Source organism: Cryptomeria japonica, chromosome 10 (assembly GCF_030272615.1).
Source record: "Cryptomeria japonica chromosome 10, Sugi_1.0, whole genome shotgun sequence".
In the NCBI taxonomy this organism is placed as follows: Eukaryota; Viridiplantae; Streptophyta; class Pinopsida; order Cupressales; family Cupressaceae; genus Cryptomeria; species Cryptomeria japonica.
The window spans coordinates 569,111,323-569,255,501 of record NC_081414.1 but is presented as its reverse complement, the minus strand read 5'-3'; the positions used below and the strand labels follow the sequence as shown (position 1 = coordinate 569,255,501).

The following is a 144,179-nucleotide window of genomic DNA, read 5'->3' as shown; positions in this document are numbered from 1 at the left end:
ATTTACCCTAATTTAAACATTTTTACAATTCAACTTAAAAGAGGACCACCTCCCAAAGTGAATCTAATAAGAATTCCCAACCCCATCCTTGTTGATTTGTGGCTAGATCTATTAGGTTCACACATATTTTAATGTAATGGTCCCTAAGTCTGAATATTAGCAGTTTTCATACATCTAATGGTGGAAACCCTAATATTTTCACCATTATAGGATCTCTCATAAAATGGACAAGAACTTGGCAGATTTGGAGCTCTAATACCATGTTGGAGTTATTTCTTCAACCACACAAGCCCATGAATCACCTACATGCAAAACACCTATCACATTAGAAGAGAAGGAGCCATGATTAATGCTATGAAACCTTGAGAGAGATTGATCCAGGAAGGAATTTAATATTTAGATTAACCTATAATAAAATTGGATACTTTTACAATGAATGCTTATAAAAGCATAATGATAAAACCCTTTATGAAAACCCTAAAGATGGATTAAATTAGCTAGTGCCAAATGTTACAATCATAATAAATGAGACAACTTAAGTTATTATTAGCCTAACCTAATAAAAGGAAAAGTTACCTAAGTTTAGCTAAGCGAATAAAGTAATTAAAGGACTTTTTAATTAAATTATTAACTAATGTCCTAATTACTCCAACAATTTGAACAATGTATGCTTCATTGTTACCATCTCTACCAATGATACCATAATGACCACCTTTTGTAAGATCATCTTTTCTCTATTTCTATCTTTATGACTTGGACAAAACCTTTCTCATAACTAAAATTTGTTTATTAGTCTTTATCCACTATGATTACCATCTCTAGATCATTAGATTTACAACCTTAAAGGGTGATGAGCAAGAATAAGACCTCTATTTGTCTTTATTTGATAAAAGGGCTATTAGTATTGAATGTTCATTATGTCTTATACAATTATCATTGTCTCTTTGCCCTTTCTTGAGTGTTCTTCATAGGGACCTATCTTTGGGCTATGGTTTGCTTTTAGCCCTTTGTCTGTCATTTTTACACTTTTTGTCCACTGTGAAATTGACTACCATACATTAAGATTGTCCTCTCTTTGTGATTTTAGGAATTTTTCATGACGATATCCTTTCTCCATGACTATATTTTGCCCTTAGATATGCCCTTCAGGCTGAGAAATGTCTTTGAAATAGGCCTACCCTCATTATCACTTGCCAAAATAATCACAACCCATTGCTCCTCTATACCTATCTTGGAAATTACCTTCTCCTATGGACACCTCACTATTATCATGCCACTTGACAATCATATTTGAAGATTATCATGATAATGTAATATATCATTCCACTATATGACTATATCACGTGCCTTCAATGTATGGTAATTGTCCTTATAGTTTGTCTTGTTCTATTTTCATGGTCTTTGATATTTGAAAGACTAATTTTAGACATCCTTGATGATTTTATCATTTTATTAATGTATGTGACCTGGAACATACCCATTGCATTTGTTTGAAATCCTTATAAAAAAAATTGTGTCATCAAACTTGGCCTCTTATCAAACAACCTTTCAACTTTCAATAATATCTGAAAGGCAAGCAACCCTTATTAATTTTTATGATCAACCCATTATCATGAGATTCATGAGGGTTGATTGTAGCATGCATCACTAATAGTGTTTTGTCTTAAGACAAATTTGTCATCTTATCATTGTCATAGCATTTGCCCCCTTGCTCACTATTAGTATAACAAGTTTGTGTTATGATTTGTATTCCATGTGTTAACTACCAATCAAGTATAGTTTGATTAGAAATATGACCTTCCTTGGTTATTTGTAGGTTTCTCTTGGTAATATTTTCTATTAACTACATATATTATTTATGCATAATGATAAAGAATTATCTCTTTTAGGATCCTAAATGTACACCTCACTATCATTATTAATTTTCCTTTTTGGTGACAATATCTTTTTTTTGTGGAACATTTAATTATCTTATGCAACCAAAGATATACATTAATGTCACCCACATGTTATACCTTTTTTCATGTTCACTGTCTTCTTGCTTGGACTATCTACTGTGTCTTGGCTTGTCTACTACTTACCTCTTCCAAGTTGTTGTCATTTCATTCTTCAGCATGCCAAATAACATTCCTTATTAAAGGTTCGCAATCCTAAAAGCCCTAAATAAACAAGAATACCCTATGATATATTAGGTACAAGATTTGCATGTTGTTTGTGTAATTAAGTATCGTGCCTAGTCTTGTATTCATCTAGGTCCAAATTACACATATCACTTAAGTTTACTTAATGGCCACTTTAGGTGCTATTATCACGTTATCACTTTTATAGCTTAAGTGGAACTTCCACCTTTCATGGACTTGTCACACTATCACTTATCCACCTTATGTGGGTGATAGTTTATTATTTGGATAGGATTAAGACACTTGTCAGCATCTTATCTAATCCTCCTTTTACCTTGCCTTTATATGCAAGGGTCATCATGTACATTTTAATTCCCATTAGCAATATTCATCAATCTTGCATTGTGAAGCAATCCTTCTTGTCATTCTCTTTTGTGAAAGTTATTTTTGTCTTTAGAGATATTAAGGGTGTTGAGAGTCACCAAATACTCTAACATGATATCAAAGCACGTGGATATGAAGACTCCTTCTCTTGAAAGACATATTTTGGTTTAAAGTTGTTGTTGGGTGTTGCTTGAGGTTAAGTGGGCATCACAGTTGCATCCTAGAGGTCATTCCAACAAATTTTGATTACAAATACACCTATGTCCAAGTAAAGTTGTTTCTAAAGCAAAAAAAAATTAGTCAAAGAGGTTGTTTGGCCCCTCTCAAGTATAGCACAATCTTTAATTTTGACATATCATAAAAATTTATTTGTGTATGTACTAGGCAAAATTTAAAGTTCTACGTGAAATATTTTGTTAGGAGGAGACTTCTATTTTCCAAATTTGTACCAAGGACAATTTTTTATGTGTCAAATCTATGTTAGGGGCATTTTTTTCTATTTTAGATCTCATCTAGTTTATTAAGGAAGAATTCATTATATTTCCTAAATTCAGTGAATTATTTTTCTTTGGTCGAAGCCTTACTTTGTCTACATGTGTTTCATTAGTTGGCTAGCCCGATTTCATTTACCTAGTCAAACTATAACATTGTACATGCAGAACATTTTTGTTCTTTGCATTGGCATGATCTGGGCATATATTATTATTTGGTTGTTGTGTATCCATTGGTAGGTGATTTAAAATTGCAAGGCTATATTGTCTTAGTCAAAAATTATTTGGTGTTGGTGGGTTTATTTGTGCAAAGCACATTTACATTACATTGCAAGTGTAACTAGACACTGCTCCAATTTCCTGATTGGCATCAAGATCTTTGCTCGACACTTTTCATATTTATTTGTCGGTGCAGTTTTTTTGTTTGGACAACATTTAAATGTGTGGTTGGCCTCTTAATTGATGCGACTAGATATGGAATACTTTGGATAGGCTTCTTCGTGTATTTTTTACAATGTACGACATTTTGTTTGGCTAGAGTTTCCTTCACTTTGGCGACAACTTTTTGGGTTTTGTTTGTGAGTCATCTTTGTTATCTCCCGTTCTCACTTTTGTAGGAAGTAGTTTACTATTTCTTTGGACGAGTTGATTCTCGAGCTAGCATTGTGATCCATCACTTACATATTTTGATTGGCTCGTATTTGTACACCACTACGGAGAAGTGCATTTGATTGCCTGCTTATATACGACCAATGGCTTTGTCATGCCCACATTCAGTACATTGATCCTTGATTGACATTATTGGCTCTCTTGGCGAGTTTTATCGTTGTTGATTGTCAGTTTTTTAGAGACGCCATTTTGACTAGTTGGGTTTCTTATTATGGATCGAGTTTTGATTAACCCAAGCTATATTCTTATTGGCAGCGACATCCATTGTGAGGCAAATTTTACTTGTCCATTGCTCATGATTTATTCTTGCTCTATGGTTCGTATTTTACATTGTCTTAGCTGGCTTGTGCAAGCTTTAGTAGCACATTATCTCTATAGTTTTGCATCGATTGTTGAAAGATCTTTGCAAGCCATGATTTGTGAGATTTATTTGCTTGAATGAGTTATTCACTTGCCACAATTAGTGTGATCCTTTGTTTAGAGGCCCAAGTTTTTCAATCAAGAACGTCTCATCTATTATCAGTGCAACCCTATTTTTTCACGATCGATGTTCATATGAGCGTGAAATTGTGAGTAAACTAAGATGATTAAAAAATAAGTATCAATCTAAACTACACAATTAATCAAGCCTATACTCATGATTAGGATGATGAAAAGGAAACTTAGATAAACAAAGTAACAAGCGATAAGAAGTAAACTCAAGTCTCCTTTGGTTGGATGGTCCTTTGATTTGAATGTGTGCTCGATATTATGCTTCCACAGGTGCTCAAAATTGCTCCATGATGGTTGATGCAAGATGCAAGCTAAGCTAAATGATGGATGTAAGATGAACATGGGAGTAATCAAATTGGCATTATGACTTTAAAATGCAAATGAATGTGGTTAATTGTGAAGGAAAAATAAGGGATTAAATAGACATGAATAAGGAGAGAGGTTGCTTGGAAATGTGCCACTTGTCCCACTTGATTACAAGTGGAAATGCAAGAGATGACACATGTCCTCTTCAAGACCAAGTGTCATTGCACATGATGTCAAGTGGAATAAGAGCCACATGTCCATTTGGGAGAGAAACACCAAAAAAAAAAAATTATCTGTAATAGCGATATATTTTATTAATAATATAGGAAAAAAGATTACAAAATTAGACCAGCCAAAATTGGGTCGATGATAAACAAAAACCCTACCCATGCCCTGCACCACCATCTGCATGCTGCCCAAAAAAGCTACCCATCCAGTCAACACCAAAATAGAGAGTCGAAGCTCCACATGACAAACCATCTATACATCAAAATACAACCCTCCTCCAAAATTCAAACATTAAAAATACCCAAATATTTTATTCTTTTCCAAATATATAGAAAATAATGAATGTGCATACATGGGATAAGGTTGGTTAGAAGGATAGGGTTGGTTAGAAACCAAGGTTAGTTAGTGGGTTAGGATTAGGAGATGGGTTAGAAGGGAGTTTTAGGAGCCATGTGCTCCAAATGAAAATATTTGAATTATTTAATTCAAATAAAAAGGCTTGGAAGAAAGGGTGATATGAAATAAACAAAATAAGTGTGTATTTATTTTATTTAATAAAAGAAGGAAATAGAACAAATTAATCAAATGTCTTATAAGACAAATTCATTAATTAATTGGACGTGACTCAATTAACTAAATTTATTTAGCCGAAGGAAGGGGATAAACTAATTAATTAAATTAATTAAATTATTTAATCAATAAGTGCGATCAAAGGGATTAAATTCGATTAAGTTAATTAATCAAATTTAAGTGTCTACACTTTGCCTCTCTTTGTAGTGGCTCTAGAATAGCATCAATGCAAAGAAAAACAAGACACAAATGACTTGAAGAAAGTAGACGCAGACAGCTAAGCGAAGCGATGGGATGGAGGAAGAGTTAGTGATGCCCCCTTGAGAGGACAAGCGGGAACAAAGGGATCGGGTGGCATCTTAAAAGAGACATTGCCCCAACGAAGAAGGTGAAAGACGATGCAAAATGAAGCCTACCATTGACAATTTTATGTGATGCGGGATGAGATATGGATGCGCATGTGGTGGAATGCATATGCACGGATATGATGATGTATGGATGTATGGATTATGTACTAACTCATTCATGGTGCAGGACGAGATGCAGGTAACGCATTGTGGATGAAGATGCAACAAATGATGCATGACTGCCATGAAGGATGAATGCAAAATGCTCCAGGCATCACTTGACGAAGACACCACAGAGGATGAAAGACACAGAGGCATGTGCAAATTCCCAATCATGATCGATAATGGAAAAGAATTTGACGAATGCAATGCAATAGAAGATGCAGATGAAATGATCATGGAGCATGAGCACCCTTTAAAATGGGTTTCCATGTAGTGAGCACTAATTTTGATTTATCATTGTAGACACATAAATTTGTCCACTTAATTAAATGAATATTTAGTATTTATTTGATTATTTAACCATCAATCAATAATTAATTAAATTAATATTTAATTAATTCATCTTAACCCTCTTCTCCTATTAATTAAATAAATTATTCAATTTATTTGATTTAATACACTTAACCAAATTTAGACCATTAATTAAATAAATAAATCATATTTGTTTAATTAAATCTTCTCTCACATTTAAATAAATTAATATTTATTTAAATCCCCCAAAATCCCATCTCTTACATTTAAATAAATTAACATTTATTTAAATCACCTTTATCCTCCACCCACTTCCATTTTCCTACAAATGCAAGTTGCACAACTATTTTAAATAAATAAATTATTTATTTAAAATCTTATTTATCCTCACCCACTTGAAACCTTTAATGGTTTCCCTTAAAGTCTTCAAACTTAATGGCTTCTTTCTAGAGTCTTCTCAAGCCTTTAATGGTTTCCCTTAAAGTCTTCAAACTCAATGGCTTCCTTCTAGAGTCTTCTCAAGCCTTTAATGGTTTCCCTTAAAGTCTTCAAACTCAATGGCTTCCTTCTAGAGTCTTCTCAAGCCTTTAATGGTTTCCCTTAAAGTATTCAAACTTAATGGCTTCTTTCTAGAGTCTTCTTAAGCCTTTAATGGTTTCCCTCAAAGTCTTCAAGCATTTAATGCTTTATCTTCCTTTTTCTCATGTAAATAAATTAAGATTTATTTAAATAAAATCTAAAATTCACATTCACATTTAAATAAATTAATATTTATTTAAATATCTATCCAAATGCAAGTTACACCATTTTATTGAAATATATGATTTTATTTCAATTGAAAATCCCAAAATCCCTCCCACTTGCATTCTCCTACAAAATCCACTTGCATGCCTAAATCTCTTCTATATTCTTCTAACTTCTTCTAATTAGCCTAATCATATCCTAATCATTGTCACATTCCTAAATAAAAGGAAGTCACTTCTCAAAAACCTCCAAAGTCTTCAATAACCATTAAAGGCTTTATGTCTTCAAATGGTTAACCTCTAAAGTCTTCCAAACCAATAAAGGCTCTTACATAACCATTTATGGTTAACTCACCTTTTACCTTTGGTTAGAGACTTTCCTCTAACTTAACCATCTTTTTGACTCATGGGTCTCTTCAAAGCATTTATTTCTTTGACTAAGGTAACCATTTAGCCCTTGCACATTCATTTATCCCTTGGATAAAAGGAATATCCATTAACCTAACCCTAACCCAACCCCCTAGAGTAACCATCATGTCCCCTCAAACATTTAATGCTCCTTATCTCTCCTCTCAAGCCTCCTCGTGGTGATACTTGTCAACATGGGATTGGGTTGAAAGTCTCACGTGGATTGAATATCTTTCAATCCTAACCCTTGTTAAGATTGTTCAAACTTAACCCTTCATTTCCCCATTTCTTCTATAAATAGAACCCTTATCCTCAAGCAAAGAAAGGAAGCATTAGAGTATTGTTGTTATACTGGTATTACCATAGAGATTTTTCATAGCATCACTACCTACACTTGCATAGCATTTGTTTATCACATCCAACCATCTTTAATCTCCATAGGGCATCCATGGCTAGTGCTAAAAGCTGAGAGCTACACTCATTTGGGACTTGGAGAGGGGAGAAACAAGGGAGAAGCATCAAAAGGCATCATGGAAGCATCTTAGGGAGGCTCTTCTCCTTTCTTTTGTTTTGTTAAACTTCTTTCATGCTTTTTGAAATCTCTTTTGATATGTTTGGAATGGTTTTTAGTTCTTTGTTTTGGTCTTATGGTTGAAACTAACTTATTAACATTGAACTTTTTTGTTTCCTTGTCCCCATTTCCATGACATCAATCATTATATATGATGTACCAAGGTATGAGGAACCAAGGTCATTTCAAAACCAATGCATGGATTGACACAACAAACAAACAAACACACACACAAAAGGTGAGTCTAGCATCACATAGGGTCACAAAGGACTCTGAGGGGAACAATACTAGAACAACCACAAACAGAAGACATGCCCCATTGTAACATGACATAGCTGTGCTTTCTTGATAAGAGAAATTTTAAAAAAATGGGTGCGGAGCGGCAAGGAGAGCGGCGAGCAAGAATCCCAAATTTCAAATCTGGGAATGGCGGATTCCCTGGGGAAGGCAATCTTTCTGGGGGTGGAACTAGCAATCAGGCAGACTTACAAGCGTCCCAAGGTACAAAAGAGGACAAGGAGACAGTCAAATTGGTAGAAGACAAAGATTCCAAAACTGGGGACCCACACGATAGAGGTAAGGAAAAAAATGGTCTTTGCTTTTTGGAGTGAAGCTGCTGGTAAAAATAGGGCTACTGGAAGTTAAAAATATTTCTGATCCAGTTACAGGGGTGGTTGCTATTTTTGTTCCGGATAAGTTGGTAGATCTTACTGTCTCTAGTTTAGCTATGACATTAGTCGGACGATTCGCTGGTTTTAGGCCTAATATTGATGTTGTTAGGAATTTTATAAGGAGGAAATGGGTTCTAAAGGGTCAAGTGGATGTGGCGGCGTTGCCTAGGGTTTTTTTTTCCTTTGCTTTTAACTCTGAAGAAGATATGAATAAGGCTCTATGTGAAGGTCCATGGATGTTCGACAAGTCAACTTTGGCTCTACAGAAATGGGCTCCAAACCTTTCTCTCAACGAGTCATTTTTTGTGTCAGCGCCTGTGTGGACGCACCTCCCAGGCCTTACGCTGAAATTCTGGAATGAGGAAGTCTTTAAGGGGATATCGAGTTCTTTTGGAGAACTTCTCTCGATCGACCCAATGACTGTAGCTAAATCAAGGTTAGTTTTTGCTCGCATCTGTGTAAATGTTAATCAAATGACGAACATGCCCCAATCTATTGAGATTATATCTAAATTAGGGAAATGGACCCAAGTGATTGAATATGAATCGCTCCCATTTGCTTTCTTTCATTGCAAAAAATCGGGCCATTGGGCAAAATCTTGTCCGCTTAAGAAGGGTAAGAACAACAAGAATGATAGTAGTGTGAAGCAAAAATGACAAACGAAAGAGAAAAAAAGAGACCCATCAGTAGAGTGTGATCTAGATAAGGAAGTGATTAAGCTAGAAAAGGAGGTGAAGAAGGATGTGAATAGTAATAATGAAAACCCTGATTGTGTCTGTTCTAATAATCAAATAGAAAGTACCAAAGAAGATGAGAAAAGAATAGAGGTAAATAATAAAAATGATCTAGAGGACCAGGAGGTAGGGCCAGTCAATCGGGAGAAAGTAGAGGAAAGTCCCAATGACGATGTGTCTGCATCATCTCATACAAAAGCAATTGAGGAAGACTTTAATGAAGCGCAGGATTTTAACCTTTCTGATCTTGAGCCTCTATTGCTATTAACCAATGGAAGCCCAAATTCGTTTCAATGCAAAACCCCATCACATAGTGCGGAAATGGAAGTCCTGGAAGGAAATCTTAGGATTCTTGGTACAAAAGAGGGAAAATCAAATAAGGAGGCACCCAATGGAGGTATCGCAACTAGAAGCAAGAATAAGAAAAAGGCACATGTTGGAAGCCAAAACAAAAAGTAGGGGAGACCTTCTCTAAAACATCAGAGGGAACAGGAAAGTTGGAAGAATCGTGCTGATGGAACACAGAGTTCCATCGAGTCAGCCCTATCCCCAATTAAAGTATGAAGATAATTTCCTGGAATATAAGAGGGTTGAATGCCCCTCACAAGCAGGATGTGTTACGTAATATTATAAGAGATCATAAACCGGATGTGGTCCTTGTTCAGGAAACTAAGACATGTAAGGATAAAGTGGAAAGGATTAGAATATTTAAAAATAATAGAGTTATAGGATCTAGTTCGGAGGGAGCCTCTGGAGGAACAACGATTTTTTGGAACCAAAAAACTATTAAAGGTAAGGAAATTATTTCTGAATTTAATAGGAACTCTGTGCAACTTGAGCATATCAAGGATAACTTTGTCTGGGTTTTAACCAATGTCTATGCACCTAATACCAAAACTGGGAGAGCTAAATATTGGAGAAGCCTTGCTGAAGATAGACTTAATTTTGTTGATAAAAGCTGGATAATACTGGGAGATTTCAATACTTCGCTAAAAGAGGAAGAGAAGATGGGAGGCCTTCCCTTGTAGCTTGATGGTAAATAAGATCTTATGGATTTCATCAATGATCAAGCTCTTATGGATGTGGATCTCCAAGGGATTAACTATACTTGGACTAATAAAAGAACTAGAGTTGATCGCATTCAAGTTAAGTTAGACAGAACCTTAATTTCTCCTGAGTGGTTATCGTTCTTTAGCATTTGTTATCAAGATTGGTTTTGACCATTACCCTATTTCTTTCACTGCCAATTCTTTTTCTGCTAAGAGAAATTTCCCTTTTAGATTTGAAAAAGTGTGGTTATCCCATCCTTCTCTGGAAGCTTGTGTTGCAGATTGGTGGAGTTCTGAGGTTGAGGGAACGACTCTATTTAGAATAGCTAAAAAGCTCGATATTATAAAGGCTAAAATCAAAATTTGGAACAAAGAGATTTTTGGGATATCTTCAAGAGTAAAATTCAAATTAAAACTAAATAAAAGAAGTTCAAGATAAAATCCAAGAGGATGGGCTTTCTGAAGAGCTGAGGTCTGTGGAAAATGGTTTGTTGTCTAAATACCACACCATTATTTCTAATGAAGAGACTTTCTGGAGACAAAGATCAAGAGTCTTGTACTTGAAGGAAGGTGATAAAAATACCCGGTTTTTTCACTTAACTGCTCTTGAGCATAGGGCAGTTAACATGTTATCTAGGTTATCCTGTAATAGAGGGATTTTAACGGAGGATAATGATATAAGAAAGGAAGATCTGGACTATTTTAGCACCCTTCTGGGAGAAGTGGATAACCTAGACATGAGTAACCAAAACCTCTTGTTGCAAGCTATTCCTTCTACCTTGACTGAGGAAGACAATAAACATTTGTCCCGAATTCCTTCTAGTCAGGAAATCAAAAGGCGGTGTTCTCTTTTCAGGGAGATAAGTCTCCTGGACCGAATGGTTTTCCTATGTTCTTTTTCCAATCTTTTTGGCATATTATGGAGACTGATATTTGTAAAGGAGTTAAAGAATTATTTGGTTCTAGAAGGCTTCTAAAAGAACTGAATGTGACCTTCATTGTCCTAATTCCGAAGATCTTTGGAAATGATTCTCTTAAAAAGTTTAGACCTATTGGTCTCTACAACTCTGTTTACAAGATTTGTCTAAGGTTCTTACCTCTAGACTGCTGGATATTCTTCCCAGAATTATCTCTGCCCAGCAGAATGGTTTTGTCCCTAGTAGATAGATTTTGGATTCCATTATTTTATTTCATGAAAATATTTATTCTCACGGTGGCTAATAATTAGGGTTTTTTTCTTAAGTTAGATATGGCAAAAGCTTATGATAGAGTGAATTGGCAGTTTCTCTTAAGGATTATGAAAGCCTTTGGATTTAGAGAAAAAGTTATTCAGCTTTGCTCTCAATTGATGGAAACTTCCTCTTCTGTTGTTATTTTCAATGGATCCCCATCAAGTTTCTTCAAAAGCACTGGAGGTCTTAGACAGGGGGATCCCATTTCCCCAATCTTGTTTACTATTTTAGCTGAAAGTTTGGGTAGATTTATTTTTAAAAATGTGGAAGAAGGCAATCTCAAAGGACTGAAACCTTCTTCCTCCAATTTTACTTGTACACGTGAACAGTTTGTTGATGACTCAATCACTATGGGGGAAGCTACCATTAGGGAAGCTAAAAATATGAAGAATGTTATGAATATTTATGAATCTGCTTCTTGTTAAAAAATTAATTGGGATAAGAGCTCTTCGTTCTTCATCAATACCTCTGTTCAAAGACAATTAAGGATTGAAAGAATTCTTGGTTGTAAAATAGTTGAGCTTCCCTCTACTTATTTGGGGTTTTCCCTTTGTATTAAGTCTGCGGATAATTTTTGGATTAAGTTGGTTGACAGATTCAACTCCAAATTGGCAGGTTGGAAAGGGGCGGTCCTTAGTCAAGCGAGCAAGGTTACACTACTCAAAGCCACTCTCCAAAACTTGCCTGTATATGCCCTCAGTTTGTTTAAACCCCTAGAAAGTTTGCGAAAGCAATTGAAAGAATCCAAAAAAAGTTTCTTTGGTCAGGAGTGGAAGTCAACAATAGAATTCCCCTTATTGCCTGGAATAAAATCTGCTCTCCTAAGGCCTCTAGGGGGCTGGGTTTAAGGAATATAAGCTCTATGAATAATGCCTTATTAGCTAAACAAATTTGGAGAATGAAAGGGGAGGAAAGAGAGTGGAATTTAATCTGGATAAATAAATATCTTCACATGCAACCTTCTGAGGAAATTTTTTTCGATAAATCTTTTATTGTTGAAGGCTCTGCAATATGGAATGCAGTTCAATCGGCTAAAAGTTGGGCTGCAACTGGAAGAATGTGGAATATGGGGAATGGTAGAAGTATAAGATTTTGGGAAGACAGATGGATTATGGATAAACCTCTGGAGGAAATTCCAATCCTTTATGATTGGAAAGATTGGTTCAAAAGCAGGTATGGGGGTTTGGTCAGAGATTACTGGAGAAATGGGAAATGGATTGATTTTAGCCAGCAGCGTCTGAGGTTAAAGTTTCTTGAGATTGTGTTTTCTTCTAAAATTCTGAGAGACAACAAAGAGGATAGTTTGATATGGAGGGAAACCCCAGATGGGAAGTATTTTGTGTCCTCGACTGTGGCTATCCAAAATAAAGTTGTGGAAGAAATTCCTATTTGGGCTAAAGTTAGGAATAAGAAGTTAGTTCCTAAAGTTAATATCTTTTTTGGATCTTTATCCAAAACAAGGTATTAACTTTGGACAACCTTCAAAAGAGAGGATTTGTTTTTCCTAATAGGTGATCTCTTTGTTGCAGGGAAGAAGAGTCTGCTTGCCATATTCTCCATCAGTGTACTTTCAGCCAGGAAATTTGGAAAATTATTTTAAGTAGGTGGAAGATGAGTTGGGTTTTTTCGAACTCTCTAGGGGAATCTTGGCAGCAATGGCACTGCCCTAATTCCAACCTAAAGATTCTAGAGCTTTGGAAACTTACCTTCCCTAATGTTATCTGAAATATCTAGAAAGAGCGCAACAACAAGATTTTTAGGGATAAAAGTGCCAACCCTGAAGTGGTGGTGGATAAAATTTACAGGAGTATCTTTGAATGCATCAATGGTATTGATGATGGACTAGTTGCTAAAGAAGACTTCAATGATAGGTGGAACCTTTCCACTACCAAATCTAGTAAGGAGAAGAGCAGAGAAGGTCTTGCGTGGTGTTTTCCACCTCAAGGATGGATAAAGGCCAACTTTGATGGGGCTTCTAAGGGGAATTCGGGTAAAGCTGATTATGGGGCATTGTCCGGAATTTTGCTAGAAGTTGCCTAGTGGCGGTTGTTGGTCCTTTGGGGAGTCAAACCAGTCATTTTGTTGAAGCCTCAGCTGCGCTGAACACTCTAATTATTTCTAAGAACCTAAATCATGATAAATTATGGCTTGAAGGAGAGTCACTTAATATTATTAAGTGTTTAAAGGGGGAAACTGAGCCATTGTGGTCCATTGAAAACATTATTTTGAAAGCTAGGGAAATTATTGGTAGTTTTAAAGTAATAATAATAGAACATGCCTTTAGAGAGAAAAATATGGTGGCAGAATGTCGAGCGAACCTAGGTGTTAACTCCGAATCTCAAACAATTTGGCATGGGGAAGACATTAATATGAGTATTAAAGAGCTCCTCAGAAAGGATAGATTTACAGGGAAAGAAGGACCGCATAATCATGATAGTTTATATGAGTAATTTATGCATTGATAGAAAGGTAACGATTACTTGGAAAAGTGGCAGAATCCCAATCAAATATAATATCACTTCGCACACTTTGTGGGTCATATTTTTCAAAATTTTGAGAGACAACAGGAAGAAAGTTTTGAGTTCACAGAAGAACAGAGGTGAACGTCTGAAATTGAATATGGGAGGTGATTTAAGGAGGGAGGAACCAGAAAACACATCTAGATGGAAGGATATGTCAAAATTTTGGGCGAAGATGGAAAAAGGTTCCCTAACGAGTTTCATGGAGAAGCTGGTTGATTACGACAAAGGTAGGGTTAATCTCGCAGTCTCCAAAATTTCTGAAAATTGGAGTAATGGGTCCTTTAAAATCTATGGTGTGAGGTTCAAATTGGATGCGGACCTCATCGCGACTTGATAGGTATGCCCCACTCAGGGCTCAATTTTTTTAGAGATCTTAAAGTTTCCAATAATGCGGTAAATCTTTTCCTGCGTAAGGAAAAGGAGAGAGCTAAAATTGGAAAAGCCACAGGGGGTTATTGTGAAGCCTCAAATATCAAGAAAATCTGGGGCTGGGTTTTGAATGCCATAATGGAATACATAATTGTTGAGGGCCACTTTTTCAGGGCCCACACTTATCACTTTGTGTTATTAAACCACTTCGGGCATGAGAAAAGGGTCTCTCTGCCCTACTATCTCTTCAGGTCCCTTTCTAGGTCTCTCAATAAACACAGCAAGAATCCCTCGAATCCGGTGCTCCATTGTGGGCTCCTATTGCTCATTTATGAGCATTGTAAAACCCTTGCCATGCAGGAAAATAACAAGTTATCCGCTTCTCCAGGGAAAGGCAAGAGAAAGCTGGAGGAAGGGGAACCCAGCAAGGAGGAGGCTACTTCTAGAAAAAAAAGCAAGAGTGCCACTGGGATGAAAGACCATGATGAAAACAATGACATAGAGGAAATTGGAAAAGAGGGTAGTGAAATGGAAATAGATGAGTCAGAGAGTGAGGACAGTTGGAAAGATGAGGATGTGGGTGTAGAGGATGAAGAAGGTGAGAACGAGTCCGACAATGATAGCCCAATTCATAGTGCTAGCTTAGGCAACGACAACAGCCAACCTATGGTGGATTTGGATGATAAGGATAATGAGGAAAAAGATTTGAATTCTTAGAGGGAGAAGAAAAAGGAACCCGAGAAGGATATAGCTAAGGATAGTTTGAGTGAGGATAAGGAAAGCGCTGGAAAATGGTTATTCCTGGATAACCTTAAAAAACTCACTTAGGCTAGATTGGGTTATGACAGATGGACATATGAACTATTGAAGAACCTGGAAAAAATGGGAAATAGATGGATGAGAAAAGGAAGGAAGATGATAGGGATTAGAAGCAATGGAAGTAGGATATGGAGGAAAAAGTTAAAAAAAATGGCAACGCAGATTTACTATCTGGAAGAAGGGAAAGTGGCAATGAAAAACCTGTTGGGTATTATCCCAAATATCTTGTCTGATGTTACAAAGAACCTAGAGGATATTTTGAAGATCTTAGATAACTCCATCTCTCCCAAACTAGTGGTGGACCTCGACATGGATGAAGATGCAATCGAGATTGGAAGTGGGGAAGCTACACTTGGTGGAGCAGCAAAGAGAACTAGAGCGAGTGTTAAGAAAGTTGTTGTTGCTTCTGCTAAGGATATCCCTAATCTTAGGGATAATATCAAAGACCTGTATGGGATTAGCAGTAACTTGGCTAATGCCCTGAAAAATATAAATTAGTTCCTTTTGTCGGGTCTGGCTGGTTTTTTGGGGTTTTTAGCTGGTTTTTTCTAGTTATTTTGCTGGTTTTCCTAATGTTTGTTTCTCCTGGTTTTTTAATGATTTTATCTTGTAAGGTCCTTTTGTAAAGGGTTTCGGGCCCCTTCAAAACCTGCTTTTACTTTAATCAAAAACATGACATAGCCGAGACCTCACAGGGGAACAACAAGGGACACGTAAAAAAAACACACACACACAGACAAGAAAATAAGACCATGCCCCTAGTTCCAACACTCATAACACACTGTGATATAAAATAACCATGGCGACCACGGTGAAAACAAAGGAGCCCATATAGATAATAAAAAAATATCAAAAAGCATCAACAACAACATTAGTGCCTAAAACATCTTTTTCCAAAAGAATAACTGACAAACCAGAGAATGATGCCTGAATTGAGGAAGGATACATCCTACACAGGTCGATGATTGTATAAAAAGTGGACAAGATAGGATTACAAAAGACCTAGGATGATCAAGATGACAAAGATTCTCTAGGATAATTGTTTAAGAACCAACTGATGAGATATGATCTTGATGACACAATTGATTGATGCGAAAGAATGAGGCTCATTGACACGTATGGATAGATGACACAAATGTATAAGGAACATGACAACCACTAGCCACACCAAGGATGCCTAAGACTATACTGACATATATACAAAGGACTGACACCCAGACAAACTCTATACAGGTGAAAACCACACAGATACCTATTGTCACGAAGATAATTAATTAAATACGTAGTTATTTAATTAATCCCCCTTTCCAATTTATTGAATTCACAAGAAACTGATTAATTTCCTTGTTCATCTACTAGTAAATAAGTCTAAGAGATTTATTTATATAGTTCTTTCAATAATCCCCCTTTGATTAATTAATTCCAAATTAATTAATCCTCCCCTCATTTTAATCAATTCTTCTAATTCCTAATTAAGATTAAAAAATTCTTAATTTGTTGAGATTAATTATCTTTTTTCTAATATTTGAATTTCTAAATTCAAATATGAGCACATGGATCCTAACTTCTAACCACCTAACCTAACCACCACCTAACCTAACCCATTCTATCTAATCTTGGGTTTAACTAACCCTATCCTATCTTGCACATCCTAACCTCTTTTATTCTAACCTCTTGTGGGTTGGATATCTCCTCCTTGAAACACATGACACTTTTGCCACATGTCTTCTCCCTTGGACACTTGCCCTCTCATGAGCAAGGTTCTTGGACACTCGTCACCTCAAAGATGACATGTGTCCCTTCCTCCAGCCTCTTCTCCAACGTCCTCAATCTTAGCCCTTGATATCTTCGTATCAAATCCAGACTATCGATTCCTACCACCTCAACTTCGGCCTTGGAATTCCTATAAATACCCCTCATTTTGGAGCAATAAATATCCCTTGCATTCATAGTTATTGCATTGTTATTATAGGAATTTTACATCGTATCATCTAACATAATTAGCATTTTAGATCAAATACTAGCATGTTTAGAATAGGTTTTATCATGTTAACCTAGTTTCGATTATCAAATCATGTAGCTTAAATCCTCATTTTAGCTAATCAATAATCCTAGTTATAATCATGCATCAAATCATCCTAACCTCGTGCATTTGCATTATCATGATCAAATAGCTACTCAACTTTTGAGTTGCCACTTTGGAGGTCATTGATTGCTGAGAGCCAACAATCCAACACCTTCAAGGTCCTCAAAAATAGAGGAAAATGGGACATCTCAAGGAAGGCTCATGGTTTGATTTCATTATGTAGTTTTCAATTTGCTTTCCATTTATGTTTTGTTGTCTCATTATATGTGAATGTTGAATACATAACTAACCATAATTTTAATAGCACATTAATTGGCTCCCACTCTCCCATCATCTCCACCCCCACCTCCTCTCACCCCACCATCCCTTGGTTGTCTAGAAGCTCTACGTCATGGCCTCTCATCATCCTCATCTAAAGTTGTCTTTGGCTCATCAGGACACATCAATCTAGGAACCTGTGTGCAGTAAAATATGCAGTATACTCGCTAGTCATCCCGCTATCTATGGTACCTAGTAAATAGTCCCAATCTAGCGACCCCATTGATAGGTACTTTGCACATGCCTGCTCATACGAAATAGTGGGCCCCCAAGCAACCACATCAAGTCTCTTGCGCGCATAGTGGGTTGTACCTAGTGGAATCCCCTGTATCATGTCATATTGTCTCAGCACCCTCATGCAAAGGAATTTCTTGATAACATAGGGTGTAGATCCAATCAGGTACTAAGTCAAGAATACATAAGGCATCTCCACTGCATCCTCTAGCCAGATCTTGCAATCTCTATAGGGTCTCCATATCACTGTATCCAGGTCATCCAGTGCTCATCACCAATAGTCCAATTTTCCCAACTTTCATTGGACAATAGTACTTGGATATCCATAAGCATAAGGCCTACCTATAGGTCTCTCTCTATCTGCCAGTAGTCATGTGATGGGAAGATGCTCCCAGGCTCATATCTAGAGAACTATAACCCCTGCTGATAATCCAGTTGATCCCTGATACACTACTCGGTGCAAGTCATAATATAGGTTGGCCAACATGCAAGAACCCCACGTAAATTGGGTCCCCTGTGTCACTAACTTCTTAAGGAGACAATCCATCCAATGGATAATCCCTTTGACTTGTGATCAAGACAAAGGAAACCCCCAATGAATCTGACAAGCACAATAGGTAGTGTGGCATAACCTAGATCTAACATCTCCTGCCATGCAATGTCGTATCCACCAATCTCATCATCATTAAAAACTTTACGAAGTGCATTTGTCCCACCCTTCTCACTGAGATCATAATATACCAACTTGCCCATCACTGGGATGCACAGTATCCGATACACGTCCTTAGGTGTCATAGTCATCTCATCGGTTGCTAAGTGGAAGGTATTGTGCTCACTATGTCAACGCTCAACCAATGTTGTCAATAATCCTCAGTTAATCAAAGGTCGGGGCAAATTTAAGGAGGGAATATAAACCACACCTATTGATGTGGTCCCGCTCTGCCTGGCTAAAGTGGGGTATCAACATCCACGTCTTTGAGAAGCGCTCCTGAGACTAAAGAACACTAAAGTGCTCCTATAATCAAATCATATCATCATATCAATATCTCAAATTATCTATCTATAAAAAAACTATCTATCAGTACATCTTTCTCACTGGAGATTTCTATCAAATCTCATTGTTCCCCTATCAATGGCTCTCATCTATCATGAGGTCGTTATCAATCATATCTTATATGGCATGCAAATCGAGATAATCAAAATTGATCATCATTTTTCATCAATCAGGAGTATCTAATTTTATCAATTTGATACCTAATTGAATCTATCTTACCCTATCAAAATCAAGACAATCAAAATCAAAAAAATCAACCAAAGAAATCAACTTGGACGAATTTCATCGCCTTCATAGAAAATCGCAATGTTTGAGGGTAGAGGCGTAATATTTTTTTTATCTCATTTTAAGCGCTATTGATTTTATCATTAATCTATCTCATCCTATCGAAATCATTATGACTCCAATCGAAATCGAAGATCAATCATCAGAAAAATTAAATCATCAAAGATCAATCATCGGAAAATCAAATCATAAAAGATCAATCATCAAAAAATCAAATTAAAAAAAAAACATGATTCGAGGTGAGCGGCTGCGATGCGCAGCGCGATGCCCACAGTAGCGTCGTCAGTGCCTGTGGGACGGACCGCATCGTCGGTGCCCACAAGCCCGTGGCGCCGCCGACCATTTTGAAAAGCAAAAAAAAATAAAAATTTAAATGCAAAAATTTAAAATTCTCAAAAACGGTAAAAACCCATTTTGGTACGTAAAAAACCCAGTATAAAAACAGAAAAATAAAATAAAATTTAAACCCACATCACGAAATGCTAAAAAAATGATCTTTTACTAAAATGGGCTAAATTTTTTAAAAATCAAATTGAAATTTAACGAAGCTGGGTTTTCTCGAGGTACGTACTGGTGGACCGTAGGCCGGTGGACACTCGTGACGCCGAACTTGCTTGAACCTATGCTAGTGGTATGGGATGGCCATTTCCTTATCCAGAGCAAGTTTTCAACAATTCAAACTGCACAAATGAGGAGTGGTAAAAGTGATTTTCACTTTTTAAACTCAAAGTGAGGCATTTAAGTGGGATTTTTATTCCACTTATTTTTCATCAACTAATTAGCCTGACAGGGTAGCGTTTTCAAATTTCTTATCAAGAAATGAATCGGATCAACTCTAAAAAAAATTAAAATCGTAAAATCATTAAAGATCTAAAAATTGTGAAAATTTAAAAAAAATCAAAACAATAAAAAATTTGCGAAAAATTATCCGATTCATCTCCCGAGGGGGCATCCTCGCATTGTAATCTATCTAGGGCATCATATCAAGATTTATCATCTCAAATCGAATCTGCATCATATCGAATCAAATCCGCATTGAAATCAAGATCGAATCTGCGTCCTATCATATCGTATGAGCAACATCATCAAACCGAATTTTCTTTGAATCAATGCATCGTCACACATCACTTCAAAGAGGGGCAGAATGTATACACCTAAAAATGTTCTGAAGATAATTAATTAATTATGCAGTTATTTAATTAATCTCCCTTCCCAATTATTTGAATTCATAAACAATTTGATTAATTTTCCTATTCATCTACTAGTAAATAAGTCTAAGAGATTTATTTATATAGTTCTTTCAATAATCCCCCTTTGATTAATTAATTCCAAATTAATTAATCCTCCCCTCCATTTAATCAATTCTTCTAATTCCTAATTAAGATTAGCAAATTCTTAATTTGTTGAGATTAATTATCTTTTCCTAATATTTGATTTTCTAAATTCAAATATGAGCATATGGCTCCTAACTTATAACCACCTAACCTAACCACCTCCTAACCTAACCCATTTTATCTAATCCTGGGTTTAACTAACCCTACCCTATCTTGCACATCCTAACCTCTTTTATTTAACCTCCCGTGGGTTGGATATCTTCTCCTTGAGACACATGACACTTTTGCCACATGTCTTCTCCCTTGGACACTTGCCCTCTCATGAGCAAGGTTCTTGGACACTTGTCACCATAGAGATGACATGTGTCCCTTCCTCCAACCTCTTCTCCAACTTCCTCAATCTTAGTCCTTGATATCTTCAAATCGAATCCAGATCGTCGATTCATGCCACCTCAGCTTTAGCCTTGGAATTCTTATAAATACCCCTCATTTTATAGCAATAAAGATCCCTTGCATTCATAGTTTTTGCATTGTTATTATAGGCATTTTACATCATATCATCTAGCATAATTTGCATTTTAGATCAAATACTAGCATGTTTAGAATAGGTTTTATCATGCTAACCTAGTTTCAATTATCAAATCATGTAGCTTAAATCCTCATTTTAGATAATCAATCATCCTAGTTATAATCATGCATCAAATCATCCCAGCCTCATGCATTTGCATTATCATGACCATATAGCTACTCAACTTTTGAGTTGCCACTTTAGAGGTCATTGCTTGTTGAGAGCCAACAATCCAACACCTTCAAGGTCCTCAAAAATAGAGGAAAATGGGACATCTCAAGGAAGGCTCATGATTTGATTTCATTATGTAGTTTTCAATTTGCTTTCCATTTATGTTTTGTTGTCTCATTATATGTGCATGTTGAATACATAATTAACCATAATTTTAGCAGCACTCATGTAATACATCAATATTTCATGAGAAAGGAGCTAATTTCAGAGTTTGCTTGAAGGAAAACAAATTATTCTCACAACTTCAAACTACCAAGATTAACTTAACACAATCTATGACCTGTATTAACTATGCATCTTCTTGCATCAATATTGCTTGAAAGAGACAAAATTAGAGGATTCTAAGTATGAATCACTAAAACATCATTCACTCATTACAACACATGAAGTATTAAGAAGGAAAATTGTTGTTCTTTTATTAAAATTGGAAGGAATTGTTGATACAAAATTGAAAAATACTTCTAAAATCTGAGTTATAATGTTGTTCTTCAACCTGAAAGAGCTCAGAAAAGCTACATTACTAGCTAAGAGAGAAAAGAACTAGATGAGAAAAGGAGAAGATAGAAGTCTAAATATAAAGAGGCTCCTTTCCTCACTGAAAGAAGGAACTGGACTTGAACTCTTGGAACTCAACTTGAATTGTTGCTACTCTTTCTTGTTTCTATCTTTATCTTGCATGATTGATTCTTCTTGGGTTGAAATTGATGAAAGACATGCTAAAAAGGTGTCCAAAACTGCTCATAATTGAGGGCTAACTGCCTAATAAGGTGAATCAACTAATATCCAACCCATGAGGGGCTTCTAATTGCAAGCTCCCTTTAACTCCCTTTTTTTAAGCCTTGAATTGATCCTTTCTTTTTGGAACCCCACATCTTCTTTATCAACTTTATGAACTACTTTTAGGGTGTACTTAACTAATTTGTGTTGCTTTAAATGATTTCCAAGAGGACATTGTTGGATAGAAATGATTTCATGCAATTAGGACCAATGAAAAACTTAAAAATTAAGATATAATGGCTCAAAACTACTATTTGAACTTTATCCATTCCATAAGGTATACTAAAGTCAAGTTAAAAAGTCACTTTAGGACTTAAAACTTCCTCTTTGCTGCATAATCTTTCTTGGATAGTGATATACACTAAAGGGACTTGATGATCAGTGTCTCTGTTATGAATATGGATTGCTCTTTAAGGGAAAGATCTCTCTTCTCATTCCTTTTGTCACGATCATTCTCATTACTATTATTGTAGATCTTTTAGGCATTTGGACTGCATTTCCCTTTGCATCTTTAATGTTTTATTTGGTAAAGTATCTCTTGGTGCTCCTTAATCTTATTGTGACAATGTCTATCATGATTCTAGGCCATAATATTCTTACTGCCTTCTTTTCTTACAATAACTGTCTCAGACCTTGAGGATTGCACTTTCTATCACAATCTTCATCTTCTTGTCTTTCTAGCTTCTTGAAGTTATATCCTTTCCACTTTCATCTTTGAATGATATCCTTTGGTCTAAAGACTACTCGTGATAATGGTTTGTTCTTTATTTACTTGCAGTTGTAAATGCATCTTTTTTATGAACTCTGAGTCATCATTGCTCTCCATGTACTATTTTATTGTGGCTGCTATAGACTGTCTTGTGACTCTTTTTTATAGCTGCAAATCTATCTCTTCTATACTATGCACTAAACACTGCTGCTATTTCTTTGTTCTCATGTATTGGACATGATCTTAAATCTTCTTCTCTGTATTTTGAGACTATGACTGTTACAAATCACACTGTTATGACCCTGCTTTATATAATGTTTTGGATTGCTCATTCATCTTTCTCGGTAATGGGTATCTCTGTCATAATTCCTCTCAACTTATGGGTTGATCTATAGGATGTCCTTCTTGCATTTGCCCTTTGTTTTCATCTATTTCAACATGAATGCTTCTCATTTATCCTTAATAGATTGGTGAAGATTTCTCAAAAAATATGAATTGGGTTTGCACAAAATTTCTTGGGTTTTTTCATTTTATTTTTCCTAATTTTTTTTCAAAAAATCATGAAAACCCAGTTCGTACTTTTCTAGATATGGCTTAAACATGATTGTTCCCTTAAATGCTTTCCATATTTGAATGTGTTTTGAATGCTATGAGGATTTATTCATGAACTCCAATACTAACTGTGTCTTAACCTTTGACTTCATTTTGAGAGTGAGATGTGCACCTCGCTATCATAGATATCCCTTTCAATTACAAAGTTTTGCTTACATTGTCTTCTCATGGTTGTGCTCTAACTTTGGTAATGTTGAAATCTTTTGATTCGATTATGCACTGACATCACTATTGGCATTATGTAGTAATTGATTATGTGTTGTCATTGATGTCAACATTGTCCTAGTTGGTTGTTGACCTGTTCCGGTTGGACATGGTTTTGGCTGAGTTTATCAGAGATTCTGATTCGATATGATCATATTGTTGGATTTAATTTTGGATGGTTATTCAAGATGATTATATGCTTGTCATATTCAGTTGGTTCATGATTTGGTGCTCCAGAAGCTATCCTTTATGTTCTGGTTTGCCAGTTGATATTCTTGGTTCCGGTTGACTATACCGGTCGGTGATATTTGATGAAATGGTTAAGTGGTTTTGATCTAGCTTCTAGAAATGGTTCCTAACATGCTAAAGGTGTTCTTGATTGTGTTCTAATTGTTTGGTGGTTTTGCATTGGCTGGCATGATCATTTGGTGATCCTATTTAGATTTGGTTGGTTATTATGTCTTATTGACACTGAGGGTTTCTACCGGTTGATGAAACGTGTTGCATTTGGTCTTGGCAGAATTTCTCGTGGTTATAATTATTTGGGAATTTGAATTAGGTCCATGCTATGTAATGTAAATCATAATATTGGTCCAGTGGTCGATCTTTGTATTGGGTGATGCAATTTTTGTAATTATGGGTTATGGGTTTAAGGTTTAGCCGACCTTGTTTATCAAGGTTGATGATCTGTATATATAGGTGATATATTCATGTAATTTGATTGGTATGGTTATGTCTACATCATCAAAGAGTGGTTTATGTGCGAACAAGGTTATATCATTCAGCAAAGGTTTGAGGAGAGTTTTCTATTGCAGGGTAGACATTTGTGCTTAACCAAAACTGTATCAAGAATTAGGAGATGCTATTTCCACAGTTCATTTCCTCTAAATTGCAATCTGATGTTTATGTAAGTCAGTGAGACTTCCCTTTTGTGTTGAGCGGTGCGCTCTAGGCAGTTGGCCTGATTGCAAGTGCAATCCCCATTGTAAATATTTCGCATACTATTGTAGAAGTATTATTTGACTGTGGGTAGGGTTTCCCACCGTGGTTTTTCCCTTAACCGGGTTTTCCACATCAAAAATATTAGTGTTGTGTGTTCTTTACTTCATGCTTTATCTTTTACTGTGTTGTTTTCATTGTGCTCTGGTAGAAGGCTTATAATTTGCAATAATTATTGAACTTGTGGAAAACTGATTCACCCCCCCCCCCCCTCTCAATTTTCCTCTAGTTCATTCTAACAATTGGAATCTGAACTTGTTAACAATTGGTATCAGAGTGAGGTCCCCTCTACATAAGCTTAACCGCTTGAGGAGATCCGATGACATCAAGTTCTACATTTAATCCCTACTAGAAGGAAAGTCCTAGATTTGATGGTACAAATTACAAATTATGGAAGAAGCGAATGAAGATTCATCTGAGATGTCTTGGATCTGAAGTTTGGGAGATAACAAAAAAAGGTTATACACCTCATGATCCTAATTCTGGAACTTCGACACCTCTTGATGAACAAAAGAATGTTGATGGTGATGTTAGAGCAAAAGAAGCATTATTAAGTGCCCTATCTGATGAGAAATTGTTGAGTGTCATAGAGTTGGAAAATGCTAAGCAGATCTGGTTGAAGCTTGAAACTTTGTATGAAGGCGACCAAGCAGTTAAGATTGCAAAACTTGAAGGTTTCCAAGTGAGATATAAATATTTGAAGATGGAAGAAGATGAGAAGATAAGTTCTTTTATGGATAGAGTAAATGAGATTATCATGGGAATCAAATGTTACAGTGGAACAGTTAATGAGGATGAGATTATTTCAAAAATTCTGAGAGTTCTACCTCCGGCTTACAAGATGAAGGCTACTGCAATAAATTAACTCTAGACAATGTCAAATACCCCTATTACCATAGATACATTACTTGGGAAATTGACTGCTTTTGAACTTGAGGAGCTTGGAGAATAGAATGCTACTAAAACAGAGACTGCATTTAAAGCATCTGCCTTCGGTAAGCAAAAGATAGATTGGAAAGAATTATACGCTAAGGATTTGGAAGACATTGAAAGAGAAGACAAAGAACTTGAAGATTTGGAAGCCCTAATTGCCAGAAGAATCCCTAAAGGACCGGTTGGAAGTAAGTATGAAGGAAAAGTTCCCCTTAAATGTTTTTCATGCAATAAGATTGGTCATTTTACTTCTAGATGTCCTGAAAGAGCTGCTAGGAATCATGAAAGGTTTATGAGGAATTATAAACCTAATTCAGAATATCAAATCAAACCTAGATATAGAAGGAATAAGGACAAATCATGTTATTATGTTGGTGATGATGATTTTGGTATTACTAATGATTCTGATGATGATGAACCTATGAGTGGATCCGGTAATGGAAGCTCTAGTAATGATTGGGTCTTTATTGCTACCAAGGATGAATCTCTAGAACCTATCAATGATACAACTCATACTAAGGAGAAAGCTCTAGCTGCTAAAATTGAAGAGAAAGATGAATGGGTTATAGGCAGTGGTTGCTCTCATCATACGACCGGTGATAAGAGGAAATTCCTAACTCTGCAAGAATTTGATGGTGGACTAGTCAGATTTGGAGACAACAAGGCATGCGAGATCAAAGGAAAAGGAACAATATCCTTGGATGGTAAAAACAATACTGATAATATTTACTATGTTGAAGGTTTGAAGCATAATCTATTGAGTGTAGGACATATTGTGGATAGAGGATTTCATTTGCAATTCAAGGATGGAAAATGCAGGATTATCAATAGATCTGGAATGGAAATTGCCTCTGGAACTCAGACCAAAGGAAATATCTTTCATTTGAACTCCAGTGAGAAGACTTGCTTGATTGCTTAGATTGATGAAAGTTGGTTATGGCATAAAATATGTCACGTGAATTTTGATTGCATAGTAAAGATCAGTTCAACCCAGGCTGTCAAATATTTTCCCAAGATCATCAAGCCTCATAATCCAGTATGTAGAGAATGTCAAATGGGTAAGAAAATCATAACTTCTTTCAAAACCATACATGATAGATCTAATGAAATTCTTGATCTTATTCATACTGATTTGTGTGGTCTGGTAAGGACTAAAAGTTTTCAAGGTGATAGATACTTTATGTTGCTTATTGATGATTACTCTATAATGATGTGGGTTGCATTTTTAAAAGAAAAATCTGAAGCCCTTGAGAAATTAAAAAAACTCAAAGCTATGATGGAGACAAAAACATTACTGAAGATAAAATGCTTAAGATTAGATCAAGGTGGTGAATTTACATCCGCTGAGTTCAGCAATTTTTGTGAGAAGTCTGGAATCTGAAGGCAATTGTCTGCTCCTATAACTCCACAGCAAAATGGAATAGTGGAAAGGAAGAACAAAACTATCTTAGATGTTGCAAGGACAATGATGATGGAAGCCAAATGGCCTGATATTTATTGGAGAGAAGTTTTCAATACTACGGTATACACTTGCAAAAGAGTACACATCAAAGGTGATACTAGTAAGACTCCTTATGAATTACGATTTGGTCATACTCCTACTATTAGGTATTTTGAAATTTTTGGAAGTAAATGCTATATCAGAATAGATGATGCATTAGGGAAATTTGATCCTAGAAGTGATGAAGGAATATTCTTAGGTTATTCTACTAAGAGAAAAGCATATAGATGTTATAACAAAAGATTGCAGAGGATAATGGAAAGCATAAATATCAAAGTGGATGAGCAAAGCAATAGTTGGATCAGATCACATGACTATGGACCGGAAGATGAAATTGTCAGATCAAAACTAGTTATGCAAGAATTAGATCAGAGCATTGATCCAGTTGCTCCAGTAACATTAGAAAATTCCACAGTAACTGTTGAAGAGCATAAAGGGTCAAAAAGTCAAGATAATCCAAAGACTCCCAGGTATGTTAAGTTGAATCATTCTGAAGATCAAATCATTGGAGATAAGAGGAAAGGTGTGATGACAAGAAGAAGGTTAGTTACTGAAGAGGTTTGTTTAATTTCTCAAATTCAATCAGAATCATTTATTGAAGCATGTAAAGATGAGAATTGGATGAAAGAAATGGAAGAGGAATTAAATTAGATAGAAAAGAATAACACATGGGAATTGGTTCCTAGGCCTAAAGATAAAAAAATGTTATAGGAACTAAATGGATTTTCAAGAACAAACTAAATGAGGAAGGACAGGTTGTAAGAAAAAAATCTAGATTGGTTTGTAAAGGTTCTCACAACAAGAAGGAATTGATTATGATGAAACATATGCTCCAGTTGCAAGAATTGAAGCAATAAGACTATTTATTGCTTATGTTGCACACAAGAAATACAAGGTATATCAAATGGATGTCAAATGTGCATTTTTAAATGGAGATGTTGAAGAAGTTTACATTGAGCAACCTAATGGATTTTCTTTATCAGAGGACAAGGACATGGTTTGCAGATTGAAGAAAGCTTTATATGGATTGAAACAAGCCCCTAGAGTCTGGTATCCTAGATTGGATAAATATTTTTCAAAGCTCAGATTTAGCAAAGGTAATGCTGATAGTAACTTATATTATAAGATTGAGCATGATGATATACTGATTATTGAGGTCTTTGTTGATGATATCATTTTTTGAGGAGAAGAAAGTCTATGCGTGAAATTTGTTGATGACATGAAGAATGAATTTGAAATGTCTATGATTGGTGAGATGGAATTTTTCTTAGGTTTGCAGATTACTCGGACTAATAAAGATATTTTCATTTGTCAAACTAAATATGTGAAGTAAATTTAGACTTGAAAACTCAAAACCTGTTGGAACCCCTATGATAACCGGTTGCAAACTGTCAAAAGAAGATGAATCTCCTAGAGTGAACCCAAGTATATACAAATCAATGATTGGTGGATTAATGTACTTAACTCAGATCAGACTAGATATAATGAATGTTGTCTGCATTGCTTCTAGATTTCAGTCTGATCCAAGAGAAAGCCATGATATTGTTGTTAAAAGGATATTCAGGTATTTGGCAGGAACAATAGATTATGGGTTATGGTATCCAAAGGATGTTGATTTCAAATTATGTGCTTATACAGGCTCAAATTGGGTAGGAGATGTTGATGACCGAAAGAGAACTACAAGTGGTGCATTCTTCCTTGGGAATAAATTAGTCTCATGGCTTAGCAAAAAACAATCATGCACTTCATTATCTACTGTTGAAGCTGAATATGTAGCTGCTGCAACTAACTGCACCCAGATCTTTTGGATGAAGAAAATGTTGAAGGATATAAGGGTAAGTTATGATGATCCTATTGTTATTCATTATGATAATACATCTGCTATTGATATGTCAAAGAATCTGGTATTTCATTCCAAATCAAAACACAAATTTATAAGGTATAATTTCTTGAAGGAAAAGGTTGAAGCAAAGGAAGTCAGATTGGTTTATGTACCCACTAAGGAACAAATTGCAGATATTCTAACAAAATCATTACCTAAAGATACTTTTGGATATCTCAGAGATCAATTGGGGGTTGCCACCCCTCCAGAAAAGATTTAGTGATGGAGGGATGCATCAATCCGGTGAGCTTATCATAAATATCTTTTGATCTGGGTTGATGGGATGATGTTGCTGCTCAGAGGGAGTAGTCAACTATTTGGTTTAGCATCAACCCTTTGTCATTGATGTAAAAGGGGGAGATGTGTTCATGTGAAAATAGAGAAAATCTTAGGGGGAGAGATATTTCATATCAGTTCTGGGAGATTATTGGCATTTCTTGGCACTTGAATGTTTTTCACATTCAGTGTTGCCATCAATGCCAAAGGGGGAGATTGTTGGCATTATGCAGGAATTGATTATGTGTTGTCATTGATGTCAACACTATCCCGGTTGGTTGCTGACCTGTTCTAGTTGGACATGGTTTTGGCTGAGTTTATCAGAGATTCTGATCCAGTATGATCAGATTGTTGGATTCAGTTTTGGATGGTTATTCAGGATGATTATATGCTTTTCATATTCAGTTGGTTCATGATTTGGTGCTCCGAAAGCTATTGTTTATGTTCTGGTTTGTCGGTTGATATTCTTGGTCCCGGTTGACTATACCGGTTGGTGATATTTGATGAAATGGTTAAGTGGTTTTGATCCGGCTTCTAGAAATGGTTCTTAACATGCTGAAGGTGTTCTTGATCATGTTCTAATTGTTTGGTGGTTTCTCATTGGCTGACGTGATGATTTGTGATCCTATTTGGATCTGGTTGGTTATTTTGTGTTATTGACACTGAGGATTTCTACCGATTGGTGAAACGTCTTGTATTTGGTCTTGGCGGAATTTTCGATGGTTATAATTGTTTGGGAATTTGAATTAGGTCCATGCTATGTAATATAAATCATAATATTGGTCTGGTGGTCGATCTTTGTATCGAGTGATGTAATTTTTATAATTATGGGTTATGGGTTTAGGGTTTAGCTGACCTTGTTTATCAAGGTTGATGATCGATATATATAGGTGATATATTCATGTAGTTTGTATGGTATGGTTATGTCTGCATCATTGGAGAGTATTTTATGTGCGAACAAGATTATATCATTCAACGAAGGTTTGATTAGAGTTTGGTATTGCAGTGTAGACCCCTGTGCTTAACCAAAACTATAACAAGCATTAGGAGATTCTATTTCCACATTTTATTTCCTCTGAATTGTAGTCTGATGTTTATGTAAGTCAATGAGACTTCCCTTTTGTGTTGAGCAGTGCGCTCTAGGCGGTTGGCCTGATTGCAAGTGCAATCCCCATTGTAGTATTTCACATACTGTTGCAGCAGTATTATCTGACTGTGGATTGGGTTTCCCACCATGGTTTTTCCCTTAACCAAGTTTTCCACGTCAAAAATATTGGTGTTGTGTGTTTTGTACTTTCATGCTTTATCTTTCACTATGGTGTTTTCATTATGCTTTAGTAGAAGGTTTATAACTTGAAATAATTGTTTAACTTGTGGAAAATGGATTCACGCCCCCCCCCCCCCCCCCCCCCCCCTCAGTTTTCCTCTGGTTCATTCTAATAATTGGAATAAGAACTTGTTAACAATCGCTACCTCTTATAGCTTAAAGTAGTGAAACAAAACCCTACTACCTTCTAGCCCAATATGAATAAAACTTAACAAAAATAAAATGTTTTGAGAAGACATTTCTAGAATAATTTACCAGTGAGAGAACAACTCAAACTTCATCAACACTCTTTTCTTCTTTACTCATGCTCTTAACTGCACGAGCTCTCCACTTTCCTTTAATCATGGCTTCCTTTAGCATGCGTAAAAGGTATACGATGCTTGCCATTCTTTTGACTGAGACTCCTCTGCAACTTAATACACAGAAGCCCTAACTTCTAAGTTGAAGAATGAGAGGAAAAGATGAACTCCACGCAAGACAAGCTATCATGCAACATGGGGATTCTACAATTTTGACCCCTTTAATTTCTTCATGCAATGTGAACTTTACTCACACTTAACCAATGTGGGAAGCTTCCTTGGAAAATTTTAGAGCTCTTTTCAAAATAAGAAATAAAAGACATTAATTATTTCACTTAGTTAGACCACTTAAACATAAGGCATTGTGAAAGTTACTCTTTTAATTCACTTTGATAACCTAGATCAAAGGTCTCCAAACAAAAAAAAAAGCTTTATAAGACCTAGGATTCTATATGAGCATATTTTTAACCTTTTGACTTAAAGGAAAAAAAAAAGGTAACAATACCCTCATGGAATGTTCAAGCATGGTAGATGCAAAGTAGGCAACAGATAGAAGGGATGGAGTGGGAGACAAGGAGTCGAGCATGAAGTAAGAGCAAGGGAAGCTGAAATAGTTGTATGATACCAGACATGAAGGAAGAACAAGAACCTAAGGGACAATGGAAATGTCCATTACGCATGACACATATTTCTAGGTTTTTGCCACATGTACTTGTCCAAGGCACTGCATGAAGCGGTTTTCACCATAGGACAAAATATTTCTCTTTACTATTTTTTATATTTTTCACATTTTCCTATTTTTTGTATTTTTCTTATTTTTGCTTTTTTAGATTTTTTTTTGCTTTTTGAAAATTGGGGTACCCTACCAGAGACTAGGCATAGAATATTTTCAGGTGTCGGATGATGAGGGAATCATGAAGAGGTCCCCCCTTTAGAGTAGATAACTAATAGGCCCCTGAACCATATTTAGTTGTAACCACATATGGACCAACCTAGTTCGGTTCAAACCTTACATTTGTTTCCTAATCTTGTTGATTTTTGGGATTCTCTTGTAGGACCAGATCACCCACCTCAAACTCATGAGGGTGGGATTTCTTCTAATATTGCTTCTTCGAGCCTAGTTTGATAAATATAAATCTTATCATAAGCTCATTAGCGTCGCTCATCAATGAGATCCAGTTGCAAGAGCCATACTACCCAATATTCTTCATTGGAGATTAAATATTTCAAGGATATTCATAGAGATGGCAATTCGACCTCAATTGGTGAGACAAATTCAACACCATAAACAAGTGAATATGGAGTGGCTCTAGTTGGGGTTCAGATGCTGGTGCAGTAAGCCCAATAGGAAATATTGAGGTGGAGGTGCCAATCATGACCAGTTTCATTGACAACCTTCTTTAGGATGAGTAGCAAGATTTTGTTGGTTGCCTCAATTTGACCTTAACCTTTAGGATGCTATGGGATAGACCAATGATGCTAGATATGTAAAGTGGAGCAGAGGTCAGACATGTGTTAGTTTTTGAAAGGGGTATTGTTATCAGTAATGATGGTAGAGGGGGATCCATAGCAACAAATGATATGATAAAGGATAAAATTAGAAACCTGGACACCAATGGTGAGGGTGAGAGGGATGGCTTTGACCCACTTAGCAAAGTATTCAATAGTAGCAATGATAAATTTGTGGCCATTGGATGAGGGGGGATGGATCTTACTAACAAGCTCAAGGCCCCAAGTAGAAAAAGACCAAGGTGTCATAATAGGCTGCAAGTATTATGCTAGGACATGAATCAAATCTCTGTGCCACTAGCAGGGCACACACTTCTTGATAAACTGACAACAATCATGCTCCATAATGGGCCAGTAGTATCCTTCTCTCAAGAGTTGTTTATCTAAGATGTATGTGCTTGTGTGAGTGCCCCATGATCTGACATGCACTTCCTTCATCACAAGATTAGTCTCTTTGGCATCTAAACATCTAGCAAGGATGTCATGATAACCTTGACAATATAGATTATCTCCTATTATAGTAAGTTGGGCAAAGCGGAAAATAAGATTTTGGCGTTTATTTTGGGATAGGTTAGGTGGAAGGGTACCATCTTTACGGTAATGTATAGATGTCTTGGTACCAGGGCAATTGGGGACCAATGATGTTGTAGTGTCTTAAATTGCACACCTTTACTAGTGTGTCCAATTTTACACTCTCCTAGCAACTATTTTAGTCTTTCCCTTTCCTTTATGCATTATAGGACCTTTATTGATTTAAATTAATATTATGGGTCTTATTCCACTTTATCACATCATCACATTCTTATCTGGGTCCTTAATTCCAAGTGTGCCCTTTATTATTTAATCCTGATTTAATCCTAATCTTACCCTAATTTCAACTCTCGAAGCATATTTCGCATATCTAAACATCTTGTTTTTAGCCACCAAGCTAGATTTAACATCAAAATCATGATATCTTGAATCCCTAGAAAATTGGATAAAAGTTGGTCTACCTGGTCTCGAACTTTTTTCCCTGAATTTTGGGAGATCATTAAGGCAGTCTTACCCTTTCCAAATCCCAGTTTGTGCAAAAAAATATCAATTCTAAGATGAACTTGTTGGTGCTTCCAACTAATGATTCCAAGAATCCTCTATGAGAAGCCAACATCAATCTTCAAGGTTTTGGATCAATGGACCAAGTAACAAAATAGTAACTAGGGATAAGGAGCTAGTCACATTCTCTTCACTTCAGGCTCTATAGGACCTAGGTGGCTATCCCTTTTAACAATATTTTTGTGTCTTTAATTTCCCTCTAGTACTGCAACATATATGTTCTTAATCTAGCGAGTGAATTAGAGAACCTTTGAATCTGTAGGATATGGCTTTTATCCTCACACAATATTTTGAATCACTGTAAGAACTGGTTTATCTTAGTACTCAAATGTAAAATTCATAATATGAAAACTTGATCGAAAGATTAAATACATTCATCCTCTAGTGTCATAGTTATAAATACAATCATACAACCAGTGCCTCATCCATTAGGAAAGATGAACCATTATTACAATATAGGATATACAAACCCTGCAACATCCTCTGTTTAATATGATTAATATCTGATATCAATCATAACATGAATGAAATTCCCAATTGCAACTTAGTACTTGTTCTCTACATAGAATCCCTTTGACTAAAAGAAGTCATTTAATCCTCTACTTTAGAAGAAGCTTAAATTCCTTCAAATTCAACAACACAGTGTAGGAACATAAACCAAAATCCTTGATCCATTGATTTATATGAGATTTTGGATGACAAATAAAAATAACAGCTTGGAAATTATTGAATTTGATTTCAATATGCTTGTATAACTGCAAAGCACTTATGCATATCCATTGCAAAGAGACTGCAAGTGGAATATGAAACTGGTTACAATACTATATTATAGAATTATGGACTTTTCTGTAAAAAATTCACCCTTGGTGAAAATTAGAAATTCCTATCTTAAACCTCTGTTTTTCTCTATCTATTTCTCTAACCTTGGCCTTGATTATCCCCTTATAGAAAAATTGAAGATGCAACAAGCTTTGAGCCTTTTACAACTTACAAAATTAGGCGATCGCCTGACAAGAAAAAACAAAATAACTTTTTGAGCTTCCTGACAGGGACATACGTTCTCCTACCTTCCTCCATGGGTGGTAGTTGTTGTGGATGATCTAGAATAATCCTTCTCTTCATTCGAGCTCCCTTATTGAGCTGGAAAGTATGATAACCCTACATATCTATTAAATACACATGGATAGAGAGATGCTTACAAAATATTTATAAAAGATATGCTTTTATCAGAGAAGATAAAAATCAATATCCTCTTAAATGTCATAGATTTGTCACCTATCCAAGAAATATGTTCCTTTTGGTTTAATACATTGAGAGAGAGAAAAAGAAACAATATTTTCAAAAAAGGCGGGAAACTACAAATTCAAAAACCAAAAATTTCAGAAACAAAAGGAATAAGGATTAGAAAAATTCAAATCCAATTTGCTTGAACTCCTCCATCCTTCTGATATGTTGTTGGTAGTTGTCATAGTCTATCTCTAATCGTTCCATTCCACTGTCAAGTCTTGATAGTGCATCCATGTGCGATTCCAATTTCTTTTGTATCTATGCTTCATCTGCAAAAATATCTGTCAATATTGGATTCAAGGTTGCCCCAATTTTTGTCTTCCACTCTGAATTTAATCTTAACAATTTTCTTCCTTCCACACCACTCCTTTCTCTGTCAAATAGGGCTAGCATGTGGCTTGTAACTAAACATTGAAAACTTCTAAGTTCAACGTTTATTCTCTATGTATACATTTTATGGATAATGAAAATTTGTTTCATCATCTCAAACCTTAATCCAAAATGAACCAAAATATCATATAAATAGGTAGGAAGAGGCTCAATCAAAGCAACTTCTAATACTAAAATTGTCTTTCTCATGTAAAATAGTGAGAAATCTAGAAACTTTTACCACTTCAAATTCTCTTCAAAGAATCCTAACAGTTCTCTATGCTCATCCCAAGTAGCTGATGCAGGAGCATCCCTGGTTCTTGGCAATCTTGCATCAACCCAAAAACATTTCTTCTCAGTTTGTTTCCTATTTTGCAGTTCAGCATTTCTTTCTCCATTTTCTTGCATTTGCTCACCTGATCTTACAGAGCTAGATTTTTCTTGTGGACATGATTATCCTCCTTACCCCAAGTCCATAGGACATTTGGATATTTTTCTGGCAAGTTATCGCTTTCAAATTTTGAGATAATTTTCTAGCTTAGAACATCGAAACCGCTTGGACCTATTATGCTATTGGTGAATCTTGCAGATCCTTTTCGTAGCTTGCAGAGTTTGAGTTTGTTGTTCCAACGTTCCTTGGCGAAGGTCGACCTGGTGGTTTTACATGTTTCATTTTGTTCATCGGCATTTGATTCTTCTTGGGCCAACATGGATCCCTCTAGACCATATAATTCAATGTAATTTAGCTTGTAGAATCAATTTTTTAGAACATAGAAGAGCTATCTTGAGATTAAGAGGTTCGGAATTGACCAACACTGTAATTGAGCTTGTATGTATTTAAGCCAGTGAGCGAAATCTTGTAGCCCACATGTTGTCGACAGATCATAATTGGTTTTCATGATATAATTCAATCAATTTTGTATTGCCTCCATCATATTATCTTGGTTTAGTTGTGTTTTACTCCTACTGCACGGTCCAGATATATTTGAATCATCTATGTTATTACCTTCCTTCATATCCTTGAAGCATTTGATTTTAGTGTGTCAATTTCGTTATTCAATCTTGTCATGTCTATCCGGGCTTGAGCCAAATATCTTCTCAATCCCATCTCCTCATCAGCGGAATGTTCTAACATGATAGGGGGCTTGTATGTTGGCCCTGCTTGCAATTGTTCCTATAGTGACTGCACCTTATCCCTTAGGATATGAACTTCCTCGTCTGCCTTCATCGCAACCTTGCGGGCAAACTTTGCTACATTCAAAGTCAGGTTTGTGGCCTCTGTAGCAATAGTGTCACCCACTCTCTTAACAAGAAAACCTCCAAACAATTTCATCCATCTCTTGACTTAAGGTTGGTCTTCTTGTAATAGGAGGCAGGCACCAGATAACCAACTGATCAAGGTGATCATCAAAGATTGCACTAGAGAGGACCCTATTTATTTGTACTGGATCCATTACATCCAAATCTATGTCATTCCTTTTCCTCAAGGCATCAAAATCTATTGCAGAAGAAATATCCCATCCTTCCAAAAGAAGTACACCACTTTTCTTCACAATTTGTCTTCCCATCTCAGGGGTCATAGTAGCCATTTTCTCCTTGTCAACCCTTAGCAGATCATCTTTCATCCTTAATCTCTCATCTTGCCTTCAGTTATCAAGCTTGATGCCTTTTCTAAACTTTCCAACTGATCCACCATATTTTTGATCATAAATTGCTGAAATTTTGTTATGTTTATAAACTCATCATCATCCATAAACTGTTCATAAGAATTTAGCCTTATGTCTTCACCGAGGTCACCCCCAAGCCTAAAAGAATCAAGTGCACACATTTGAGATGGGTCTTGAACTTCGACACCCAACCTGGTGTTAAACCTATGAGGAGGTAGAGGTGCTTCTCCTTGAAATTCAAAGCCTTCATAATTTTGAAACTAAATGTCTCTCCCTGGAGATAGTGTGTGCAATGGGGCGAAAACTCTTAAACTTTCTGGAATCTGGTGTTGGGAGCCAATTGAGGATGAAGCAATCATTGGTTTTTTCATGTCAACTTTTGCAAGTAATCTTTGTGAAGGGAGGGGTTCTGATGATACTTGGATAGAAGTATAAGTAGATGAACGCTCCTCAAGGCCAGGTGGAGAAAATGGTGGAGGGGAAGCAAGACTAATAGGGGATCCAATGGACCCAAGAGAACTGGGCCTTTCCTCTCCCACTTCTTGAATTGGTGGCACAACATCAAATCTAGGCCTCACGAGGCAAAGGGATCATATTAACATCCAGATATGTAGCAAGGATAACATTCATTCTTGCCTTTGGAATCAATAGCATCTACCATGCTGGTGAGTATATGCTATCCCCCCTTTTCTTCCTGTCTTCTTCATATTGAACTTTATACCATCTTTCCTTTCTTTTTAGAACATCACTATAATCTTCAACATTTCTGATAATATCCTCTTCATTATGTCATTCATGATGTTGAGGCTTTGCCTTCCCAAGGCCTTGAATAAACCATTGAGAGTCATAATATTTGTATTTAGCCTAGGGAAGGCGATACCTATTCAGCAAAGAATCCAAAATTTCATATGATTTTCTATTGGCAAAATGGTACATCCCTACCACAAATTGAGATGGGAGCAATGATCCCTTCTTATGAGCCCCTCTAACTAGGGACTTTTCTGCTTCTGCCAATTGGTGCATAATCTTCAAGAAAGCAACTCTATCATGAACAATAATAGGCAAAAGCCTAAGAGCAACAAGGCTACCAAAAACCCTTATAATTGTGTGGTCCTTAAAGTAAAACTATGATCCCCATTTATGAAGATTTTCCAATTCAGGTGTTAGGTCTTTAGGCCTTAAAAAATTCTTCACCTTTTTACTTAGACCCCATCTTACCTCTCCTTGGAGGATGTTTAACTACTTTCAAACAAACAGATTTTCAAAACCCATATAATTTGACTCATCTATATGCATATCCAAAATATAACTCCATTTGTAGAATAGAAGCAATTCCCCTTTTGCCACAATAGTGATATGCGGGTCTGTGGGCCAAACCTTGAAAGTCATTGATTTTCTTCTCTTGAAATCATAGAGGGTATTGCAGAGACCTTCTACCACTAGAGTAGCATAGTCAAAAGGTCTACTGATGTCTCTATTCTGGATGTCCACACACAACACCAATATACAATTTAGAATCATATTCCTTGCATCTACAACACATACTTAGCATAGAGCATAATAAGTATTTGTGACATAATCGGCAAATAAATACATATTGTAAGGAACAAATTGTTTTGAAGTTAGCTTTCTCTCATCTCTTGTAAAGCCTCTAGGCCTAAAAGATGCTAGCTTGCCTCTGTACAATCCCTCATTACTCTTACATTCTTTTTCCAATTCTTTTGGATTAATGGGCCAATCCATATCAGGGTCAAGCATAAATATTCATCAATGACCTCCTTCATGATGGTTGTCAACCTACCTCCCCCTTTGGCCATAACTTCTCTAGTCTCTAGTCTATAATTGTTAGCAATAGAAGCAACTAGTTCAATGTTTACATATACATTTAGAACTACCAATCTTGCAAGATTGCAATTCCATATGTTTCATACAAGGACTCATTCCTTTTTCTTATTGTAACCCCTCCTCCAAAGGCTAAAACCCCAAGGTGGGATTAAAGCATCCCTACACCCAACAGAATGGTCGATTACGAATTCATTAGGTCTTGCCCCTAACCTAGACCTCTTATGTGTTTCTATGGATCCAAGGAGATGTGCAATTATCTCCTAAAAAAAAATCCTCTTGCCCAAGCTAGAGGATTCGACCATTGCCAAAGTCAGGGTTTATGTAAACAGATAAAATAATAGCTAGGGTTTCATAATTAAATTTAAAATGATCCTTTATGAGACTCTAAATGATCAATTGAGCTTATAGAAATGAAAAAAACTCAGAGAGAAAGCAATGATTAATGCAAAAAATGCAGCTATTGCCTGCACAAAAAACCCTAGAGCATAAACCCTAACAATGGTAACATGAATCTACGAGAGAAATACAAAGCATTTTCAGAACACAGTAAGTGTAGGATTGAATTAGAATGCAATTAATATAATCAGAAGTCTTGGATTGCAACGAGAAACTAGGCACATTAACTACAGGCATGTAAGTTGGTTTGATGGTGCGAACTAGTCGTTAAAATTCATATTCAAACATTGTGGCCTCAACAACTAATTCTTTGTTAGGTGGAAGAAAATGAGAGGCAAACACATAGATGCCTTTATTATTTTTTATTCTCCACCATTTACAAAAGTCTCTTAACAGTGCAGTATTAGCTCTGTCGAGCACATCTTACTAATTGCGCAATTGCGTAAAGATCCTATCCATTGATCCTACAAAAGACAAATATTCATTAACATACTCAAGAGGTTGGTATGTCAGACGTACATCCTTTCCATATCATATAACCTTTCACATGTCACTTGTTCAGTGATCCAAATGCATGTTGTCATTACTGGTAGGGCCCATGCACCACATATGCAAGTGAGGTTGTGGAGTTAAGGTGAGTGAGCATCTTGGAATAACTACGCAATATTGTAATCATCTGGGTCATCGATCTTACAAAAGATCCACAACAAGATAAAGGCTTGGGAAATAAAGCAACCGAGTGGCTAACAAGAAGGGGCCAGTAACAATGACAGTAAAAGAGACATATATTGCAACTTAAAATACTAGGAACCAGCTACCAAATGTCCTTGCCAAATTAAAACAAAAAGAAGAGAATTTTAGCGAACATCCTTAGGGTTTAGGGTTTAAGGCTTTTAAGCCTTGAACTAATAGAATGCATGGTAAGACTTAAAACCTTGGACCAAGTCCCTTTAGCACACAAAGCCAAAATTTTAAGACACATCCCAACAAAACTAAACGTGATTTTAATTATGAAATCCTTATATAAGGCATCCCTCTCAGTTCATTTTTTATATTACACCTTATGCTAACATTATCATCAATTCAAGATCAATTCTTCTTCCTCGAGCATATTTGATTCAAGGAGCAACAAAACTACATCAAGACATCTTCATATTATGTTTCAATTATAATTTCATGATAGATTTTATATATGATTTATCATGTTATTCCCCTTACAGGGTTTCCACGTACAAATATTGGTGTTAGGTGTTGTGGATGACTTTGTCCTTTTGTTTCATGCTTTAATCTTTCCCAGTATTGCATTTATCTGTTAAAAGTGTCCACCGGTATAATAGACTAGTTCACCGGTATTAAGTGATAATTTGGTTAAGCTATTTTGGTTTAATTTTTATTGGTCGAAGACATTGTTTGGACATCCTATCTTGGCAAATTGTTTATTGACATATTCGTATTTGCATATTTGCTATTACCGGCAAATAGATCCAGTTACACCGGTATCATTTGAAAATTCCACTGTGACTGAAGAACAACAGCAAACAAAGACACCCCGGTATGTAAGACTGAATCATTCTGAAGATTAGATAATTGGAAACAAGCATAAAGGAGTTATGACTAGAGGAAGATTGGCAAATGAAGAGGTATGCCTTATTTCTCAAATTGAACCATCATCAGTTAATGAGGCGTGTGAAGATAAGTATTGGACTAAAGCTATGGAAGATGAATTAGAACAAATTGAGAAAAACAATACTTGGACATTAGTTCCCTGACCTAAAGATAAAAATGTAATTGGAACCAAATGGGTATTTAGAAACAAGCTTAATGAAGATGGTAAGGTTATCAGAAATAAAGCAAGACTAGTGTGTAAGGTATATTCTCAGAAAGAAGGAATTGACTATAATGAAACCTTTGCACCGGTAGCTAGAATTGAGGCAGTTAGATTATTTTTGGCTTTTGCAGCACATAAGAAATACAAAGTATATTAAATGGATATTAAATGTGCATTTCTGGATGGAGATCTTGAAGAGGAAGTTTATATTGAACAACCTGATGGATTTTCTTTGACAGATGACAAAGATATGGTTTGCAGGTTAAGGAAAGCTTTATATGGATTGAAGCAAGCTCCAAGAGCTTGGTATGCAAGATTGGATAAGTATCTTTTAAAGATCGATTTTTCTAAAGGTAATGCTGACAGTAACTTATACTATAAAGTGACTAATGATGACTTCTTGGCTATTGAAGTTTTTGTTGATGATATAGTTTTTGGAGGAGAAGATGGATTGTGTAAAGACTTTTCTATTAAAATGCAGCAAGAATTTGAAATGTCTATGATTGGTGAAATAAGATTCTTTTTAGGATTGCAAATATCATGGACTGATAAAGGTATATTCTTGAGTCAATCAAAATACCTAAAGGAGTTACTTAAGAAATTTGGGATGGAAAACTCTAAACCGGTAAGTACACCTATGACTACAAATGACAAATTATCCTTAAGGGATGAATCTACACCTGTGAATCCAACTAGTTACAAATCTATGATAGGAGGTTTACTGTATTTGACACAAACCAAACCTGATATCATGAATGCAATATGTATTGTTTCAAGATTTCAGAGTAATCCTAGAGAAAATCATGAATCGACAGTAAAAAGGATTTTCCGGTACTTACAAGGCACCCCAAATCTTGGATTATGGTATCCTAGAGATGAAAACTTTGATCTATGTGCATACACCAATGCAAATTGGGTAGGAGACATTGATGATAGAAAAAGCACCACCGACGGAGCATTTTTTCTTGGAAACAGATTAGTTTCTTGGTTGAGTAAGAAACAAAGTTGTACATCTTTATCAACAGCTGAATCAGAATATGTTGCAGCAACAACTAACTGTACACAGGTAATATGGCTTAAACAAATGTTGAAAGACTTAAAGGTAAAATGCAAGGAACCCATAACTATCTATTGTGACAACACAACAACAATTGATATATCTAAGAATTCAGTATTACATTCTAAAACAAAACATGTTTCAATCAAATTGAATTTTCTATGGGAGAAAGTTGAAGCAAAAGAAATAAAACTGGTTTATGTGAATACTAAAGAACAACTTGCAGATATTTTCACTAAACCTTTGCCTAAGGAGACTTTTGAATATCTCAGAGAATAGCTTGGGGTCATACCCCCACCGGTAGACACTTAGAGAGTTGATGTCTATCATCAACCGACAGAATTAACAAAGAAATATTTTACTCCGGCTTTGATGAGGAAGCTACTTCTCAAGGGGAGTAGTTGGTATGTTGAAATTGATTGGTATTTTGTATCTGAACTTGGTTTTGTTGTAACTTTGGCATTTTATGTCAAAGGGGGAGAGATATATATGGAAAAACATTATCTTTTGAGAAGAGATTGGTACAGAAAATTATAAGGAAACTCATGTTACTCTTAGGGGGAGAGATTGTTACTTTAGGGAGATTGTTGGTTTTTGTACTTGGCATTTCTGTTTTGGCACTTTGATGGTTTTTCCATCTTGTGTTTCCATCAATGCCAAAGGGGGAGATTGTTGGTATTTTGGTATGGTTTTGTCATTGATGTCAACACCTACTAAAACTCTAGCACTTTGGAGATCCAGCAACATTCACTGGCAAGCAAGCGACTTTTGCACAGTCACCGGTTTATGGTACACCGGCAGGAAATAATGATCACCGGCACTCGGTATAGCATGAAAGACATCTGGTAATGTCGAAGACATTGTTTGGACATCCTATCTTGGCAAATTGTTTATTGACATATTCGTATTTGCATATTTGTTGTTATCGGCAAATAGGTCCAGGGTTACACCGGCAGGTTTATCTTTTCCAGATCAACACAACACGCTTTGGAGATGATTAATTATTGTTGTAAATGCATTAAGCCGACATGATTCAATCGGTTATTGCATCGGATAATGTATTGTTTGTAAAATGAATTTATTGTAATATCTTGTAGAGCCGACCTACTAAAATTGGTCTTAGGTTATGGTATAAATGTAAGATCTTATTTGTAAGATCAAATGTGGAATGCGAAAAAGGATAAGTGTGAAGGTATATGCGAGATTAAGCAGAACTATACACGAAGACATCATTTGAAGGTGAAGCAAGGTTTTATGAAAGCATATCAGAACTACACCGGTACTGAATCCAACATATGAAGATGCTATTTTGTGCAGTACATTTTTATTGGATTTAACCATCCAATTGTAGTCAGTGTGACTCCTATTTGTGATTGAGCAGTGAGCTCTAGGCACTTGGCCTTTCTACATGTGCAGACCCCATTTATGTACACTTACTATCTGCAGTAGTATCATCTGATTGTGGGTAAGGTTTCCCACCGTGGTTTTTCCCCTTACAGGGTTTCCACGTACAAATATTGGTGTTATGTGTTGTGGATGACTTTGTCCTTTTGTTTCATGCTTTAATCTTTGTCGGTATTGCATTTATCTGTTAAAACTTTCCACCGGTATAACAGACTGGTTCATTGGTATTAAGTGATAATTTGGTTAAGCTGTTTTGGTTTAATTTTTATTGGTCAACTGATTCACCCCCCCACCCCCCCCCCCCCTCTCAGTTGCCTCCGAGACCTAACAACATCAACACATGAAGAACTTATCCTAAGAGCATTGAATCATCTATTGAATGAATAATAATCTACATTCAAGCATTTTAGCCTTGCCCTCAAAAGGAAAGCATTTCTAGTCCAGTTCAAGTTTAATTTCTATTTCAATTAGGGTTAATTCCAAACTTGGGGTTTGACCTAAGACAAACCCCTATTCACAACCCCCTTTTTTCCCTCGTGTGTAGCTACAGGTACTTAGTTGAGTCGGGAAGACCAAAATAACATCAAGACCTAGAAACACTGCATCCAACCAAATTTCTGTAAAAAGTACCTCCACCAGGGCACTTTAGGGTGCCATGGTCCAGGACTAGGGTGTTTTGGAGTGCCATGGTCCTCCCAAAACAAGTTTAAATTTGATAGGTGTCTCTTGGACTGCATTAGAATTTAGGTTTCAGACCAGAGCATTGTCCTATTAGTTCAATTCTAGATTTCAATTACAGGTGAATAATCAGATTCTCCTTTCATTTCAGTACTTGTTGTGAAGTTTTTATTTCATTATTAGTTAGCATAATTAGTCCAAGTTGTTAGTTCATGCATTTACCTTCTTACTATAGGTTTCTCATTCAATTTACATATTTTTAATTATATTTTATACTCAAACAAAGGGGGAATAGGAGTACAATCAACATTCAACTCTCTTCTTATCAAAATTAAGGTTGGATCTATTGAGTTCTTCCTCCTTTTAATGTGATGTATGTGAAAGTTAGATCATTTCCTAGTTTACAATGCATAACTTATGAAACCCTAATTTTCCATCTATTACAAATGTTACACACCATCTCTATATGAGATGTCTCAAAAATAGGCCAAAGAAGTTGCTCAACCAAGAATTCATTATTGGGATTAATTGATTCAATATTAAGAAGCGATACTATGGTGGCCATGGCATTGTCAACTTCATTATGTACTCTTTGGATCTGATCAAAGATAATAAACTAGAAATTATTCTTAAGATCGTCACCATCCTTTTATAAGGCAACAATTTGTCATCTTTGGTTTTATAACCATTAACTTGTTTGATAACCAATTGACAGTCTCTATAAACTTGCAAATCCTTGATGTTCAACTAAATGGCAATCTTGATACCTATGATGTGACCTTCATACTCTACTATGTTGTTTATACACATGAAGGCCATTTGAATGATTTTGGAATGAGGTCTCCTTGAGGTCAGACAAATAGAAAACCTGCCCACAATCCTTTCTGAGAGTTTGAAACATTAAAATAAAGCTTCCATGGGAGTTGAGTTGTGACTGTGTAACATACTCATTAGGAAATTTGTGACCAGTGGATAAGTGTCTATGAACAATGTCTCAACCAACTGATCTGCTATAACCTATCCCTTAATAACCTTTTTATACATGTACCAGATATCAAATTCACTGAGAAGCATTACCCATTTTCCCATGCGGCTTGTGAAAGTCTTCTTGGTTAACAAATACTTCGAAGGAACAATCTTACAAATGAGTTGGATAATGTTATTCAACATGTAATGATGAAGCTTTTGAGTGCAGAAAATGACCGCAAGGCACGCTTTCTCCATGGGTGTGTAATTGAGCTCATAACCAACTAGGGTGTACGCTTGATATAGTAGACGACAGGTTTCTCTCCTTGATCATCATGTTGCACAACAAGTGCCCCCAATTTGATTGAAGTGACTGAAATATACAACAATAAGGGTCTACCTAGAGTGGGTGGCACTAGTACTGGTGGATGAGTGAGGTACTCTTTTTTATCTTGTCAAAAGCTTGTTGGCAAGGTACATCTCATTTTAACATTGTTCCTTTCTTCAAGAGATGTGAAAAGGGCTAGCATTTCTTGACAAGTTGGGCGATGAACCGTCTAATAGACTGTAGTTTTCATTGCAGGCTTCACAGATATTTTAATGTATTTGGGTGAGGCATTTCCAAGATTGATTTAGCCTTATTAGGACCAACTTCAATTCCATGTCTGGATATAATGAAACCTAAAAGTTTACCTAATGTAACTCCAAAAATACATTTCTTAGGATTTAGATGCAACTTGTAGTTGAAAAGTCGTTCAAATATGTGTTCCAATATGGCAGGATATTTAGCTCTTGTCTTGGATTTTTCTAATATGTCATCCACACAATCTTCGAATATCTTATGCATGAGGTCATGAAAAATCACTTTCATGGTGCGTTGATAGGTGGCACCTACATTTTTCAAACCAAATGGCATGACCTGATAACAAAAAGATCCCAATGGGGTTGTGAATGTTGTTTTGTGTTGATCTTCCTCTGTAATCTTGATTTGGTTGTATCCAGAAAAATAGTCCATAAGAGATTGCATTTCATGTCCCATTATCAAATCAACAAGGATATCGATTTTAGGAAGTGGAAATTCATCCTTGGGTAAGCCTTGTTAAGATCCCTAAAATCTATACAAAAACTGATATCCCCACTTGGTTTGGAGACTTGTACTACATTAGAAAACTACTTGGAATAATCAATTGGGCAGATGAACTTGACCTCTAGTAACTTTTCCAACTCTACCTTAACTAATAATGCTACTCGAGGATGCATTCTTTCTTAGCTTTCGTTTAACATGCTTCACATCTGGCTTGACAACAAGGTGATGTACTACAAGACCTATATCTAGGTCTGGCATGTCATCACAAAGACCATGCAAAATTGATGGGCCATCTTTTAAGGATCTAAGTGAACACTTAGAGTTCATCAACAGATAGAGTTGCAGCCACATATGTGATGTGTGGATTTTCTGTGGTACTTAGGTTGATTACTTGTGTTTCATCAATAAGGATGGGAATCTATTAGGTTTTTGCATATCCATGAGGGGAAGAGGGGAATCTTCATTTTCTAGCACCTCAAAGAGATTTTCGCCAAAAGATGCACCCTTTCTTTTTACTATTTGTAGCATCCTCAATTTTATTTGCCTACAATTTTGTCCTCACTTAGGCCTCAGATTGGCATTTTGTCCTCCAAGGCCTAACTAAAACGTTGATTCTATGCACACCACTCATTTATCTTACATTTTGACCACATTTCTAACTTGAACCCTTGATTTGAGTCCCAATTTGCATGACCCTAGTGTACCACACCCTAGTCCCAAATCAAGACTAGGACATACAATGCCTTGGTCTTAAATCAAGACCAAGACGTATTTGCCCTCAACCTCCTAATTTGGCCCCTCTCAATGGTCACCTAATTTGAGTGGGAAATTAGATCTTATGTCTACTTAGGTTAGAAATTTAATTTGATTTTTGTCAAGAAAGTATTAAAGGAGGTCTACCCCTCTCATTTTAAACCTAACCATGTTCAAGATCTCAATTACACTCTAGCAAATTCAAGTGAGCAAGTAATCAATCTTCTATCAAGCATTGGAGCAAAAGTGAAATCAAGATTTGAGCATTAGAGATGACATTCATGTTATATGTTTATGAATACAATCTACATGAAACCCTAATTCCTTTTTGGAGATAAATAAAACTTCATTAAAGGTATATCATTAGTGTTTAAGTCATTTTTAGCCTTTTATTTTACTATAATACTTCATTTACATTTCAATTCAATCTCATGGTTAATTCAAAAATCAGAGTTTGACCTAAGGCAAACCCCTATTCCCAATAGTTTCCCTCTTCTTTCTATGTGCAAAAAATAAGTACAAAGCTACGTTTGGGTGGATTGATAGGATTCATAGAGACAAAAGGGTTCAACTTTCGATTGTGAGAAATTCTGAGGACCATGGCAAATTGATACTACCTGGTCCCAAAAAATCAAGCTAAACTTTTGGGAACAAATTCAAATCATCTTCTTCTACTTAGATCCAGGTTGGTGGCTTTGTACGATATTTGTAGCTCACTATTTGTCATATTACTTCAATAGTTCACTATCTTTCCCTAATCTTCAACAATTCAAATCAATTTAACTCAAGGAGGATAGAGCCCCATCAAAGAGCCCCTGGAATTTGATTAGAATCCAGATCCATCAAGGCTAGATCTATTAGATTCCTCTCCTCCCTAGTGTAACCCTAACCCTAATTTTACCACCATTACATTTTCGTGAACCAGACTTCTTGCACCCTAATTTATGATTTGTGATCTCAAGATTTGATTGTTTATGCATTTTCAAATTTAAATTTACACTCACAAGTTTTATTTTCAAGTGAATTACATAAATTTAGAGGTTAATTTCACACAAACCCTAATTTATAATTCTAAATTTGAACTTGTGGGTTGCATAGTTCAGATTCATTGTCTCAAACATAATTGTTTATGCATTTTAAAATTTAAATTTGCACTCATAGATTGTTACAAGTGTTGTTGCCATTGCACCAAAATATCGACCTGTTAATGCCCGATACAACCACTAGACTTATAGAATCCACAGGCGATTAAGCCATGTCACAAACCCGAGTGTTGCGTTGCATAACACAAGGAGACCAAGGGCGCACACCTTGCAACATAGATCTCATTTTCAATTGAATTACATAAATTTAGAGGTTGATTTCATAAAAAAATCTAATTTATAATTCTAAAATCAATTTGTGGCTTGCATAATTTTTCAAATCTATTTTTAGATTTGATCTTTATGACATGTTATGCTATGATTTAGAGGGATTCTTTCAAATTCACAAATCAAGATGCTTAATTATTTGGCATAATCAACCACTTTTACAAAAAAATGAATTGTTCAATCACAATTTTTAATTTGTGCATTCAAATTTCTCTCCTTTGTGCATGAGTTTTGTTACCCTTAGTCCTACCTATAATATTCCCATGAGAAGAAGAAGTAGAATTAAGGCTTCACAAGGTTTACTTAATAAGCATATGGAGCCTAATTTGGATAACTTATTTCATGAGAATGTTAGTGCATCCTCCAACCTAACAAATAATGTCATTGATCCCCATTCTCTTCATAATTAAACTCGTTATAATTAGAAGACAATGTTTTTGTAGCTTATTTGCTATAATATTTTTAAGCTAAAAAAACATTGTCTTCTAAAGGCAATTAGCCAAAATGATAACAAGTTTAATTCTACATGCAGTCTTAAGGAATTCTGCAGCAAGACCCCAAATGAGGATTTCAAGGAGTTTGCTTTAGTTAAAGAGTTTAAAAGAAAATGTTCCTGCAAAAAGCCTAAGAAGAAATTTTACTTTGCTCTTGACTCATACTATATTGGTGAGATGAGATCTTTTCCTTGTTGCCTGAGGAAATTTAAAGTTTCTCCTATTAAAAAAAATTAGTTTAAAAGGAAAGGTATTAGACCTCCACCATATATGCTTAGGAGAAAGATTGCATCTAAAAAAGCTCCAAAATAGTTTAGATGTTTTATCTGTAATGAACCTCATTATGCAACATATTGCAAAAGGTATATACATGTACACATACACATACATATACATATACATATACATATACATATACATATACATATGTATGTGTGTGTGTGTAGACACACACACACACACACACACACATATGTATAAATATATATGCACATATATGTATACATATATATGTACATATGTATATATACACATATTTGTGTGCGTATGTATACATATATATGTACATATATTGTATATATATACACACATATCAATTTCTAAGACAAAATTTTATAGAAAGTAATTTAGATAATGGAAAGAAAAAATAATAAGTATATTTATTTTATAGGTTTCAATGATTGATTTAAAAATTTGATCTTTGATTAAAAAAATTTAATAATATTTTAAAGTTGTATTAATTTGAATAACATTAATTTATTATTATTATATTAAAAAAATTATTATTAAGATTTTAATTTAAATTTTTTCGTTAAAATATTAATTCTATTTAAAAAAACAAATCTAATAATTTTTACATTAAAAACATGAAACTTTAGAATCTATGATATCAAGAGATGATAAAAAAATTACACAATCAAAATCAAAAAATATTTGACTTTTTAAAAAGATTTCATTTTTTTTAACTTCATAAATTTGGTTTTATTTGTGTTAAAATTTTAGCTTTAACAATTTTAATATAGTTTATTTTTATTTATAGTATTTTGTTTGAAGTATAGTTTATTTTTATTTATAGTATTTTGTTTGAAGTATAGTTTATTTTTATTTAAGAATAATTATATTTACATTTATTTTTTTATAATGTTTATTTTTTTAATATTGAGTTTATCTTTCAACTAATATTAATATTGTTTGTAACATATAAAGAGATAGAGATAGAATGAGAGAAAATAGAGAGGAAGAGAGAATGGAGTGGGGGGGTAGAGATAAGATATAGAGAGGCAAAATGAAAAAGGGAGAAAGGAAGAGGGACAAAGAGAGGGGAAGCAAATGAGACAAAGGAGGAAAAAGAAAGGCAAAGAGATGTAGAGAGAGAGAAACAAAGATGGGGATAGAGAAAGAGAAATAGAGAGACAAAGAAGGACATAGAGAAAGGAAAAAAGAGAGACAAAGAAGGAGACATAGATATAGAAAGATAGAAATCTCTCTCTCTCTCTCTCTCTCTCTCTCTATATATATATATATATATATATATATATATATATATATATATATATATATATATATATATATATATATATATATATATATATATATATATATCTTCCATCTCTCCTCTCTCTCTTTATCTCATCCTCTCCTTCTCCCCATATCCCTCTCTGTCTCCATTTACGTTTCCATATCAATCTCTATGTCTATCTTCTTCACTATCTCTATCCCTTATCTCAATCTCTTGAACCTCTTTGTCTCTCTCTTTCTCTTCCCTTTGCCCCCCCTTTATATCTCCCTCTTTCCATCCCCATCTCTTTCTATCTCCCTATTGCAAACATTACATGAGCCTATTGGTAATGGAGTCTTATTATCTTCCCAATTCAAAGGTTTTGTTTCAATCATGATTGGACCCCTATAAATTAATGCAGAGTTGATTTGAAGTTATCACTTCTCCATTCAGACTTTTGTTGCATAAACAACATCACTTGCTAAATGATCTACCAATTGACCTCATGTATTGCACAAATGTATGCAATAAATAGACCAAAATGTTTCCTTACTGGGCCTTCCACAATTCTTCAGCATAGCTATCTCTCTCTCACTCTCTTTATCTCTACCCAACTCTCCTTTTCTCTTACCATATATCTCTCTTTCTCTTCTCATATATCTCTATCTCTTTCCATCTCTATCCCTCTCTCCTCTCTCTCTCTCTCTCTCTCTCTCTCTCTCTCTCTCTCTCTCTCTCTCTCTCTCTCTCTATGTCCATATTTCTTATTCCATCACTATATGTCCATATTTCTTATTCCATCTCCCCCTTCCTCTCTCTACCCAATATCTCTCCCTCTCTCTTCCTCTTGCAGTTAGGTGCCTCCTATAAGGCATATGAGGTAGTCCCATATTGCTATAAGCCATTTATAGACCCATACACAAACTACTCAACATCGTAGACTATAAAAGAATATTTCTTTCTTTCTTTCTCTTTCCCCTTTTATCTCTTCCTCTTTCCATCCCTATATCTCCCTCTCTATATCTCCCTCTCTCCTTATTGCAAACATGACATGAGCCTATCAACAATGGAGCCTAATTATCTTCTTCGTTAAAAGATTTAATTTCAATTATGTTTGGATTCCCATTGATTTGAAGCTGTCAGTTCACTGTTGCTACTTTTGTTACAAAAAAGCCACCATGCCAATCAATTGACCTCATATACTACACAATGTGTGCAATTTTTTTCTCTCCAATTGACCTTCTCACCTATTCGGTGTACCGCTACACACCAAGGTGGAGCATATTTTAATATACCTCAAAATAAATCCATTTCTTTCATATGTTCAATCCAATATGACACTGGGTAGCTTTTCGAAACCTAGTGGGCAGCGCTAGGTCGAACGAAATTCGCTGGAGACGCTCAAATGGTTGCCCAAACTTACTGGAATGAATACGAAAGAAATTCGAAAAGATGACTGAAGAAGAAAATATGGTATCAAAAGCAGCTGTTGCATTTTTCTAAAGTGAAACGGAAATCCCTTTCACAACAGCCATTGGCATTGCAGACAGATTATAGGCCTCAAAAAACGTGAAACGGTATCCATTGGTTGTGTTTCTTAGCAACATAGGTCTGGAGGGTCTGACCGAGTGAAGTAAGAATGAGCGATCTAAGCAGAAGCAAAGGAAGAGGCAGAGACAGAGACAGAGGCGGGGATGATAAACAACATATGGATAACGGGAGGGTGAAGAGGCATGTCCATGACGATGATGACGACAATAGACACAGGCATTCTTCTTCGAGGGACGGCAGACGGCACATAGATAGATGGGATCATCGAGAGGGCAGGGAGATCAAGGACAGGGCAGACGATGATGGGCGCGCCCAAGGCACAAAGATTGAAGACGGTAAGAGAGACGGGAAGAGGTCCTCATCCCACCAAACGAAAGAGAAGGACAAGGATCTTCGACCTCACAGGGACAGTGTAGAAAAGTCAAAGCGGTCCTATGAGGGCAGAGACAATGGAGAAGGAGACCGCGACAACCGCCCTCACAAGCGGCGAGAAAGAGAAAGGGAAGACGGGGATGGCAGGAAAGACAAGCGCCACAGAGTGGTAGCGGCAGAAGATGATGGTGACGATGCCAAAGCCAGAGATAGAGGGGAGAAGAGAAAATTCCAAGAGGATGATTCCCAAACCAAGGATGATGATGAAGAATACCGACACGAGAAGAGGCATGCAAGTGGGCGAGTAGGAGGAGGTGAAGAACATCATGGCGATGCAAAGCATCGCGTCATTGAACCAGACAATGGAAGCGCCTCCGCCTCTTTCAATGTAAGTATTCTCTCATCTTCGTGAGGGTTTTTCTCAAGGGGCTAATTTTTCCCAATGGGCAATTTTGTGATTTCATCGGACATGTCAATAACTCAGCTGACCCAAATTTTTTGAAAACTTGGTACTCAACAAAATCTCGGGGGAAAAACTCAGTATTTTTTTTTGAATGTTCAAGAATATATAAATTTATGAGAATATTTTTTAAAAATATGTATATTACTAAATTTATAGAATAAATTACTGATTGCTTATAGATACACATCACAGATCATGGATTAAGAAATATTGGGAAATGAGAACATACTTATCTGCAACAAAGGAGTAGTGGTAAGAGAATGACACTTCACCACAAAGTGCATAGTCTATGAGGATATTCATATTGAATATGAATATGAAAACAACTGACAAACTTATTTGAGGAAGCAAGGCTTAACAAAATAAGTTTTTTTAATATAATCTATAATAGAAGATCTGATATAGAAAGAGTTTGAAATTGCCTTCTGTTTGGTCTTGTGAATGTGATTAAAATCTTTCATTTCAATGCATATGAACTTCAATTCTCAATATCAATAAAAGTTACATATTATAAATTTCATCTATATGAAAAGTGTGCTGCCTCAATATGGCTGTCATAGAACTGAATGGCACAGCTGCATCATCCTCAAGTGGAGTCTAAACAGGAGCCTCATATAAGATAAAGCTGTGTATGCTGCAAACCTGACGCTGATGGCTTGCCAATCTGATGGCAACCTTGAACTAAAGTTTAAAAAACATGTTCACTGACAGTCCGAAAATCATAATTTTTTTTGAATTTGATTAAAAAATTTTCACTTTCAAAGTTTCAAGTTTCAGTCAACGGTCAAACTTCAAGGTTTTTACTTTCTAGAGGGGAAAAAACTATAACAAAACAGTTTATTGCAGCATGAAGTTTAAAAAAGGGAAAAAAATATTGATTACAAATTTAAAACAGACCCGCCTGCAATGAATGTCAATACACAGCCACATACCCATGATTTTAAACAGATCTGCCATCCTGTCTATTTCGCTGCAGAGAGCCTCAGCATTCTTATAAACTTCGTTTATCACCCTATAGTGCACACTTTTGACTTTAAAAAACCCATAACAAGTGAAATATCTGTAACAAAATCCTCCTTTTACAGCTGGCCAAGTTTTCCTCTAGTCCTGCATTTGGACAATTTCAAGTGTGGGCTTGGCGCATCATTAGGACAATCTCAGGGCTATTTTTACTGATTACTTGGGGCTGAGCAATACTGTTGAGTTACTCGACACAGAATTTTCATTGTGATTACTTGTATGAGCAACAATCAGTTTTTTAGAGGATAAATATTACGATAATCTATCGTCTTCTCCTGAGAGCACCAAAGGGTATTTATTCCGCCAAATTCATTCAAGATGCGTCCACTATTTAACTTCGTCAAAATTTAAAATAAATGTCTGTTCCCTTTATCATCTTCGCTCTTAACTTGTCACGGTAAATTTCTTGCTATCTTGCAACTTTTGAAAGCTAAGTAAATCTTTTTTTCAGTTCAAAGGTATGCTTATTCTTTATATTATGTATTGTAGGCAATATTTTTGGGAAAGCATAGAATTGACTAATAATAGATGGACAAGTCCAAAGAAAATTCTAATAAATGGTAACCTTTGACCCATAGACGGATCCAAAAAAAAAAGTTTTTAATAATTCAAATTTAGAAAAAAAATGTTAATAAAATGGTAATGCAACTTTTACAAATAAAATTCTTAATAATTAAAAAATAAGTATTTCAAAGCAGATCTCAATAGAACTGTGGATCAATTATATTAATAGCTGACAATCATTAAGTTGGTTAATCAAGTATAGGTATGCGTATGACTTTTTTTTGGGGTTGTGGGGTAGGGCCCTAGGTGCACCTATACAAAATAGCATAAAATTCATATACTACATAATTAAAATCAATTAGAATGTCATGATAGATAATCATAGTTCATTTTTCAACCAATGTCACAAGGTTCGAGTTTGTGTTCGTGTTTGAGAACAATAAAATTTGAATGAAGTTTGGCTAGGAGAAAAAATTCGATAAAAAATTCGTGATTTCGCCTTACGTAATTTAAAAAATAAAAATATAAGTAATGAATCTAAAATTGGGGTTTGGCGTGCCCCTAAGCTTGGGTGGGTCAAGATCAAAATTTGATGGGGCCATCGAGGGAAACCCTGGGGTCAATGGTGCTGGATGCACCACACAAGTCCACAATGGCCTCACTCGTGCGGAAAGATCAAAGTTTTTAGGGGTGACCACAAACAACATTGTGGAGTTTAGGGCTGCACTCCTAGGTTTGCATTGGCCAAGGACCTAAATGTGAGGCATTTACACCTAGAAGAGATTTGCTAATAACCATCAAGCAATTCGGCAGAATTCCACTCCTAATTGGAAACTCGATCACTGGTTAAAACCGATACATGAGCCTATTCAGACATTTGAAAGCTTTAGATTGACACGTGTATTGTAAAGGCAATGGTTGGCAGATGACTTGGCCAAGACGACCATGATGGAAGCGATATACCCATGTGGTGTTAGTTGTTGCCATGCAAACACCACATAGGATTGCATCACCCTTGGCAGGATGATGGTGGCGGAACATTCAGTCACGATGTGTTGATGTGTTTTTTATGCACACAACAATACAGAATAAATTACCAAAGTAATTTACCCTCTCTTGAACAAAATCACCTCAGATGCTAAGAATGAGATCAACTAAAATGATTCCAAGGTTTCTACATGTCAGGTCTTGACGAGTGGGTAAGTTCAGTGGTTGATGTGAATTGCTGTGTTTCACTTGGGGGCTTACGCAAATGTTTGGATTATCATGAATGATGCGGAATAGGTGTGCTGACAACTTAAGATTTATCAATATGGCTCTGAATTTACTTCTTACTAAAAAGGGGGAAAAAGAATAGGGTTCAGGAAATCTATTCTAAAACTAGGAATGTAGGAAATGATGAATGGATCTAGTGGAATCAAAACCAGGCAAGGTCTCACAATTAGGTATTGACACAAGCTTAGTGCAATCATCTAAGGTATACTTAATGATTTTCAGACTTACCATCAAACGTAGACACCATCCAAGTTGATGCTTGTCAACGGACGCGTAATAGTTGAAGTTATGCTTACTCAAATTCCAGTTTACCACACAAGGCGCACTTACCAGCGACAAGAGGCTAGTGGTATGGATTAAGGATTCCACACAAATAAATTCAACAAATCTTTCACTCAATCTAACATACATAAAAATAAATTCTAATCTAAATTCTAATCTAACTTGGAGGAATTGAGAACCATGAATGCAAATACAACATTTGAAGAGCAAAATCACCAACAATTGAACAATGATTAGGATTCAAATAGCTGCAGCATATACCAACAATTCTACAAAAACTCTCCTTTACAAATGAGAGACAAGGGGGCATATATAGAGTCTCTTACAAAATGGATGACCCAGATTGATCTAAGATCAACGGTTGAGATCATGCCAACAAAACCCTAGAATTGCCCTAATTAGGGTTACATAAAAAATGGCGCCACCAACATATGGCCCAATGAAAAGATACCTAGTCATCATATAGGGAATCTTCTAGAAGATTCCTCCTTGCATCTCTCTCTCTCCTAGCATACTCCAAGAATCTAGCTAATACTGAATCTAACTCCTCCATGGAAATGCTAGGCAAGGTATCCTGTTGTAAATCAATCACATCCAATGAATCCGAGCAAGCATTCAAAGTGTTCTCCCATTCTGGCATGAGCTTTTGCGAACTATGAACATGAATCAACAAAGAGACCAAGTCATCAATCTAACTCTTCTTCAAAGAATCCAACTGGCAAAAATACATAAATTTCATCTTGTTTCTTAATTCGGCCAAGTGTAAACCACTAGCATCACTAATATCAACACCCAATAATTCCTCAATCGAGGCAAGGATCTTCATCTGAATGTCCTAAATTAATCCTTCCATCTCCATGCAACTCGACTAAGCGTTCTCATAAGTTGATTTCTTCACGGCTAGTGAACAATACTAGCCATGGAAATCGTATATGTCTCCATTGTGCACAATGTTCTCGTTGGCCAAGGTGGAATTAGGAATCTTCTTCAATGCCTGGAGGCGTGGAATAGTCTTGTCTTGAATAGGCCAGAATTCTTCCCAAAATCCCTCAAAATACTGGATTTTGAATATAAGCCCTGTTGTCCTATCATATGCATGAACAAACTGAGTAAGGAAATCATCTGCCTGCTTTTTTGTGCTTTCAATCCACTTTTCCACCTCTGATTGTGTACCTCTTGCTACCTCGCAGTGTGAATGTATTCCATGGTCAACTGCAATAGGGGAAATAAGGGTGGGATCTCCATGCCTTGTCCCTGCAATATACTCTCTAAGTCTAATATTTTCTTCTTTGTATCTTTCATTCTCCGCAACCGTTTTGTCTAACCTGGCATTGATTGCCTGGAGGTTGTCACCAATCTCTTGGAATTCCTGCTCTGTGGATGTACGACCAAGGGCGACTGAAGTGATCTGGAAATCCATAGGAGTAGTAATGTCTGCTATCATGCCTGCAATAGGAACAACAATCTGCGCAATCCGCATTCCTGTCTCATCTCTAGCTATGTGCGACAAAATCTCTGCTCTCTTGGGCTCCTTCCCCTTAACACTCCTAGCTAGGTAGTCATCAATATCATCAATAGGCTGTACCTCTATCATTTGTTTACTTTTCTCCATACTTCCCCTCAACCATTCAGGAATAGCGGCCATTTCCATACCATCATCAAGACATACTTCTTGATCAAGTCCTTTCAATGCCGAGATAACATCCTCATTGTCATTAGGATTATCCCTGGTCCAATCATATACCTCATTTTCCAAACTAACTTCCAAAAGGACAGTAGGGGATTCTAGCTGATCATTATTCTCATCAAGAGGTGCAGATGTTGCCGTGGCATGGAATTCCTGAATATTCTCTGGTAGTATCACTGTGTTGGAACACTGTTGAGTCTCCTTATTCTGTTCTGTTACTTCAATCACTTCGACTGTTGAGACACTGGGAGGGGGTAAAGGAATGATAAGTGGAGTGATAGTCTTCTGTTTCTTCTTCACATCCTCAATCTTCTTCCCTCTGGCCTTGACTTCTCCTGGTGTGTTCTTCCTTCTCTTGGGAGCTTGACTCTCCTCGTCTGCATGAATCCTGACATCACTAACAGTCCTCTGATCATCCTCGGAAGTAGACTCTTCCGGCTTCATCCTTTCATAAGTGAAGGGAACACCCATGTCAACTAACTTATTCATCTGTATATCCACCCATAGGCGGGAGAAATTCAAGACCTCTCTCATCAATACATTCAGGTCAATCTCTTCTGACTCTGACCAATTAGGCAATAGGATTGCCTTCTTCATTTCACTCTCATACTGTGGATGTGTATGATCTCTATCATCTAATACTTGATCAGGAATGAGGAAAAGTCCACACTTCCTCATGAAATCCACTGACATTTTGGACCACATTCTTCTCTTCACTGCTTGCTCGTCCATCAGGTTAGCCCAATAATCTTCTATGTCAATCTTATGAGTGAACTTTTCTCCTCTGATCCTTCCGACCTTCTTGTCTGGATCGAATCTTTCTCTCTTCTTATATGTAGCAAATCGATAGAATGCAAGCTCCTCATTCGCAGTGTTGGCGGCTATGGCGGATTGGCAAACCTCTGACGTCTTCGCAACTGAAATAGGGAACATCATTCTTGTCATGTGCTTCTCTCTCTGGATAACATCGAACTCTAGAAGCTGTCTCACCACTTCCAACAATATCATTCTGTCGGTTGGATACCTAGGAAGTCTGTAGGGTTTAGATTGAAACCCATGAATCTTGAGGTATGTGAAAGTGGGAAACTGTATATACCACGATCCATATTTTTCTATTAACTCTGTTGCCTCCTTGGACAATCTTCTGTGGATTCCGCCTTGCAGCATCCATGTGATGTACATAGTGAATGCATCATTCACTCTCTTATAGTCTTCAATTCTATGCATGCTCAACTGGGGGTAGCATTCATAACTCTTAAATTGTCCTTGCCCATTCCCGACTTCACCTTTGCATATTAATCCTCTGTATGAAACAAATTGTGCAAGCAGGTACACCAGGTAGGAAGTCATGGCGAATGACTTGGACCGCTCTACATTCCTCAGCTGAAAATCCAGATTGTCACCTATAATCTTGGACCAATTCACTAGTGTTCCTCTAAGACAATCCTGGATGAGGTAGAACATCCATCCATCAAATATCGTTCCCTGCGGCATCCCCATCACTCTGTTGAGTAGGAATATCAAATCACTATATTCCTCCTTGAAATCTATGCACATAAGTGTCTTGGGAGCCTTGGAATGATGAGACCTAGACTCAATCATCCACTCTTTGTTAATTAAATTCTTACATACACCCATCTTCTTCGTGTATCTGTCTGCATAATCCTCCTTGGTCACATCCTTCATGTCTGTCCCGCGTGGAATTCCGAACACCTCAGCAATGGCATCCTCAGCAAGGTAGGCGATGACAGCGCCCTTAGGACTCTTGACCATTCTCGTGAGCGGATCGTAACATTGTGCACACTCCAGGATAAGCTCACTGCACTGTATGGACTGTGGGAACCCAACGGCATGGAAAATGCCACTCTTCATAATATTCGCATATGCTGGGGAAGGAACTTGATCTCTGACTCCGAACATCCGACACTGCATTTGGTCGAAGTCCAGGAAATGCATATTTGTATCAGTGATCTCCTTCCATCTGGATGAAATCTTAAACTTTGGATAAAATTCAGTCTCTAGCGTCTTCAGCAGTTCTTTTCTTTCCTTGTATCCTGACTTTGACATCGCACCTATACGAAGCTCGAAGTTAGACTTAGGAAAATATTCGTAATAAAATTCCTAACTTTTTAAAGATTTAGTTACTTTAGAGCACGGAGTCAGGAAAATAATCCATACACTTGGTAGTTTTAGCAATTAAGTTCAAAGTGTGACAACACTAAGGCATGGAAGCCTTCCATAAAATTCATTTAATACCTCCTTATGCTTAGAAAATATGCGAGCTAAAATGCAAAGGAGTATACCGGATTGATGATGACTAAGGAAAAGGTGTGAAAGATTGTGTTTTCACACAATGAATGTCTGAAGACACCTTCCGCAGTCAACAATGGAGGTCAACAATTCTGAAGACAACCTGAAAATTAGACTTTTAAAACATGTTGCAATCTTCAAAATGTGCATAATCTTGATAAAAATCAGTTCTAATGATCAAAACAATCATTTTTTGGAATGTAAGTATGGCTGGTAAAATTTAGTTTTCTGAGGACAAGTCTGAAAATTGGATACTTCAGACTTACCAGCACCTTGCAAAGTGGTTTAAATCCCTGAAAATGATGAAAAATTGCTAAGGAAACAACCCCAAGCAAATTCGCCAAAATTGGTTAGGTGGCTGGAAATGAAACTTTCTGAGGACAACCGCCTAACAATGGAGTTTCAGATCTGCAACAGCGATAATATGGTCTAAAAAATGCACAGAAAACTCCATAAAACACCTCCAAATGCTAAATGTTTAAGTTGGAACTGGCTGGGCAATAAAAACTTAAGTCTGAAAATTAATGGCAGCCATTAATGGAGGTCAAAATCTGAAGCAAACCTCAGATCTGAAGCGAATCAACAGGCTGGAAATGATGGCAGCCAACAAGCATGCACGAAAACCATCAAAATGTGGCACCAAATCACCTCCTTAGCAAAATCGAATTTTCCCAACTATGGCGCCAAACTGAAATCTGAAGATTGATGTCAATGGCAGCCTTGATCTGCAGTAGCAAGGATGGCAGCAATCTGAAAAATCGCTCAAGTTGGGATTGGATACCCCAAACACAAAAAATTGCCTTCCTTGGCAAAAATCGAAATTTTCAGAATTCTGAAAAATGTTGTTAATGGCAGCAATCTGCAGCAATGAAGGTCTGGACAATAAGCAAAAATGGTGGAGGAAAAAGCGCCCAAGTCTCCAATCATGAAATTGCCAATTTTCACCAAAAAATGCTAAAGTTTGAAAAAATCGCCAAACTTAGCAAAATCTAAATTCTGAAACTGGTCTTTAATGGCAGCCAAGAAGAATAGATCAGCAAGCTGGAAAAATGGAGGAAAATAAATCCTCAATCCCACACTTCTCAAAAACGCTTTGCTAAAAAAAATTCGCCCAACTTGGAGAAAAATCGCTTTCATGGAGACACTTGACAGATTTAATAATAAAATAATGCTAAGTCTCTTCTCATATACTTGCTTTCACAACTCTCTTTCACCACACAAGCAATGTGGGATAAAACACTTGTATAAATACTTGCTTGGTGAAAACCTAACTCGCTTTTAGAAGGTTCAAATATTAATTAATTATTGCAAGTTATTAAATTTGCTTTTAAATTTTAAATAATCATTAATAATTATTTAAAAACAATTAAAAATGGGGCTTACTTATTAAAATATTACAAATTAAATCCAAAATAAGCCTCTAGAGGAAAATCGATATAGGTTGGGATTGAAAAATCCCTTCAAAAATCATTGAAATGTCAAAATTTACCCCATAAGGGAAATTCAACCCATGCTTGGACAAAAATCCATGCATAACTTCATCAAAATGCACACAAAAAACCTGCCAAGGAAAATTCGATGTGAGTTTGGACAAAAATCCAGACAAAAATGCACTCTATTTGCAAAAAATCACCCCCCAGGGGAAATTCAATATTAGTTTGGATAAAAATCCACACTCAAAATTCACTTAACTCGGAAAAAAACCTCCCTAGTGGAATTTCGACCTCAGTCTGGATGAAAATCCGGACTCAAAACTCTTCAAAATATTCCCAGTGGAAAATCGATCCTTGTCTGGATGAAAATCCTGACAAAAATCCTTACAAATGTTCTTAGGGGAAATTCGATCCCTGTCTGGATGAAAATCCGGACAAAAATCCTCACTTAGTTGTCACAAAAATCCTGGTGGAAAATCGACCCAGGCATGGAATTATCCTTGCACTCCAGTCTGCACTCTCGGTGGAAAATCGATGGCAGTCTAGATGAATCCTGACACTTAGCCAAATTTTAGCACTTCCAGGGGAATTTCGACTTGGGTATGGATAAACAATGGGGGAGAGTAGTAGCCAGTATGGATTTTAGGGGAAACCCATGTGTAGTATGGATTTTGAGTGGGGGAATGGGTTGGGTAGTCTGGAATGTGAGGGGAAAAGCACCTCTAGCATGAAATTTAACCCTTTAACCCTTGGAATAAGGATTTCCCTTAGGATTTTATCATTTTAACCACTCAAAATCACTTAGAAACATTAAATTTAAATTGGACTTAGGCTAATTTTCCAAAAATATGAGCGAAATGCTAGGAAAATATTGGAATAAAGTGCGAAATCGACTTAAATAATACCTTAGGAGCGAGAAAACAACTCCAAAGGGTCTGTGAATACCTTGGCACTTTAAAATCACTGAAGCGCGTGTTTAAAAACACGTTAACGCTCAAATAGGTCTACACTTAGACAAAACTTAGGATCATTTAAAATATCAACTTTTTGCAACTTGATCCTATAACTTCAAAAACCCTAGATGACACTAGGCATGATCAAAACTCCGAGACTCGGGCACGGGAAACGCAAAATTGCCCACTAAGCAGCCAAAACCCTAACCTAACAACGCAGAAAGCCGACAAAGAGGGGGTCCCCGTTAGCATTGGGGCGATGTGTGAAAAGGTCACAACACGATGGCAAGCATTATACTTCATTTATGATTAGGCAATGATGATCTCTTATGCTAATGAGATTTTTAGGTAGTTGGGACAAATCTGGGCGTCCTTAGCAAGGCTCACGATGGAAGTATTTGCTAGCAAAGGACACTTGCCTTTGCCATCAGCAAGCTCGAGCATTGAAGGCATTTATTTCTTGGCAGGGCCAAGATTTTCGAGGATCTACAAAACTTGCGGAGGGAAAGTTAATCATGACATCAATATTGTTATATCGTGGTGATACTACTGGTAGCTATCTTATACCCGACTATCTCTCTGCAGTTCCTCTCTAGAAAACGGCTTTCAAAGTGAGTTTGGTAGCACCCATGGATGCCCCTATCATGCTTATATCGAACAAGAGGCAAATGTCCTTCCTTGGAGATGTGAAGGAGAAAAGGCTCAAAGCAGTATCCAACTATTCCCATGGACTGATAATTCATGCAGTGTGGAAAGTCTTGGGGGGGAATTTCTCATCACCTGTCATTGTTATCGAGTGAACATGGACATAACTGCTATGTTCTTAGTGGTCGATCTGATGGTGGGGGAGTCCAAAGTTGGAGCAAAGCAGCTATGTTGAAAGGTATTCAAGGAATCCTTCCTCGTGAAATTGGACTTGGTGGTGGCCAATGTGAATGAGAATATGCGAATCCCAAACTCACGGGATTACTTTGTTGTTCGGTGCCATGGCAGAGAAGTGCCCAAATTGCCAGTGATCCAATTTCTTGACCAAGAAGTGGCAGAGGTGTTTGAAAGTGCCTATCATCACTAGGAACATCATCTTTCTGAAGAAGCTGCTTGGTTTGATGCTAAATGAGGGTGGCAACTTGATGAAAGACTACAAACGCAACAAAGGCTTGGAAAGCGACATTGAGGATGAGGACGATGATTTCGGAACGGTCATCAAAGAAGAGACCTAGCTATGGTCTCGACCGAGTCGCCTGGCCCAAGCCATGGGGCTAGTAGGGTGGAGTAGGGCTCATGGACAAGCCTTTGGTAGGGGGGCAAAGGAAAGATGTTGACATCAGAGTAGCTTCTCATTCTGCTTTGTTTCTTTTTTTGTCTTTAGCTTGCTCACTATGTCTATACTTATAGCATAGTATAGATGATAATCAATCTACACAGAAGCACCATTTTTGTTGCTCAGGGCTTCTTAAATAGTTTATGTTTATGTTTTTGTCTGGTTAGGATGTTTAGCTGGTTCTGTTGGGACAATCAATGAAGACACTGTAATTTTTTGTTTTGATTTAATGCAAGGGGAGTTGCCCCTTACACAACCATTAATCTACCAAACAAATATAGTAATAAATTTAAAATTTAAATTTATTAATTTTTATAATAGTAAATTATTAAAAATAATATAATAATATGTGTTAAAGTTGAGAAATACAACCTCACAGAACCCAGTGAACACCTATATGCAAATAACCTGTCACAACAATGGAAGATTCACACAAAATACAAAGATTGCTTTGAAAACCTAGAGCAAAAGAATGCACTAATAATAATCAGATTGGTTAGGATTACAAAGGGATCAATCCTTATAAAAGGAGATCAAAACCTAAAAATATAAACCCTAAAAGCAATTAATAATTAATAATGAATTAATTATTAACATTCCTAAGTTTAGCTTCTTAAATTTAGCTTAAGTGAAATAGAGAAAAGGTGACTTAATTTTTAAATCAATATGATTTAATTAATTAAGTAAACTAACGCCTTTTACTCTAACACCCCCCCTTAAGATGAAGTTAGGGAGAAACTAAAAAAACTAAGGACTAGATGCTAGAAAGCTAAAATGGATCCTGACAACAAGGCCTGATGAGGTACCCAAGTACAATGAAATCTTTGTAAAGTGGAGAAAAATAGAAAATCATGTGGGAACAAAACTCCTTTGCAAGAAGAGATGAAAGCTCAAGTGAAGGACTTAGAAGCCTCCAAACAAGAATGTTCCAAAAGATGAACAAAAGACGAGCATGAAGAATCACTGAAGCATGAAGAAGCTGCAAACTCTGTCGTAGAATGACTTCTATGATGCTGAAATAAGAACCTCCTCTAAAACAAAAGATGATCAGGATCAAGAAGACATGAATCTGCATGAGTGCCCTCAATGACACTACTCGAATCCGAATCAGATGGCACACACAAGAAAAACATCTGGAACTCGAAGATACAGATGGCACAAGTACTCTGAAAAACTGATCAAGTGAAAAATGGAAGGTCGCCTCCAAAAAAGGAATGCAAGAGTGTCCATATGGTAAGTGTTCCATCTCACCGAAATGCATGGGTAACCAGTTGCTGCATCTACCTAGTACATGGGAACAAATATTGAATACATAACTCTCTCCAACGCGAAACCAAGGAAGCATTAGCACCAATAGTAGAAAACCCCCCATAATCTTGACAAGGGAGAGGTATGACAGGTACGCTGAATCTGAAAGCCATAATGTAGTGCATGAAGAAGAACCAAGAACATCTGACCGTGTAGACATGAAAGTACAAGCAAATACAAAGGGTGTGCAAACCTTGAGGCACACACGCTTGAGAAAGGTATGAAGGCAAACAAAGGCAAACATCAAACCCCCATGGCATTTTATATCATAGTGCGAGTACAATAAGGCACAAAACTAATGTGCAAGATCCCATAATACATGTGCAATACAAAGACACTTTATCTCAGTGCGTTTACAAAATCATAAGTGCTTATAATGAAAGCTTAGAATGTCAAAAAAAGACATAAGACTGGAAATACATGAAGAACAACCAAAAATAAGTCATCCCACGCAAACGAGAAGTTTCCACGATGTCATATGTCCAAGTAATTCACCAGAGTGTAAAAACACAAAAAATAGAATAAAATGTACTTGGAATAAAATTTGGAAAAAGTGCATGGATGGATGTGAAGAGCTCTGAAACACCGTTCCAACGCTGTTGGAATCGTGAAAAACGAAGAAACTAGTGAAAAGTTACGAGCTCGGGACTAAAAACAACACCTCTAACTTCAGATGGCCGTAGAATGTACCAGCAGCAAAACTAGGTGATGAAACCCACATATATGGAAAGTAGATGAAATCAGCTTTCCGACGATATCTCGTTTGCCAAAAAACAATATCGTATGCCCAAGTTATGGCCAAAAGAAAAAAAAACCCCTCTTTTAGGGCACAAAGAGGGTCTAAAAGGGCCATTGAAGAGCTTATTGTACCGTTGATGTCAGCATGATGTTCTGTTGATGTCAACACTGATGCATTGTTCTTTTGCTGCAAAGTGTTGACCTTTTTTTTTTAATTAAAAAAAATAATCTTTTAACATGCACCAACTTGATATTTTTTTTTTTTTGAAAAAAAAAATAAAAAACTCAACAATCAATTTTTTTTTTAACCAGCCAGTTGATTTGTTTTTTTTGAAAATATTTCTGACGCACGTGCATGTACAACAGTACGGATTTTCGTGCCTCGAAAAACGTGCCAATAAAAATGTCCCAGATTCCCCTGTCACCAAAAATAGGCAAATTATATATTAAAATTCATGGAAGCAGCCTTTTGAATCCAACCGTGAGGTCCTTTTGGGCCCAAATTGCTCCAAAAACAGGTGCCCCCTTGGATCACAAAAAAAAACTGAATTTTCAAACCCTCATAGATTTGGCCTTGTGAATCAAAAATTGACAAACAAAAGGTCAATCTTGACTATTTGACACATGCCGGATTCAATGGTGAGGTCCAAATCAACCCAAATTGCACATAAGACCTTATATAGGTAGAATCTCCCAATTTGAAGAACAGGAAAGCTTTAGGTCTGAAGCTCTAATACCATGTTAAAGTTGAGAAATACAACCTCACAGAACCCAGTGAACACCTATATGCAAATAACCTGTCACAACAATGAAAGATTCACACAAAACATAAAGATTGCTTTGAAAACCTAGAGAAAAAAAATGCAGTAATAATAATCAGATTGGTTAGGATTACAAAGGGATCAATCCTTATAAAAGGAGATCAAAACCTAAAAACATAAATCCTAAAAGCAATTAATAATTAATAATGAATTAATTATTAATATTCCTAAGTTTAGCTTCCTAAATTTAGCTTAAGTGAAATAGAGAAAAGGTGACTTAATTATTAAATCAATATGATCTAATTAATTAAGTAAACTAACACCTTTTACTCTAACAATATGTTAAATGTAAATGAATTATAAATTTAATAAAATATTAATAAGTTTACAATTCTAATTTTAATATTTAAATATTAAAATAAAACAATATTGTATTTCTGAAATTTAATCTAAATATTTGAATTTGTTAAATATTATATATTACTAATGAAATATTATAAGTATCAAATTTTAATTTTTTTTATAATAAAATTATAAAAAATAAAACAATAAATTAAAGTAATGTTAAAAAATAAAACAATAATATAAAGTAACATTTTTAATTTATTTATATTAAATGCGCTGGAGGCCTAGCCTGATTGGCGAGAGCTTCCTGTGTAAAGCACGAGGTCATGAGGTGTAGTCTCCCCCCAGCCCACATGGTACTAGAGGACGTGTTGCGCCAGCGTTGCCGGTCATGTTAAAATTTTTACTAGACTTGTTGCAGTTTATAGGGGGCCTGCTTGATTCTTGCAGTCTGAAAAGAGAAGTATATTAAATAGAAATTTTTTTAATAAAAATTTGGTGTAAATATAAACGCTTGTTAAAAACTTAAAAAATGCATATATAAAATTTTATAGAAGATTAATAAACAAATAAATAGAATAAATAAAAAATATAAAAGAACCTTAAAAACAAGCCTACCTATTTGCCGAGTCGCGCAAGTTTGCAAACGCTTGGTGGGAGCTTCACACTTGGAGGGATAAATCTGAACTTGAAGTCATCACAATTCGACGAAAATTAATTCGTTTAAATAGCTGGCTAAAATTTGAAATCGCAGTCTATTGAATTGTAGATTCATTGCCTTTTGATTGATGATGAGCATTGTTTTCTTGCAAAATGTATAAAAAACCCTTAAAACACATTTTTAAAAAATATTCTTAATTTGCATGAATTTATTGACAATTTTTTACGATTTTTATAAAAAAATAAAAGTCCATCAAATTTATAATTTCATGGCCGAAATTCGGCTAACCTTGTGACTTAGGTTTCAATATTAAAATAAAACAATTACCAATCAGATTTAGTATCATATGGGTCATCATTAAGAATTTAAGACCATCATCATCATCATTTTCATTAATATTAAATGATGCAACTAGATTAGGAGAAACACATGGAACCCCCCTACTACTTGGACTAAAAGTGTGCTAGCTACTTTGTTGAAGATATTATAGCTATGGTAGGACTTCGTTGACCAACCTAGCTATCCAAATGTCTAATTGGCCTATCGGCCTTAGACATTATAGGCCAATTAGACATTTGGTCATTCAATTTACTTGTTCAGTTAAACATGATTCGTATTTTAATTTCAGATCAATTGTGATTACCGTTTGCCATGTCATATTTACTATAGTCGTATATATCCGATTATCTACTTACATTATATAATCGAGGGTTGACTATGATTGGTTTAATCATATTTGTTATTGCATTGACTTGTAATCAATTTATCATATCGGACTTGTTACGTATTGGTTAAGTTTATTATGCATAACCGATCATAATTGAATCGGTTGAATGTAAACCCGATTACAATTATGAATCGGTTCTGCATCCAATTGCCATCGTGACTCTTCATATAGAGTCACGACTTATTAAGTTGTCTTCGGGTATCATATATGAATATGATACATTTCTTTTGAATGGCAATAAGGTGAACGATATAATAAGCAAGCAGTTTGTGGGAAATCAATATTAGCAGATCGATAATATACATACAATGAATTACATACAGCAATACGTGAACACTGCAGTTCGTAATTACCATCAACCTAAAGGAGGTCAATATTATACAGCAATCTATTATCATTAGAGATCGTGGCTATACATATAAACCCTGCATATCGTATATATTGTGACAGATTGGATCTCATCTAAATTGTGATATATACACACATTAATTCGTGATCTTCACACACAGCAAATTCAACAGACATTCTGCTAATTGGATTCGTACCTTACATAGTTGAATTGATATCAAACTGAAATCAAGTTTAAATTAAATTAAAACTACCTACTTATACAATCTGATCAAATTTTAACATACTTGACTAGAGAAATGAGAATTGCCCGAACTCGCCCAAACTCGGCGAGTCCGGGTCAGAGTCATGCCTCCCGAGTCTGTAGAGCTCGGACTCGGACTCGGCCGAGTCCAGGAGGCAAAATCGCCAGACTCACCGAGTTGGCGAGTTTGGCCTAAAATCACCAAACTCGTCGAGTCTAGTGCTTGAAACTCGGCTGTCGGCTGGGTTAAATAAAATGACAAAAAAAAATATTTTAAAAAGTTTTTTTAAAATGAATGATCTCGTCTTTGTTCACTACAACCTCTGCTTGAGAATGAGAAAAATTAGGGTTGCAACATGTCAACCAATAGAAAAACAACACCCGACGCCTTTATTAAATAATAAAAGTCTCGCTGCCCCCAAACCCCAGTCAATAGAAGTAGGGAAAATTTAACCTCTGAGTCTGACACTGATTGGATCGACCAGGTAGATATAGAGGCTGAGACTGTAGCCATGGCAGAGGAGGAGCGGAGAGCACGAGCAGAGACAGGAGATTCAGAGGCAGATAGTGACACAGATGTTCTTGATGTTGGTGAGCATGGCATGGTGTCACGGGGAGCGGCTATGGTTGTCGAATCATCCAAGACCTACCTTAGACGCCTTCGTAGGGGGTCAGGGCCGGAGGGTGCAGGTTCCTTTGAGCCATAGGCTTGTAGTTGTTTTTACCTTTGGTATTTGTATGAAACATTTGATGATGATCATATGATGACATGGATTTTTTATTCCATGAGTTTTGCAATATCGTATACATTTGACAATATTTATATATCTATGTTTGTTATTTCCTTCAGCTACAATTTGCGTTTATGCTTATGTGATTGATGTATACTTGTGTATGTAATCAAATGAGCCGAGTTTGATGATGTTATTGTGTCTTTAAGGTGTATTCAATAAAGGGTGCATGAAACAAGTTTTAAATCTTTAAAAATCTCTAAATTTCTTGAGTTTTTCACTTTCTCGAGTCTAGCCGAGTTTGAAGCCGAGTCTGACTCCGAGTCCCGAGTCCGAGCCGAGTCTGAATCCCGTTTCTATGTACTTGACACCTCAAATAGTGAAAATTGTGCAATAGAAGAATATCCAAGCTAGCTTGCTTTGGTCTATATCCCACAAATTCATTACTCTTTGCTTGTACTCATTATCTTTGTGAGTAAAATGTAAGTTGGAATGTATGTAAATTAGCTCCTTTGTTTTACTTGATGCTAATCGGCTGCACTTCATTGAGTAGATGAAGGAGAATGTACCCCAATTTAGTTTAGATGAAGAAGACCCAACAACCTCTAGAAGCAAAGTGAGTTATTGATAGAGTTGTTTAATCAATATATTGTAAATTAAACTTCAAATTTGAAAATGTTAGTTTTTAAAATGAAAAAATCAATTTTAGAGTGGTAAAAATTAATAAACTCGTGATAAAATTTTGATTGCAAGAATACGAAGGTATGGCAATTTGTGGCCATTGAGGTACCTCTTGGCACCAAGAGTGAGCATCCTTCCAATACTTGTCACATAGATAGACCATTGTTAACATTAGATGATGTAATTAGATTAAGACAACTACATGGAACCCCACTACCACTTGGACTAAAAGTGTGTTATCTACTTGACTCCTCAAAAACTGAAGATTGTGCAACAAAAGAAATATCCAAGTCAGTTTGCTTTTGTCTATATCTCACAACTTCATTGCCCTTTCCTTGTACTCATTATCTTTGTGACCAAGAAGGGTGGATGAAGGAGTATGCACTTTGATTGTGTTTAGATGAAGAAAAACTATCAACCTATTGAAGCAAGGTGAGCTTTTGCCAGAGTTGTTAAATCAATAAATTGTAAATCAAACTTCAAATTTGAAAATAGTACTTTTTAAAATGCATGACAAGGATCTCCTTGCTATAATATTTGGGAGCAATGCAAAAGTAAGAAGATGGAGTGGGGTGGTCATTTTTTTTTTGTATCTCTTTGAGGATTTCACTCCTTTTCATTTATGATAGACTTCATCTTTTCAACCATTGAGTTGATGTCATCATAAATCTCTACCAAACATGGCTTATCCATGTTAGTAAAGTGGATCATACTCATGATGGGTTTACTGAAATTATGAAGATATTTTTAACATGATCAGACAAAGTGTCATCTAGGATCATTTGCTTTATATTTGTTAACTTTCTCATTGTTGGATTGCCTCCATATGGATCAAGATTGGTTGATATTAGACTATGCTAGAGTGTGAGTGCCTCTTGCACATTCACAAATCAATTCAAAATAATTGCGTTGGATGCAAATTTGGTTTCAACAACCTATTTGAAAAGAAAAAATAAAAAAATAAAAACAAAGAAGAATGCATACTTAAATTTTTAAAAATAAATTACCAAAGTGAAACTCAAAATTTAAAATTACATTGTTTCAAATTTCAATTACCTTCAGTAATTCTAATCGTGAGGATGATTTAGAAATGGCCCACGACATGTGGTGGGTTGTAATGAACATTTGGATCTCTTCAGCCTTAGCATAGACTTGTCTGTAATTTCCCCACCTTGAAATAGAATTTAATAATAAATGATAATAATAAAATTTAAACCTTAAAAATTAAATTAAAATATAAAATAATATAATTAAATATGATTAATTAAAAATTAATTAAGTTAATGAAAAGTCAAAAGACATGAAAGGAAAAGTTGTGACTTCCTCAACAATGAGATATAAAAGGGAGAAGAGAACCTCATTTGAGGGGGGGATAATTTGGAAATGAGAAGTGCAGATCTGATTTAAATAATAAGTGCAGATCTGATTATGAAAGGCTGTCCCCCTTTCAAAGGGTAGAAATAATGAAGAGTTGCACTCTTTCAAAGAGTGCTAATGGTGAAAGGGTGTGTCTCTTGCCAAAGGGCATACATGATGAAGAGGCGTGACCTCTCCCTCAAATTGAGAGATATAGAAAGGAAAAAAAAGACAAAAACTACACCCATATCCACACACTGGCCCACAGTCTGTACAGGTATGCATACGTATGACCGAATAATGAAGGTTTAATAATGTTTATATAAGAGCATGTCCTCCTTTCGATATATACATGTCACTTCTTAATCTGAAATGATATTCTGTGCAAACACTATAGTATTCTAAATCATTTTTTTAGTCTGAAATAATATACTATATAATACTCTGAGAATTCATATGCTGCAAACACTATAACACTTTTGGATATTAACATACTGTTGACATATTTAGAAATAGAAGTATGAATTTATATCGAATCATTCTGCAATATCAATATTAGTCACTGAATATTCATAAATAACAGTAATAAATTAAATACGTATTGAATCATTCTGGGAATGCGGTACATGACTGGAAAATAAGGGTAATAGAGTAAAATCTACAGTGAATTAAGTCATGACAGATATTTGAACAATTGGTATTTGGCGGAAATTGATATGAGTAAATATTCTGGAAATTAACTGATAAATAACCAGATTGATAATAAGACACAAACATTGATAATAATATATTTACTAATGACAGTCTGAACCAAATCCATCCCTGTGAAGTAGGGAGAACTGCTGGAGGGCACCCTACCTGATAAATGGGTAGGGAGAACTGCTATAGGGCACCCTACAAGATCATTAACTGGGGAGAACTGCTGGAGGGCACCCTACCTGATAAATGGGTAGGGAGAACTGCTATAGGGCACCCTACAAGATCATTAAGTGGGGAGAACTGCTATAGGGCACCCTGCCTGATAAATGGGTAGGGAGAACTGCTATAGGGCACCCTACGAGATCATTAAGTGGGGAGAACTGTTGGAGGGCACCCTACCTGATAAATGGGTAGGGAGAACTGCTATAGGGCACCCTACAAGATCACTGGGAAGGGAGAACTGCTATGGGGCACCCTACATGGTAGTACTGAGTATGGGAAACTGTTGATAAGACACCCTACATTAGTATATTTTCCCATTATTCCTAATCTATGATTTAGTCTTTGACACTGCTACCTTAATTTTAGTTTATAATTAATTCTGAATATACTTACTTATATGTTAATTACTTAAATAATTCATAGCATCTTCTAACCTGGTTTTGCAAGTTTGGACAAGCAGAAAGTAAGGTACGTACTTTCAACCCTACTAGGACCCATAACTAGGGCATTTCCAGTTATTTTCCCTAAGGGACATTACATTGTCTGATTGGATATATTTTCCTACCCAACTTTTTTAGCATGAGGTTGAGTGAGTGGACAGCTCAAAGTGTCCAAAATATATATGAGAAGTGTTTCTCAACCACATACTAGGCACTTTTCTATTTTTTGTGTTGTCAATTATGAGTAGGAAATTTGAAGACCCACTTCCTAATTGCATCATAAGGATGTTAGCAATAGATTGTTCATTATTCACCTATTTCTCACAATCCATGGCTTTCAAAAACATTGCCCCTTTAAGGCACAATGTTATCACAATGATTAACAACCTTTTTCTTCATCTTTCCATCCATTCAAAATGATGGACACCCCTGTTTGTTTTCCATTAGGCTCTAATGTGAGCTAATGAAGTTTTTATATGTTTGACCTCCTTTGATAATAAAGTGTTGCACACTTTCTCATAGCTTGGGCCTATGTACCCTTTTGTTTCTTCATTTACTTTTTTCATCATATCTTGCCAATATGGTGATCAAACAACATTGAAGGACAAATCATTTGCATAGAGGCATCTTGCAACAATTTGATCAGCTATCTCTGAAGTGTCAGTTTTAAATGTCCTCTTTAATGGTCCCTTTGTTCTATTTGTGTTAGCAGGCTCTTCTTTGTTCCTATCCTAAACTTTGTGGCTCTCTACTACAACATCTAGGATGACCTAATGAGATGGAGAAGCAAGTGGCCTATGTGAACCCCTTCCTCTTTTCAAAGGATGCCCTGTTCTATTATCAACTCTAGCATCTGCATCCTCTTGGTCTTTGATATATTTCGTTATTTAATGAAGTGGCACAGTACACCATTCATTCATGGATATGCTTTGATTCCCAATATAAAAATGGCACATAAATGTGCTTTCACTTGATTGTATAAAATTGTATATATGTGATCACATTCGTTGCTTATCCAACGACTTTTCTTGCCACTTGGGATTTGTTAAGTCATTTCCACATGGCTCCACAAAGGTGAAATTAGGTCAGGTTTGAAGCAGAGTTAGTCAATGAAGCTAGAACCAGCTGCCATCTTACAATGTACTAGTAATCTCTGTGTAGTGACAATGGGCCTACAACATGAAGTTTGACAAACATTGGATATTATTATAAAATTGAACTGTTAGCATCTTAGATGTTACTTTTAACTTCAAGTTCAAGGTTCATTATTCTCATTCATCCTATAGTTTGATTTAATATTGACCTTGATCAACAGTTTGAATTTGTTCCAAATCTTTCAGTTTTCCGTGTTCACTGTTTGAGTCATTTGTATGTAGAAAGATACTCTCAAGGTACTTACAATAAGTTGAAGAGAAGAAAGATCAGTCCTTGCAAAGTATTATAGACATTTTATGTTAAAATGGGCAAAGAGAGCGTGCAGATAAACCATACATTCTAATTTATGCCGGTTCTGTTTAGCATCCTTAGAGTGATTTACTGATTCACTTTCTAATTTAAATTTAAACAATGTATATTCTATCTAATGTAGTTCTCAATATTATCTCTTGAGCTTTTCAGCATTTGGATTTCCAGGTGTAGTCCATCATTGGGTGTGTTTGTGCTTTTACTGTTTCTATTAAAGAATAGGTTGGAGAATGGGCAAAAAGAGCATTTTATTATTATAAATTTAATAAAAAAAAAAGTGGTTAAAACTTAAAAACCTATATTGTTGGTTTGAAACTTTGAACTGCAAATCAAAAACCTTCGTTTGACCTTGCATAGGGTATTACTTCTGTTAGCAGACCTTGCAATGTTTAGTTAGGTGAATGGTGTTCAGGTTTGTATTTGCATGCCTGTTTGCATTTGTATGCCATCTCACAAAAGTTTAAAAATATGAAATCGATGTATAAAAGAATGAGATGAAGGAGATGCCACCATTTTTGGTTTTCTATCCTCAAAAAGTCAATGAAAAAATCACCTATGACTGGAATTGTGATGGAATCGCTTCAGACGTGCCATGTCACAGCCGGAATCACAGGGGTTTGCTTTGACCTAGAAAATGTTGAACCTTGGACAAATCTGCAAAAGATTCCAACCTGGTTTTGGTACATTTCATACCTAGAATTGTTATGACGATTTGGCAATATAGAATAAACATTTAAAGTCTAAACCATTTTTACTTGAGCTGATGAGAAGGCTGTTATTTTAAAAACATGATATATATTAGTGTTAGTGTTACACTTATACCATATTCTTTAGTGGCACAAGTTATTGTCATGGATTACACATAGATAGACCTGTTAATAAAAATTCAGCACACATAGACGGAGTTTCCTGACCAGGGGATGGGAAGATCGAGGGCCTAAATTTGGGTATGATGTGGGGATGGCGGGGGGACGGCGGCAGAGTGGTGCTGATTAAATATAGAGGTGAATGAAATCTTCGAGGCAAAATCTGCAATATAACATCTCTGTGAGTGCCCCATGAAAGGCCAACTAATTTTCACAAAGTTAAAAGTTGCAATCAGTATGTAATGGCATGTGCCATATAGCAAGTGACCTGGCAGCGTCCCTGACAGAGGTGGTGGAGGTGGCTCACTATATTAACTCTTTGGGTTATAAAATGAAAATTTTCTGCTATGAAATTTTTTGTAAATTTTCACATGAGAAAATTGCAAGTCTAATAGTGCATTTATTTAGGTGTTATAGTTCTTGTCAACCAAATATCAGCAATTGATGAAAAAACCAGTCTCATTTACATGACATAAGTAAGAAACTTATATTTTGAAGTTTCCCTAATCTCAAGGAATGTTTCCGAGATATGCATAGAGATGCTAAGGAAACTTAGCTGAAGTCTCCTTAAGTCTACAGACATTTCCCTTCTAGATAGGGATATGTTTCCAATGGAACAGATGAGTACCAGGGGCTAGGGTAAGAGTCTCCAGGCAATCATACTTTGATTTTGTCAATTTTTAGGTTCAGTCCAAAATAATGTGTTGCAGGTGAATGCATTGGCAAATCTAGCCTCTTTGTCTACATTATATAAGAAAGCTTGCAGACTAGTTCTTCAATTTTTTCCAATTGCTTAATATAAGAGTTCTGTTTTTTTTGTTTAAAAAATTGGCCATTTGGCAGAGAAGCTCATAGAAAATACTCTAATTAAGTTTTTCTTTGTCACAGTGTTTCCTAGCAATGATACTTTTGTGTTAACAATATGCATAACATATTTTTCATGGTCTTTTTGTATACTAAACATTCATATGCAGTTGAGCCTTGTAATGAACATGCTCAAATTTCTGTTACAATATGGTACTTATTTGTGTTGATTTTAGTGATCAGATTTAGAATAACTTAGAAATAACACAAAGCAATCACACAAAAGAGACTTGACACCAAGAATACCCTAGGAAAACCTCCCTCTTGGAGGAAAAACCCAGCATCAAGTCCAGATCAAAATCCTTTAATCATGAGCAAATTACAAGTACAATGAAGATCAGATCACTTATCTGATTAAGTCATCAACCTAGGGCAGAGCTTTGCCCAATCTAAATCACTGATGTGCAGGCCCTAATTCGCTGATCCTACAAGTAGGGTTTTGGCACCACTGAAGAGGATGATCGCTGCTCTAAATTAGTGAGTTGGACAACTCAATATCGCCCAGCATAGTCGCCCATAATTGGCACAAGTCTGCTCCACAATGGTGATCAGATTCGGGTCTGGAATGGAGCTCAGAATGATCAATAGTTCGCCCAGATATAAGGTAGATTCACAACTTAGATTCCATACTAATTCGCCCAGCCACAAGAACAGAAATTTGGCAGAGTATATGAGGTTTAGATGCCCTAGGACAGATTTGCACTCCTAGATCAGATTCGCTTCAACAAGAATCCAATTCACTGAAGTTCGCTCACACTTGATGAATATCCTTTTTCTGATGATGATGATTGTAGCTGGAAGCAGATCACATAAGGTAGAGAGATATATATTCACTAGTGATTGATGATTTGTGATCCTCAAATCATCTTACTTATATATGAATTCATGTCAACAATAAACCTTGGTCGGCCTTGCATATTCTGGCGCCAAGATATAATTTTGAATTTACAAGTTACATATGGGTCAGGACCCATATACAATTTACAAGTTAAATCACTTGCCCAAATAGGGCCTGCCCTTTTTATTACAAGTTACAAGTATTGTAATCACTTAAGTTATTACAATATATATATTTGCCATCAAATAATTCGAACTAGCTATTTAATTTCAACACTCCCTCTTAGCTAGGGAGGATTATAGCGAGTAACCATATATTATAATAACATATCATGGGCTTCTTTCATGATATCCATCATGCACATCCACAGAGGATGGATCTGAGATACAACCATAGATATCCGTCATACACATCCGCGGAGGATGGATTCAAAGAATACGGTCATGGATTACTTCCATTGTATCCATCAAGCACACCCGCAGAGGATGGATCCACCTTGCACTTCGCAGAAGGTGGGAGAGGTATTATACCTCAAAGAAACTACCACCTTGCACTCCACAAAGGGTGATCCCACCTTGCACTCCGCAGAGGGTGGAAGATATACACAATGTATCATAGGAGCTGAAAACTCCCTCTTAGCCAAAGTATATTCCAAAGAAACAAGGAACACATGTTAGTTTTATCTTGAAACAGAGAATTATGATCAAGAACATCCTTGTAATAATCATATAACAATTATAAATTCAGAACTGATTTGAGTTCAAATGTTTAGCCATACTCTCTCAAATCCAATGCTAGATGTAAATCAGATTTCAACATCAATGGTTAGAAAACAACAATATGTTTAAGCTTTACTAAATATAATGCATTCACTAAGGATTATGGGGAATATGTAACTCCCTTTTAATCCCTATCTAAGTGATAAATTCATAAAACTTGTTGATTTACTCTTACTTACGAAATGGACCCATAGCATAGTTTAAAAATCTATCAACTATATCCTTATTGAAAGTGAGAGTTGAAAGCTTGTATAGGCTTTCATATCTAATCCAGATGGCACGAGCTGATTTGAGGTTGGACTCCTTAGGCCATGCAAGAACTCTTCCTTCAAAAAATACAACCTGATAACCTTTATCTTCTAGAGCAGATATAGAGATTAGATTCCTTTTTATTCCAGGTACAAACAAAACATTACTGAGATGAAGGGAAATACCAGAATCTAATTTTAACGAAGTAGAGCCAAAACCTTTTACTGCATAACGAGCATTGTCACCAATAGTCACATGAAGGTTGGACTCCTTCTCCACCAAATCTAAGAGATGTTCCCGATAGCTTGTGATGTGTCTAGATGCACCACTGTGAATCAGCCATGTGTTACTATTTGACTGAACATTGCTTGACAAGGCTGAGACAAAGAGGAAATCTTCATTATTTTGTTGTTCTGAGACTTCATTTAGGTTTGCTTCTCCTTGCTCGAGCTGAGATTGACAATCCTTTGCAAAGTGACCATACTTGTTACATCGGAAACATTGGATGTGAGACAAGTCCCTTGGCTTCTTCCTTGAATCAGGAGCAGAGGGTCTGAAATCTCTGTTTCTTTTGAAGTTATTCTTCTTCCAATGGCCACCTTCCTCCTTAGCTGAGAGGACATGATGAACATTGTCACGAGGGCTTCTGATTTTTCCTTTAGCAGCCAAGCCTGATTCTTCTTGAATGCAATCTCCCCTCAATCGATCAAATTGAGGAAGCTCAACTCTGGCACTGATTCCTCGAACAAAAGGTTCCCATGATGGAGGAAGACCATTTAGAGCCATCATAGTTAGGTCACTATCTTCAATAGTCTTCCCAACAGTAGAGAGCCGATCCTTTAGCTCAGAGATCCTCATGAAGTAAGCAACTACAGGTTCTTTCTTCTCTAATTTGATGTGATTAAGCTGCTGCCTTAATGATAGTATATGACTGGTGTTGTTGATCTCATACATCTTTTCCAAAGGGCTAAACATTTCTTTTGCAGTCTTCATTTTGGAGATGCTTGTCACAATATGAGCTTTGACGGAGTCTATTATTATCCTTTGCGCTTGGTAGTCCTCCTCCTTCCAAGCTTCCTTTTCTTCTTCGCCACTAGGTTCAACAACATCCTTATTGACATATTCAGCAAGGTCATTCAAGGCCATCATTATTCTGACCTTCCAAGAAGTGTAGTTGACAGAACCTTCCAACCTATCTTCAGTCTTAAGATAAGAAGCCATGAAAACGGAACTTTGAACAATAGGTTAGACTGAAAATTGATAAATCTGATCACAACTATTTACGAACCAAGCTCTGATACCATGTTGATTTTAGTGATCAGATTTAGAATAACTTAGAAATAACACAAAGCAATCATACAAAAGAGACAAACACCAAGAATACCCTGGGAAAACCTCCCTCTTGGAGGAAAAACCCACCATCAAGTCCAGATCAAAATCCTTTAATCATGAGCAAATTACAAGTACAATGAAGAACAGATCACTTATTTGATTAAGTTATCAACCTAGGGCAGAGCTTTGCCCAATCTGAATCACTGATGTGCAGGCCCTAATTCGCGATCCCACAAGTAGGTTTTCGGCACCACTGAAGAGGATGATCGCTGCTCTAAATTAGTGAGTTAGACAACTCAATATCACCCAGCATAGTCGCCCATAATTGGCACAAGTCTGCTCCACAATGGTGATCATATTCGGGTCTGGAATGGAGCTCAGAATGATCAATAGTTCGTCGAGATATAATTAGATTCACAGCTCAGATTCCATACTAATTCGCCCAGCCACAAGAACAGAAATTTGGCAAGAGTATATGAGGTTTGGATGCCCTAGGACAGATTTGCACTCCTAGATCAGATTCGCTTCAACAAGAATCCAATTCGCTAAAGTTCGCTCACACTTGATGAATACCTTTTTGCTGATGATGATGATTGCATCTGGAAGCAGATCACATAAGGTAGAGAGATATATATTCACTAGTGATTGATGATTTGTGATCCTCAAATCATCTTACTTATATATGAATTCATGTCAACAATAAACCTTGGTTGGCCTTGCATATTTTGGTGCCAAGATATAATTTTGAATTTACAAGTTACATATGGGTTAGGACCCATATACAATTTACAAGTTAAATCACTTGCCTAAATAGGGCCTGCCCTTTTTATTACAAGTTACAAGTATTGTAATCACTTAAGTTATTATGATATATATATTTGCCATCAAATAATTCGAACTAGCTATTTAATTTCAACAATTTGAAATTGATTTAAGGATGACATAAATGTTAGGAATCGAAGATCACAAGGTTTAGCCATGATAACCGTTAATTATATTGATATAAATAATACTGAAGAGATTAAATGTGCAGAAATAAATAAGATAATATTACACAATATACAGGAATTATGTAGGGAAAACATATGGTCAAATTGAAGCTCCCTTCCCTCCCCAATGATATATTTCCCTTGCTTGGGAACTATCCATTACAATTTGGGTAGTTATACTTTTTCAGTATATGACCCTTAATTGATAGACTAATGTTAATATTCAACTATTAATTAACAATCATCCCAAATTTTATATGGCCATATATGCCAATATATGCCATGTATATGAGGCTAAACCTTATATTAAAATAATGCTTATTTAATTTTATTGTTACTAATTATAAATAAGTGTGCTCTGAATAAACATTATGCTCTAACAATAAATTTATTAATGTAATACTAGATGATTGCTAAAAGTACTTCTGATTTGGTATCAAGTTTGTCATATTCCTTTAGCAAGAATCTGTATATTTGAGAATTCATTTTTATTTCATCTATTATTAGTTTTTTTTAAGGTTGAAAGTGCAGTGTATGATTAATTGTAGAACTTATTTTTTTATTACAACCTTACATTGCATGTTAATGATATAATTCTTAATTTTGTATTCTTAAAAGCCATCTTCCATAATCTTAACGATTCATTAGCCTCAGAGTCCTCTTCTTCATCTTAAAAAAGCAAGTGTGAATAGCCAAGTATTCATCGTAGGAAATTTCTTGGTTTTTTATTATCACCACTAACAATCTAACAAATAGTCAAGGAAGTCAGAGGTCTAACTTTAAATTCAACAAGCTTCAGTTCAAAATTCAAATTGCTTAACCAACTTTTCTCTGTAATGCTCTCCTATCTTCTGTTTTCCTAGTTTCCTAATTTTTGCTTCTCTATGCCTGTCTAGTTCTACCAGGATACTTTATACTATTTTCTTTTTCCCATTGAACGTGTTCTATCAAGACTAGGAAGAGGAAAATTAATCACAACAGCTGGATACGCATCTATAGATTACATTGGTTGGAAATCAACCAAGAATTTTAACAACAATTCCAGTCTTGCTTGGACCTTAACTCTACAACAGTTAAGAGACAAGGTTTAACTGATTGAAATCAAGATACATGTACTGATATATTCTTGGAAGGTCCAACAATATTAACATCCTCCTGTCCAAGTAATGGGATGGTATTCCCAATTTGCTAGTATGTTAGGAAAAGTGCAACAGAATCCTTGAGCCCAGGTGGTTGTATATACTACAAATAGTCCCGTATACATAGTTAAATGAAGATTAAACCATAAACAGTGCTAACATAAAGACATAAGTGTCAAATGCAGTACCAGTATTATCAATGTCAATATACAGCAGCTCACTGACTAGTACAATTTTCAAAAGTAACATGTTATCAATGGCTTCAAGATCATAAATACAAGCTGTAAAATAAAAAGTTTCAAAGATCAATCCAGCTTCACCAAACAAGCTGCTTTAGATAGTTAGGTCTTTTTGTCTTAAGGTCATCTCCTATTTAGTTTAAAAGAAACCTTCCTTTTGGTGCACTCTGGTCCCTTTGAATGTCCTATCTTCTTATCTTGGCGACTACTATAATTATATTGGGTGCCTTAACTTCTTATCTAGGCCCTTCCATCAGTAAGGAAGATGGATGGTGGTGCACTCCCTGTTCCAATTATTGTAGTTATGAAGTGAGGCAACTACTGTAATTTAATTGGGCAGAGCAGGGCCCTTCCATAAAAAATGGATAATGGGGTACACACTGGGTTTCTCTCATTTGTTGTTTGTGGTTATAAAATTGCTTGTACGTGTCAAATGCACAGGGTCCATTTGAATAATGTAGGTGATTGTTTTTGAGCAAATGAGAAGCTTAGTTTGTGGTATCTGATAACATTGGAATAATTTCATATTTGGTTCTTTGTAATTAAGTTTCAACGTACACAGAGCTGCCTATTGAGTGGTTGTGCTCTTAGAAATAATTACAACTGCTTTTCTCCCTTTTTATTTTCATGATTACTCCTATAATGATTGTACTTTTGATGCCCTGGTATGTATTTACTAGGCATAAACACAGTTTCCTTGAATAGGGTCATACTAATTCATAAGTGGGTGAAATTGAACAAGATAATTTGGAAGAATTGAATTCTGGCAAAACTTGTTTTCTTGATAGGGTGTTCAACAAGGTCTAACTGTACTGGCATCAAAGGAATCATCAAGGGATTTGCCAAAGCCCATAGCTATTTTGGAGTTTCCTACAGACACAAAGGTATCTACAGTTTTTAGCACCAATGTAGTTGAAAATAAGGCAGATAATATTGCCAGATCTCATGAGGTTTTTGGGAAAACCAGCACAGATGGGACTGCAACAACTAGCAAAGGTGGAAGTTTGTCTCTTGATGCTTTAGCCAAGGCAAAGAAGGCACTGCAAATACAGAAAGAGCTTTCAGAAAAATTGAAGAAATTGCCTCAGGTGAGTTTTTGTTTGATTTTGTAATTATGGTAAGCTGTAAAATTTTATTTTGTTGCTAGTTAAAACTTCAGATTTTTGCTTTGTAAACTTACTGTTGTTAATCTGTCTAATGTAGTTGAATAAATCTGCTGGTAAAAGTTCTACTGCACCATCATCTGCAGCACCTGTTCTAACAGAAGGGTCAGCATCTATGAAGGCAACAGCATCCAGTTCTGTGCCTTTGGCCATGACAACTGTGGGTACAGTTCAGTCTAAGGCATCTGCAGGGAATATTAATTTTGCACCTGGAATGACTGGAGTGGCAGGTCTTATGCCAGGTCATGCAAATATGCCAAATTTTGAAGCAGTGAAAAGAGCACAAGAACTTGCGGCGAGAATGGGGTTTCACCAGGATCCTGAATCAATGCCATTTTTGAACATGTTTCCTGGTCAAATGGCTGATGAATTTGGTACTGCTGGCCAGCAAAAACCTGCAAAGGCTCCTGTGCTCCGCCTTGATGCACAGGGTCGTGAAATAGATGAGCATGGTAATGTGGTTGACAAACCGAAAATAACAAACTTAAGCACCTTAAAGGTAGGATTACAAAGTGTGCAATGAAAAGACAAACGGTGTAATGTCTTTTATTTTATGCTACTGTGATGTTTGACTGATTCTAACTGTTATGTAACATGTTGTTTCAATAATGTTCCAATCTTTAGGTTAATATAAACAAACAGAAAAAGGAAGCATTTCAAATCCTAAGGCCAGAACTTGATGAAATTCCTGCTACAAATCCACATTTTGATTCAAGAATGGGTATTGATAAAACAAAGCTTGTTAGGCCTAAGAGGATGACATTTCAATTTGTTGAGGAAGGCAAATGGTCAAAGCAGGCAGAAATATTGAAATTTAAGGTGATATTCATTTTGAGATTTTTTTTCTTATATATATATTTTTTTGTGAAGATTCACATGATTTTGAGAATTATCATTATTTACTTGTATTTTTTACTGGATATTGTGTATAGAGTCAATTTGGAGAAGCTCAAGCTAAGGAGCTGAAGATTAAACAAGCCCAGCTAGCAAAGGCAAAGGCTGAGCTTGATATCAATCCAAATCTGATTGAAGTGTCTGAAAGAGTTCCCACAAAAGAAGAAAAACCAAAGGATCCAATACCCGATGTTGAGTGGTGGTGAGTATTTCTTATTTCTGTGTTCAGTGGACCACATACTTTGAAACGGTATTGAATTTGTCTTTTCTTGCATATCTAGGGATGTGGTGTTGTTACCTTCTAGCAAGTACACTGATGTCACTGAAGGTGAATTTAAAGTGAAGATGGAAAAGCTTACCATATATGTAGAGCATCCTCAACCAATTGAGCCTCCTGCAGAACCTCTTCCACCACCCCCTCAGCCTTTAAAGCTGACAAAGAAGGAGCAGAAGAAATTACGTACACAGCGGCGACTTGCGAAAGAAAAGGATAGGCAGGAGATGATAAGACAGGGTCTGATTGAGCCTCCAAAGCCAAAAATAAAGATGAGCAATCTTATGAAGGTCCTTGGTGCCGAGGCCACCCAAGATCCAACAAAACTTGAAATGGAAATTCGTAGTGCTGCTGCTGAACGTGAGCAGGCCCATGTGGACAGAAATATTGCTCGCAAGCTCACTCCAGCCGAGCGTTGTGAAAAGAAAGAAAGAAAACTCTTTGATGATCCAAATACCTTGGAAACAATTGTTTCTGTCTTCAAGATTCTTGACCTGTCACATCCTCAGACACGCTTCAAAGTGGATGTCAATGCTCAAGAGAATAGATTATCTGGTTGTGCAGTTATCTCGGATAGCATGAGTGTTGTAGTTGTTGAAGGGGGTAACAAGTCCATTAAAAGATATGGGAAACTGATGCTTCGCCGCATCAACTGGGCTGCAGCTGTTGTGAAGGAAGAAGATGAAGAAGAAGATGAGGATCGTCCTGTTAATAAATGTCAACTAGTTTGGCAGGGCAGTGTGGCCAAATCAAGTTTTAATAGATTTGTGATTCAGCAGTGCAGAACTGAAGCTGCAGCCCGTAAATTCTTTGCTGATGCTGGGGTGGTACACTATTGGGACCTTGCAGTTAATTTTTCTGATGATCAAATTTTTTAGGGAATAAGAACATATTGGAGACGTAAAGGCATCCCAGGTAACTGTATTAGCTGAACATGTTTTCAAGGGAATCCTTAGAGAATTTGTGTTACCCTGTTGGTAACTACTAAGTAATTGGAAATATAGTTTCTTGCACCTTATCTTCTTTGGAGAATAGGCCCTTATTCCCATATTTCCAACTTTATGCCATGCCAACTGCTCTTGATACCAAATTATTTGATGAACTCAAGATGTATCTAATGCCTTTGGATGGCAAGGGCAGGATCAATTTTTGTGGTGTTCTGTTGGATTATATGCAACTTATTAGGTTGTAGGTAAGTCACTGAGAATTTGCCAACTAGACTTTTCCTCACACAAGTTTACTTGAGGAACGACAATTAGCACCATATGTTTTGCTTTACAATATCAAAATGAGAAAAAAGTACCTCCAACTATATTATTGATGAAAAGCCAATTCGTGATTATTTTGACAAGGTCAAGCTTCTCTGTATTTCTTTTAAAATGAAGTTACATGGATAGCACTCAAAAAAAGGTACAATATAATCGGAATTAGAAGCTTAAGCTGGATAGGCATACTTCTTGAATTTCATCCAGAATATTATAAATATTAGCATCTATATTTTTCCAGTCTGTCTGGCTGTGTGGCATATAGTAATAAGGTACTATCGTCTCCAATATTTATTTCTGAGAGATATTTATTTCTGTTCAATATTCTCAATATGGTTCATTCAATATTTGTGGGCTGTGTTGAACTTCCTTTATCCTAAATATGACATCCATGAATGGAAGAAAAATTGTACTCATTTAATTTATTTAACTCATCTAGTCATCACTTGCATGAAAAGGTGATTGTAAATCATCCCTAAATATTGCATAGTTTGTTATGCACACTTATGTCAAAGTTGGTGTTTACTATTCACTGCAGAAAAATAAAGAGCTCAATACAGTTTTTTTGACATTAGAATGGAAGAACTATTTGCTTATTTTATTTGCAACGAAAAGATAATTTCTTGCATTTAATATGACCTAAATATTGAGGTTTTAACATGCCAGTTAGATTTGCTTCAGGGATTTGTGAATGGGGTGGCCACTTATTTTCTGCTAAAGTCTTAAATATATAAAGGTATTTCATATGTGAATTCTTCTGGGATGATTGCTTTGAAATTTTGGTCAGGGCTATTTTAACATTTGCTTTCATCCTTCTGTATACAATTATGATCATATTGAGATTGAGGATTGCTGAATGGGTAACAACTTTGCCTTTTTCAGTGCAATTTATATTCCACGGAACATGTTTAAGGTATGTTAAACTGATCATGACCTTCAGAATTTATATAGTAGAACTCATAGGTCTCCGTCTTGTACACCTTAAATGTATGTGTGGCATATTTTACTATCCGAGCAAGTTTCAGGTTCTGTGCAAACTTTTATATCTAGTTGGCATGCAAGGTTTTTGGAAAAGTGATCAATAAGCTCTTAAATATACATGGAGAAATTTTGACAAGGTTAAATAACTTTTACTTCCTATATAAGAATATGGAATTTATGCATCAGGGATGGCAAATTTAAGTGTGGGTTTTGTTGATGTCAATATATATCAATCTAATGCACGGAGTGTTCAATAAATAGGATGTAATAGTAATGCAGAGTTAACAAACTCAAAGGGAGACATAAAAGGAGTAGGTAGTTTTCTCTATGGTAGATGTAAATGAATGTTAAAATAGTTTCAAATTCATAAGTTTGTTTTCTGACTTTCTGCTTGATTTGGATGGGAAACAATATCTGAATTGACCGGACCATTATCCCAGTTTTTCCTGTGAAGGGAGTCCCTTCTGAAGATACAGTTGTAATAGATTAATAAAACAGCTGGACAAAAATGATTTTGTAACTTATTTCCCATCTTCTTTGTCATGTTTTTTATATTTGAAGTACAAGAAGTAGCACTAAACTTCACTGTCACCAATTGCCGAGAGTTTGCACCTAGCCTGGACTGCAGAGAGGACTAATGATGGTCCACTCTAGCCTAAATTCCAGTAATGTTAATATTTGAGGAATATGCTTTAGAGCCAGGTTCTACGTATTGATTTAACCTTCTAAGATCATAATTTATGGCACCTCCTATAAAAATAACAATATTCCCAAGCAATTTTCACTTTATTAAAGAGTGCAATAAATTATACTCGAGTCATTAAGATTTGAGAGAAACAAGACTTAATTAAAATAAAACATATATTTGGCTTAGCTTCTCTGATAACATAATCAACTAGTATTATGAATTTGTACATTTGACCAGGGTTTTAATTTAATTCTTTTTTGGCAGGATTAAAATTAAGTCATGCTAGTGTTTTGAAAATGATGCAACTGGCTGGTTGTGAAGGCTAGATATGATCTGAAAAGGAATTGTGTAGACTTCATGGCAGTAAGTTTCAACTCAAGGAAACACTTTTGGTGAAGGAAGAGAAGGTTTAGGAATATAGTCAAATATTTGGATGTGGGAATATGTTCAGGATGCTATGGCGCATCTTAGAATAGGCTTTTGTGGATGAGAAAACTTAGAAAAAGCAATAGATAGGTTGCTGACAAGGGGGGTTTCACATTAATTGGGGTGGTTTTGTCTAAAAAGGTTGGATTCATAATTGCTCCTTGATGACAAGTAGTAGTTTTGTTACACTAAAAATGGTTTGTGGCTTTCCAATTTCCTCAATCAGTCAGCCTCCTTTGGCTTTATTGCTTTTGTTCTTGGATGTAAACGTAAAATAAATAGTTGTAAACTCAGGTGGGATAATGAAAATGCATGTAATTAGAATTAGAGGTAAATTGAGGGAGTTTATAGTTGAAAAAACTATCAGCTTCCCATCCTCTATGAGCTCACGCCTCTCATGTGACAACTTTCACCCGCTTAAGTGATGTGGAGACGAGATGCCATTGTGATAACAAGGCTATGTGGCAATTGTGATGAGAAGTTTTGCGGTGTCAGAATTGCATGGAACATAGATTATATCTGTTGGTCGTGAAAGAAACACCTTCCTTGAATGATGCTTATTGACTGGGGGACGTGCCCATTACAAAAAATGATCCTCCACATGATCCACATAATGAACACTTGAGATTTTTATGAATGCCTTGACTGGCATTAGCACACCCCAGACAATGAGAGTTAAGGGGTACTTGAAAAAACAACCCTTGACTAATTGATTTAGGCAACACCCTCAATTTCTTGGATTTTAGATTGCAAAACAAGTAGGTTTTTATGTACATCCCTACTCAAGTTTTGAGGTCATGATTGCTAATGGGGTCTCATTGACGTTTAAGGGGAAATCTAAAAATGTCTTGACTTTCTGTAGTTAATTACACTTTGTAATCTGATATGTACGTCCTTTCTTTTGGTGGCTATCATTTGGTTCTAGGAGCCTAATGGTTATGCAAACTAAAGCCCATCCTTTCTCATAGATGCATTTCACAACCAATGATCAGCAATAGATTCTTTGCAGGATTAAAGTAGGACCTTTGTATATCATTAACTGTCATCATATGGAAACATTACTAAAGAAAGAATCCTTTGGGTTTACTGCCCAACTTTATTCTCTATAACTTATTGAATCTAGCACCTTGACTCAAGTGTTTGGAGTTGTCTGACCTCCTTGCTAAAGATTTCTTTGATTTATTGATCCATATGGAATCCTTACAACTTTCCAATAATCTAGGTTTTTTGCTGCCTAATATTAGGTTGCATATACCCTTTGTGCAAAAGATTGAATTGAATAGATAGTGCATGATTTGTCCACAACCGGCATTATTTGATCTAGTGTTAGCCCTTACTCTTCTCTCGTATTCTTAATTCAAAAAATAGATGGCTCTTGGCTGTTATGTGGATTTTTTGGAACTCAACAAAATCACAAAAATGGATAAGTCCCCCATTCTTGTGATTGATGAATTGTTTAACGAACTACATGGTGTCCATTTCTTTTTTGGAATAGATTGTTCAATTAACTATTTTTATTTTGAGGTCCTTATGAAGAGGATATTCCTAAGACAACCTATTGCACTCATGATGACCACTATGGATTTATGGTTATGCCATTTGGTCTAACTAATGCCCCCGTTTACATTCCAAAGCTTGATGACCATGATTTTTTGGCGATTCTTGTGGAAATTTAGTTTGATATTCATGGATGACATTCTTTTGTATATAATGGGAAGAGCAGCTCCAATTGGATCAAAACCCTCTATTTTCTGCTTGAGAACAAGATGTGTGCAAAGCATTCCAAGTGCTCTTTTGGCCAAACAAAGGTCAAATATCTTGGGCATATTGTCTTAGTTGATGGAGTTAAGGTTGACCTTGACAAAATTGAAGATATGACAAACTAGCCAAAACCCAAAACTCTCAAAAGCCTTTTGGGATTCTTGGATTTCATTGGCTATTATAGGAAATTTGTCAAAGGGGTACAATAAAATTACTGCCCCATTGACCACCCTATAAAGGAAAAATTCTTTCATTTCATTGGAAGTGATGGAATAGGCTTTCAATTTTTTTATGTAGGCTATTGCATGACTTTAGTTCTTGCACTTTAGACTTTTCAAATCTTTTTTTTTATCATTGAAATTGATGCTTCAAGTAGTGCCATTGGAGCCATGTTAATGAAGATGGACATTCGCTCTTACTAGTTGATTGTTGGGTGGCTGGAACCTTGCCAAATCCACTTATGAGAAGGAAGTATTGGCCATTCTCTATGTAGTTAGTAAATGGAGAGGCCCTATCTATCACTTTTACATCAAAAGTAATCTTTATAGCCGCAAGTAATTTTTTTTTGAGTTTGTCTCCTTTCCTAAACAACAAAAGTGGGTCATGTTGACCTGTTTTTTATGACAACGTCTAACACAGAATAAAGTTCCCAACGGTCACTTCACTCTCTCTTGATCAAAGTGCGATTGCATGCTAAGATTGCAGAAAGATCAAACAATCGATTCCAAGGTTCCTAAATGCAACAGACGTGACTCAGTTGGTTGATGTGTTTACTGTTAATCCAAGGGGCCTTACGTTTGGATCGTTTTTTCACTTCTTTGTTGTGGCGTGGAACTTCATCATCGGATATGGCAATTTGCGATGCTTCTGCTTTGAATGGACTAAAATGAACTGAAAATAAAGGAGAAAGGGTTAGAAGGGTCTAAGTCTACTCCTAAGGGCAATGATATCAACAATTAATGCTTTGGTGGACAAATTCCAAATAAACCAAGCTCTGCTTCACCAAGATTAAGTACAACTCTGCAAGAACCGGTGCAATCTTCTGAGGATGTTGTAGGATTTTCACATTGAGAAAGTGCATTTGAATACCCAACACGACGCAATCCAAACGAGTATTCACAATCGAACTTAGCACAAATTTGGGGGTTCAGACTAACTTTTTCACTGCAACTTACAATCAACAAGATGCAAAAAGTATTAACCATGGAAATTCATCGAACACCATTACATTCTCCATTGAAATCAAAGCACTATACTATTTCTACTCTAAGTGAGGAAGGTGAAACCATGCAAGCTTTGAATAATAGCTTAAGTGGACACCATCAGAGAACAATGTTTCACTATTATTATCTCAAAACTTATCGCAACAATTTCATACAAGTCTCCCTCTTTTACAAATAAGGGGGGTCACCCCCTTATATTAGGCCTCAAGCCTTGAAGACATGCAAACCCTAATTAGGGTTTTCCCTAAAAGATTCCCCACACACGATGCAACAAGGTGGGAATCAGCAATCAATAAACCATTATGCCCTTATACAATTAATTCAAAAATACCCAAAATAGCATCCATTTGTGCATTAAATGCACCACCTTTACCAAATTCGCCCACATGCACTGAATGTTCTACATGCAAAATTGCCATGTTGTCATAAGTGCACCATCATCTCAACAGGCGATGGCTGCATGCAAAAGGAATCTGCCATATTGTCATAAATGTGGTGGCTACATGCAAATATGCTCCATAAATTCAACATGCGTTGACCCGACCGCCACTTGGCAAGAAACCCTAGGAGAGGGAAAATCTCATTTGTTTCAAATTTTCTGTCTTGGAGAAGATTTTTCATCAATTTTGCACATTTCCCATTTTTTAGGAATTTTCCCAAATTAGGGTTCTAGGGACCAGGAGAGAAAATTCTCTCATGTATCGAAATCTGAATTTTTTTTGAAATTTGGATGAATTTTGATGCCTGAAATGGGATTTTTCAAAATTTTTCACGAGGGGAATTTTCTTGTTCGGTTCATCTTTTATTCCTTCCTTGCCTTGGAATTTTCATCTTCCATTCGTCTTAGGCATAGAATTCATGCAATGAAGGAATTTTTTGATTTTCTTTCCTGAGGTGATTTTCCTTTCTTCTCTATCCCTGACTCTCTGTTCAACTTCTTCCTTGGGCGACATTTTCATGTCATGGAGGAATTTCATTCCACACCTTCATTTGGCGCCCATTCCTTTCCTGGAGCACATTTTCTCCATGGTGAAGGAATTTTGATGTGGAGGAAAAATTCCTCCTTAACCTCATTTTGGTGAAAAATTCCTTCATGCCTTAGCCAAATTTCACATTTTCCAAGAAGTTTGTCTTGAAAGAAGGAATTTCCAACATTTAGTCAATTTTTTCCACTTTCCAAGAATTCTGTCCTGAAGGAAGGAATTTCCAACACTTAGTTAGTTCTTCCACTTTCTTGGAATTCTGTCCTGAAGGAAGGAATTTCCAACACTTAGTTAGTTCTTCCACTTTCTTGGAATTCTGTCCTGAAGGAAGGAATTTCCAACACTTCGTCAATTTTTCCACTTTCTTGGAATTCCTCACCTTGGCCGCATTTCTTTCTGAACCTTGATTTTCACATTTCGGAATTGGAGAAGAAATTTCAGAAGTAATTTTTTTGTGCTTTTTGAGTTCATCTTGTCTCGAGGAAGCTTTTTCATCAATTTACTGCATTTCCTATTTTTTAGGAACTTTCCTAAAATTTAGGACCCGGGTTCAAGAGAGAATTCTCTCGCGAGTCCAAATCTGCAAAAAATTTCAAGTTTTGATGAGATTTGGTGTCTAAAAATGGTATTTTTCAAAAATTTTACCAAGGGGAATTTTTTGCTTTGTCATTCCATTCCCGGTCCTCATTTTACCCTTTGCCTTGGAAAAATTTCTTCATTATTGACTTGGGCATGGATTTCACTTGGCAGAGGAATTTCAAATTTCTCATTTTCCTTGATCCATGCATTTTGGTGCCTTAATTCTTCCTTGGACGGAATTTCCACTGGGTCATGGAATTTGGCAATTTTGGAGTTTTCCATGACTGGATCAATTTAGCGCCTTTCCTCATGCATGGGCGTTATTTCACCACAGGCGAGTAATTTGCATATTTTCTGATTTTCCATGGAGACTTGAGTTTGGCACCCTATCTCTTCCTTGGGTGGAATTTTGACTATTTCGATCATTTCCAGATTTAGACAAATTTGATGCCTCAAGATGCCATTTCAGGAATAGAGGTGAATTTTCCAGACTTAGAAGATTTTCTCCAACATTTCCACTCTTGGAATGAATGCCTCATACTTGGCCATTTTTGATCACTTAGCCTGCTTTTTCAAATTTTCCGGATTTAGAAATGTTCAAGAATGCTCAGTGTCCAGTGCCGAGATCCCTACCAGTTGAGAACCTGCCACAAATAGACTTACTATAAATAGTAAGTATTTCAAAATGTCAAAATTAGAGCAAATTGGGGCATGATGGCACTTACTAAAAATAGAAACTTATTAAAAATAGAAATTGCTAAAAATAGTAAGTTTGATTTTTGGCAAAAGTAGACCAATCCGGGGAGGCAGTGAAATTCCTAAAAAATAGGAACTTTCTAAAAATAGAAAGTTTTCGCGCAAATTTCATGGGTAGGTTTCTTGAAGGGTCTTGATTCCAATGCAACATTCAGTTTTTCCAAAACCCTAAAGGAAAGCCCTCAAATCCAAGTCTGAAGGATAAAACCCTAAAACGGACAAAACAGGCTCCAAACTTGGCCAAATTTGCTCAAACGAGCTGCAGACTTGATCAAACTAACCTCCAAACACTTGCAAAATGAGGAGATTGGCGAGAGTGTCGCGAAAAGACCCAACAAACAAAAGCCAAAAGATCGAGAGGGTCTAAAATGTAGGGGGTCCCCATTTGCAATGGGGCGATGTGTGAAAACGTCACAACAGGTCACTAAACTATTGGGCTAAGATTTTGTTATTTTCTACGAAAAGGGGAAGGAAATGTTGTGGCTGGTGCCTTGTATTACCAATTTGATGAGCAAGGGGCCTTATATGCTCTCTTTGACCACCCTATTAAGGAAAAATGCCTTCATATCATTGGAAGCGCCAAACAAGCTTTTGAGTCTCTCAAGTATGTTATGTGCATTACTCAACTTATCAAATATTTTTATCATTGAAAGTGATGCTTTCAGTAGTGGCATTGGAAATTCTTAATGGTGGATAGATGCTCATTTGCTTTTACTAGTCGAATATTGGCTGGCCAAAATATTGCCAAATCCACTTATGAGAAGGAAATGTTAGCCATTCTCCATGCTGTCAGTAAATGGAGAGGCCTTATCTAGTAGGCCATCACTTTTACATTAAAACTAATCATCATAGCCTAAAATACTTCTTGGAACCTGTCTTTAGTCTTGAACAACAGAAGTGGGTCACTAAACTATTGGGCCATGATCATATAATTCTCTTCAAGAAGGGAAAGGAGGATGTGGTGGTTGATGCATTGTCTTGCCAACTTGAGGGGCAAGGGATCTATTGTTACCCAACTCTTTCTTGACAAATTTTTTTGCCTCCATGGTATGCCCACTTTCATTGTTTGTGACCATGACCCCACACTTTCTAGTAACAATTGGTATAAATTATTCAAGCTGCAAGGAATGTGCTTGAAGATGAGTTCAACCTATCATGCACAAATAGATGTCTAGGAAGAGATTGCCAATAAATGCTTGGACATGTACTTAAGTGAAATATACCAGCGTGTAAAATTTGCAATTCTCAACAGTAAATAGATATCTCAAAATCAACTTCCCAGAATAAACATAAACATATTGACACAGAATAAACCTGTACTGACAGTATAATGCTCACAGAGAATATCTGCGTTCAGAAAATAACCAGCATTCCTGAGTCATCAAATTAGTTCAATACACACGCATAGTTATGCCTACTGACAGGTTTTTGTTTGAATAAACAGTCTGATACACAAGACAGCTTGAAATCATATTTGATCCACTTGATTCGATATAAATCATTCAACATTCAGATCTTAATAGCTGCATGAGTTCATACTTGTATAATCGCTGTCTATAGCAGGAGTATATCGGATTCCAGAGGATTGAAATTCGTGGTGGTGTTCTCTCTAGGTGGAATATCTCCTCACTGATGCACACAACTATCCTTGTTTTGCTGGTGTATATTAGATGCAGCCCTTGTATGTGATCCTGTTCAGGCTGGCCCAGTCGGGTGACTATATTGGCACTTTGAAGTGGCACCGAACTCTCTGGTGATGCTTCCCCTGCTGTGGTCAGTGTGAATGGATATGGCTTCTGGCACTTCCGCAGTACTTCCGCATCTGTAGGCTGCCTCTGCACCTGCTATCTCTCCTTTAATAGATGTGCATTACTTTCTTCCCTCCTCGATACTTAGCTCCTGCAAATGAGCAAGTCTGAATTGATATAATAGTTCAGCACTTTGGAAATCTGCTGGGCAATGGTAGGGATTTTGTCCTACCTTGCAGAGTCCTGAGGTTCACATCTCAGACGACCATCGTGCACAAGTAGCATTGGGAACAGATTCAGAAAATGAAAACAAATGAATTCTTTATGCCCATAAATAGAAAATCACCAGTTTTTCCAAACGAGCATTGGCCTACAGGAGGAAAACGACCTTGTAGATGTCGGCCACCAGAAGAGCTAAAAATCTAATTTTATTATTTATTTATTTAATTAATAACATTATTAAAATATTTAATACTTTATTTAATATTATTATTTAATAATATTTATTAATAAATAGTGTTGAGACAACACTTTTATTTAATGCTGCAAATCGACAGACTGGTTCTTTCAATTGGGGACATGACATTACGCTGCTTTACTTTTGTGTGACAAATCTATTGGGCCAAATGACTACCCCTTGCCAAATGGGCATGCCACTAAGAACACCTTAAAAAGATGTGTATGGCCAATTTCTGTCATCTCTCACATTTTATTTGCTACGTATTTGCAAGCTGCATGTGGTTGACTCCATTCTCATCAACTGCGAATCTCTCCTTTACACTCTCAAGGACAACCTCACCTTGGTACAAAATCATATGAAACAACAAGCTGACCAACATTGTTCTGAATACATATCCTGAATTAGTGACATGGACTCTTGCATCTATAGCCCTAAAAGCAAACATCCCTCAAGCTTGCCAACAAACAAATGTTAGCACCCCAATTTTATGGACCTTTTAAAATTCTGCAACATGTGGTAACCTATAAGTTGGATTTTCCTTTGTCTTGTAAGTTATATCTTTTCCATGTTTCCTGTTTGAAGAAGGTCCTTGGCCAAAATGATCATGTGCTGAGAATACTTCTTGAATTGGATGACAAAGGGTCTATCGTCTTGGATCTTGAAGCTGTTATGGATTGATGCTTCTGCTCACTCCATCAACACATCATCATTGAAGTTTTGGTTCAATGAAGGCTTACAAACAAAAGATGCCACTTGGGAGCCTCATCACTAGTTGCAGCAACAATTTCCCTAGTTCAAGCCTTAAGGACACCACTTGCTGAAGGGGGAGGTCAAGTTAGGAGCTTCACGTCATATTTTGCAATACTTTGAACATTATAATAGTAAATAGCATATTTCATAGTTAACATTTTATTTGGTTGACTTATCCACATTGATTGTAATTCATAAGTGACTCCTTGTGAAAGCAAATATCATCTAGGAATCATATATTGTAACAGAGTGTGCTATGGCTGTTTTCTAAGCATTGTGTTATTTTCTCAAGTTTTGTTCCGTTTTATTGGTATCTTGCAAATAAAAATCCTTACATTCATATACATTTAAATGAATTAGGATGTATAATTTGTTTGTTTTCATGAGTTTGTACAAAACATGTGGCCATAGGAATTACGAAGGCAACTAGTTCCAACCTTGTGGGCCAAACCTCTTTCCAAACAGATCCAAATCCATCATCATGAAGTATATTGACGTGATACAATACATTCTAGGTGGAGGGGGATATGTTGGGTTTGCAATAGGTGTGGTGTCAAACATAAATTATGTGGTATTCTTGGCATGGACTTCAAAGCTTGCCTACACAAAAGGATGCACCTATGCCAAAATCAAAATTTTTAGAACATATTGGAGAGCAGGAACAAGTAGAAGTGGTTGTCTTTTTTGTCAAAGAGTGGATCGAAGAGGTCCCTTGTTTCACCATCTCTTAATGTTTTTGAAGTTGAGGTAGAGTGCCACCCATATTTGGCCATGCTTGAAAATGAGCTCATTACAAATAAGAGAGAAAAGGGCCATTGGAAAAGACATTCCAAAATGATTCTTTAAAGATTGTTGATCTACGATTTCAAGATGTGTTTGAACAAATAGTTTGGTTTTCAATTTTGTTTGGTCACCATATTGGTAAGAAATGGTAAGGATAATTAATGAGTCTTCATAAGAGTATAAGATAAGTCACCGATTCGTGTTTGGGTTCAGATTTGGGTTCGAGGATCCGATTTGCTGGTTCGGCAATTTTTTTCTTTTGGTTTTGGATTCATTAGTACAAAAACAATGTAAAAATATATAAACTTGTAATCATATAAACAACAAAACCATACCAATTACCATCATAGCATCATTTACGTCAAGTTCAATATTAAAATAATAGTATCGAGTTCAAGTTTCTTTGTTTCAACAATTGGAAAATTTAACTTTTAATCATCAAATGGATTCTCTAAATCATCATCATCATCATTGACATCAAATGATGTAGGAACATTAGATGAATCACAAGCAATGCCGATGCCACTTGCAGTTGCACTTGCACTAATAGTGTTCTTGCTTTCTGAGTCCTCAAATGCAATATGCTGAGAAGTGAAAGCATCCAAGTTAGTATGCTGTAATGTCCCCTTTTTATCAAATGCCCTAGTTTGCCCAGAAACTAAATTTCCAAGGAAGTAGGAGATGGAATAGGGTTATGTACCAACTTAGATCTCCTAAATTGAGGTCCTACAAACATGTTAGATAATCATCAAAACATAATTAAACAAAACATTGTTAGAAATACTAAGCAAAACATAGATCTTAAAACAAATGCAGAAGCATATGGATTTCAAAGAATTGATTCAATAACAGAATGAGCAAGATGCTCATAAATAGTACAGGATTATTTACAAGAATAGCAAGTTTCTAATAAGAAACTGTTGATAAGATCGTAGAAGATCTTACTAAAAAAGAATATACACTATTGAGCATTAATACTAAAATTAACAATATTTTAATATTCTAATACCCTCCCTTTAATGCTCAATCTATTAACTACACCTATAGACCCCCTGAATTTTACAAATTTATCAAGACCAAGGGGCTTGGTGAAGATGTCTGTTGGCTGCTCTGAGGTAGGAACATACAGCAACTGGATGGATCCGTCTTCAACCAGCTGTTGAATATAGTGACAATGAGTTTCCACATGCTTGGTTCTTTCATGGAAGACTGGATTCTTGGCGAGTTTGAGCACTCCCTGATTATCACAGAACAAGGGAGTAGGACCTGCCTCGGAGACATGCATATCCGCAAGCATTCGTCGAAGCCAAACCGCCTCACAAGATGCCTTAACTGCTCCCCGATACTTTGCTTCTGTCGAGGAGAGAGCCACTGCCTGCTGCTTCTTACTAGTCCATGTGACAGCACCAGATCCCAAACTAAACACATACCCTGCTGTAGACTTACGGTCATCAACCGAACCTGCCCAGTCAGAATTTGTGTAGCCACTGAGTATAGGATCAGAACTCCGAGTGTACAGAAGTCCATAATCAGGAGTGCCACTCACATAACACAGCACACGCTTCGCTGCTATCCAATGATCAGCCTTGGGAGCTGTCATGAAGCGTGAAATGTAGCTTACTGCAAAACTGATGTCAGGTCTAGTGGCAGTAAGATAGATGAGACTGCCCACTAGTTGCCTGAACAAAGATTCATCCCCAACTGGTGAAGATGACTGAGCTGAAAGTTTGAGCCCGAGTTCCATAGGAGTAGAGGCAGGTTTGCAATCCTGCATTTTGAACCTGTCCACAAGACTTCTGGCATACTTGGACTGAGAGAGAAAGATACTGTTCTTAGTCTGCCAAACTTCAACTCCTAAGCAGTAATGTAGAAGTCCCAAATCTGTCATATCAAAGGTGCGGCACAAATCCTGTTTGATCCCAGTGATCAAATGTGCTGAACTACCAGTAATGATTAAGTCATCCACATAGACAACCACAAACAGAACATCATTACTAGTGTGCTTGATATACAGGTTTGCATCAGATGGACTCTGTTGAAAACCATGATCTGTCAGGTACTTATCAATTTTCATGTACCAAGCCCGAGGAGCTTGTTTCAGACCATAGAGTGCTTTGACTAGTCTACAGACCTTCTGTTCTTGACCAGCAATCTTGAATCCTGGGGGTTGCGTCATGTAGACTTCTTCCTGTAAATCACCATTCAAAAAAGCACTCTTGACGTCCATCTGATGGACTTTCCAACTGAACTGGGCTGCCAAGGCAAGAACGAGCCGTATGGTACTCATTTTGGCTGTAGGAGCAAAAGTCTCCTCATAGTCAATGCCTTCTTTCTGTGAGAACCCACGAGCAACAAGACGAGCCTTATACTTGTCTAAGGTTCCATCAGCTTTGTATTTTACTTTGTACACCCATTTGCAGCTAATGGGCTTCTTCCCTGAAGGAAGATCAGAAAGGGCCCAAGTGTGATTCTTCTGAAGACTCTGGAACTCAGCGTCCATAGCCTGTTCCCACTCAGGTATACCTTTAGCCTTTGAATATGTCTGAGGCTCAAAAACACTGTGTATGTTAGCCATGAGAGCAAAATTGACTGTATGCTACTGTTTGCTCTTATTACGGGAGGTTCTACCCTCAATGAGCTCAGTATCCCTGAGATCACCAATGGTCTTGGCCCACCATTTAGGCCGGAGAGTAGAAGTGCTAACATCTGGAGGAGCTGGAAGAGGCTCAGGATCAGGAACAGGAGCAGCAGGAGGAGGATTATTCTCCGGAGGGAACTCAGGTAGTGCATCATCGAAAATAGATTTTGCATCATCCCTCCCATCAGGCGAACCTAATGGAATAAGAACACTGTGAGGCTGATCCTCAGAACACGACTCAGAAGAAGGGGACTGAAATAATCCTCTGTCTTCATCAAATACAACATCACGACTGAAGATAAGACGTTCAGTGTCTATATCGATCAGTCTGTAGGCCTTATGGTGATCATTGTATCCTATCATCATGAGTTTCTGACTTTTGGAATCCAACTTGGAGCGCTTAGCATCTGGAATCCAAACATAGGCAACAGAGCCAAAAACCTTCAGGTGGCTGATCTTAGGCTTCCGACCAGACCAAACCTCTTCTGGAGTCTTCCCCTTAACAGCCTGAGTAGGGGAACGGTTAAGGAGGTAGACAGCAGTAAACACTGCTTCAGCCCAATACTTATTCGGAACACTCCTGTGTTGTAACATAGAGCGAGCCATCTTAACAACCGTACGATTGCGACGCTCGACAACACTGTTTTGCTGAGGAGTGTAGGGTGTAGTCAATTGGCGTTTGATGCCATGGGTATCACAGAAGTTGGAGAATGCAGAAGAACAAAATTCCCCCCCGTTATCTGTCCTAAGAGTAATGATGCTATATCCAAACTCTTTCTCAACAAAGGACTTAAAACTTCTGAAAGATACTAAATACATCTGATTTGTGTTTAAGAAAGTACACCCACATCTTTCTACTAAAATCATCTACAATAAGCAAAAAGTATTTGCAACCAGTAACAGAAGATGTATTCATAGGACCACAAATATTAGCATGAAGTAATTGAAGTACCTTAGATGCGCGCCAAGGCTTTCCATGTGTGAATGAAGTCCGATGCTGTTTGCCAGCTTGACAGGCGCCACATACTCCAAGATGCTGAGTCTGAATATCAGGTAACCCTGAAACAAGTCCCTCTCGAGATAGCTGAGAGAGATACTGAATGTTGAGATGTCCATATCTCTGATGCCACAAAGTGCTGAGAGGAGAAACACGAGCTGCCAGAGCCACTTCAGGAGAATCACCAGTGTCAAGAAGCCTATATAGGCCATGATCCTCTAGACCAACAGCAACAGTAAGATGAGTCACCCGATCAATGACGGAACACTTGTGAGCACTGAACACCACATCTAGCTGAGGAGAATTCCTCATAATCTGACTGACAGAGAGCAGATTAAGTTCCATACCAGGAACATAGTACACATTTAGGAAAATGAGAGTCCTACCACCAGATTGTATCTGAACAGTGCCTCTGCCAACAACTGTATACTCCTCACCTCCGCCAAATACAACGAAATCACTGAAAGATGAGAAGTCTGTAAACTAGTCACGCCGATGAGAAAAGTGACGTGATGCACCAGAGTCTATGTACCAAGCAGAAGACCTGGCATGATTTGAAGACCTCTTAGCCATACAGGCATAAAAGGCAGACTCCTTCTGCTCGGAATGTTCAGCAACATGCGCCTTCTGGTGTGACCCTCCCTGCTTCTTTTGTTCAGAAGCGAGCCTCTGACGGCAATCTTTCTTCATATGGCCGTACTTGTGACAGTAATTGCACTGCACATTCTTCTTCTTAGCACCATCCTGTGTCTGAGAAGACTGAGAGGACTGAAATTTGCCTTTATCCTTGTGAAAGGATTGGGCTGTGAAGGCATTTTCCGAGGAGGCTGACGTAGTACCACTACCAAACTGTTGTTTCCAGTGATCCTGCTGTAGAAGTTTGGTGCACAATTCTGAAAACTTCAGATCAACATTAGTGGAAGTAATATTGAGGGTCTCAATGAAGTGTTCATACGATTTCGGAAGACTTTTCAGAGCGATTACTACCATGTCTTCTTCCTCCATAGTCCGACCAATAGCTTCGAGCTGATCTCGAATGTCCTTAATCCTCGTGAGGTGTTCCTGTAAGGACATACGTTCGTCCATCATAATGGAGAACAATTGATTCTTTAGAAAGAATGCTTAGCTCTTGTCGGATGTCTCATGCAATTCCTTCAGATGCTTCCAGATGTCGGAAGCTGTCTTGCCGGAAGGAATCTGCGGTAACTGATCATCAGTCACTGAGAGTTTGAGAAGCATAACTGCCTCTCGATTGCGTTCATCAAACTTATCTTGATCTGCACCAGGTGTACCAGGACTGAGCTCTTTTCCCAAAACAAGCTGGTCAAGACGCCTATATTCAAAAATGGTCAACATACGCTGTTTCCAGATGTTGTAATTGTGGCCATTAAAGCGTTGACTGCCTTCTAACATCAGATTGGTGAGAGAAGCCATTTGCACGTTTCCCAATGTACTAAAAGATGAGAGAAAACCTAGAAGGAATCTGAAAACCAAATTCAAATCCGTTGGCTCGAAAATTGAGGCACGGAAAACGACGCACCCAGAAAAATCGGGCAACTACCCAGACTAGGTTTCGAAAAATCCACCAAGAATCCGCAAGAAAAATTTATTTTCGATAAAAACTTGAAGGTAAACACCTTAATCGAAAAAACAGAGGGTCGTGGAAGCCATGATATGCTCAGAAAATTTGACGCGCAGAAAAAAAAACTGCAGATCGCGACGATGTTGTAGGTCGCATCGCGTCGCCGAGGGTGTAGGTCGCGTCGCCGAGGGTGTAGGTCGCGTCGCCGCGAGTGTGCAGGTCGCGTCGCATCGCGGTTGCAGGGCAGGTCGCGTCGCGGCGAGCCGAGGGTGCAGGCACAGAGCCACAAACGGTGGCGCGATTAGTCTTGTAGGTCGCGTACAGAGCCACGACCGCCGTCGAACAGAAGACAACCTTGCTTTAAAAAATTCACAGGAGCTAAAAAAAACTTAGATGAGTTTTTTTTTTTTTTAACTGGAATAATTTTCGAAAATTTCCACTAATTGGAAATTAGAATTAAAAAATTTCCGAAAAAAATTCTCCTAAAGCTCTGATACCATAAAACAAATGCAGAAGCATATGGATTTCAAAGAATTGATTCAATAACAGAATGAGCAAGATGCTCATAAATAGTACAGGAGTATTTACAAGAATAGCAAGTTTCTAATAAGAAACTGCTGATAAGATCGTAGAAGATCTTACTAAAAAAGAATATACACTATTGAGCATTAATACTAAAATTAACAATATTTTAATATTCTAATAGATCTCATTACTAGGGTTTAGGAACATTAACTTGATTATAAAATGAACATAACTTAATTATGAATCTCACCCATGGGAGGGCTAAGACAAAGGGGTAGGTTAGGGTGCTTGAAAGTTCCTCTACCCTAGGCCCAAGAGTGGATCTCTTATCCCTCTTGGCCTCATGGGACCATTCGGTCACTACCATGGGGTGGCGTACCTTGTGAGAATCCCGTAGCTGTTCCCCTCACCATCCTACCTTTATCTTCTGCTCTATAATATGAATTCCTTAACTCCATAGCTCATCATGATAGGGAAGTTAGGATGACTGCAGCAGGGTGTCCTGAAGATCCTTCCCTCTTAAGTCCAAGAGCAACACTATTTGTGCCCCCTTGGTCTCATGGGACCATTCAGTCACTACCATGAGGTGGTGTACATCGGAGAGGACCTCACCACCGTTTTCCCTCCCTGCATCTTTATTCCTTAATTATGATTGACAGTGTTAAACAACATATATAGATTATGCATTATTGCCTTAATTCGGTATAAGAGATTATATGATCACAGATAAAGATTATGCATAGTTGCCCCTATTAATACACACTCAAAATTATATGAACATATGATTCTTAACCATATACTGTTCAAAGAGTAATTCAAGTAGTCATTATCATATTGTTAATTAATATTCTTTCCATACCAGATCACGGATAGATTTTATTTATATATGCCAGCTATCGATGTCTGAATCTGTCTGGTTTTCTTTTGATGATGATCTGAATCTGATTCCTTTGATCCCCCCTTTTGAATTGCTAGGACGATCTCTTTATATCCTTCTTCCATGCTGGAGAGCTATGCTCTTTGACTGCTGCTTTTCATATTCCACTTTTGCTAAGAGGCGCCTTGTTTGATCATATTTGAACCGTTTCTCTTAATTAACTAATAGTTTGTGAATAGGATTGTTGCACCATAGGAGAGGAAAGGTCGGTCCTTTAAGGCTGATGTTGTTCGATAATTAACAAACCCCACTGTATGTTATAGGCGATCAAAGCACATTGTTCGGTTTTATAAAATTGTGAAGTCCTATTTGTAAGACAATAATATATTTAGATTTGCTGATAAGGGATGTCAGATCGGGGGGCATGACATATGCTTTGACTCTATATCCCACATCTTCCTTTCCCCTTGCTTGTAGTCATGTTGTTTGTGTGAAAGGAGACACAAGTTGGAATGCACATATACTAAGTTCACTCTTTTTGAGTGCAATTTATTGCGCTTTACTAAGTGGATGAAAGAATATGTGCTGCAATTTCTTTTTGATGGAGATGAACTAGCAGACCTATGAAGACAATGTAAACAATTAAAGTTATACATTTATAATTTTATTAATAGAATTTTGAATTTTAAAAATAAAAAACTATAAATACTAAAATATAAATATTCATTAAACAATTTAATTGTTAAAATTGTGATAAAATTTTGATTGTGAGGGGATGCAGGTCTTGGAAGTATTGGCCATGGAAGTACCATCAATTATGAGCATCCCTCTTAAACCTATCATGAAGAGCCACAACACTTTGATCATTTGAGTTTACAAAATCTATGAACTCGTCTGTAATTGCATCTTGCAATTCATCTTCAGGGAAGAGTTTAAGGAATGTTGCGTACCCTTTAGACACTTCAAAATCTCTGTATGGGGCAAGTCTTCATGGCATATTAAAAAATTGATTGTTGTAGTATTTTGGAGTCAATGCATAGCCAAGAAGAAGTAATGAAATGGTCATCTCGTTCCATCTTCTTCACAATTGCATGCAATTGTTTGAAGAAAGTCTCCTCAAGGTCTTGCTCTTTTGCATTTATGATGCACTTCATCTTCTCTTGTTAAGCTGAGGCCATCAGACACTTCTCCAATGCAAGGCTTGTCCATGTCAGTATAGCAAATCATGGTCATAATGGGCTCAATGAAACTAAGGAGATATTCCACATGATCCCACCATGAGTCATCTACTATTCTTTGCTTTTTATGTTGCCCTCTTAGTGCCGCTTTGCTTCCATATAGACCAATTTTGACTAATCACTATATTAGAAAGTGCCTCTCTAACTTTCACAAGTTGTCTCAAGACAATGTGTTAGAGGTGAAATGGGTCTTTGCAACCTATAATAGAAATTAAAGCCTAAATGATTAAAAATTAAAGATAAACTTTAAAGAATTAGAATACATATTACATAATCAAATTATGAAAATCAGAAAATGTAAAATTTAATGTTACGTAACTTAAATAGCTCCATTTTTGTTTTTTTGATGTAGGTCATCCACAAATTACTTTTTGCTACCCGGTACGAGAGCACTAGCCTTTTGGTTGGACATCTTTGGCTAAGAGCCCCAATTTTGAAAATGATCTAAAAATTTCTTGAGACATGTGGTGGTTGGTGATGAACATCTAGATGTCCTTATCCTTTGTATACATTTCTTCGATCCACTCAATTTTATTCCCAATCTTTTGTAGCATAAGATTTAGTGAATGGACCGCACAAGGTGTCCAAAAGATATGTTGATAACTTGATATCGTTCCTCAACTAACAAATCGACAACTCTACAATTCTTTGTGTTGCTCGTTATGACTTGAACAACGTTACAAGGTTCCACTATCTCAATGGCAAAGATGAGAATATCAACAATAAATTGTCCGTCTACTTGCCCCTCACAATCCACGACTTTCAAAAACATTTTGTACCTTTAGGGGACACCATTATGAAATTGATCAAGGGACGATTTCTTGAATCTTTCCATCCATTTGAAATAATTGATACAACTGTCTCAATCCATGAAATCCCATATGGGCTTTAGTGCATTTTGAACCCCCTTGACCTCTCTTTCCAATAAGATGCTACACACCTTCTCATAATCCGTGCCCTTGTACCCTTTTTGAGCTTCATTTACTATTTTTTAACATCTCTTTCCAATATGGAAAACAAACAACATTGGAAGACAATCCATTTGCATAAATACATCTTGCTACATGTTGGTCGACAATGTCTCGACTCTTATTTTGAAATGCATTTTCCAAAGGTCCCTTCGATCTTTTGCCTATTAATAGGTTCTTCACTTTCAACATCAATTGTGGTAAAAAGTGGGTGGCTTTCTACCACAATATTGGGTTTAGATGGGGGCTGCATTCCCTTTGATTTTTGTGGAATGGGCTGATTTAATCTACGCGCTTCTCGCTCATCTGATTCATCTTGCTCCCTGATATATTTTAACACTCTCATGTGGTATAGGTACACCATCTTTTCCAGGGCAACTTTTTATGTCTCTTCATGGTGTTCCACACAAATGTGCTTTCACTTGAAAACATGAACTAGAGCGTTGTATATCACATCCCTTGCATTTGCAAATAAATCCTCCACTTGGAACCAGTCATATAATATCAACATATTTCCATAGAGTAGAATTTGGATCTGTTTTGAATTTTGCTTGTTGACTTGTGGAGGTAGAACTAGTGGCTATTCTAATTCCTATGGCAAAAAAATTATGAACACATTCAGAACAAAAATAAAAGAATGGAAAAAAATAGAGGAAATGAAAAATGGAGAAAAAAAGATGAAAAAAATCTTACCTCTTATTGCCAATGGAAGGTTGCAAATGTGTATGAATGAGGGTGCAATGCTTGATGAAGCGTCAATCTTTGATCATCAACTCTCTATGTCGATGCAACAAGCAAAAATGTATGCTTGTCCTGTAGGAATGAAATTGTTGTTTGCAAAAGAAATGAGCAAAAATGATGTTGTTTTGGAGGCAACTTGTGGGGTTTAGGTTGGTCAAAAAGTGAACTTGGACCCCCAAAATTGTTTAAATAATGCAAAAATTGTGTTTTGGTCAGTTTGGGCATCTAGGTTTGCCTAGGGCGAATTGGCCCTCATTCTAGCGCACCTTGGTCACACCCATAGGCAAACCAGACTAGGTTCGAATCGGACCCGGATCCTAATAAGTTTGGGGGCAAACCCTACAACTTAGAATATAAGGGATTGGGTTTTGAGTAGAGTTCCGGGACTCGATAGAACTTGCTAGGACTAAGTGAGTCCTGAGCTGGGTGACCTTGGGCGAGTCCTTGGGGCTTGGACTTGAGCTTGTCTGATTCCAGAGCGAGACTCGTTGAGACCCGAGACTCTTGGACTCAACTCGGACTTGGAGAGTTCCAATGCCTTGACTCGGCCAAAATCAATTTTTTGTTTTTTAAACCTCAAAAAATAACAAAACAAACATTTTTTGATGCTTTTTAAAAACAAAAATTGCATCCAAAAACCCTAAAATGTCCACTAGTTAGTGGGACCTACCTTAGATGCCTTTGTAGGATGGATGCAAGCTCCTTTGAGCCATAGACGATCTAGTTATTGTTTTGATATTTGTTTGGAACATTTGATGTCACGGATTTCATATTCCATGAGTTTTGTATACATTTGACAATATTTAAATATCTAAGTGTGCTATTTCCTTCAACTATAATTTGTGTTTATAATTATGTGATCGATTTATACTTGTGTATGTGATTAAATTAGCTTTTTACTTGATGATGTTATTGTGTCTTTAAGGTTTATTTAATAAAGGGTGCATGAAACAAGTTTCAAATCCTTAAAAATCTCTAAATTTCTTGGGTTTTTCACTTGCCGAGTTTGTGTTGAGCATTTTTGTCGAGTCTCGAGTCCCGAGTCGAGTCACCCTCATTGAGTCCAAGTCTCGTTTCTATGGTTTTGAGAAGGTGCACAAAAGGTGGTGAAACTTGCAAAAGACCCATTTTAGTTTGTCAACGAGTTATGGGAAGAGATAAGAGCTGTACATCTTTTTCGATGGATGTAAGGATGCCAAAAATCAGCCCTTGATGAATGTGATTGTAATGTCCCCTAAAAGAGCAACTTTTTGCAAGTTGTGGATTTTGAGGGGTAGCTGAAGGATGCACAATTTTTTGCTGACATCTTCCTATGGGCATTCATTAAATGGGGCCAAAAAATGTTGTCCAAGTGATAAAAGAATACAATTTTTTTTTAGAGTAGCTGTTTTGTTGGTTGAGGCTCATTACTCAAACATCTTTTGGCCATGTGCTGTTCACTCATACAAACTTTCTTGTAAAAGACTGGCATAAAATTTTGATTGATCAAAAAGTGTCAATGCTAAAGAGATCCACATTTTATCACCAATCACCACATGTCATAGACCATATTAAGACTGTTTTCGAATTTGGAGTTGTTGAAGGTATGTGAAACAATGCTAATATTTCACTTGAGTAATTTATTTTTTTAATTCAGGTACATTTTCTTATTCGCCTTTATAATTTATAATTTTGAATAGGTTGTTGAGACCTGATTTGTCTTGACATAATCATCTTACGATGAATTGTGAAGTTGTGAGTGGTACTTTCTAGCATTGTCATCAACCAACTTTACTTTGTTTGGAGGCAATTAAACCTTGTGAGGGCAACAAATATCAAGCAAATGATCATAGATGACACTGGGTGGGATTGTGTGGAATAGTTTCTCAGTTTTATGTAGCTCATCTTGAGTATGATCTATTATATTAATATGGATAAGCCATGCTTAGGAGAGTTAGAGTAACATTGACTCAATGATTGAGAAGTTGAAGACCCTTTAAATGAGAAAGAGCAATATTTTGAAGTGACTATCTTCAAACAAACACACAATTCTTGTCGAGTTGTAGAAAAATTGACTCACCTTATATTCTTGCCTTTGCACTGACTCCAAAATACTGCAGCATCTAGATACCTACTTTGTAGGGAGGTTGCTCCATACAAAGATGTGGAAGTTAGCAAAGAGTACAAGCTAGCGTTTTTTAGATTCTTCCTACTTCTGATTTCTTCCTTGGCCCTAGTTTGGAGGATGTAGTCATGGATTGTTTGCTATTTTTGTACACTCTAATGGTCAAAGTATTTCTACTATTTGTGACAAGTATAATAAGGATGTTCACAACTGGTGGTACTCCAATGGCCAAACATTTCAACACTTACAGCCTCTTGCGATCTTGAATTTTTGTTGTAGATATTTGAATTACTTTTCATTTTTGATTTCTTCTTTTCCAAATTTGAAGTTTCATTTACAAATTTATGAATCTAATCCCTAACTTTGTCTCAATAGGTAGCTAGTTCCTCTTCATTTGAGTGGAATTGAAATACTCCGTCCACCTAATAAAGTTCAATTGATTGACATCAGGTAGGTTATAGCAGCTAGTTGATATGCATTCCAACATGTGCCTTCTTTCTCACAAACAAAATGGCTACAAAGAATGAGCAACTAAACTGTGGGATGTAGAGCCAAAGCAAGCTGACTTGAATGCTTTGGCTGCCCAACAATCTTCATTTTTCGAGTAGTTAGATGGCCAAATATACTTGTAGTCTGAGTGCCAATGGCACTCCTTGTGTTTCTTTTAATCTACCTACATTATATAATATGTCAATGACGGTGATGGTGCTCTTTATGGAAACTCATGAGGCTGATTGCAGATTTTATTATTTTAATATTGAACAATGAATATATTATATTAATTGCAACATTTGAGTTTGATAATTTGCAATTGTAGTATTTATAGTTTTCATGATGGTTTTGTTTATTGTGTATGCATGCTATGTGGTATTTTGAACTGAATTGGACTGTTTTTAGCATATATATATATATATAACTTGTGTGTTTTTTATGGATGCACCCAAAATGAATCCATATACCATTTTTTTTTGGCTGTATTGGTAACTTAGTTAAAAAGGGCAAGGAAAACTCCACGCTTAAAATAGAAAAGTAGGGTATTGTAATTCATAAGGTTAAGAGAATTGGTTGTAGCTCTGAAGTTGATTCTAAATTGTCATGCACCACAAAAAAGGTTAGTTTTGATTAATTGGGCACAAAAGAAAAGTGAGCAATCAAAATTGTTTAGCATTAAGATTCAAGTCAAGAATCTTAAAGCTGATGTGCTTTTCGATTCTTGTTTGCAAGCAAACATTGTATCTCAAGATCCACACAAGCTTTTAAAGGCACAACATCCACAACCACTTCATCAACAAACTTCAATCTATGTTATGCATGTAATTGGGATCAGAGGGGTTTTAAAGGAGTTAATAGTTTTAAAATAAACTCTGTTTATCAGTTTAGGCAAAGAGGAGAACAGGGTAGGTGATAAAGAGAGTTTGTTAGTGATCTTAGGGATTGAATTGAATTAGTTTCAGTTTGGTTGTTTTCCGAAGAGGCCTTAGTGAGTAATTTGGCTCACATTTTATGGGAGTATTTTCCTGGAAATCAGGTTCTCCATGGTAAATTTCTATTGTCTTCTATCATGTGGTTATTTACTCACTTCCTTGCATTTCTGATATTAATTTATATTGCTGTTAAAGATAGTGATTATTACTTTGACTCACATTTTATGGAATTTTTTACCGGAATTCAGGTTCTTCATGGTTATCTGGCGTCTTGTATTGTGTGCTTGTTCACTTTCACTTCCTTGCATTTCTAAGATTAACAAATTGCTTTTGAGAATTCCAGTTTTCATTACATTCATCAAATCTGTAATATTAGATACTACTGTATGGTATAACCATTTTAGTTTCCAGATGAAGGGAGTTCTTGTTTGTGGTCAAAGTGAGATAAACAACTGGAGTTCAGGCCTGGCAATAGCAACACAGAACCTACAAATAAATAAACTATTAAGTGACAAATAGCATGTCCTATGTGCTATAATAGAAGCTCCTAAAAACATGGAAAGATCCTATAAAATAGGTAAATGAGACAAAATGATAGTGCAGGCCATAGCCAGCAAACAGAACTTGCAGAAGCAATCAATTACTGATATTGTCTGCAGCTGCAATTCCGCTTTTCAGACCATGCAAATTATTCTTCACTTTGCTCTTGATTTCCTCTCTAATTAGTTGCATAATTGTGGAGTAATTGGAATCAAACAGTTTGCTGTTCTCATTTGGGTTTTTTCAAAAAAAAGGTGGAAACATGAGATAGGTGGAAACATGAGATAGGTAGATGTCTACTTCTAGCAATATACCATTCAGTGTTAAATCTGTGGAGTATCTGCAATCATTTTCCTCCTGGAGTATTGCTTTTCAAATTAGCTCTCTTGATTCACATCACTGGGAGTGCACTGGAAGGGTGTTGGGAAGCCTCATTTCTGCAAGTTGTATTTGGTTTAGCGCTATTATCCCTGGCAGTTATCCATGGAAAGACATTGTCCCTCACCAATTGCCAGACTTTATTTCAAACTGGATATTTGTCATTTGTTTTAGCTATCATTATATGAGTGCAACTTCCTTGACTAGGACAACTAGTATTTTGAGGAGGGCTTCTAGTAATCTAATTCATTGTCACTTTACCCTATACTCAAGTTGATTGGGTTGTTTTCTTTCATTTGTAAGTCTTGTTAATATCACTCTAATTCCTTCTTATAGTCTTTAACTGTGCTGCCTATACAGTTCAAATACAGGTCATCCCAAAGAGGGTTTTATCTCTTTCTTAAAGCACACTAACCCCCTTCTGCTGTTGGTGACCTTGAAAAATCCACAATGGGTCCACAGAGTCTAGGTATTTACATCCTTGGCTCTCGGCTTGTTAGAATCCATTTCTTGATAATTTTTATTGTGGCCTCCAGGTAAAGTGGGATATCTTGAGATTATCCTCGGCCCCTTTCCTTTACATATAGAGATGATTTTTTGAATCTTGGTCAAAATCTGCAGTTTAACAAAACAGGAAGATCATGCAAAACATTTTGCAACTGAAGTTAACTTGCAACAGATAAGATGTTTCCTTGCCACCTTCAAATTTGTTCAGAAATCTATCAAGCATACACTGTTATTTGATCCTAATTCCTATGTTGTAAAAAGGGGATTCCTTGTGCGAAATGACTTCCAGATAAAGCCTTGGACAATTATTGAACTGAATCTGTCTTCCGTGGTTAATATTGAGGAAGAAACACATAAATTTCTGAGAATTGTCTAATTAACCTTCTGCAGTTTCATCTCTGCATAATGTAGCATTTAAATGGCTTGATTCTTGCAGCACCGAACACCCTGAAAAGATCATATTATCTACATTATCATCTACAAGTTATTTATGGGATAAGGAGAACTCAGCAACAATAGGGAAACAACCTCTTGTTTTCACCTCAAATTTCTTTTTGCTGTTTGATTTTCCCTAGGCTTGCTCTAATAGAATGAAGAGGTAGGGAGACAAAAGTATCCACTGGCCTCAAGCCTGGGTCTGGTAAGAAATTTAGAAACCAGTAAGTGTATTGTTAACCAACCCTGAATGTTTAGGAGTCAAGGAGCAACTTTTGACACAACTGCACGAGTCTCTGGAGATTTCATACTTAAACATATAGCCATCTCTTTATAATCCTCTAATTGACCCATTTACGAATTAAAGTTTCATGATAAATAATTAAGGCTGTTTTTTATTTTGGCATCATGTGATTAATAAAATATTTGCATTGTTATCGACTAAGATATGTATTGTGTAATGTGCAGATTTCACTTCTTGAGTTTTGTTGGTTATACATAGCTCATTACATTTGGGTGTTCAATCATTTTAAAATTTTTGCATTTTCTTATTTGATAACTGTCATGTTTTAATCTACTTTACCTTGACTGTTCTATTGCTGTCCTGTGCTGAAAACCTTGTCAGATTCTATGGTGCATGCTAAGGTTTTTTCAGTGGGATAATTTTGATTTATTTTTCTGCTCTACATTTTTGTATAATAGCTTGATTGATGTTAGTCCGGCTATCTCTTTTTATCTATTGTTGCAAATACGTCAAATATGACATCCTCAAAATTTTTGTCTACTATTGAGCTGTTAGAGATTACATTCACCATTTAGCTCAAAGCAGCCTTATTAGGATCAGTGATGGTGATGCAACTAGCTGTGGAACAAGTATGCTGACTAGTTGATTGGCTTATCTGCTTTGATTGCTAGTTAGCCATTACGTTGATGATAAAAGATTTGTCCGAGGAACAAGAACAAGATGATGAACAAGTGTTTGACAATGGTAAGATGACACATTTTAAAGGGAAGAACAAGAACATATTGAGGAAAGATATCCAAGAGATATATGACTGAGTCCTTACACAAGAATGTGACATGAAGTAGCCTGCACATTCAGCGGAGTTGGCTTGGGCCGTGGGTTTACTCTCCATTGGTCTCGGGTTCGATACCACCCCCAGGGGACTAGTCTTGCCTCCACTCGCCCCTTCCTGAACCCCAACTTGACAATATGTTATTCCAAGGTAAAGCAGGTTGGGCGCTGGGCTGGGTCGTGGGGATACCTCTGGTGTATCAAAAAAATAGAAAGAATGTGACATGAAGTGGGAACAAATCTAGTGAGTAGATGAAGTAAAGTGGTCTGCAGGTCTCACGTAAAAAAAAAAACCGAAAATAGAGGTTGTAGGTCAGCTTAACTATCTCCTGAAAATCCACTTAATTTTGCAAGAGTTTATAACGCTTGATGTCTCAATTCTCAAACTGTTAGTCGCCTGAGCCTCAGATTGAGGCTCAACTTTTATTCAGGAAGCATGTTTAATGACTTATTTTCAATCAAGGAAGGAGATGCTTATAATGAGAATAGTTAAGATTGGAAAAGTTTCTGTCGAGTGAGAAGCAATACCTGAGGTGACTGACAATGCAACAATTCACTCAGTGCTTTCTAAGAGGAAGTTAAGATAGCTCTGGTAATACTAAGAAGTGGACTTTATTCCAGAAAGAAATAGAATGTCAAGCACACCTTATTACAGAAGAAGCTGTCTAAAGTATATGGGGGCGAGAAAGATCCAGTTCAAGATACTTGTATATGTGCGACTATCTGAGCATCACATGGTCAATTAGACAAAGGTTTTGATTGTTCGGGGGGACTGTACATGGGTATGCTTAGATGGGTACATGGAGCATACGAGAAACAATGAAACGGTCACAGAAATCTAGAAAACGAGCAGATGGAAGAGTGAAACAAGCCACTTTAATCACAGATTTATATAATTGAAGGAATTGCTGGAAAATCAGAAAATGAAGCAACGGACATACTCGGAACAGGTGATTTTATAAAAGACTTCTTCCAAAGTCAAGGATGTTCAGATGAAGATTTTTAACCCAGGTTACCCATGAAGAGGCATATAATTTGGTGGTCATTATTGAAACTGAAGACAAGACCAATTTAGTAGTTCTAATGCTAAGTGACTGCGACGAGGATTACAATAAAGAGTAGCTTGCAGCTATTGCATCATTGTGCAAGTATATGATGTAAATGAGGAAAGAGGTGAAGGACGCTAAGGAAGCTTGACATACCACTCATAGGATGAAAGATCAAACTAATGATAATTTCGTAAAGCCAGGGAAATTTGTCAAGTTGTGGATCATTCATTTAACGGTTAATCAATGAAGAAGAGAGGTACACACTCTTGATGCAGGGCGCAAGTGGTAGTTACAAGAACCCTGGGTAAAAACATCAATTTTGACTTCGAAAACAAATTCATAGCAATGATAAATTACAATCCAAATGGAATATCAATTATTTGTTGTAGGAAGTGCAATGTCTAAGGTATTTGTTGAAATCAAGATGACAATAAATATTACAAGCTAACAGGAGAAAATACCAATCTCGACGTGTGCACAAGCATAAAATGCAAAATATTCCATCCTAAAAGTTGAGTCTCTCCACCTCCCCACTTCCGCTTCCCCCCCCAAAAAAACAAAAATTCGAAGAAATCTGAAAAGATGAAGGCAGGGAAAATTCTTGAAGCTTAAATAGATATTTTTTGGTTTTGGGGATGTTGGAATAGGGTGGGAAATCTCGGAAATCTCCCATCCACCATTTTTTTTTGTTTCGAATTTTGGAAATGTCCGTGGACGTCAAAAAATTTGAAGGGAATGTTCGGGGCTTGTAGCGCCGAGACCACAAGGAAAAAATATTTATTATTTGATCTGGAGTTAATGTACTCAATTTTACTCGAGGAGAAGATACCGCTTAACTGCGGTGGTTATGTCGAGCTACTGTGTTAACTGAGAATATTTATTATTCCCTTTCCTAAATGAAAAGAAATTGTTATTTAAAAATGATTTTAACAAAATTAAAAAACAATTCCGCATTTCTAAATGAAAAGAAATTGTTATTTAAAAATGATTATAACAAAATTAAAAAATTATTCCCCATTTCTAAATGAAAAGAAATTGTTTATAGATGATTTTTTTAATTAGAGCTAATTTATTAGTAATAAGAATATTATTGTTAGTAATACAATAATATAACAAGTGTCACATAGTGATGAGTACTTGCCTTAAAAGTATTGTAATAAAAATATTTGGTGTAATTCTTAATTATTCTATTTTGAATTATTGTTATTTTAAAATTATATGTATATTTTATTTTGTTCCGTAATGTGTTGTGAAATTCATATTAATTAAGATAAATAATTACAAAGTTTACTGCCCAAGTAGATTACATGAAACAACTCAAAATGATAGAGAAGTTGCATGGTACTATAATGGTCTAATCCTCTTTCACTAAGACCCAAAGCAACTAGGAGGCAAAATGCCATTCTGTTGCTGCTTACATGTCACATATTTACATCATAGTGCGAGGTGGTATCTCAACGACACTAGCAATCATACCATATCAAAACACCAATCACTACTTACTTTGGAACTAGCAGTCGGGGCAAACCAATGCCATCATTTTTGAGTCCGTGTGTTGTTCATCAAAAAGCTTTGTTGCCACCGTTGTTATATCGTATCCATCCTATGAACCAGGTGGCCATCAAAAAGCCAAAAAAATTCTAAGGGCTCACCCATTGCCCATCTTTGTAAATGCTTCAGTGACAAACTTTTTCAACTAGGGAGAATCAATCATGCTCCATACACATGACCCATTTGAGGAAGCCTCGTCCAATTGTCACCCAATGTCTGTGTCTTTCCATCCCTTGCATGTTCAAGCCTAAGATAAAGGATTGCCAGGTCACCACCACATCGGGTTTGAAGAGCTTATGTATGTTGTCTAGCCAAGGTATATTGACACTAGGCTCAACTACCACCACAATATCAATATCGTCGACCAACACTTCTTGAAGGTTAGGCGAAGACGAGACTGCACTTTTGGCATCCTTAGATCCAAAAGTGATGCCAGGTATTGGGATGATATGTTTGTGTTGACTCGACGACAGGTGGCCGTAGTCAAGAAATCCTTTCCCACCACCATTCTAATCACCTTCATCATTAATATTGTAGGGGCAAAGCATATGGACAAACACAAGTTAGATATGTATCCTTATGCTAGACCCTTATGTTGCATTAGAAAAAGATATTTCAACATATAGCAATGTAGGGGAAATTATCTTAATTGGAGACTTTAATGCTAGGACAACAAACAATCAATCTATTCAGTTGAGCAACAGTGTAGGTGAAGACATCAACCCCATATGGTGAGGGGAAAATGAGGATCACCTTCGGAAAAGGACTTCACATGACAAGAATGGGAGTGTTTCATGCTTTGGGGTAGAGTTGTTAGGCCTTTGCAGCTTATATGGTATGGTTAAGGTAATGGCATGAAGAACTAGCCAAGATCCAATAGTGTTGCTTGCAAGACTTACAATGGGCAAATTGTGGTAGGCTATGTAATATGTTCTCAGTTTTACTTTCAGGTTGCTAAATTTCAATATTGAGAGATGTCTTGTAGAGTTGAACTCTGATCATATGCCTCTTTTTGTTAATCTTGGCATAAATGATAAGGGCCTGCAAGAAGAACATAAACAATCTCACATGAAGGATGTTAAACAAGGTAAAATCTTTATAAATCAAGAAAATCATGAGATCTCTAAGGCTGCTTTGGAAGAGCACCTACGGTTGGCAAAAAATAGTGTAGAATGCAAGGGTAACAAAAGAGAAAAAGAATATGTTGGTAGTAGCATGTTGATCCCTTTGATACACAAAGTTTTGAAGGTGTGTAAGCGAACTAAACCTATGAAGAAAGTTTCAAATACCTTTCCAACTAACCCTTGGTATGACGAAGAGTGCAAAGCTGCTAAAAAATCTCTTAAAAAGAAGGATTCAAGTAGGGAAAACATAATAATATACAAACAGTTGATTAAATAAAAAAAGAAAGATATGCAACTTCAAGGAGGAAATAATTAATTGATTTGGGGGAACGCAACCCGAAAGGATTTTGGAAGGAGTTATAGCTAAAGAGAAAACAAATTGAAAACAATATCACGGATGCCTAGTGGTTAGAATATGCAAAGCTCTTATATGAACGAACAAATGAGAAAAAACAATCCACCCACAATTAAAACTTCTGTTGATCTTTTCTCATTAAAAGACATCAAACAAGGTATAAAGAATTTGGCAAGTGGTAAAGCACAAGACATTGATGGTTTACAAGCATAATTTTTAAAGTGAGGAGTTGATCTCCTAGCTCCGCATATCAAGAAGATCTTTAATGGAGTCACTCACTCAAAACATTTTTTCAGCTGAATGGACAACTAGTGTGGTTATTCCTCTCCACAAAAGCAAAGACATCAATAACCCTTCTAATTACCGTACTATTATGATCAACCCTTTCTTTGGGAAGCTTTTTGGGAACATGATAGAGCGCAAAATCAGTAAATGGGAAGAAAAAGAGGGAAACAAGGCAAGAGGTCAGGCTGGCTTTTGGCCTAAACGCTCTACTGTCGATCACTGCATCACACTAAGACACTTCATTGAAAAAGTTTGGGACAACGAAAAGGGAGAGGCCTTTTGCTGCTTTGTTGATTTCAAAAAAGCTTTTGACACTATCCCTAGGGATAAGCTTTGGCATAGAATGAAAGAATTGAAGGTTCTAGAAGAATTTAGAGATGTTGTCCACAAACTATACGAGTAAGTTAGAGCCAAAATCAGAACTAAAGAGGGTATGTCTGAATGCTTTGGTAGTGACATCGGGGTCAAACATAGGTGTCCTTTGTCTCCCACATTGTTTGGTGTGTATATTGATAAACCTGAAGAATGGTTAAACAATACCAATGAGAAGGGATCCAATTGGTGGAATATGTGGTAATGTTACTTCTATATGCAGATGACCTTATTCTTATTGCAAAATCAACACAAAGTTTGAGAGAGCATCTAAAGGCTCTTGAGCTCTTTTGTCAGGAGGTTGGGATGCAAGTGAATACTTGCAAAACCAAAGTCATGATTTTTTCATTGAAAAGGAAGAAGCAGTAGGCTAACTTCATCTTCGAGGGCAAACCCTTGGTAGTAGTGATGGAGTACAAATACCTAGGAATTGATTTTGACAATAGGCTCAATTGTAGATCAAAGAGGATCCAAGGAGGATGGAGAGCCTTATACCTTCTTCAGATCAGATGTAGGAAAACTGAGTTGTGGGATTGGAAAACTTAGAAAACTCTTTTGGGTTTGTTAGTGGTACCGTCTATCCTTTATGGGTGTGATGTTTGAGGGAACATGTCAAAGCACAAATGATGACAAATAGAAAGAATTCAAAAAACATCTAATCATTAGCAGCCTCAAAGTCAAATCAACGATACCTTATGAGATTCTTTTAGCGGAAGTTGGTATGTTCCCAATTGAGGCCTTAGCGATAATTATTTTGTTATGCTACTTAAAAAAGATTGAAAGTATGGATAAACACCATTGGCCTAAAATGATTGTTGAAGAGGAGCTATGTCATAGAAAGAAGACATGGAAGAAACAAAACAACAAGTGGATGAACAAGTGGAACCTAAATATGAATGACTATCCTAACACTAAGAAGAGATAAAAAAGTGGGTATTAGAAAAACTCAAGAATGTCATGTGGACAAAACAGTTAGGCAGAAAAAAACATACTATATTAAAGAATTTAACCATACCCAGGATCATGATGAAAAAGTTTATTTGAGATCAATGATCAACATTAAGGCCAAAATTTTAATTGCTTAGTTGAGGACTGGATCTCATCATTTGAGATGCGAAATTGGTAGGTGGTAGATGCCCAAAGAAGATTGGGAAGAAAGGATGTGCATTTTCTGTAGCAAGAGTGGTAGAAACAAAATGGCATTTCATCAAGGAGTGTGCGTTGTATGAGAATGGGCAACCTAGGAGTAGATGATCAATAGTTTCCTCCTCTTTGCATTAAACACACATAATAGGTCCTTTGAAGCCCATTCTTCTTAAGTTCTTAGCCGTTAGAATTCTCTTTTGTAGAGTTGCCTAGGTGAAGACCCTTGCTTTGAGCATGCAAAGATTTATCCAACATAATTGTGATGGGATTTCTGATCTAATTTAACCTCCACCCTCAAGTATGGTTCTATAGCCATCTTTGGTGTTTAACATGCCATTCTTGGCCCCAACCCAAACTAATTGATTAGTCCCTCTTCTGAACACCAGTCACTTTGAGGAAATAGTCCCTACAACCCTCAAGATATCATCTTTGGGAAGGGGCAGAGATAAAAAGTCATTCCAACTCTACACTAGGGCATGGTATTTTTGAGAAAACACCATATAGTACTCAACCAAGCTTCCCAATACTGTTTGAGATACACCTTTGTTTGATTTACTACTAGGATCCTATCAAGGGAGGGATATCCAACCCAAGAGTCTTCCTTAAACAATGCAGCCTTGCCATCATGAATGTACCATGTTAGATTGTCTATGATTAATGATCTACACGAGAGCATGAAGTTCCATACTCTGGACCCTTTCGGTGGATTAGCAACCTTAAAAATATCTAATGGACTATTTCCCAAATATTTGCCCGCAACTTCTTATTAGCCCATTTCAGCTATGGTTCTCTATACATCCTCTATACTAGTTTGGCCCCAAGAGCCTTGTTTTGCCATAATTGATTTCTAAGACCCACTCCACCTTGTTCCTTTGGTCTACATATTCTGTCACAAGAAATTAGTGCAATCTTGTCTTTCTACACCAGTTCTTGCTAGAAGAATTTTCTCATTCTTTAAACCATTACCTGATTTGTTCTTGCATTAGGACAAGATACAATAACATGTAGATGGGTATGGATGAAATTATCGACATATTCACTCTGTATCTCCCTCCATCTCTCTGTATTAAGTTATCTCTTTTCATATCTCTCTCTCTCTCTCTCTCTCTCTCTCTCTCTCTCTCTCTCTCTCTCTCTCCCTACATATATCTTTCTCTCGCCACATATATCTTTCTCTCCCCTCTTCCATCTCTCCCTCTTTCCTCTTCCTCTCTACCTATCTCTTTCCATTTCTCTCCCTCCCACCATCTCTCCCCATGTCTTCCACTCTTGCTCCCTCGCCCCCTACCCCCCCTCTATCTTTGCACCTTTCTCTTTTGATATATTTTTCTCTTTCTTTTCCCATGCATCTATCTATCTTTCTCTCTTCCTCTCGTTTTGTCCCCCCACCCCCCTCTCTCTCTCTATATATATATCATTATATTTGTATCTCTTCACCACTCTATCTAATTATTTATATCTCTATCTATCTCTCCCTCTCTATCTCCCTACCCCTCTCTATCTTTATCTCCCTCTCACTCCTCTATCTCCTTTTATACATACCTCTTTACCATTATCTCTCTACCTCTCTAACTTTCTCCCTATCCATCTTTATCATTTTGCATCACCCCCCCCCCCCCCCCCTCTCTCTCTCTCTCTCTCGCTCGATATTTTATCTCTATTTGCCTCCCTATCCCCCCATCTATCTTTCAATACATATCTATCTTTCCCTCTTCCTATCCACCTCTATATCTCCCTTGTTTCTCACTCCCTCTCTCCATCTCTACTTCTCTTTATTTTTTGTCTCTATATCCCCCCTCTCTATATCTCCTTATATCTATATCTCTCTATTTGATCATCTATATTTCTCTCTCACTCATCTTCTATATTTCTCCATCTTTTCCTTTTTATATTTCCTTGTCTATCTCTTTATCTATTTGTCTCCCTCTTCCTCTCTTTCTCTATTTTCATCTCTACCTCTATCTTCCTCTTCTATCTCCATACATGTCTCCCTCTCTATATGCATCTCTCTCTCCCTCTCTCATCATCTTCATCCTCATCTCCATCTTTATCTCCATCTCCATCTACTTACCCCCCTTTCTCTGTCATTCTCCACCCCTCTATCTCTCTATATTTTTATCCCTATCTATCACCATCTCCCTATTGCAAACATAACATGAACTTGCTTGTAATGGATCTTTGTAAGTGGATGCATAGTTGATTTGAAGTTATCACTTCTTCATTGAGACCTTTGTTATACAACAGTATCAGTTTCTAAATGGCCTACCAATTCACCTCATGAAATACACAAATGAATGCAAACAATAGACCAAAATTTTTCCTAACCAACCTTCCACACCTTATTGGCATACCCATTGCACACCAAGGTGCGATTGCTAGTTGAGGGAGTAACATTACAGAGTGAATTGAAACTCATTGATTCTTAAGCAAGAAAGTGTTAATAAGTCAAAGGAAAACTCTCATTACTTATATATTAATGTTCATGCATTAATACACATACAAAATATATATAAGAAAATGGATTGTAAATATCAACCAAAATTATTATTAGTATTATTAGATAATTAAGGGACTAAATTGAAATTTATGATGTCAACTTTAAGAATAAGTGCCGCGTAGTGGTGAGTACTTGTAGTTTTAATACTATAATAGAAGTAATAAATGTAATAGGAAAAGTATTTAAGATTTTAATTTTTGTAACTATTATTATCTTTTATGTTAAGAATAAGAATAGTTGTTTGAAATGGTTGATTATTAGTAAAGCTTTATGAAAGAGAAATCATGAGGGTGAAGTTATATAATTTAGAAATAGAAATAGTCAATATGATTGGAATTATAATTGTAAATTTTTTTTTGGTCGCTAATAGTGATTGATTTTATTGAGATATCAAATTTTGAGCTGGCCCAAACTAGGTGGGCCTACAAATAGGAAGCCACCTCCCCGTAAATATCTGATCCCAGAAGGGACCAAAGATTACATTGCTGATTCACATCCCCCCATCTCTTGAGAGTGAAGGAACATGCTGATACTCTCATTCTTCTCTCTCTTTTCTCTCTTCATTTTAACCTCTATCCATCCACCCTATCTTGCATTTTCAAGTAATTTCAACTTGGAAATACCCAACCCATCCTTCCCCCTTCCTTCGGACTTTGTATACAAATTTGGTTCTTAGTATACTCCCCTGAGACACACCCTACCATTGGCCTGACATTTTCCCTCAACTCTTGAAATTTATCTCTGCTTGCTAGATCAACGCAAGTATCTGCATGGGAGGTAACAGGTGCCGCTACGAGCCCAGTAATTGTAAAGAATGGAAACAAAAGGAGGAAATCTGGAGTATCTTGCAGAAGGGTGGGCTAACGAAGTACATGGAAAGACTCCATGGGAGGGATGCTAAAATCACTAAGTTTTTCACCAAAAAATTGGAGGAAGGGCACCTTGAAAATGGGAGATCAAACTATCACCATCGACGAAGACCTCATTGCTCAGGTGATGGGTCTCCGAAGGGAGGGAAGTAATTTCTAGAGGGACATAAAGCTTAGCAAGGATGCCATCGAGCAATACCCTGAAACTACTAAGGAGAAGAAGCGCCCGGTTAAGCTTAGCAAGACCTACTACCCTCCCAGGGCCTTTGCTAAGCCTTGGAGGGAGGTTCTGTTTGCAATCATGCGCTACATTGCTCTAGATGGCATATTTACCAAATTCTACGACTACCATTTCGTGCTGCTCAACCACTTCAGGTATGAAGACAAAGTTAACATGCCCTATTTCTTGATTTGCTTGATGAATGCCACTATCAAAGCCCACAAAGAGAACCCTAAGGGAGACATTGCTATGCACCAAGGTCTAATGGTTCTAATCTATGAACATATTAAAGCTAATCAAATTGCCCGCCCCCAGCTTTCTGTCTCTGAATCTAAGGAGGAAGGGTCAGACTCTGAATTTTCTGTGGGTGAGGATTTTGCCGGTGATTCGAAAAGTGAGATTGAGGAGAGCCTGGAGGACTCTGAGGTTGAATTGGGTAAGAAAAGAAAACAGGAGATCAGTAAGCCGTCCTCTTCCAAGGGCAAGAAAAAAAGCAAAGAGAAGGTCTTCCAGATTCATTCTTCCTCCCCGGAGGAAGTCTTTGAGGACTTTGAAAAGGATGACTCTCCATCCCCTCGGAAGAAGAAACCTAAATATTCTTCTCAGAAAAGGAAAAAGCAGAAAAGGCAGGGCAATTCTGAGCCGGAGACGGAGGACAAAGAGCAGAGCAAGGATTCAGATGCGGACCAAAACGTTGAGGAGGAGATTATAGGGGATGGTTTCCACCTGAGTGTTGGTGGTGACGCCGAACAAAATAACGGTGGTGAAGACCCCAAAACTGATCAGGCCAAGGTTGGTGAAAAAAGCCCCCCTTGTAACCCTTCTGTTGAGGGTTTGAAGGGGTTTGTGGACACCCTTGACTGGCTCATAAATAGTCACAAGAAAGCTGTGGAGGAAAACAAGAACCTGAGTCATAGGATTCAAATTCTGGAGACTATTAGCATCGGTGAAGGTAAATCCATGGTTGAGCATGTTGATGATTTGGGAAAGACTATTGCCAGAGCTGAAGAGATTAGGGACGCCTTCAATCCAAGGTTTGAGCAAGTGGAGAAGGCCCTGCAGGAAATAAAAAACAATGACACTGTTAGGGACCAGAGAATGGTGGAAGCTGAAAACAGACTCAACAAAATTGATACCTGTCTCAGAAGCATTGTTGAACACAATTATAACATTCTAAAGGCCTCGACTGACAACATCAAAATCTTGATCAGTAAGCTGGAGAATGAGAAGGGATCCCTGGAGCAGGAACTTGACATGGAGGGCATAGAAGGTGTGGAAGGACCACACACGAGGACCAAAGGCAAGAAGAGGGAGAAAAAGCCAAACAAGGAAATCAAAGAGCTCAAAGTTGCTTCGGTGAATTATGACCTGTTGGTCATCAAGGCTGCTGAACTTCTTAAGTCTCTGTAGGTGTTGCTAGCTGTCTAGGTCTTTCTTTTCGATTTTTTCTGCTTTGCTGTTCCTAGTTTTTTGCTGTCCATTCGGGTTGTTGGCTTTCTTGCCAGTCTTTTGTTTGTTGTCTTTTTGCTGGTCTATTTGATCTTTGATGATCTTTCTTTTGATCTTTATGTAAAAGGTTTTAGATCCTTAAAACCTGTTTTTCTAATTAATCAGAACGCAAGTATCTGCATTAACAACATCTTTCACCTTGACCCTGTAATCACCTGACATTCCTTGCATTACCTCCATACCCATAGATGAACCCACATTTTTCTTTATCTCCAACACCTTTTCATTTCAGCTTTACACCCACCAGTCAAATCCTGAGGGATGTTGTGATTCTCCCCAACCTTCTCCATTATGTAATGTTGATGAGTCACCTCTTTCCACCAAGTTGCCTTTTTCTCTACTCTGTGCTTGTCACAAAAAGTAGCATTATGCCTAGTTTTAAAACATCTCTTGCAATGAAAGGGAACCCCTTCAAAGTCCACAGGCTGTACCCAACTACCTTATGAAGTTTTGATAGAAATCTCTAATGGAAGTTCTTTAGACACATCCATTTCCACCAAAATTTGAGTAAAGGTTGTATGCAACAAATTTATCATCAATCATCAAGAAGCCTCCTAAAGAGTTACCAACAACCTCAAAACAAGAGTCAAACAAAAACTGCATGGGAAGATTCGGAAGCCTCACCAACAGGGGAATCCGATTGAAAGATTTAGACATAGGATTAAAGGCCGGATGCCATGGTTTCATCATCAATGGATACCCGTCCTCCCAACACCATTGATTGTGACACATGATCTTATTCCTATTCATCTCATTCTAAAAAATAACAACAAAAATCCTCAAGCATGCGGATAAATTTGAACACACCCTTTTAAAATAGGTTCTGAATGAACAAAGAACCATTTATGTAGATCACAAAGACTTGGCCACAAACCTCTGAAACGCCCAATAAGCCCTAGCCCTGAGAAAACTGTTTCATTGTGTTCCACTTCCTTCTCCAACTCTTCTATCAAATTAACTATGACATGCATAACATTTAATGGCCTAGAGCTCAAAGAGAGGAGCCCTGCCGATTGATTCAGCCGATGAGACTGCGCTTCCATATGGAGCTCAGATGAAGAAACCCTCAAAACCTCCTCATTTCCATGCTCGACCCTCTTTGGCCACCCTATCCTTGCACTAGACCCACAAGGGGGTCGATTCTCTTGACCTAGCCTCGCAAAGTAAAAACCTTTGGTCGTACCATTGCAACAACCATCACGAGAAAAAGTAGCTCCATCCTTCTTGTTGCAAAAAGAAACAACTACATGCTCCTTTTGGGAGCAACCCTGTCTAACCACAAATGCCCAAGTAGCACACCCACTATGTAGAATAGTGATTGTAGAAGGTCTCCATCTTGGCGAAGCCCTAGCAGCGGAAGGAGAACACATTGACTTCATTCCTTTGTGAATTATAATTGTAACTTATAATTTTATACATTGTAGGTTAAAATTGTATATATTGTAATTTGATTTTGATTTTAATTTTGAGAAATGAGGCTGTAATAGAAATAGTATGATATAATGTAATATTATCTAATTCTATTGCACTTTTAAGTGATTATTTTAATTATTATATTAATTTATTATCAAATTTTTATATTATTAAATTGCACGAGGATAACCCTATATATATATATATATATATATATATATATATATATATATATATAGGGGCTGCACCCAATTGTATTAAAAAAGTTTACAAAAGCGATATCAACTGTTGTATCATATCAACATCTTCCTACTATCACAAAATCCCACCTACTTTAACAAACCTAACCAACTATACTGAAAAATCAACCTAACATCCAATATGCATCTTAACACCAGAGGTGACATCCCATCCTATAACTGACCATATTCATAACTACTATAGATAAAGGGCTAGTGGCCACAATAAAACTTTTAGTCAACAAAAAACTAGAAACCACTAGACCTTTCCAACGTATTTTATGTAGATTTTGCCTTTATTGGGCAAGAGGAGCCGGAAGCAGAGTGAGCTTTGAGTTCTGCCACTACAATAGAAAGAGGGGCATCATCCACATGTTCTACATTGGCCATGACCTCCGAGCCAACTTTATCATTTCCTCTTTCAATTAGATCCTTGCGTTGAAATATTGCCATTGATGTTAGAGGGATTTGTTCTTGTCATTAATGTCAAAAAGTATGGACAAGATGTTTAGTTGAGATTATTGGATTACATGACATCAATGTCAAAGGAAAAATGAGGTATATCTGATTAAAATACTACTTACCATCAGGAGAAGATACTTTAAAGAAAGATCAAGACAAGGAACCCGATAATGACAATATCTTTTTGCATTTAAGATTTGATTGCAGCTACAAAATTACTGAGATGCAGGTAAAAAGATCGAGAGAAACCTAGTATACAGTTTAAGAAAGTTCAAAGAACAACAATGATTAAGATTTTGATTACAACAACAATTGGAAGAGTGATTAGTTAGAAAAGACAAAATCCAAAACTAGTGCCCACGTATTAATACAAACCAACAATATAAAACATTGATTGAGATTTGCTGGTGATAAACTTGAAGACAAAAGTGAAAACAAAAATCATATAAGACTAAGATAATAACAAGTCACATAAGACAAAATAAAGAAAAAGAGAGAAAGTCACACCACACAAAAGAAGACAACAAATTTAAAAATTAATAAGGTTTTGTTTCCTAAAAGGCAACGAGAAAGAAAAAGAAGAAGAGAAGAATAAGACAATATTTGTGGGGCCCACTTCCTTATGTTAGAGTCCCCACCAATAGACAAAATCTATTTTATCCTATTCAAAGAAAAGACAAACATACACTTGTCTTATTCAAAGGACAAATCAAAGATCTTGAGAAGTAAAACTAACAAACTCTCAAAAGAAATAAAAGTATGATTTGACTTTGTTGGTGTAATTATTTATTTATGTTGAATATTATTACACCTTACTTAAGTTTACTTAGGATAATGCATTTCATAGTAGTTTGGGTATGAGATACTTGGGTGTTTGTGCCACATTGGGATAGTGTGTGTAGAAGAATTTCCACCTTTTATGGTGTGATTTTGTTGTTACATTCCACCTTTGGTGGGTGATCCATCTCATGTGGAATATTTTATTATTTCTCCTACCTACCACACCTATTTACTACCTACCCTTGTTTCTTATTGAGCCACATTTCATGTTTGTGTGCTCACCTATTCATATAGCCTTACCTATATATACAGACTCATATTCATTGTATGAACACAATTGATCATTTATCTATTGATGAGAATACAATTTATTCTTGTCCTATATTTTGTCTCTCTATTTTGTACTTTTCATTGAGCTCTTGATCTTGGCAAAATCTCACATGGTATCAGAGCCATTAGAGTGCCATTGGTTTGCCAATTGAGAGAAATTTGTGGTTTTACATTTTGGAGCTTTCTATTGTAGGTTATTATTGAATCTTGTTAGGTCAAATCTGAGGTCACCATTGGATTGAGGAGGTTCGAGAAATTCAGAGTCGCCTTTTGTTTCGTCCAAATTCGACATCCGAGGCCAAATCTAGAGCCGTTTGAAGGTGAAGGGTGGTGACTTGTCCCGATAGCGATCTGCAATTTTGGAGCATTATTGGCCAAATCCGTCATCGCCATCGTGCTCAGAAGGCCCAAAAAACCCAAGATTGCCTGTCCAATCGCCAAAATCCGAGCAATTGATTCAGAGCTAAGAAAAATTCCCCCTCCTTGGTCGTACAAACATCTCTGCAGACTGGTACGATTTTTTAATTTTTTTAAAATAAAAATATATATATTTTTTAATAAGTAAATAGCTGCATAGGGGCAACACCCTTGTATTAAACAAAAAGGAAGATACAAGGCCTGATTCAAAAAGAGCGGTAGGGGGAAAGAATCATGAAGAAAACCCCCTACCTTAACTCAAGTCTAAGACAAGAAAGACCAGCCCTGAAGGTTGGAAGAGTACAAACATAAACCAACGTCTTACAGATACATAGGTTTTAAGACAAAAACATACAAACTCAAAAAGCAGAGAGACCAGAGGGCCTAGTAACAACCGGAGTCAAAGAGAGTCTTTAGAAGCATCATCCGCTAGCGCATTGGCCGTGTCTAGAACAATGGGACATTCCGTGCCACAATTCGAATGAGCAGCCAATTCTGCCTTCTCCTTTGGGAGTCGGTAGTCATTTGGGAACCACTCTTCGCCCAACCCAAAACCCCAGTCATTTCCATCCACCAAATCTTCGTTCTCCAAAATCCCAAAGTCATCGATACCCGCTATATCTTCATCACAAAGAAATTTTGCCCACCATTCCGAAGTGAAACCGCTTTGTATGCTAGCTACTTTAAATAAGAAATCAATGTTCCTAGAGATGCCAGGCCAGGTTGCTTGGAGAGACACAAAATCCAGAGAATTAACAATCACAAGCCTCTTAACCTCCACTCCGTTGCCTAGTGACATATAGTAATTTTGGGGTAGCGGACTTCTAAGATTGACATCAATATTGTCCAATACAACATCTATTTCCCCCAACAAGCGATGCTTAAACATCATTTGCGTTAACAATTTTGCTTTCTGATTACTAGTACCCATGTAAATTATCATTGCAAGAAAAAAAACTGGGATATCGGCGTTGGCTCTGTACCTATGATACGCCATGAGGAATTCCCTTCCTAGAATCCTCTTAACGTTGTGGAGAATGAGAGGATGCCGAGAGAAGAGGACCTCTTGCAAACGTCTGTTCGTGATTTCTCCCAAGAAAGCCATCTGGCGACAGGTAGCTTCAAGGAGGATTGGGATCTCCATAGCGAATTGCCAAGAAAGAAAAACAATTGTTTGATGGAAAGAAAGGTAGACCATTGTTAAATAGCGCAACATCAAACCATAGAATACGACACCCTGCAAGCAATTCATACCCAATAAATATCCACACGCTTGCGCTACCAGTATCCACAAACCATCTACGCCAAAGATCCTCAACTTGGTGTCTACCGACTTTAAGCATCAAGTGGTTAGAAACAAATCTTGAGAGAATCTAGTCGTGACTAGATATTAAAGTACATTTATATTTAATTTCCCTGAGGCCAAACCGGTACTAATCAATGATGCTGGCAAGGCGTCACATCATGTTGGTAAGAAGAGATCATAATAGGTAAATAGGGCAAACGATCGATCTCTCCATTGAAAACCATGACCGGGGGTAAAGCGGCTACCGGGGAGCAAAGCAGCAATTTGCTCCACAACCAAAAGTTGTAGAAAAAATCGAAGAGCGCACAACCATCAATAGACCCAATCAGAGAGCGTCCCCCTAAACGGAGAGCAAGGATAGCATGTCAACCGGTGGAACCAATACCACATCACCAACGGGCCCCAAAAAACATCATCAATGAATATTCAGGCGGGGTCACCTATGGCTGTAGCCAATTTAGAAAGTCTATCAACGTCACCATTACCTTCCCTATAGATGTGGCTAACCCAAAATTCCTCAAAGGTAGCTAGTAGCGCCAAGATTGGTTGAAGTCATTGGTTAAGACACCAACTAGGGATGCTATTACAACGGATCACATTAATAACATTTAATGAGTCTACATCCAAATGAATTCTCTGCACCCCTAGCTCCTTCCCTAATTGAAGACCTCTGAAAGCCGCTCTGAATTCCGCTTCATTATTAGTGGCCACACCAATCTTTTCAGAGATTTCTTTTATACAGAGACCATCAGAGTCCCTCAGAATACAGCCAACACCCTCGGATTTCCTGCAGACGCACCATCAAAGTTTATCTTGCTCCATCCAACCTCTGGCGCATCCCATTTCACCCCCACTTTTGGATTGATCTGATCCACTAGGGTACCTAGTCCGAAAATTGGAGGGATGAGGAGGTTTGGAAGAACCAACTTAATCTTACAATCCCAGTCTGTGAACAAATTTTTCTTTAATGATTTGGATTGGGCAGCCTCATTCAGGAGTTCAGTTAGGTGGTTCTCAATTTTCCCACAAAGAGACAATAGGCTCATTTCTTTACCTTGGAAGATTTTGTGGTTCCTTTCTTTCCAGATTTTCCAGATCAGAAAAGATGGGAGGATAAAAAGAAAATCAACAAAAATAACCTTACCTGCCAGTTTAGGCCATTACAAAAACCAGTTATCCAGCCCTGCTAGGAAGGGGCCGAAGATTCGTAGTTTACCCATGAAATGCCACCAGTAGTGACTGAAGAATTTGTAGTGGAGAAGAAGATGATCCACAGACTCTTCCTGTTCCAAACATAAAGGACATCTGCTGGGTCCATTGATACCCATTGACTGGAGCCTTTCTTGAGTCAAGATTTATCTCTGACAAGCCAGTCAAGCAAAGGAGCTCGCTTTGGGAAGGAGATGTTGATGCCAAAAAAGATTAAAAGGCCAGTCTTGTTTGTCGATAGCCGTTTTTTCAGTTTGTAACCGAAACATACTTTGTATTTACCATCGAAGGAACTGCACCACCTAATAATGTCCTTATTAGGGGAGGGAAAAATAAACCTTTTGTTGAGAATTTCAGTAAACAGGTCCTTCTGATGCTGATCCAAGTCCAGCTGATCCAAAGAGTTCCATTTCCATTTGGCAATACCATTTTCTTGGATTGCATAACCATAATCACAGATATTGTGCCCCTAAAGGCAACAAGTTTCTGCCATAATAGGTTGCAGAGAGGGGTTGTGGCATAGGGCAACCTCACTAGACCAAGAATCAAACCAAAATGAGGCATCCCTACCATTCTTGACATCCTAGGTAACCTGATCACTTATGATTTCCCTGCTGTCCATAATGAAATTCCAGATAGTCGAGCCTCTGGGAGGATTGTTGATAGTCAGAATCCTTTTAGGCTCCAAGGAATCTAGATATTTATGTTTCAAGAGCCTTACCCATTTTTGCTTCCCACCGCTACAGATCTCCCAAACCAACTTAGCACGCATTGCTAAATTCATAATCGAGATTTGGCGAATGCCAGCACCTCCTGCCTTTTTTGGTTGGTAGACCTTTTTCCAGGCTATCAAAGGGAATTTACCTTTGTCATCCAAACCATTTCAAAGGAAGTTTCTCATTAGAGAAATCAATTCATCTTCAATTGCCACCGGTAATCTCAGGCAAGCCATGGAAAAAACCGGTAGCGCTGAAAGAACCGATTTTATCATAGTAAGCTTCCCAACAGAGGATAACCACTTGCCTTTCCAAGATGCAAGTTTGGATTTGCACTTATCAATAAGATGCTTTCAGTAGTGAGATCTGTTGGTACCAATGAAGAGGGGAGTGCCAAGAAACTTCCCAGGGAAGTTAGCGACTCCGAGATTAAAAATCCTTGATAATACAACTTGTAGGTTAAGCGGGGTGTTGACAAAAAAACACTTCAAATTTATGCCAGTTGATTTTCTGCCCGGAAGCCAAACAGTAATCATCAAGGCATGATTTAATAGTTCTAGCTTCCCTCTTACAAGCCAAACCAAACAGAATGGTGTCATCAACAAACTGAAGATGAGTCATTTTTTCAACCTCTGTTGCCACATTAACTCCAACCCAATGGTCATCTTGCTGAAGAGCTCTAATAGATCGACCTAGAGCTTCAACCATTATGATAAACAAAAATGGTGATAATGGATCTGAAGAGGGGAAAACATATTTAAAGGTCAAATGATCAAAACATAACGAAATAAACATGCAGAATGCTAAAATATCATTAAAAGACCATTTCACCTTGCTATTTTTCCTTCTCCTTCAGATTGAGCTTGATGAAGTGAAGGCGCCCCTTGATAATGCTCCACTTGATGTGCTCCTTTGATTGTTGGATGTGGATGGCTCTCCAATGTTGTGCACAAACGGAATGGATTTAAAAAATGATAAGGTTGAGATGATCAAGTTGCCAAGACGATTTCCTGGGCTCAAAAGGGCAGCATAAACTTACTGGATTTCAAGATGTTTTGAATGAAGGGATGGAGCCCTATTTTATAGGAAGAGGAGAGGAAAACAGATGGCTAGGATGAATTCGAGATGAAGGGCTAAGATTTACTTGTGAGCTCACACAAGGTCCAAGAGGGGGTGTGGAGACCTAGAAATATGCCTTAAAGGCATTTCGTATCTCCACACTTCACAAGATGCATTGGAGGAATTAAAAATTCTCCAAAAAAGGATATCATGGGGATTGGAGGAATAAAAAAAAGAATTAAAAATTCCTTGGGAGAGGGGATGCCTAGAGGAATGTGTGATTTCAAAAATTTTACATTCACCTAGGAAAAGAGCATTTAAAGTTAGTGGCTGGATGAAAAGGACAAAGAGTTGACTTTGTGGCTAATCATGCTGATTGGCCATTAACGACTCATTAGGAGGAGGATTAGAGGAAATGTTAGGTGGGATTAATATTTGTAGGAGAATTTGACTAGGAGAGAGAATAAGTGGAGGGAATAAAAAATTAGAAGAATAATGTTAAGTGAGTTTAGGGAGTTTCTAGAAGAATTTATTAGGTTAATGATGAATTAAGAAGATGATTTGTAGGAATCATGTAGGTTAACTAATTAATTGAAATTAATTAGCTAAGAGGAAGATTTGTAGGATTTGATTTTTTAGAAAAATAAAGAAAGGGATTGATTTATTAAATAAATCAATCATATGCTATAGTGACAATATTAATTATATTTAATTAATATTGAGAGGAATTTGAATTAACATAATTAATTAATTAATTATGCGAGGAATTAAAAATAATTAAAATAATTATTTTTAAGTGTCTACATTTTGCCTCTCTTTGAAGCGAGGTGTGATGACACATTGATTCAAAGAATAATCTTGTTTTGATGCTGATATTGGTTTGATAGGATGCCCCGACTCTTGATTGATAGATTATGGTATGGTGATGCCCCCTCGGGAGATCAATTGAGGTATTTGATCTTTGGAGTTTTGCAAAATTGATATCCCGATAGATTTGATTTGATTCGATTGATAATATCTAGATTCAGTCTGGTTTTAAGAAGAATTCATCCTGTATAAGACAAAGATGATCAAAGTGTCTGGTTTCAGGAAGGATTCATCCTGTATAAGACATGATTGATCATAATAGTTGGTTTCAGGAAGGATTCATCCTGTATAAGACATGATCGGAGTGTCTGGTTTCAGGAAGGATACATCCTGTATAAGACATGACTGATCACAACGTCTGGTTTCAGGAAGGATTCATCCTGTATAAGACATGATCAGATCACAACGTCTGGTTTCAGAAAGGATTCATCCTGTATAAGACATGATTGATCACAACGTCTAGTTTTAGGAAGGATTCATCCTGTATAAGATATGATCAGAGTGTTTGGTTTCAGGAAGGATATATCCTGTATAAGACATGACTGATCACAACGTCTGGTTTCAGGAAGGATTCATCCTATATAAGACATGATCATATCACAACGTCTGGTTTCAAGAAAGATTCATTCTGTATAAGACATGATTGATCACAACGTCTGGTTTCAGGAAGGATTCATCTTGTATAAGACATGATCGATCACAACGTCTTGTTTCAGGAAGGATTCATCCTGTATAAGACATGATTAGAGCGTCTGGTTTTAGGAAGGATACATCCTGTATAAGACATGAATCAGAATCAGAATTGATTATGTGAGGAAAAAAATAGAGGAAGACAAATTAGGGTGGAAGGGATAGATGAGGAACAAATATGAAGCAGTCGTGAGATATTTGGAAAGAAGAATACGAGATGCGAGACCGCGGAGGAAAATTGGGGCAATTGAGAACTCCATGGGATTATTGAGTTTAGGATTTGATGGAATGATGGTGAGATTTTGTGCACAAGAAATGTGGAGAGCCAACCTAGTTTGATGTTGCCCTGAGTGACTTGCACCACTGCTCATAGAAATTAGGATGCCATGAGAAACGTAGGGTGTAGACCGACTCTGTAGACAAACGGGAATTTCTTGCACACAACCATGCAAGTGTTAAGAAATACTAATACAGAGTTGTGGGTTTGTGCAAGAAAACCCTCAAACACACCGATACCTCTTGTACACGAGAAGGTAAGTGTTGATAAACACTAGTACTAGGTCGTCGATTTATACAAGAAGGATCCAAAACATGCCATACTATGAAATATGCCCCAATATGCACCTATCATAACGTACTTGGATATGGAAGAATCCAGGCAGTCGTAAATAGTGGCAGTCGTAGGGCAAAAGATGCAAGCCTATATGAAAAGATCTAACAAAATCTAACAAGTCTCTTCCTTGTGACCACATGATACCTCTTGCCAAGAGTAGAACTAGGATGGACTTGGGATTGTTTCTCAATACTTCTTGAAGCTTACACACAGAGGCATAAAATCTCAGTTTCAATGGGACACTCCTTGTTCATGACTCATGCGAAGACTTCATCATCATACGCATGTTTTATTGGGAGGCGGAAAAAAATGAATGTTGCGCATGGGTGGGCTAGATGGCAGATGATTTGTAGTATCGACATGATAGACAGTGGATCCGGTTATTTACCTTGGTGTCTACACAGAGGTTTTCACCAAGGTACTTGTCCATAGCGCCACCAAGTGGTTTTCACTAATGGACGAATTGTTTTTTTTTTTTTTTTCTAATTTTTTAATTTTTTTGTGTCATAAGGTGTCTGTTTGCCAGGTTTTCACCAAAGTGACAATATTTTCAGGATCTTTTTCTCATTTTTTTTTTATAAATTTTTTTCTTTATTTTTTTTTTTGACAATTTAAGACTTTATGAGGACTAAGCATAAAATCTTTTGAGGTGCATGATATTCATTGGATCATCCAAAGGATCGCCTTCAGGAGTAGCCAACTGATAATCTCCTGATCCATATTTCGTTGTGATTACATATGGTCCAAGCCAATTAGGCTCGAACTTGCCTTTCTTTTCTCTTTCTTATAGATTTTTCTGATTTTCCATGAGGACAAGATCACCAACTTGGAATTCTCGGGTTTTGACGTTTTTATGATAACTCATGCACAAACGGTTTTGATATACCCGGAGATGATTCAAGGCCTTTTGGCGCCTTTCATCTAACAATTCTAGCTCTTGTAAGTGGCAATTTTGTATTCTTCCTTTGGTAGGATGTTTTGCAGCGATACCCTTAGAGAGGGGATCTCAATCTCAAGGGGAAGGATGGCTTCCAAACCAAATACTAGGGAATAAGGAGTGGCACTTGTGGGGGTGCAGATGGAGGTGCAGTAGGCCCACAATGTAGGATGGATTTGGAGGTGCCAATCACGACCTGCTTTATTGACTGTCTTTTTGAGGATTTTTATTAAGGTTTTATTATAAGCCTCAGCTTGGCCATTGCCTTGGGGGTAATATGGAGTGGAGAAGTGGTGTTGGATGTTGAATTTTTGGTAGAGTTCTTTGACATCCTGGTTCTTAAATTGTTTACCATTATCTGTGATGATAACTTTTGGGATGCCATATCGACAGATTAGGTAGTTCAGGATGAATTTGGATATTTGCTTGCCGGTGGTGAAAGTAAGAGGGATAGCCTCTACCCACTTGGTGAAGTATTTGGTGGCGGTGATAATGAATTTATGTCCGTTGGAAGATGAAGGGTGGATTTTCCTAATGAGATCGAGCCCCCACTGCGAGAAGGGCCATGGTGTAATGAATGGCTACAATTCTTGTGACGGTGCATGAATTTTGTCGCTATGCTGCTGGCAAGGGATGCATTTCTTCACATAATTGTATACATCTTCTTCCATTTTAGGCCAATAGTATCCTGTTCTCAAAAGTTTTTTAGCCAATGTGAGTCCACTTGAGTGTGCCCCATAGATACCCTCGTGTACTTCGCGTAATGCCCATTTTGCTTCTTGTTTATCTAAACACCTTAGGAGGGAACCATCAAAATGCCTTCTGAACAAGGTGTCTGCAAGGATGGTGTAACAGGCACATTGATGGATGAAAGTTTGCTGTTGGGTTTTGGTGAGGTGTGGGGGAATGGTGTTGTCTTTGAGGAAAGTGAAGTTTTCTTGGTACAAAGGGGACTCGGGACCAACGAGAACACACACCATTTCAGACTCTGGTAGGTCGTATGCCAGTATAAACAATTGCTTGACCAAGAACTCACACTTCTGACTGTGTGCTGGCATTTGAAGAAGGGAGCCAATGGTGGCCATTGCATCTGCAGCCCTGTTGTTTGTTCGTGGGATTTGGTTAAACTTGATTGCCGTAAAATGTTGCTTAAGATCTTCAACCATGGTACGGTAGGGAAGGAGTTTATCATCTTTTGTCTGGTATTCATCATTGACTTGTTTTATGATGAGTTGGGAATTGCCATAGACTTGTAATTCCTTTATTTTCCAGTGGATAGCCAAGCGTAAACTTGTGATGAGGGCCTCGTATTCTGCTATGTTATTGGTACATGCAAAGGCTATCTTGTATGATTTGGGGATGCCGTCTCCTTGAGGTGTGACCAATAATATTCCTGCCCTCGATCCATTTTGAGTGTAGGAGCCATCAAAATACAATTTCCATGTGGAGGATGTGGCAACAGTCATAATAAACTCATCTGGTAATTTTGTGAGAAGAGGATGGTCGCTTGGAAGTGGAGCTTCAGCCAACTGATCTGCAATGACTTGTCCCTTTCTATCCACATATTCAATGTCAAACTCACTTAAGAGCACGACCCATTTGGCGGTTTTGCCAGTGAGAGCAGCTTTGGACAAGAGATATTTAAGTGGATCAATTTTAGCAATTAATTTTGTCTTATTATTTAGCATATAGTGTCGTAGTTTATGTGTGCTGAACACTAATGCCAAACATGCTCTTTCAATGGGGGTGTAATTGAGTTCATATCCTACCAACGTCCGACTGATGTAGTAAATGGCGTGTTCCTTCCCTTGATCATCTGTTTGCGCCAATAATGCCTCCAATGCCACTGCAGTAGCACATATATACAAAATAAGGGGTTTTCCAAGAGCAAGAGGCATCAATACGAGAGGTGATGCTAGATATTCTTTTAATTTCTCAAAGGCCTTTTGACATAGGCAATCCCATTTAAATTTTGTGTCTTTACGCAATAAGTGTGCAAATGGATGGTACTTGTCTGCTAGCTGTGAAATGAAACGCCTGACAGATTGGAGTTTTCTCTGGAGACTGCACAGTTGTCTGAGAGTTTTGGCGGAGGCATTTCCATAATAGATTTTACCTTTGCGGGATCAACCTCGATGCCTCTGCGGGAAACAATGAATCCTAGTAGTTTTCCCGATGTGACGCCAAACACACACTTTTTGGGATTTAGGCGCAGCTTGTATTTTTCCAATTTTTTGAAGATCTGTTTTAGAATGGGGATGTGTTCTTGTCTTGTCTTGGATTTTCCTAGCAGATCATCCACGTAGTCCTCCATAATATTGTGCAAGAGGTCATGAAAAATTGTTGTCATTGCTCGTTGATACATAGCTCCAGCATTTTTAAGGCCAAAAGGCATGACCCGGTAATAGAAGGTACCCCATGGTGTTGTGAATGCGGTTTTATGCTGATCCTCATCTGTTATCCTGATTTGGTTGTATCTAGAAAACCCATCCATTAGTGATAACATTTCATGTCCTGCTGTAAGGTCCACAATCATATCTATGTTTGGGAGCGGGAAGTCATCCTTAGGACAAGCTATATTTAGATCTCGGAAATTTGTGCAGATTCGGATGCCCCCGATAGGTTTGCTAATAGGTACAATGTTGGAGACCCATTCAACATAATCTATTGGTTTGATAAATTCTGCGTCTAACAACTTTTGGAGTTCCGCCTTGACCAAGAGTGCAATATGTGGGTGCATTTTGCGCAATTTTTGTTTTACAGGTTTTGCATCTAGGCGGACGACGAGATTGTGAACCACCAAGGTAGGGTCCAACTCTAGCATATCGGAATAGGACCATGCAAAATTGATTTTTACCTCTGTAAGGAAGTTGATGAAGTCTTGTTTCTCGATTTCTGTGAGGGATTAGGCAATGAGCACATTTTTCGGAATGACTTCGGTGCCCATGTTGATGCTGTCTGTTTCTTCTATCAACAAATTTGATTTGTCCTATGGAAGGTAACCAATGGTAGGGAGGTCAAATCCCTCATCGTCAAGTGCCTTTTCCAAGTTTTCACTTTCAGATACACCCTTTGTTTTTATTTCTTGATCATCCAAAGGCGCCTCAGGAAGGTTTTCACCTAGGGAATCATATCTTTTTCTTTTATTATCTTTTTTGTGGCTAAGGGCATTGACTTGACTACCAAAGTATCCCTTTTCGTGTAGTTGAATACCCTCGATTTTGCTACAATCTTCCATATTTTGCGCTGTTAGGAGAGCAATGAGAGCATTATTGTCGACGCAGATATCTAAAGTGGGTTTGTCTCGTTGGCCCCAGTCAATGAGTTCAGGATGGACAAGATGTAGCTCATGTGAAGTGGGAGGGGTTACGGGGGTGATGGTATTGATGTAAGCGTCCAAGAAGATATCTTTCTCATATTCATAAGGCATTTCGTGGAATTCCTCTTCGTCAGGGCTTTCGATATCCGAAGAAGGACTAGAAAGGGCACCAACGATAGTAATATTAGGCACCGGGGTGTACCCCAAGCCTCTGTTGTATCTGTAGGAGATAGGATTTATGGGTGTTTTTCTTCCTTTCTCCTCTGGTCCCAGGCTGTGTCCTTTGTAACCCATTTTTTCAATTATGGCAGATGCTTTTGGGTACATTTCTTTGGATATTCTTGTTGGATCTTCATCTTCTTCCCGGTACAGCCATGAAGAGATATCTGCTTGGAGGCTCTTGTTATCAAGTGGGCCCCATTGCTGGAAGGTAGTGTTTTGACATTGCATGACTGGTTTTGGGTCCTTTTTTTTTATCTCTTTTGGTTTGCCAAATGACTTAGGAGAGAGAGGGAGGTTGCCTATTAATAAGACGTCCTCCAATTTGTATTCTCCACAACCATTGTCCAAGATCTTGATTTGATTATCTGGTTGGGATGATGTGGAGACAACATTTGATGTGTCAGATGGAGGCGTTGGTGAGGGTCTATTTAGGGGGCAATGATATGGATGCTTCCCCTCTAATAGTTTGCAATATTGAAAAGGTTGGGGATCACCTTTGATAGTGATCTCTCTTCCATTATAGGGGAATTTGATGCATTGGTGATAGGTGGAGGGTACGGCCTGCAAGGAATGAATCCATGGCCTCCCAAGGAGAATGTTGTAGGGGAGGTCAAGATCTAGTACTTGGCAAGGGGTTTCAATTGTAATGGGGCCCACTTGAAGAGGTAAGGTGATCATGCCCTTTGAAATTCTTTCTGCATCATCATATGCCTTTATTGTGATCCTTCCTGATGTGTCTATCAGATCCTCATAAAGTCCCAATTGTTTTATTAATTTTTATGTACACAGATTGAGCTTGGACCCGCCATCTATCAGGATACGTTTGACCTTGTGCTTGTGGATAAGAGCTTCGATGTGTAAAGGTTTGTTATGGTCTTCATCTGCGGGAGCATCTTTGGAGTTAAATACAATGTGCTGCTGGGCAGCAAGGTTTCCAATGAGGGCTTGGAATTGGGTGGCGTTGATGTTATCTGGAACGCGTGATTGGAGAAGGGCTTGTTCCAAAATTTCTTTATGGACCGGGGAGGTCTTGAGAAGTTCCAAAATGGAGATCTGCTCGGATGTCTTCCCAAGTTGATCAAGGAGGTCATATCGACGAGTGGAAGACATGGGTGGGGGGTTTGGTGGGGGAAAAACTCCTTGGATGGTGACTCTTCCTCGGTGTGTAGTTGCATTGCAGTCATTCTGGAAATGGGAGGTGGAAGGCGTGGTGCCTTGAATGACTATCCAAGCAGGATTTGGTCTGCTTTGGGAAGAAGGAGGATTAACTCCTTGGATGGTTATGACATTGACATGATTGTCTGCAGGTTCAATGCGACCTACTAAAAAATCAAAACCGGTTATGTGATTAGCGTAGTCATAACCCATTGCGTTAGATGATGAGCCTTTTCCTTTATCATGCTTCGGGAAGGGTTCCTGGTACATTTTGAGTTTGTCATTGTTATTGCCAGGTTTTGCATTTGCTACCTCAATCTCACCTCTATCAATGAGATCTTGTATGTAGATCTTTAGTTTCATACACTTTCGTGTATCATGTCCTTTGATACGATGGTATTCACAATACTCATTTTCATCATACCATCTTGGTTTAGGTTGATTGGGGTCAAACGAGCGAGTAATTGGAAAAACCACTATACCTGCTTGGAGAAGTTTTTGAAACACCACTTCAATAGGCTTAGCCAGAGGAGTGAAATCTCTTGGAGTCCTGTTATTCGATCGGGGTGGTCGTCCCTGGATTGAGACATTGTTGTGAGGTTTTTGGGATTGATTTTGGTTGTTGAATTGATGATTGTTGGTGGTGGATTTTGGGGGAGCGGCCATGGTTTGGACCCGCTTTGCATCAGTTATACCATCATTGACCACATTTTTGTTTTTAGACCAGAATTTTGGCTTGTCGTTATAATAAGAGGAAGACCTTTGTGTTGATTTCTGGTAATGTTTCAAGGTTCCTTCCTCCAACAAGATACGTTCGAGGGCGAGGCCCTTATCTGTCAATTTTTGGAAGGATTTGATACATTGAGATATTAAAGGTCTTGAAAGTTCAGGCACCAAGTTATTTTGGAATAGCTCAATTTGATGTTGTTCTGGCATATCCCACTGAAATTTCTTGATAAGATGTCGCCATCTTTGTAGGAAATTGGCGAAGGTTTCTCCGGCGTTTGTTTTGTATTACATAAGTCCATCATAGAAACATCATTATCCATGTTGTATGCATAGTGGGCCACAAATTTTTCTGCGAAGTCTGGAAAAGAGACAATGGAACCTCGTGGTAAAGATGAGAACCATGCCAAGGCGTCTCCCGTGAGACTCTTGGGAAAGAGTCTACGAAGATAAAGGTCACTATAAGAGACTTCTTGGCATAAGATGTGGAATTCTCGAACATGGTCGCGGGGATCTCCTTTGCCTTCATACTTGGTGAATTTAGGGATCTCAAATCCCAGGGGATATGGTGCAACTGATATAGACGGGTCGTAAGGACAAGGGCAAAACTCTTCGAATTAGTAAGCTTTCCTTTTATTAGTCCTTTCTTTCATGTTCTTGATGATATTCTTCATGTTTTGAATTTCCTTGATGAGGTCTTGTTGTGGACTTTGATATTGATGAATTGTATTTGCCCTAGGAATTGGATGAACCAAAGAAGGTGCACCACCATCAATATATTGATATGATGAGGAGGTGGGAACGTGGGATGTGATGACCAATGTCGTTGGGGTTTGAGGGACAGTTGGTTGTGGTCCGCTAACTGTTGTGATAGGATTGAATATGGCCCGGATAAAATTTGTGACATTGTTGGGAGGAAGGGAAGTTTGTGGAATAGAAATTTGTGGTTGAATAGAAGGAGGTGGTATAGAAGTTTGTTGGAGAATGGATGAGATCGGATTTGATAGTGGTATGGATGGTAATGAGGAAGAAGGTGGGATGGAGACCACGGTGGGAGGTACCGCGGGTGGCATTGATTGAGCTTGGATGATTGATGGGGCTGCAATTGATTGAGTTTGAATAGTAGGTGCAACATTTTGTGTGGGAGCGAGGTCTCCTTGTGGTTGTTGGGTGAGAGAGGATCTATTAAATTCAGGCGGAAGTTGAGCTCCATGTTCAAGGAGAGTTTTCAGAAGTGCAGTAGGATTGTGTTTAATAAACTTTTCCATCATCTCTTGGTTATAAGAATCCGCTAGGAAAGTTTGCACTTCTGGACAAAGTTCATCTTGGTTAACCATGTCAAGATTTTGACTTTGATCTTGATCGCTAGGTTGCCCACTTTGTGTATGATCTTGCATGGGATCTTCATATAGGACACCAATGTCTGGCATGCCATATTGTTGTTCAACCATCTTTTTCTTTTGGGATCGAGTTGCGACCATACACGATATTTGTGATGAAAAGACTTACGAAAAATTGTGATGAAAGGACTTAAGAAATTTGTGATGAAAGGATTTAAGAATTTTGAGGATGAAAAGACTTGAGAAATTTGTGATGAAAGGATTTAAGAAATTTGAGGATGAAAGGACTTAAGAAATTTGTGATGAAAGGATTTAAGAAATTTGAGGATGAAAAGACTTACGAAATTTGTGATGAAAGGATTTGAGAAATTTCAGGATGAAAAGACTTGAGAAATTTGTGATGAAAGGATTTAAGAAATTTGTGATTAAAGGACTTGAGAAATTTGTGATGAAAGGATTTAAGAAAATTGAGGATGAAAGGATTTAAGAAATTTGAGGATGATTGATGAAGAAGGTATGGTAGTGATGGTTTAGAAGAAACTTGATAACTAGGTTGTCTTTGACATGAATATGACTTAATGGAGGATCGATTTGAATGATAAGTTGTATGAAGGGATATGACCACCCTGATTTGGACGATAATAGGTGTTTCAAAGGACAAACTTGAATGTTGACGTAGAGGATAAACTCTTAGCTTCTCTCTTGGGCTTATGAAAAATGGGACGAACAGAGTTTTGACACAATTTTGGACTTTGTGTGAGTAATGACATGGACAATTGTTTGTGTCTTGACAAATGGTTTTGCAAAGTGTTTGAGGATAGTGATGTGTTTTTACTCTACTCTTGGCAAGTATGTATCAAACAAAGCAAACACAATGATCAAATACATATTATCTCAAAGACACTCATGCTCATATACAACGTTCTTAAGGCTAGCAAGGACAATAGTCATTGGATCCCAATTGGTTTCCCATCTACGCTTACCCAGAGTGGACACTTAGATGCTTGACCCCATTGGCTCCCCTCCACGACACTCACTTCTCGGGGCAGCCAAGCATCAATTCCCATGAAAACTCCTCATGGCGAACTTTGTGTCTCTACTAAGGGCCGTAAGAATATGGGCTGCTTCAGAGGTCCGACCTCCAACACCAATGACTAGAAGGTTTTTGGCCACTATGAACAAGGTGTTAGGTAAGTCTTCCCGTTAGGAGATACCCTTCGAAGTTGCGCAAGCGCAATTGAGGCCTATAGCCCAACGAAACACCAAGAACTTAGTAGTCACGCAAGCATGATTGAGATCTCTAGGATCCTACTAAGCACCCAATGTGAGAGTGAACTCTCATATAGCCCCAACCATTAACCCTTTCGTAGTCAATGGCCTATTTATTATAGTGAGTTGGGAACCCCAGGTCCGGGTGTACTCACTTGGGTCGTTCCCCTCTTACCTTCTCAAAAAGCAAGTTGGGAGGGCAAACCCGCTAGAGGTAAACACACAATCAAACAAGAAAAGGTTGGAGGGTCTGGATTTTTGATCGTCTAGTAAGATGAGAGTATACTTTCCTACCTTTACGCTTTTTTTAAAGACACATAAGACAAAGGTTCATTCCATTTTAATTAATAGCTAGGTGCCTAATTTAAATAAATGCACAACATTTGGTTGAATCAGCTAGGCAACCTGCAAAACCACTTGATTAGTAGTTTGAAAAAATGGAGTCTTCAAAAAGCATCCTGCAAAACAACTTGATTAGTAGTTTGGAAAAATGGAGTCTTCAACAAGCGTCCTGCAAAACAACTTGATTAGTAGTTTGGAAAAAATAGAGTCTTCAACAAGCGTCCTGCAAAAAACAACAAAATGACAAAAATATTAGTTTTTTTGATTTTTTTGGGAATGAATAGAAAAACATGAATAAAAACTTTTTTACTAATGACAAATGTGGATTTGAAGAAAGGTTTAATGGGTAAATGGGGTTTGACTAGGTTTTTGCCACTTTCCAAGGGATAGGCAAACGAAAAATGGGGATTTTGGAGGAGAGATGAAGGAATGGAAAAATTTGTCCAAGAGGGACAAAGAAGCAAAAGTTGGAGATGGATAATATGAGAAAAATTTGGAGGTGATTGGATAAAAGGGGAAGGAGTTATGACAAACCCTAAAAATAGATAAATATGAGATTTTGGGCTTCAAAAAGTGGATTTTTGGGATAAGGCTTTCAAGGAAGGAAATGTGGAAAATGACAATGCGGAGAATCTGGTGAAGTTTGGAGGAAAATGGAGTCAAGATAAAGAAGATATGGCGAAAAAATAGAAATTTTTTTACTTAGATTTAACAGAGCAGACAGAAACCCTAGATTTAATAGAGTAGAAACCTTAAATTTAATAGAATAAAAAAAATGTCAAAGGTCCGGATTTCTGATTGTCTAGATTGACAAGAGCATAATTTCCTACTTTCACACTTTCCTGCGGTTAGACAGATTATATTTAAACAGAGAAGAAAACAGGGAAAAAAAGAAAAAAAAAATGCAGACTACAGTTAGCGCCTAAAAATTTCAGACAAATTAACAGAGCAGACAGTAGCACTAAACAGATAGAAAAGTGTCAAAGGTTCGGATTTCTGATTGTCTAGATAGATAAGAGCATACTCTCCTATTTTCACACTTTCTTGCAGTCAGAGCATGCAGTCGTGCTAAACAGAATAGAAAAGTGAAAGGTCTGGATTTCTGATTGTCTATATAGACAAGAGCATACTCTCCTACTTTCACACAGATTATAATTAAACAAAGCAGATAACAGATCGGATAACAAGAATTCAAATTCCCACAAAAATGCTCGCGCTAATTGCAGAGCTATTGTGCTGAAACTGAAATAGAAACAGAAAAAGAACAGAAACAAAAACGAAACAGAAATAGAAAAGAAGTTGTTGCGCAGAAATACAGAGCCGCTATTCTGGAACCTGCAAAAAAGATTTTTTTTTTTCGTGCTATTCTGGAACCTGCTTTTCACAACTCACAAAAACCTAAAAAAAATATATTAGTTCTTAGGGACGTCGACTTCCACCGGGTGTGTCAAAATGAAGAGGGGAAAACAGATTTAAAGGTCAAATGATCAAAACATAACGAAATAAACATGCAGAATGCTAAAATATCATTAAAAGACCATTTCACCTTGCTATTTTACCTTCTCCTTCGGATTGAGTTTGATGAAGTGAAGGCGCCCCTTGATAATGCTCCACTTGATGTGCTCCTTTGATTGTTGGATGTGGATGGCTCTCCGATGTTGTGCACAAATGGAATGGATTTAAAAAATGATAAGGATGAGATGATCAAG

The 144,179-nt window shown here is 37.0% G+C and overlaps 2 protein-coding genes and 1 long non-coding RNA gene across 6 annotated transcripts; all 3 read left to right on the top strand.

Moving 5' to 3' along the window:
- The first annotated feature begins 8,171 nt into the window (after window positions 1-8,171).
- On the top strand, window positions 8,172-15,097 carry LOC131027733 (uncharacterized). Its single transcript, XM_057957829.2, has 3 exons — window positions 8,172-8,304; window positions 8,433-8,515; window positions 14,741-15,097. The coding sequence occupies exons 1-3, from the start codon at window positions 8,172-8,174 to the stop codon at window positions 15,095-15,097; spliced, it is 573 nt and encodes a 190-aa protein (XP_057813812.2).
- Window positions 15,098-51,447: 36,350 nt separating this feature from the next.
- On the top strand, window positions 51,448-85,158 carry LOC131027725 (protein RDM16). 4 transcript variants are annotated; one of them, XM_057957811.2, is made up of 7 exons: window positions 52,421-52,439; window positions 82,108-82,203; window positions 82,292-82,407; window positions 82,523-82,981; window positions 83,107-83,301; window positions 83,415-83,578; window positions 83,658-85,158. In XM_057957811.2, the coding sequence occupies exons 4-7, from the start codon at window positions 82,598-82,600 to the stop codon at window positions 84,526-84,528; spliced, it is 1,614 nt and encodes a 537-aa protein (XP_057813794.2). In that variant the 5' UTR covers window positions 52,421-52,439; window positions 82,108-82,203; window positions 82,292-82,407; window positions 82,523-82,597; the 3' UTR covers window positions 84,529-85,158. The 4 variants fall into 4 exon arrangements, with proteins under 4 accessions (XP_057813793.2, XP_057813794.2, XP_057813795.2 ...); XM_057957810.2 differs by having other exon boundaries at window positions 51,448-52,439; window positions 82,108-82,407; XM_057957812.2 differs by lacking the exon at window positions 52,421-52,439 and having other exon boundaries at window positions 82,287-82,407.
- A 415-nt stretch (window positions 85,159-85,573) lies between these two features.
- Window positions 85,574-108,433, top strand: LOC131027738 (uncharacterized). Its single transcript, XR_009102531.2, has 3 exons — window positions 85,574-85,651; window positions 85,798-85,828; window positions 108,174-108,433. It is a non-coding gene; the product is annotated as an uncharacterized LOC131027738 (long non-coding RNA).
- The last annotated feature ends 35,746 nt before the right edge of the window (window positions 108,434-144,179 follow it).

Coding starts and splice junctions, on each gene's coding strand:
- LOC131027733 (XM_057957829.2), top strand. CDS start 8,172: ATGGGTGCGGAGCGGCAAGGAGAGCGGCGAGCAAGAATCCCAAATTTC. Junction 8,305..8,432: donor AGACTTACAAGCGTCCCAAG/GTACAAAAGAGG, acceptor TGGTAAAAATAG/GGCTACTGGAAGTTAAAAAT. Junction 8,516..14,740: donor ATAAGTTGGTAGATCTTACT/GTCTCTAGTTTA, acceptor CTTGCCATGCAG/GAAAATAACAAGTTATCCGC.
- LOC131027725 (XM_057957810.2), top strand. CDS start 51,768: ATGAGCGATCTAAGCAGAAGCAAAGGAAGAGGCAGAGACAGAGACAGA. Junction 52,440..82,107: donor GCGCCTCCGCCTCTTTCAAT/GTAAGTATTCTC, acceptor TTTTCTTGATAG/GGTGTTCAACAAGGTCTAAC. Junction 83,302..83,414: donor CAGAAATATTGAAATTTAAG/GTGATATTCATT, acceptor TATTGTGTATAG/AGTCAATTTGGAGAAGCTCA.